The following is a 135,129-nucleotide window of genomic DNA, read 5'->3' on the forward strand; positions in this document are numbered from 1 at the left end:
CGAAAAGAGGATCGAGAGCAGTTTACCATTACCTTAATTTAAAAAAAATGTAATCCATCCAATTTTATTAACAGAGAATTGAAGCGATGCCTTTCTGCAGACGTATACAAGTCAACGTATGGCCTCAGGAGGTGGAGTGGCAGGATGAGAGGAGGGAGACAATCAGACCTGATGACACAGCATCATCTAAAGAGAAGCTTAGGAGGGCAGAATGAAGCTGACAAAGCACTCAATCGCACCAACCCCCACCTGTTAGAGAACGGTGGCCCCCCTCACACTCCAGTGCTTATGCTGACTTCTTGTGCTCACATCAGATGTACAGTATGATGGGATTGTGGATGAGTTCATTCCTCAGGAATGTAAATAAAGAGTGGACAGCCAGTGTGTGGACCTGGGTTTTGGGCTTGTGTGACTGTTTTAGAGCCCCTTGGAGTTAGCTTAAAGAAAGGCGAAAAGGGGAGGAGGGCAGGAAAAATATAAAGTCAGACAAGATAGCCAGAGGGGGCTTCCGGCTGGTGTGGCTGCTAATGTTTTTCATGTATATGGGTAACTTGTACATGCAAATCATACATATATACAGTATATACACATCCACAAACGCTACACTGTAATAGCTCTTAAACTAGGTAGTAGCTTAGTAAAATGCCCTCCACCCCCTCTCCAAAAAAAAATAAAAAAATAGCACATAGCGTCCTTTGTAACAGAAAAACTGGCGCATGGAGGGCAAAATGAATGATACCACTGGCTTCAATTGGAAAAATTGTTTGGGAAATATTTATGACATTCTTGTTTATTTTTTGATGCAGACCAGTGTTAACATGCATGCATGGTGTTATTTGGAGTGCCATGTTTTTTTTTTCGATGGTACCTGTTGCAAAACTTTTCAGAACCGCTGGTATAAAAAGGTCATTATATGTTTGACATACGTAGCTCTGCGTTCAGAGGCCAAGAAGAGAAGGTTCAAAACATATCTATTAAGAAGACCAATCCTTTACAATATCACTTAAGGGGTCAAACAAATTTGAACTCTGTTAGTTTGTTTTAGTTGCCGACATATACACATTCTGTTGACACAAGTTGCATCCAATGAATATGTATCAAGTGCTTTAAGTGAAAGAATGTGGTGGTTCCACAAATAACGTTACGTCTCGAGCAGTTGTGTTGGGGTGGGTGCCTTTCCTGAGGCTAATTGGCACTTCTCCAGCAAAAACTTACAATATTTTGCGACTGCACCGGGTCGTAAACTGGCCATCTCCCAGCCCCCAGGCAAGTTCTACACAGAGTATGCCTTTGCATGTACAACGGCAGTGTTTTTGTCATGTCATAGGGATATCTTCAAATCAATGATTGGTGTAACATACAGGGAGACTTTGCGCATAATGTGTAGAGAACCAATGTGAAACCATTTCTTCACCTTGTATTGCTTTTGTATTTTCTGAGGTTTTATGAGACCTGAAGTGATCAAGAAGAGAGATCCTCTTTTCAATGAATTTGCATTGTGAGCACATACACAGGACGTACACGTTGTATGAAATGAATATGATGACTGTATGTATGAAATAGAGACTTCTTGAGTGAACTCCAGATAGTTCTTTTACACCCTGCAGCAATTAACACTACAGTACTTCCATATTTGACAAGTTGATGATCCAGCACAGCTTCTTGGCTTGATTGAGCAGTAAAGCCAGTTTTGTCATTGCTGCAGGACTTTTCTCTGCTTTCGTTGTTGCAGGACTTGCAATGGGAGGTCAGTTCTACAAGGCCAAAATTGTGTGGTGCAACCGATCAAAACTTACTGAATTTGAAAAACAAAAGTCAAAGTGACATAAAAACTAACTATAATGAAAAATCCAAAATGATTGGAACCCTTATCTCAAGGCCCCACTGCACTTCGTTGCTTCCCACAACCGACCCTGTGCGGCTATTGCTTATGGCAGTTCAAGTGTAATATGCACACATCAATACTGTAACATGCTTGTTGAGAATTCTGTCGCGTGCCAGGGGCAATCAGTCCAGGGTCACCCCTCCACCCCTCTCCGGGAGACCTGTGAGGGGCTTCCCGACTTTGCTCATCCTTCCTACCTTGTTGAGCCTTGGTGGTCATCGGTCTACATGATGTGATCCCGTCGCCCTGGTATGCCGAGGTGCGCATGCCCACTGAAGAGGACGCAGCGGCTCCATGTGTGTTGAGGCGCATTATTTGGCAACAGACGCGGCAGCGGGGAGGGCCGAAAAAAGAGGATATCCCCTTGATTTCAAAAAAGCAACCATTTATCCAGGTTAACAGCAGATTAAACATTCCTTGGTCGACCATCGGCGACGAGCGGGCGACAAAGCGACCGAGTAAGTTGACTCTGTGTGTGTTGGAGGGGTGAAGCCGAAGTTTTTAGTGAGTGGATCGAGGGGAGCCTTTTATTCGGTCTCGTCGAGAGGAGCCAGGTCTTCCTCCACCTATCTGTGACGATAAAGAAGCTGATGGGCTGTTGAAAAGTAACACTTCTCCGCAGAGCCAAAGGTTGAGCCGTGGGAAAGGGAGCGGGGTCCCGCTCTGGCTAAATTGTTTCTTTTTTGAATGTTCTGAAGCTTGTCGCGCTTACCGGAGCGGATCTTGTACGGCGAAATGGTGAAATGAAGCGAGGGTTATAACGTTTCCTCGCCGGCGGCAAGCTCCGCTTGTGGGCCGGTCGGTTACGTTACTGAGTTCCGACCCGTCCATTTTCCCTCGGGAGGGGGACAGAAAGGTAAACACCACTACCCCGATTCGCTACACTCAAGTTTGACTTTGTGAAAACAAGATGTTTTTGAAAGTTTCTGCCCCCTTCGCTTGAGATGACGGCTGTCCCGCATCGGAGAGCAGCCAGGTCAGCAATTCGGGCTCGGTTCTGAACCGTGTGGGTCTTGTTTACAAGTGACTGTCCGCTCGGTGGACTTTTTGTTTTTCTTGATCACTTTGACTGGACTTTTTTTGTTGTGGCCTTTTTTGGTGGCTTCATGTGAGCCTTGAACATGCGTGCTCTAGTGACTGCTTGTTGTTGTTTGTGCGGCGAAGCTAACGTTAGCTCGCTAACTCCTTCGCGAGCTCACCTCCTCTGAGGCGGTGTCAACATGAAAAAGCCGGCTAGTTGCACATGTACTGTGGGCTGGCTTTAGTTTTTAAAGGGCCGACTTTGCTTTCTGGGCTCTAGCGGGGCGGTGGAGCTTGGACGGCGGAGGTTGCAGTCCGCTTGAAGCCCATGGCAGCCACCAGTCTTGGTTCTGCTATCTAGTTGCTAATCTTCCTACTTCTCGCTGTGACAACCGTAGTCTTCCTCCTCTTAAAGCTGAACACGCACACGTGCGGTGCACGCGCGCGCCTGCACGCGCACGCAGACCCTCACGCACACCCCGTACACATGCAGCGTGTCAAATATTCCATGGCTTCAATGTTTTCCAAGGTGTGTCAGAAAAGATCCAGGACGGCTGGCACAAAAGGGATGCAGAGGGACCTCGGTTTCTTGATGAATCGGATGGAGCCGTATTCATTTTCAACTAGTTGGTGGCACGGTGGTCGACTGGTTAGCATGTCCACCTCACAGTGCAGAGGTCTGGGGTTTCGATTCCCGGCTGCTGGGTGGGTTTTCTCTGGGTACTCCGGTTTCCACCTGCATTCCAAAAACATGCACGTTGGGTTAATTGAACACTCTAAATTGTCCCTAGGTGTGATTGTGAGTGTGAATGATTGTTTAACTATGTGTGCCCTGTGATTGGCTGGCAGCTAGTTCAGGTTGTACATCTTGAGGACAAAACCTCTAAAAACCTTTGCAGAAACACTAAAACACCTTTCCATGTGGATCGGGCCTGGCCGGAAATCAAACAATACCCGCTTAAGGTCCATTTACTAGTGCACAATTTGTCCTCACTCGTAGGACATTTCAGCAGATTAAGGGGCATTTGTCATGTCTCATGAGTAGCATTTTTTTCCAATACAATGGGCAATTTTTGCCTACTAGTATGAGAATTTGAAAAAAAAAATCTGAAAGGACTTCCACATCTCTGGTATGGATTAAATGCTAGAACAATTTTGTACGGCTTAATGTCCATTTTAAAGCCACTAGTAGTACAACGTTGGCATACTCGTAGGACAACTACATCTTACTAGCGAGGCAAAACTGAGCACGAGTTGCCAACTGCATGCAAGTACTCCGAGTAACATTAAAATTCTTCGAGCTCACATCGAGTGCTTTGCACTTAGTGCACAGATGTCAAATAGTGCACAGTTTAGCCTCACCAGTGCTAGCGAGAACAATGAGCATAAAAGTACATGGACCTTAAGCTGAATGCCAAGAATGTCAATTGTCCCATTAATCACGTCATTGTTGTTGCATAACAGCGTGCCGGATCACCGTCAGCTGGTTTCATATTGAACAAATAAATAAATGATGACCGTACGTTACGGTATATTGCTTTTAGTGTATTTTACAAAACGACTACCGATAAAGGACTTTATGTATGTCCATGTTGTGATGTGTTGCTCTGCTTACATCAACTTGGAAATTTACATCAACTTTGGTGTTGCAGGCTGAACACTGGGGGTCGGGGGGGGGGGGGGTACCGACGTAATGACGTACATGACTAAGACGGAAGAAGAAAAAAAATAAGTCACGAAGAAGAAATCTGACGTCATGCACCGCGCAACACGGCAACATTCCCATCAGAGGCAATGCATGTACATTGAAAATAAGTCACAACTTGCTCATTTTTCAACCGATTTTCACGATGCTTACTTTTTTTTGCCAAATCCAAAATGTGTGCTGTCATGAATGAACATCCTCAATTTTTCGAGGGGGGGTTGTGACGTCCACGAATATGGAATGCGGCAACACTTTGCCCGTACAAGCCTTAACGTCGCCGTAGACATGGGCGTGTCATATCTACCTATTGTTCATATTTATGGTGGTAATGACAACCGGTTCCCAAAATCTATTGCATGGTGCAATAGATTTACTGAATGAAGTTATAAGGATGTTAATACCAGTGCCTGGTCTAAGTCACTGGTATCGACTGCCATGCTGATGCTTGAGACCTTGAAATAAGGCAGGTATCGGCCCGATACCAATACCCGTTTCTTATCGCCCGACCCCTACCTTTAGGCACTCCCTTTTTGAACGGCGCAAAAAAATGGCAAACTGGTTTGCCCATTTGTATGTTGCAAAAGCGGAGTTTTGGCCACTCTCTCTAAACTTTTGACCCCCATGTTTGTGCTTCCAATCTGCATTGCTTTCCCTCACCTGTACATTTCGACATGAGAGAAGAACGAGAGACCAAGAAATGATCCACAAACGCAATGATATCAGATTTATGTACTGTGTCGCAGTCGTACATCAAGAGATTGTAATTGGCCTAAACCTGAGATAGGAGGAGTCCTTTTTTTTTGGCCTTATTGTACAACAGAATTTATTGCGTATTATTTTGCAGACCCCAAAGTTAAGGCTCCGTTTGAGAATCGTTGATCAATTCAGAACAATTTTAATCAAACATTGTCATTCTGTATATGAAGGATTAAGCATTTCAAACCTTCTTTTCTGACGGGTTTCTCATAAAGGAAGCCAGCGTGTGTGCGTGTGTGCACGAGCATGTGTGTGTTCATGTTGTGTTGACAAAGCTCAAGCGGCGTTTCTTGTCAAGGCAGAAGATATGGTTATTTAACTTCAGCGGTGGCAATGTTTGTACTTCTGATGAAATACTAAGGTCTTGTGTCATATAATATCTCATCACTTATCAGATGGGCTTATGTTAGCCCAACTGCCCTCATAACAATGCAGTCGCAGAATGGTATTGTTTTCTTATCAAAAACAAAAACTTGCATTACTTTTACACTTGAATGCACATCATACACATGCCAGAGTTTTCATCCATTTTGAATGCTTGCTAAATACTTAGCATAGTAGATTGTAAAATAGTCTTTCAAATTAGTCGCACACAGAATGATGGCGCTGATACCCATTTAATTTGTGTGTGTGTGTGTGTGTGTGTGTGTGCCAGTTTCTTGTTTCGTCCACTTCATGCCTGTTTGGCACACTTGATGCTTTCCTCTTTGAGGCAGAAATTAGTAGAGGTGTTTTCTCTTTCAGAATTTCTCGATTGAGCCGTCAGTTTAATATTGTTCTCATTTCGTCGCGTCCGCATCTCGTGGCAGTAATTATTTTTGATCACTGTTTGGTAATTAACTTCGACTGCCTTCCTTTTGGGTATGGTGGCGTGGTCAGCTCCTTGGTGGCGTCGCTGTGACTACTCTTTGCACTGTTCCTGCCTCTTTGCATCATATTGGAAGGAGCACTTCCTGCAGCAACAGCAGTATAAACAATCATTGCGGCATTGTCTGTGAACAAATGGCGGTCAGCCTTGGTGAATGGTCCGATCTATGAAGAAGAGTGGAGAAGGTTTTGTCCCGTCACCGGGCTACGTGTCATGACATAACTCTGCTGACATTGTCTGTTCAGTGTGTCAGATGGAGGTAATATGTTGGTAAAGTTAAAATGTCCAGGAGTTACCTGAGTGGTTGAGTCAGAACATACCAGAATTTTTTTTTTTTTTTTTAAACCTCGTTGTGGTGCCACCCAACACAAGACTCACTGAGGGTGTTTGTGTCCTCGGCCAATGTTCTGGCTTCTCTGCAGGCTCCATTTTAGGCTGCTGCGCATGAGTGCAGGCGTTTTAGGACAACTTGATCAAGTATCGTAGAACCTCGGGTCGAACGTCATCTGTTCAGAGATACTGGTCAACCTCCCGTTTGTCCGGTTTTGAAACAAAAACAAGAACATGGACAGAAATATGTTCATTGTCGGGTGAAAAGTTCACATTCATCAGAGCAGTCTATTTTTAATTCGTTTTAAGACGTGTCTTATCATGTAAAAGATAACTTAATGCCACTGTCAATTTTGTGAGACTTCTTTTTGACAACGGTGCAACAGAATACCACTATAATATATTTCAAACCCAAACTACAAGTTTTCCCCGTCAATGTGGGCCAGACGATCAAGCAGCGCACCTACAAAATGATCTTGAGAAGAGAAGAGGCGATACAGTCGTTGTGGCAGGCTAGCAAGTGGCTGCTTCATGACAGCACACTTGCTCGCAATGTCATGAGCATCTGTCAGTTCCTGGCCAAGAAGAACATTGTCATGCTGGAACAAACTTCCGACTCGCCCGACCTCCCTCCGTATGATACTCCCCTCTGTTCCAAGCTCAAGAGTGCCATTAAGGGAAGATGCGTTTGAAGATGTGGATGACATCAAGATGGCCACGACAACCCAAAATGAATGACGGCACTCCTGGAACTTTTTTGACCCACTTGGACACCTAACACCTCTCATTGAGGCACCTCCTTCTTTAGGAATAAGTGTCACAAAACGAAGAAAATTCTTCATTTCCCCTGTAGCAGAGCAAGGAAATTTAGTGAAATGCTCGGCCCTCATAACTCCTCAATGTTGAGATTTTCGACTTGACGTGGGGCTTCATGATGAACTTGGTTGCCCACCTCGGAAGGAATCCAAAAGCGTGCATTCAGTTTGCTTTTATTTATTGGTTACACAGCGTAGTACTTGACTTTTGCGCTACATACTGTAAGAGCTGTTGAGGAAAATGAGTAACAGTTGTGGCGCAATATAAGCTGTGTACAGTACACATCATCGCCGATACGCAACATGCTGTATTTGGTCTATTATTTCAGTTTACGTTGTCTTCAGAGGTTCTAACTAGTTGCATTTGATGCCATATTCATACATGGTTTCTGATCCATGTGTTAAGAGAGAGAGTGTGTGTGGGAGGTGGGGGGTCTCAAAGGAAATGCATGAAAAAAAAAAAGCCCTCAGAGTTGAAATGTGAAACCATTTCACCATTGAGACCCCGTGTAAGAAAGATGAAGTTGGCTTGAGGTCCCGGGGTACAAGGCGGCGTTCCCTCCGTGTGTAACGCCATCATCTCACCGCTACAGTACGTCCTCCATTGCCATCACACACACACACATGCAGACGCACACACTGTCCACACGTGTAGACACTGTAATGGCTGCCACTGTGGAAGCCAAGTGTCTGCTCCGGCACCTGGAGGGTTAAAACTAGCTTCGGCTTCTCCCTCAGCAGCACACGCATGCTTACGCACGCACACACACACACACACACACACACACACACACACACACCAGCCAACTGGTTTAAACCAGTTCTCGGGAAAAGTGCTTTGTGTGTCCTCCTGAATCCCGGGAAGGGTCATATCATGTGTGTTTTAGTGATGTAAGAGTATGTATTAAAAAAAAAAACACAAAAAAAAAACCTTACTCAGCCGTATGCTATGTTGCGACTACTATACACACCATCATAGCTAACTTCTGTGCACTTCATGCATATCGCCACGATTTAAATTTTGTCTTCCTTAAAATAAAAACAATGCTGTCACTTATCGCCGGGCAGACTGTGGGCCTTGGTACAATAGGCAGGCAGTGTTCTGTATGCATGAATATGATGTTGGACATTGATGCACTTAATGTGGATGCTAGATTGGAAGTTTCTACTGGATATTCCAAGCGACCGATTCTGGTGTGCATCTCAGACTATCTTGTCTGTGAATGAGAGTATGGGCAAAGGTCGTCTCCCACTGCATACTGCGTTGGTGAGACTCAGAACATGTCAACCTTTGGTACAGTTTTGCTCGACTCTTGTGTTGACTGGAAGAAGGACTTATTTCGGGTTCTGGAACCAGAATGTGTTGTTTCGTGTCCTGTCAAAGTGGCATATAGCTGTAACTGTGTCCATGCGAAACTGAACAGTGTTGGATTGTGAGGTTGTGTTTTAAGAATGCTGTCCTTTGAAGTAAATGTACTGATTGATTGTTTATAGTTAAAATCAACAAACCACTAAGCTATACACACTCTAAAACCAATTAGTCTACATCAGGGATGGGCAACAATATGATGTTTTTTTGTTTTGTTTGTGGGAGGTTTATCAACTTTTTTTGGGGGGGGGGGGGTAGCCCAATTTACCAAATGCATTTCAATGGACATCAGTCATATGCGGATTTTCACTTTTCACGGGCCAACATGTAATTTGTCCATATTTACAATGTCACTCATGAGGTTAGGAAGTGTGTGGGTCCTACAATATCTTGTGCGGATGAAAAATTGTAGCCCCCTCCACTATTTAAGTTGCCCATACCTGGTCTAGATATAAGAAGCAATCGTGTTGTACGGTTACAAGCAAAACTGCTTGTTGCTCTTAATTTATTAACATTGAAAGCATTGTTTCAGGGTAGCAGCCGCGACTCGTCACTGAAAATTGTGTTCTCACCCTTATATGTGATCATGCATGACAGACGGTTAGTGTTTGGGGAAGTAGTTTCCTTCACTTTTCACATGAAAATGAGAAACCCCCTTTTGTATCATTAAATTAAATAATGTATGGTACTTGCAGTCACCGCTCGCCGTGATTTTCCGCTGGCTGGCTACGCTTGGCATCATAAAACAAGAACAAGAAAAGCAGTCTTACCACTCGCATCAATTCCAGATTCTCAATGTGTTGAAATCTTGCACGATACTCTGCTCCTGAACATTAGGGATTGTAACCTAGAGTGTTTATTTTAGGATTTAGGAAATGATATCCTTCAGTCTACAGCCAATCATAGTTCAACAATGACCCCCTGATGCGTGCCGAAAAATGAACAGTGATAACTTTCTCGACGACTGATGAGTTTTCGGCCAAGATACGTTTCAGTTATTTTAGGCGGTAAGAGTTTGTGTTGGAAGCATGGCTTGTTTGATCACAAATTGCACTGTTGGTATGAGTGAACATATCTTGATCTTTGACCCACTCTGTAGATATGTTTGGACTCTCCCGCTAAATCCACATACGTCACCAAATCCTTTTCGTGATGCGTCCACAGGGGATGTCTGAGGAAGCCGTCCGCCAGACACGCAGCCAGAAGAGGGCACTGGAGAGAGATGTGGCACCGCAGACGAGAGAACCTTCCAGCCCTGGCAATGGAAGCAAAAAGCCCAAGTTGGAACAGTCTCAACCCACAGCCCAGGAGACACTTTCAGTTAGACCTGAACCACAACCGGAAGAGGATGGTCAAAGTCTGACTGGGACTGGATCAAATGAGGAGCTGGGGCAGTTGGCGCCGCCTTTGGAATCTCAGCCGGTGAAAGCCGAGGCTGCCGGCGAAGCGAGCTTGGACAATCAAACTGAATGCAATGACAGAGCAAAGAGCGAGCTGAAGGTGGAGAAGGATGTGGAGAACACGAACCGATTTCAGCCCACCGAACCAAAAGTGTCCAGTGGCATGTTGGCTGCCAGCGAGGTGAAGGCAACCATCAAAGTAGAGATCCAGACTGGAGAGCAACCGGTGGACATGAGCACTTCCAAAGGGTAAGAAACTGTTCACTCCTTGGAAGCATGTTTAAAAAAAAAAAAAAAAAAAAAATCTGTCAAGTGAGTCCAGCCAAATTAGTCTAAGTACCCGGAGAAGACCCACGCAGAACATGCAAACTCCACACAGGTAGGCCGGAGCCAGGATCAAACCCACGACCTTTGCACTGTGAGGTCAACGCGCTAACCACTGGCCCACCGGGCCACTCAAATAAAATTGTTGTTATTATTATTGTTATTATTATTATTATTAGTGTGTGTGTGTGTGTGTGTGTGTGTGTGTGTGTGTCCTCGTAAATGGCCAGCAACCAACCTAGGTTGTACCTGCCTCCCGGCCGGGGTATTCTCCAGTGTACCCACGACCCCAATGAGGACATGTGCTTTATAAAATGATTGGCTGTATGTACATCTCGTTCCAACTGACATATTCAATTAGGTGGAGCTTCCTGCGTCATTATTACGACATGAAAAATAAACCACCCCAATCAAGGTGACGAGTGCTGGCATTGCGCGAAACTTGATCAGACATCGCAGGGTGCTTGTTTGATCCTAATGTAAAATTGATATCATTTAATTATTTTGGACATAAACAGACTTTTTAAAGTTTGACTGATTTGTTTGTTTTGTTTTGTTTTGTTTTTTTCCTTACATCCGACAGAATAGACCGTCACAGTACTCGGTGACTCTTGACTTGAGCTTTCGGTCCGCCTCCATTTTGCCCTCAAATCAACATCTGAACCCTAAAAAGTCCACGCATACAAAATGAAGTCGTGTGTCATAAAACCGGTTCCAGCTGGCTGTTGCCATGGCCACTTCCATGGAAGAAGCAGGGAGGGGAGGTGGGGTTGTATTGGAGGAAAAGTGAGTCACGTGAGAATGACTTTGAGGTCATGTGACTACTTTGGAAGTCGTGATTAATCCACAGGAAGTGATGATGGCACTAAGCCCCGAGGAAATGCATACGCATACACAGCAAGAGGGTGGCTCAGGCAGAAAGGCCTCATCTTTTCACGCACCAACTTATGCTTCATAAAACTGCATTATCTGTGAATGTGTGTGTGTGTGCATAGTCACAAGGCCATCCTTATTTTTAGAGGAAAACTAACACGTGTCCCGCCTGTCCGAAACAAAAGTAAGCTTTCGATTGTACACCTCACATTTGGCATATTGTATCGCATTTGAATTATTCATGCGTTTTACACACAGAAGTCAGGCCAAAATCCACCTTTACCTACATGCTAAGTGACATTTTTGAGCTTTTAGAGATTATTATTATTAGAATCAGCTCTCGATATGTTGCGGTGCTCTCGGACACGACGGCAAATTACAGGAGGAACATGCAGTTGTGCCTCGAGATACAAGTGACCCGATTTAACCCAGTCCGGGCATGATCAATATCCATAATCCCTCTTTTTGTCCTACAGTATAAAAAGGGAGAGGCGGCCTCCATCCCCCGATGAGGAGGATGATGATGTCATCATCTTGTCGGATAACGACTCCCCAAGTCCACCTATGAATGGTCTGAACCACTTGAAGGAATTGGACACAGACCTCCTCATGGTGAGATATTGTGCTTTTCATGCCCCATGAAGGATGCATGCCCGGCCACGATTATTTGTCTTCAGTCGTGCGATTGTTGGAAGTGATTGATTTCATGCGTTGGGTGCAGAAGAGCAGCCCGGGCGAACGGGAGCGCATCATCAAGCAGCTGAAAGAGGAGCTGAGGCTTGAGGAGGCCAAACTGGTGCTGCTGAAGAAACTCCGACAGAGCCAGTTGCAGAGGGACACGCTTCAGAAGGTGAGCACAAGTCAGAATCACTTCCCACACATACACAAACACACATTCCTGGACAGTCATACAGTGAGCACCCATTCAACATGGGGAAATGTGTTCCGGACACCCCCCCCCCCGCCCCCCCCCCCCCCCCCCCCTCCTCTATGCCCTCTGAAAAGATTGTTGAGCAAAATGAAATGTCTCTCATTTTGTGGTTGTGAAAATTTTATTTTTCTGTCTTAAAAGGTTTACTCTTGATCTCATTTGAACCTCATACTTGACTTGGACTCAGACCTTTGTGACTCGGACTTGACTTGGACTCAAAAAAGGTGGACGTGACTGCGGCCTTAAGGCAGACCATATAAACAACTACTATATTTCAACTAAACATTTTTTTAAAAACTTATTACAACGCCATTTTAAATAATAATCATTTGCGCCTGTTCTCACTCTTGCCGTCAAGAAATGGGAGAAAGAAAGAAAGCAAAAAGACTCCCTGACTCAGTTCCCCCGAATTCAAGCTGTTTGTCTTTGTCCCTGTCAATGTACTGCGTAAATAATAATGAATAATTACCATTCCTCAGGCATCGGGGGTGTCAAGCTCCTCCGCTCCACCTCCTCTAATACGCGGGACAATTGGAAGCAGCAAAGGCTCACAGCAGGTGAACTCAACAATTCAGAGTGTCACATGTCACGCGTAACATTGGCCGACTGCGTTTCTCACCGGCCGCCTCCGTCTCGCTGACAGATTATATCTGGTCGAGGTTCAGGCACGGTCATACCTCCGCCTTTGGTGCGTGGAGGGCAGCAGGTGTCATCTAAACATGGCTCCCAGATCATCATGCCACCTCTGGTCCGAGGACCACAGGTGAGTCGTCGGGAAATGGACGCTCAGGAATCTGCATGTTAATATACATCCACCAATCACAATTTGGGGAACCTAACGAGATCCATTACAAGCACTGTAGGGAAAAAAAATTCTGCCTGCCCAAGGATAATTATTTTCAGTTATGATCGACACCGTAAGGGGTGGGTTGAGAATGGGGGGGGGGGGGGGGGGGGGGGGGGGGGTCGTCATGTAACAATTTGAGGCTGGTGTGGTTTGCCGTGGTATAGAATAGCACGGCATTATGCAGCGAGAGGTGCCTAATCCTTTGAAAAGTGGAGATTCACTCCCAAATCTTTATCTTCGACTCCAAATCTGTGCTAAATACCACAAGCGATCTGTACTTGAGGAATTTATACGCCGTGCCAGTGAACGGTTGGATTCCAGTCGGTGAATATAAACGTTCACGGCGGTGGATAAAGGAGATCTTAAACTGTCCGATCTTGAGTTGGATCTCGGTGGATTGGGCAAGGGGTCATTGTGTGGCGGCCCCGGGACATTCTAGGTCAAGCTACTTTCTCTCCCTTTCACCCTCTAACACTAACTCAGGAACTTTGAACATGGGGTTTTGCATCTCTCTCGCTCTCTCACTGTGCCCTTCGCATTGGCGCCGTGGATGCCAATGCTACTTCTTGTGTGGCACCCCGCGTGTGTCGTCACCTCCCATTGTCTCTGTATCTCCACAGCAGATCCAGGCTCTCCGCCAGCATCAGCAGCAACAGCAGCAGTTGGCCGCCTCGGGAGGTGGAGGCTCAGGGGGGCCGCCTCCCCTGCTGTTGGGCGCCCGGACCTCAGCCCCTGCTGGCCAGGGTCAGAGAAGCATGATGCAAGCGGGCCTCATCAGAGTCGGAAGTACTGCAAACTCACTGGTCAGTATCTCACGACTGAAACACTTCCTCCCACATTCATGAAAGGTTAATTGAAGACTCTAAATTACCTAAAGATGTGAACGGCTGTTTGACTTTGGTGCCCCCCATGTTCACAGGGCTCGCCCGGTTTGAAGGTTTCTACCTCAGGAAGCAGCGTCGTCTCTCTGGTGGGTGCCAACGACAGTCCAGCCAGCCGCCAAGCCGCGGCCAAGCTGGCTCTGCGGAAACAACTCGAGAAGACGCTCCTTGAGATCCCCCCTCCAAAGCCCCCTGCTCCCGAGTTTAACTTCCTGCCCTCGGCAGCCAATAATGAGTTCATCTACCTGGTAGGACTTGAAGAAGTGGTCCAGAACCTGCTGGATAGCATTCACAGAGGTATGTTTGTTCCGTTGTTATTATTGCTCTGTAATATTAGTTTCAACTTGCGTGCGCATGAGTACTGTGTGATGGCAGGCGACTCAACTGCCTTCACAGATATGTGTAAATATTCTTCAAAAATGTGGCTTCCAGCTCGCTGCTGCCACTCTCGGCTGAAGGTTGCAGTCAAACTCGGGCTACGCTGAATGATTATTTTAAGGATCGATTATTTTGTCCAGTAATCGAGGAAATTGATTAAAAATAATAATAAATCTGTCCGACCCTATTTTTATCCCAAGTGTCTTGAAAATGTCAAAATGCTCTAAAAAAGCAACTACACAGCCTCCACTACCTGACTGTTAACATACAATGGGAAACACAGATTACCAATTAGCATCAGGGCGTGGGGGCGATATTTCCCCTTGAGCAACGAATATCTACAACAAGGGTTCTCAAACTTTTTGGGGTTTCCCCTCTGTCCGTTCAGGAAAGACGGGGTCAGCTCCGCCCAAGCCCACCGTCAGAGACCCCAACATGTGCACCCAGTGCAACACCGACTTCACGTGTAGGTGGAGGCAGGACAAGGCCAAAGGTGGCACTGTCCTTTGCGAAGACTGCATGTCCTCCAATCAGAAGAAGGCCTTGAAAGCCGAGCACACCAATCGGCTGAAAGCCGCGTTCGTCAAAGCGCTGCAGCAAGAGCAGGAAATCGAGCAGCGGATCATTCAGCAGTCATCCTCGTCCATCTCTCACGGTTGCTCGTCGTCCTCTTCGTCGCTGAAGGCCGAGCAGCTGGTCTCTCAGCAGCTGAAGCAGGCCCGAGCGTCCTCCCTGCACCGAGGGGCCAACATCATCCACCATCACTCCATCAAGGTCAGCGGTGGTGGGAAGCACAAATGCGTCCAAAGTGTACCTAAGATGATTTCTCTGCTGGATTTATTTTTCTGGCGACTTTTCACTTTGATTTCCTACATCCAAAATTGGATATCTGGCTATTCTGCAGATGACGACCCGATGCTAAAAAAGACCTGACTAGCCAGAGAGTCAAAAATGATCAATTTCATCAGAAAAATTACATATAAGTAAGATCTTTAAAAAATAGCTTATTGGCTAATTTGTTTTTTTTTTTACTCCATCCACAAGGTTAGCAAAGCTATGGGAGCAAGTTGTTTTGATAGCATCGGTCAAGCTAATGCTAACTGGCGCTGAAACAACAATCTGCAGTGTTGACTTAATTTTGTTCTTCTCATGTTTGAGCACTGTTTTAAAATGATAGGAATTATTTTCTCTGCATTCAAATCTTGTTTTCTCGTAGCCTTTTATGGTTTCGGCGACAGGCTGAAAGGCGCACCGTCGAATAGGTTTCTCATCCTTACCGTGAACTGCCACGGCAAATGTTTTGACAATTTAAACATCTCGCCAGGCATCCACGGCAATCACGGCCATGTTGCATATTGTTGTCATCTCGCGATCGTCTCATTTTGTGACTCGTGTCATTGACTTTCAATATTTACGACAGACTCTGCAACGTACTTGAGTACAGGAGTTGAAGCAGAACTTGTTAAGTAGCGTGCGTGTCTTCTCTCCACCGTGAAGGGCTCCCCGGGCCAGCTATCCCACAGCGGCATCAGGAGTGTCCCCCACTCCTTCTCCTCCTCCTCCCAGCTGCAGAGCGCAGTGGCGGCGGCCGCCTTGGTCAATCGACCAGGTAAGCACGAGCATGTGACCCAGCGCTCTGTCCAGATTTCAAAGGTGAGCAGCAGCGGAGTGGGCGGCAGCAGGAATATGAGCGGAGGTAGTGCCTCATCCACTGCATGGAAGAAGCAGAGCAACAGCAACAAAGGTAGACTCGCATTCATAAGCAGCCCGACCTCTGCTCTCTTTCAAACTCCCGTCGGGCCCAAAGCGACCCTCCGACGACAATTGCAGTCCCCTTCGCTTGGTGATCCAACGCTTCTCCAGGGTTCCTGTCTCCTTTGTTCCCGTTTTGTCTATTGTTGGTTGTATAAGGTGGCAATGTCCACATGAACACGAGTGTTTTTGAATGGCTGCTGTGACATGCCAACGTTATTTTAGGATATAAATATAAAACTCTGAAATGATCCGCCCATGCATAATATCCATCCATCCATTTTTTTGAACCGCTTATCCTCACATGAGTGCTTATTTTTCAATAATAAAGGACATTTCAAGTTGGCACAAGTTTTTGAGCAGAAGTGTAATTATTTGTGATTAGACTTCAACCTTTTTTTGGGACCGGAAAAGAAATGAATGACTCCCTGTTCAAATAACGCTTCACAAACAGTCAAGAAATGACCCGTCAAATGATTAAATACTCTTGTACGTGTGGACAGAGCCTCAAAGTAAAACAGTTTTGCCTTTGTTGGTCTGGCGAAATGTTCAAGTGACGTGTGCCCTGCTCTGACATGCGCTCTTGACCCCCAATAGGTGTGACAATGGCGTACGTGAACCCCAGCCTGAGCGGACACAAAACCTCGGCCAGCGTAGACGCACGCCAGAGGGAGTACCTGCTGGACATGATACCCTCTCGCTCGTCTATCTCGCAGACTGCAAACACGTGGAAATAGAGAAAGAATACAAATAAGTCAACCCCTCAGCCAGCTCGACCCAATCTTTGCTTTTCCCAATGTCATGGTCAACAGCGAACCCAGAAGGACAGTTTGGCAAATACAATCTCTTGAACAGTGAAGAAACCTTCCTATCTTTTTTTTGTTTTGATTTGATTTTCTCCTTTACTGTTCATTTAAAGGTTTTGGTGTGCCTCATATTGTTTGATTTGACTGGGGCAGAAAACAACAACAACAACAAAAATACATGAAACTTGGTACTTTGTTCTCCCTGTCTGGGTCGTCAGGTAATGATTTAGTTTTGCACCAAAATGAGTCACATGAGTGACTTGAATGCTTGGTTGGAGTCATGCCCACCCAATAAAAATACACATTGCTTCAAGCAAATCACACCAGATTAAAGATGTAAATGTTTCCTTGCATTCATCCCTGTAGTTGAATAGTTGAATTTATTTTGTATTTACATTAAGTTATATTTGTTATTCTTTTTTGGGGGGAGGACTGTTGTTGTTGTTTTTTTTACTTTCTAAATTGTGGTTTCCACAAATGAAGAGTTGCTTTCTGCTTCTGTTTCTTTCTGTTTAATAGCATGCCTACATTTAACACCTAATGTTCATTTTGCACCTTAGCTAACAACGTGTGGTGATGTCGCTCAAGCCATCTGTAATTACCATCTGTAATTTGCTTATTTTATATTTATGTCAATGTTGGCATTTCAATTTGGGTGTCACATTTTCACTGACAAAATGCAAACACAGAGGAACTGAATTTGTCCATCCTAAAACCAGAGACCATGATCCATAAATTAAAATTGGAAGACACTATATCCAACTGTGAACCCAGCAAGCACAAGCCAATTATTATTTTTAATCCTATAACTTCTCACCACATTGCATATTTTGTCTGCTACTCAGCCGAAAATGTATTGTGCAAATTATTGTTAATAATTATTTTGGTTTAACTTTTTCCTAGCTCCTAAATAAATAAAAAGATACATTTTAACTTGCTCTCATTTGCTCTGTGTGCAATGTATGAATAAGCAAAGTGTCTCTGGAACGGGTTCCGTGATTAACTTCTGCCGAGATCCTTTCATGTCACGCAAAACAATGTGAAAATGATTTCACTCCAGCTGTATGATTTTATGGGAATTAAACCTGCCCGTAGTTTTTTTTTTTTTTTTTTTTTGGACAAATAGTCACTCGACCGGTCAGAAAAGACCGGTAATCCTCAATTACCACCAAAATGGTGGGCCACATAAAATAATGTGGCGGGCCATATTTGGCCTCCGGGCCTTGAATTTGAAACCTGTGCACGAGAGTGGAAGCAATGCAGGCTGGTTGCTGTTGGCCGGTGATTTCATATTTTTTCAAGGTAGTCGCGTGGGGGCGCTCGAACGCCCTTCGTTGTAGTCAAAGAGAAGAAGAGATGTTCAAGTGATGTCACCGTTTTGTTTTGTACCGTGGAGGCCCGGTGAAGATGGCGAGCTCCAAGGTGAAGCAGGACATGGCTCCGCCCGGAGGTTATGCCGCCTTCGACTACAAGAGAAATCTACCCAAAAGAGGACTCTCGGGTACACGCACCACATTGAGTCTTGCTAAATCGACCGACTTTGTAGTTACTAAGCACACGGGCTATCATTACTTTATTCGGCTCAATGCTAAAGCTAATACTAACAGGTTACGGCAATGGGCTGAATACAGAAATAACTGACTTTGTTTAAAACTCCTTAAATGGGTACACTATTCACAATGCGAAGATGTTCTCTACATGTATGTTGATGATTATTATTGATCTCGCATCATTTGCATGGTAAGCATTTCCTTCCATCCTCAATAGCTGAAAGCCAGGCTTTAATTTTTATGGGAAATTCATTCATTCATTCATTCATTCATCATCCGAACCGCTTTATCCTCACGAGGGTCGCGGGGGGTGCTGGAGGACTACTGGACTACCGGACCGCCCTCTATGGGAAATGATATCCATAAATGAAATGGATTTTAATTGAGGGTGGAAGCACTAATTTCTATTGTTTTTTCTAAACATAAAAAGAAGATACTTATCGCGTGAGCTTAAAGACATCAAAGTTAAGTCTTAAGTTCTAGCCAAGCAAGTTCCAAGTCTGAAAATATCCACTTAAGTCCCATTCAAGTCACCCACCTCTGCAATTTACTCAGTGTTGAAATGATGGCCTCTTTAGTTAAACACAAAGCTATTATTCCATTGTATAAATGGCAACTGATGGATACACAAGTTTATACTGTATATATATTAGTATTAGAGTATTAGATTTGTTTTATAGGTTTTTTTTTTTGGTTTTTTGCCTGTCACCGTATGCCGCTCGCATAGATAAATTGGATTGGATTGGATAAATGAACAAAGATACATCATTAAAAAGTTTTGGACAGATTAAGTGGTATTGGATCATTTCCCACTGCAGCGTCACAGTGGTTGGGAATCACCTACCTATGCGCTTAGACTCACAAATCCTCATTCAACAGGTTATAGCATGTTTGGCATTGGCATCGGCCTCATGTTGTTCGGCTACTGGAGAATTTTCAAGTGGAACCGGGAGAGGCGGTAGGAACCTCTGTGTGTTTGCTGTATTTTGCGGGAACCGTGGTATGTGGAGACTGATGTTAAAATGTTGTGTCTTTTGTGACCCTCAGGCGCTTGCAGATCGAGGAGCTGGAAGCCAGGATAGCTATGATGCCGCTAATGCAGGCGGAGCAAGACCGCAGGTAAAGGGAAAACAGAAATACGGTGGACCAGTCACGATGCACTTTCCGGTTGATTGTAGCGCACGGGAGCAATTTGCATCTGACTGCAGCCTGCAGATCGGGGTTTGACTGAATGTGGGTGACGCTAAAATTTTGAACTGTTTGGCGGAATTGGTCGAAATTGCCATTTAGATGTCCATTCTGGGTGAAAATGGGGATCCGAAGTTGGTTCTTGGCCATTGGGTTCATCAATTGTGGTCAAACGATCTGCATAGAAGAGTGGGTTGTGTGCAGTACCATATCCTAGCAGTAGAGGGCGCGCTCCCCATAGGAATGAATGGGTTTTTCATGGAGTATGTGTCTTTTTTCGAAGTGGAACCGTGAAGAACCCCCCCCAAAAACCCCACATACATTGTGGTTGTTCACCTACTGTAAACTGGTTGAGTGTACATCCTTACGGTCATCATTCCTCAAATAGTGGCCCGGAGTCGAATAGATTGATCCAATAATAACATGACCTCATCTCAAATAGACACCTCATTTGCCCTCCCGGGTGGCTGAAGAACAGGTTGTGCCACTCGAATTCTAGCCACCAACTCGCTTGCAAGTCAATAGCGTGCATGCCAAGAAAAAAACTGACTCTTTGAAAGAAGGCAAAACCACTTGATACAAAAAAACAGATAATGTTTAACATGGTTTGTTGAGGACAGTGTGACGATGATGAAAGCGTGTCTCAATAAATGAAGAAAAGTCCATTCATTTATTAGTTGAATTAAAAAAAAAAGTGAAATAGAAATTTACCATCATGCCCAATGGTTCTCCCTCGCGCTACACCGCATCATTGAGGGGAAACCAGAATAGGACAATAGAAATTGCCAATGCGAGTTTAACGGGATCCCGTTCCCATTTTTAACACCAAACTGACAATTCTCTTCTAATTATTAATGCCTTCTTGCAAATGCCTTGCTTCAAATACAAGTGTGGTATTTGAAAGAAATATGGCTTGGTTTGTATGTGCCATTTGTATCTGTTTTAACTGTTCTCATTCTTTTGTCAGGAACTTGCGGATGCTGAGGGAGAATTTAGAAGAGGAGGCGATTCTCATGAAGGATGTTCCCGGGTGGAAGGTAAAAACCAACAACAAAAAAAAATGTCTGGTTGTCATTTTCCATTGTGTCATGAGCAATATTAATGCACTCGCTCTGAAATCGATGGGGCTTCCAAGTACTTGGAATGGAGCTCATGCATTTCCACATACCAGTGCTTTTTAACTGCTTGTCACTCGGGCGGTTAAAAAACAACAACACAAAGGAGTCATGGACGCACGTCATGATTGCCCTTCGAGGAGAGGGCGTGGTCGAGGCACTTGAAGCCAGTCATTAAACGTGACAAGCAGTCATAAGCCCAAGTACAAAATGAGCTGCTGCAGGTGACGACTCACGCCCAGACGCAACTTGTAGCTTGTCAACCAGGCATCGCCTGCGAGGCCACGCCCCTTAAACACAAATACAAAATGCAAACACTTCAGAGGCACAATGATTGACAACTAATCGATTATCAAATCATTATAATTCACAAAATGGTAGGCTCACGTGTAAATATTCCCAATTTTATGGGCTTCTCCATGAATGCGGACTTTTATCAAAAATGAGTCATTTGCCAACATCTTTTACTTTGGAAAACAATGATCAATATTTGTACTCATTTTCCACACCAAACAAGCAACTAAATCGTAATTTGGGCATTTTCTATACTATCAATCTGAAATGTGCCATTTTTAAACAGATAGGAATTAAAATTTTCTTTGCTTAATTCAACAAAATAACAAACTACTTGCAGCCCTAAACCGGTTTATTCATGGATATATATTTTTTCCTCAATACACTGCTGATGTGATGTCAAAAATGGCAGTCAATTTAGTGCTTGTTGGAACTCAGGTGTGAAATTAAACATGATAGCGGCCCCATTACTGAAAATATGTAATTGAATGCCATTTTTACACCAAAAATGCCATCTTATTCCACACACTGAGGCACCAATGCAGAGCTTGTGACCTAATATTATACAAAGAGCTCATTCTCACAATGATACCCCTTCTGCCGCTTGGAATAATCAACGGAAGCAAACATGAATCTTCCTCCAGGTGGGCGAGAGCGTCTTCCACACAGATCGCTGGGTGGCTCCCATGTCAGAGGAGCTTTTCAACCTCAGGCCACGGGAAGAGTTTTTACATAAGCGCTTTGGCTTCTTGTGGTATGTTTAAATCATCCCACTTCCTCGACAGCATGTGGATCCAACGGCCGTGTCATCGTCTACTTTGTAAATGTTCAATATTAAACATGCATTTTTTTGTTCCCACTTCCTGGCATTTTGTGTGTCTGTGTACGAACTACTTTGACTTAAGGACTGAGCATTTTGATGGGCTCACGTTTCCCATGCGCCTGTAAGTTAACATTTCAGGCCGGGCAGGTTAAATCGATAGAAATCTGAAGCTAGTTTAAAATGTGCAGATAGTAAATTTTGATACTACTGAATGTGGATTTGATTTCAAGTTTGAAAATTGTCAATTCAATACTATACTACACAGGCAGCGGAATCTGTTTTGAAGAGGCTTTCGGTTTTACTTAAGGTATTAAATTAACCCCATTTCAAGTAAGGCTTTCACATTTCCAATGTGTCATTTTAGTGTGAGGGAGAAAATCAACCAGTCATTTTAAGTTTGGAGAGTTATTCTTAGGATTCAACTCAGTTGGCAGGCTTTAAGGGCAAATTTCCAGTGTTGTCCAAGGACCGGCAACCCGAGGCCAAGGCCAAGGACTTCAGAAATATTCCGAGGCCAAGGACCAAGGACTTGTCTCCGAGGCCAAGGTCCAAGGACTGATTTTGAAGCTGAGGCCTAGCCGAGGACATGTATGAAACAATGCTATCATACCACTTTGCAGGTCTTCATGATTTGCAACACCCCTCCATCATAACCCCTTGCACTCCCTAACGCTTGAATGAAGTGTTTTTATTCAAAGAGTAGAACAGTCAGGGTACGTGTTATTTATACTGAGAACAACAAAAATAAAAGCATATGATATACTGTACATTTATGAATTGTTTTAGTGCAGTAGTTTCTTAATATGAAGTAAAGCAACACTCAACAGGCATGACATGGCACGGAAGACAAGTTGAGAAATGACTCAGCGAGACCCAGGGACTCGCTGATCAGAAAAGTATGAGTCCCATTATGCATTGAGAGAGTCCCAAATTTCGAATTCTGAAATAAGATAAGATAAGATAAGAAAACCTTTATTAGTCTCGCAATGGAGAAATTCCCGATTCACAGCAGCAAAGTTATGAAAGGAAGAAGTAGAACAACAAAATATAGGAGCTGCTGGAAAGGCAGCCACTCACGCGGCGCCATTTTGAAATCAAAATAACAAAAATAACACAACACAACACATAGGACACAGACAGTCGTGCAATCTTCACCAATTTTCTGCATACACTTTGTTGTCTGAAGCAGTTATAGGTGAAAGAGGAGAGGATCAAAGTGTCCTTTCACCAGTGGATCAGAGACGTCATGCTGAAAATGTGCACACGTCTGCTACAAGATAAGTTTTGAAAGCAAACACGAAGCTGTAGCGTCCATTGACGAAAAAGAGATTGGCTCACATCTCCCGTCCCATGTAAATCCACTTCAATTCCAAGGCGCGACTCCCAGTTCCACATCCGCATCGGCGCTCTGCGCTAACGCTCCTTTCTTCTCATCGTCGGCTCCTCAAGCCTTACATCCATCCAGCCGCAGACTGTTCAACGGCACCGATCTCTCCGCTGAACAAAGCGGGGCTGTGAAAAATGCTGCCCATAACAGGCGCAAATGGTCTACTTATTCAATTGCATATGATAATAACACAAACAACAACATATACATACAATTATAAACAAATGCTGCAAAAATTTAAATAATTCAGGAGCAGGCTTGAGGATTTTGGAAATTCATGGTAACCGTTTTTCGGTTCCGTCGGATTACCCAATGGGAAACCATGCTAACTAATGTTGGGTTCCGTAAACGTTCATCATGGGAACCCATTTTTCTATTTTGACTGATATTCATAATCAAGAATTCTGACACTCAAAAGTATAATGTTTCAAGGGTCAATGTTTGAAAACGATGCATTAACAATGAACATTACATCAGGAGCTGTGTACTCCAGGTTTATTCCAAAAAATAAATGGATCAAAAACTGGTGTACTCATGTGGCATCATCAGAGTATTTTTTCCAATCTCACACTGCAAAGATTAATTTACTGGTAATCGTTAATACAGGTAAGTATTGATGTGGCTTGACATCCTCTTCCCAAGACGATGCATGTGTAATCTACGATCAATTTGACAAAAGAATTTAACACACGTCATCATGAGTTCTACCAACAGTTAACATTAGCATTACTACACCTTGTGACGAAGGTTTTATTCATAAAGTTACCATGCTACAACCAGTAAATTATAGAATAACCAATACTGTTTCATAATATTTTTCATAACGATTAGCCCACAAATCTAATGACCAACTTGCCTCGTAATCGTGCCTCTCGTCGTATCTTGCTCTCGTGTTCTGTGCATACATTTCAGGTGAGTTTAGTGATACGCCCTTTGGACGATTCATACGAAAAATCAGACTGGCATTCCCATTTCTTAAATGTTGTAATTAGTAGACCTTTGGTGAGTTTTTTTTCACCGCCATCTCAAACTTTCATCCGCGCAATTCCTCAGTTTGTGGACTAAAATACCCAGTCAGCAAAATTGGTCTGGCCCAGCTCTGGGGCAGACACGGCACGTACACTCGGCCCACATACCTCAATGAATGACGGTCCTGGAGTGGCCCACATCTGGCATCCATGATGTGGGCCAGATCTGAGCCGCATTGTAAAACCATATCTGGCCCTACTCCGACCCGACGCTGGGCCAGAGCAGGTTCCTGATATCAGCCTGAATTCAACCTCAACTAAGCCACATCTTTCATGAGCCATATTTGACCCACATTTAAAAAAAAAGTCTCAAAAACGACTGTTAGAAAAATATGTTTATTGTCATAATTTGTGAACCTCACATATAACTCCACATACACTGGAAAAATGCACTTTTCTTTATTTAACAGTGAACACAAAGTCCAAATTGGAATGCAGCTTACTCTTGAACGGTATTTTTCTGTCCATCAAATTGTTGCACTCTCCATGTCCTCTTTTCTTCTCATGCTCTCCTTCCTGTCACCATCCCGATCAGGAGCCAGATGTAGCCATCTTTTGATTGTGACATCAATTTCCTGGTTTGAGGCCCAAGATGTTAGGCTGTTAGGTCTCACAGAATCTGTAAGAACTGTAAGAAAACAAGAATGGACAGTGTGTTAGGAAAACAAACATTTGTACATGTCATGAACAATGAATAGTCAGTAAAAATAACCCCTGAAATTTCTTATAATAATAATAATAATAATACATTTCATTTATAAGCGTCTTTCAAGACACTCTAGGACACTTTACAACCAAAACTAAACTAGGTGTGACGCTGTGGGGCGGAATATTTGCCACCAAAAACTAAACGTGAATAACTTTTAAATAGTTTAAACTGAATTTGAATTACGTGAATTAAAGGTCAGTGGCTCGGATAATGGATGGATTTGTATATTTTACTCTGAATCATATTGAATGACTGAATCTGAATTGTACAACCTGAATTTGAAACAATAGACTTTTTTTTCTTTGAAACTGTATTTGATCCTCACTGAAAAATAAATTCTGTTTATTTTCATATTCAGTCTTACAAATACAAAACAATGTTTTTTTCAACGTCAGATTTTGTTTTTGAATTGAGGTACTAAGTTTTAAATTAACTTTATGGTCAAGTATGAAGTATCCGGTTTGTATTGCAGCAAACGGAATCAAATTAATATCATTGTATTTCAGTGCAGAAAGGGTTATTTTTGGCAGCACCTCGGACTGTTCAATCACCTACATTTTCACAAGTGATGTGTCGGTCGCGAACGAGCCGGTACAAAGAGCCGTTCACTCTTTGAAGTGAACGATGAGAGGTTTTTAGACGAAAAAAACAACCATGTAGAGTAAGGTGTTTTTAGCCCCCCCCCAAAAACGACCGTGTATAGTAAGGCGTTTTGAGACAAAAAAAACGACCTTGTATAGTAAGGCGTTTTTTAATGAAAAAAACTACCATGAATAGTAAGGCGTTTTAACAAAAAAAAAAACGACTATGTATCGTAAGGTGTTTTTAGCCGAAAAAAACGACCATGTATATTAAGGCGTTTTTAGCCGAAAACCCCCCCGACCATGTATAGTAAGGCGTTTTTAATTGAAAAAAACGACCATGTATAGTAAGGCGTTTTGAGCCGAAAAAAAAGGACCACGTATAGTACAGTGTTTTTAGCCGAAAAAAACGACCACGTATAGTAAGGCGCTTTTAGCTGAAAAAAATGACCATGTATACTAAGCTGTTTTTAGCCGAAAAAAAACAACCATGTATATTAAGGCGTTTTTACCCCAAAAAAATGACCATGTATAGTAAGGCGTTTTTAGCCCAAAAAAACGACCATGTATAGTAACGCGTTTTTAGCCGAAAAAAAAGATCATGTATAGTAAGGCGTTTTAGCCGAAAAAAACGACCGTGTATAATAAGGCATTTTTCAACGAAAAAAAACAACCATGTATAGTAACGCGTTTTTAGCCGAAAAAAAACGACCATATATAGTAAGGCGTTTTTAGACGAAAAAAACGACCATGTATAGTAAGGCATTTTTGGCCGAAAAAAACGACCATGTATAGTAAGGCGTTTTTAGCCCAAAAAAACGACCATGTATCGTAAGGCATTTTTAGCCCTAAAAAAACGACCATGTATAGTAAGGAATTTTTAGCCCAAAAAAACGACCATGTATAGTAAGGCGTTTTTAGCCCAAAAAAACGACCATGTATAGTAAGGCATTTTTAGCCCTAAAAAAACGACCATGTATAGTAAGGAATTTTTAGCCCCAAAAAAACGACCATGTATAATAAGGCGTTTTTAGCCCAAAAAAACGACCATGTATAGTAAGGCATTTTTGGCCGAAAAACCCCCCGCCATGTATAGTAAGCTTTTTTTAGCCGAAAAAAAACGACCATGTATAGCATGCCGTTTTTAGACGAAAATAAAAGACAATGTATAGTAAGGCGTTTTTGGCCAAAAGAAAACGACCATATATAGTAAGGCGTTTTTGGCCGGAAAAAAACGACCATTTATAGTAAGGCATTTTTGGCCGAAAAAAACGACCATGTATAGTAAGGCGTTTTTAGCCCAAAAAAACGACCATGTATCGTAAGGCATTTTTAGCCCTAAAAAAACGACCATGTATAGTAAGGAATTTTTAGCCCCAAAAAAACGACCATGTATAGTAAGGCGTTTTTAGCCCAAAAAAACGACCATGTATAGTAAGGCATTTTTGGCCGAAGAAAAACCGACCATGTATAGTAAGACGTTTTTAGCCGAAAAAAACGACCATGTATAGCACGCCGTTTTTAGCCGGAAAAAAAAACGACCATTTATAGTAAGGCATTTTTGGCCGAAAAAAACGACCATGTATAGTAAGGCGTTTTTAGCCCAAAAAAAACAACCATGTATCGTAAGGCATTTTTAGCCCTAAAAAAACGACCATGTATAGTAAGGAATTTTTAGCCCCAAAAAAACGACCATGTATAGTAAGGCGTTTTTAGCCCAAAAAAATGACCATGTATAGTAAGGCATTTTTGGCCGAAAAAACCCCCGCCATGTATAGTAAGCTTTTTTTAGCCGAAAAAAAACGACCATGTATAGCATGCCGTTTTTAGCCGAAAAAAAAAGACAATGTATAGTAAGGCGTTTTTGGCCGAAAGAAAACGACCATATATAGTAAGGCATTTTTGGCCGAAAAAAACGACCATGTATAGTAAGGCGTTTTTAGCCCAAAACAACGACCATGTATAGTAAGGCATTTTTGGCCGAAGAAAAACCGCCCATGTATAGTAAGACGTTTTTAGCCGAAAAAAAACGACCATGTATAGCACGCCGTTTTTAGCCGAAAAAAACCCGACCATGTATAGTAAGGCATTTTTAGCCCCCAAAAAACGACCATGTATAGTAAGGCGTTTTTGGCCGAAAAAAACCGACCATTTATAGTAAGGCATTTTTGGCCGAAAAAAACGACCATGTATAGTAAGGCGTTTTTAGCCCAAAAAAACGACCATGTATAGTAAGGCATTTTTGGCCAAAGAAAAACCGACCATGTATAGTAAGACGTTTTTAGCCGAAAAAAACGACCATGTATAGCACGTCGTTTTTAGCTGGAAAAAAAACGACCATTTATAGTAAGGCATTTTTGGCCGAAAAAAACGACCATGTATAGTAAGGCGTTTTTAGCCCAAAAAAACGACCATGTATAGTAAGGCATTTTTAGCCCTAAAAAAACGACCATGTATAGTAAGGAATTTTTAGCCCCAAAAAAACGACCATGTATAGTAAGGCGTTTTTAGCCCAAAAAAACGACCATGTATAGTAAGGCATTTTTGGCCGAAAAACCCCCCGCCATGTATAGTAAGCTTTTTTTAGCCGAAAAAAAACGACCATGTATAGCATGCCGTTTTTAGCCGAAAAAAAAAGACAATGTATAGTAAGGCGTTTTTGGCCAAAAGAAAACGACCATATATAGTAAGGCGTTTTTGGCCGAAAGAAAACGACCATATATAGTAAGGCATTTTTGGCCGAAAAAAACGACCATGTATAGTAAGGCGTTTTTAGCCCAAAAAAACGACCATGTATAGTAAGGCATTTTTGGCCGAAGAAAAACCGCCCATGTATAGTAAGCTTTTTTTAGCCGAAAAAAAACGACCATGTATAGCACGCCGTTTTTAGCCGAAAAAAAACCGACCATGTATAGTAAGGCATTTTTAGCCCCCAAAAAACGACCATGTATAGTAAGGCGTTTTTAGCCCAAAAAAACGACCATGTAGTAAGGCATTTTTGGCCGAAGAAAAACCGACCATGTATAGTAAGACGTTTTTAGCCGAAAAAAACGACCATGTATAGCACGCCGTTTTTAGCCGGAAAAAAAACGACCATTTATAGTAAGGCATTTTTGGCCGAAAAAAACGACCATGTATAGTAAGGCGTTTTTAGCCCAAAAAAACGACCATGTATAGTAAGGCATTTTTAGCCCTAAAAAAACGACCATGTATAGTAAGGAATTTTTAGCCCCAAAAAAACGACCATGTATAGTAAGGCGTTTTTAGCCCAAAGAAACGACCATGTATAGTAAGGCATTTTTGGCCGAAAAAACCCCCGCCATGTATAGTAAGCTTTTTTTAGCCGGAAAAAAAACCGACCATTTATAGTAAGGCATTTTTGGCCGAAAAAAACGACCATGTATAGTAAGGCGTTTTTAGCCCAAAAAAAACAACCATGTATCGTAAGGCATTTTTAGCCCTAAAAAAACGACCATGTATAGTAAGGAATTTTTAGCCCCAAAAAAACGACCATGTATAGTAAGGCGTTTTTAGCCCAAAAAAATGACCATGTATAGTAAGGCATTTTTGGCCGAAAAAAACCCCGCCATGTATAGTAAGCTTTTTTTAGCCGAAAAAAAACGACCATGTATAGCATGCCGTTTTTAGCCGAAAAAAAAAGACAATGTATAGTAAGGCGTTTTTGGCCGAAAGAAAACGACCATATATAGTAAGGCATTTTTGGCCGAAAAAAACGACCATGTATAGTAAGGCGTTTTTAGCCCAAAAAAACGACCATGTATAGTAAGGCATTTTTGGCCGAAGAAAAACCGCCCATGTATAGTAAGACGTTTTTAGCCGAAAAAAAACGACCATGTATAGCACGCCGTTTTTAGCCGAAAAAAACCCGACCATGTATAGTAAGGCATTTTTAGCCCCCAAAAAACGACCATGTATAGTAAGGCGTTTTTGGCCGAAAAAAACCGACCATTTATAGTAAGGCATTTTTGGCCGAAAAAAACGACCATGTATAGTAAGGCGTTTTTAGCCCAAAAAAACGACCATGTATAGTAAGGCATTTTTGGCCGAAGAAAAACCGACCATGTATAGTAAGACGTTTTTAGCCGAAAAAAACGACCATGTATAGCACGTCGTTTTTAGCTGGAAAAAAAACGACCATTTATAGTAAGGCATTTTTGGCCGAAAAAAACGACCATGTATAGTAAGGCGTTTTTAGCCCAAAAAAACGACCATGTATAGTAAGGCATTTTTAGCCCTAAAAAAACGACCATGTATAGTAAGGAATTTTTAGCCCCAAAAAAACGACCATGTATAGTAAGGCGTTTTTAGCCCAAAAAAACGACCATGTATAGTAAGGCATTTTTGGCCGAAAAAACCCCCGCCATGTATAGTAAGCTTTTTTTAGCCGAAAAAAAACGACCATGTATAGCATGCCGTTTTTAGCCGAAAAAAAAAGACAATGTATAGTAAGGCGTTTTTGGCCAAAAGAAAACGACCATATATAGTAAGGCGTTTTTGGCCGAAAAAAAACGACCATTTATAGTAAGGCATTTTTGGCCGAAAAAAACGACCATGTATAGTAAGGCGTTTTTAGCCCAAAAAAACGACCATGTATCGTAAGGCATTTTTAGCCCTAAAAAAACGACCATGTATAGTAAGGAATTTTTAGCCCCAAAAAAACGACCATGTATAGTAAGGCGTTTTTAGCCCAAAAAAACGACCATGTATAGTAAGGCATTTTTGGCCGAAAAAACCCCCGCCATGTATAGTAAGCTTTTTTTAGCCGAAAAAAAACGACCATGTATAGCATGCCGTTTTTAGCCGGAAAAAAAAGACAATGTATAGTAAGGCGTTTTTGGCCGAAAGAAAACGACCATATATAGTAAGGCATTTTTGGCCGAAAAAAACGACCATGTATAGTAAGGCGTTTTTAGCCCAAAAAAACGACCATGTATAGTAAGGCATTTTTAGCCCCCAAAAAACGACCATGTATAGTAAGGCGTTTTTAGCCCAAAAAAACGACCATGTAGTAAGGCATTTTTGGCCGAAGAAAAACCGACCATGTATAGTAAGACGTTTTTAGCCGAAAAAAACGACCATGTATAGCACGCCGTTTTTAGCCGGAAAAAAAACGACCATTTATAGTAAGGCATTTTTGGCCGAAAAAAACGACCATGTATAGTAAGGCGTTTTTAGCCCAAAAAAACGACCATGTATAGTAAGGCATTTTTAGCCCTAAAAAAACGACCATGTATAGTAAGGAATTTTTAGCCCCAAAAAAACGACCATGTATAGTAAGGCGTTTTTAGCCCAAAAAAACGACCATGTATAGTAAGGCATTTTTGGCCGAAAAAACCCCCGCCATGTATAGTAAGCTTTTTTTAGCCGAAAAAAAACGACCATGTATAGCATGCCGTTTTTAGCCGAAAAAAAAAGACAATGTATAGTAAGGCGTTTTTGACCAAAAGAAAACGACCATATATAGTAAGGCGTTTTTGGCCGAAAAAAAACGAACATTTATAGTAAGGCATTTTTGGCCGAAAAAAACGACCATGTATAGTAAGGCGTTTTTAGCCCAAAAAAACGACCATGTATCGTAAGGCATTTTTAGCCCTAAAAAAACGACCATGTATAGTAAGGAATTTTTAGCCCCCAAAAAACGACCATGTATAGTAAGGTGTTTTTAGCCCAAAAAAACGACCATGTATAGTAAGGCATTTTTGGCCGAAAAAAACCCGCCATGTATAGTAAGCTTTTTTTAGCCGAAAAAAAACGACCATGTATAGCATGCCGCTTTTAGCCGAAAAAAAAAAGACAATGTATAGTAAGGCGTTTTTGGCCGAAAGAAGACGACCATGTATAGTAAGGCATTTTTAGCCCCCAAAAAACGACCATGTATAGTAAGGCATTTTTGGCCGAAAAAAAACGACCATGTATAGTAAGGCGTTTTTAGCCCAAAAAAAACGACCATGTATAGTAAGGCGTTTTTAACTCAAAAAAACGACCATGTATTTTTAGCCAAGGCATTTTTAGCCCCAAAAAACGACCATGTATATAGTAAGGCGTTTTTAGCCGAAAAAAAACGGTGCAAATGGTTTACTTGATTGGCTGTCAGCCGGGTGAGGATGCCCCCTCCCCTCTGCCGATGGCCCGAAGACCACCGGGGGAGGCTCCAGCACCTTGTGAGGACAAGGGGATGAGAAAATGGATGGGAGGGTGGACGGACAACACCCATGCCAGCAAGAAGAAAACGCGCAAGCACGACAGGCTGGAGCTGGATTTGAACCCTACACCTCTGCGTTCGCACTCCAACGCACTAACCAGTGGGCTACGGAGCCACCCCAGCATTAAACTCAAATGTATAAATGACATCACAAAACACCTTCTTTTTTTTTTTTTTTCAAAAAAATAAAAGATCAACACAACACATTAAAAGTCATGATACTCTTAATTCTCTCTGTGTTGTCATTTCTTGCTCTTGTGCAGCTTTCTTGGCTTCGATCTTCTCCACCAGTTCCTGTCGGAGAAAGGGGATATCTGACCTTTTCAATCACAACAGGACATTTCTACCAATTCAAGTGGAAGGGTTGTTGTCATTGGGTGCCAAACTTTGTGACTGAAATGTCATCAGCCATCTAAGTCACAACAGGACATTTGCGTTTTTGGCCAAAAAAAACGGCCATGTATAGTAAGGCATTTTTAGCCCAAAAAAATGACCATGTATAGTCAGGCATTTTTGGCCCAAAAAAAAAAAAACGACCATGTATATAGTAAGGCATTTTAAGCCCCCAAAAAAACGACCGTGTATCGTAAGGAATTTTTTGTGTCAAAAATGACCATGTATAGTAAGGCATTTTTAGCCGAAAAAAAGACCATGTATAGTAAGGCATTTTTAGCCCATAAAAAACGACCATGTATGTAAAAGGCGTTTTTAGCCGAAAAAATCGACCATGTATAGTAAGGCATTTTTAGCCCCCCAAAAAACGACCATATATAGTAAGTCATTTTTGGCTGGATGGGAGGGTGGACGGACAACACCCATGCCAGCAAGAAGAGAACACGCAAGCGCGACAGGATTTGAACCCTGGACCTCTGCATTCGCACTCAAACACACTAACCAGTGGGCCACGGAGCTAGACCAGAATCACACTCAAATGTATAAATGACAGCATAAAACACCTTTTTTTTTTTTTAATTAAAAAAAATAAAAGATCAACACAACACATTAAAAGTCATGATACTCTTAATTCTCTCTGTGTTGTCATTTCTTGCTCTTGTGCAGCTTTCTTGGCTTCGATCTTCTCCACCAGTTCCTGTCGGAGAAAGGGGATATCTGACCTTTTCAATCACAACAGGACATTTCTACCAATTCAAGTGGAAGGGTTGTTGTCATTGGGTGCCAAACTTTGTGACTGAAATGTCATCAGCCATCTAAGTCACAACAGGACATTTGCGTTTTTGGCCAAAAAAAACGGCCATGTATAGTAAGGCATTTTTAGCCCAAAAAAATGACCATGTATAGTCAGGCATTTTTGGCCCAAAAAAAAAAAAAAACGACCATGTATATAGTAAGGCATTTTCAGCCCCCAAAAAAACGACCGTGTATCGTAAGGAATTTTTTGTGTCAAAAATGACCATGTATAGTAAGGCATTTTTAGCCGAAAAAAAGACCATGTATAGTAAGGCATTTTTAGCCCATAAAAAACGACCATGTATGTAAAAGGCGTTTTTAGCCGAAAAAATCGACCATGTATAGTAAGGCATTTTTAGCCCCCCAAAAAACGACCATATATAGTAAGTCATTTTTGGCTGGATGGGAGGGTGGACGGACAACACCCATGCCAGCAAGAAGAGAACACGCAAGCGCGACAGGATTTGAACCCTGGACCTCTGCATTCGCACTCAAACACACTAACCAGTGGGCCACGGAGCTAGACCAGAATCACACTCAAATGTATAAATGACAGCATAAAACACCTTTTTTTTTTTTTTTAATTAAAAAAAATAAAAGATCAACACAACACATTAAAAGTCATGATACTCTTAATTCTCTCTGTGTTGTCATTTCTTGCTCTTGTGCAGCTTTCTTGGCTTCGATCTTCTCCACCAGTTCCTGTCGGAGAAAGGGGATATCTGACCTTTTCAATCACAACAGGACATTTCTACCAATTCAAGTGGAAGGGTTGTTGTCATTGGGTGCCAAACTTTGTGACTGAAATGTCATCAGCCATCTAAGTCACAACAGGACATTTGCGTTTTTGGCCAAAAAAAACGACCATGCATAGTAAGGCGTTTTTGGCCGAAAAAAAAAAAGACCATGTATAGTAAGGCGTTTTTAGCCCAAAAAAACGACCATGTATATCACGGCGTTTTTAGCCGAAAAAAAACGGCCATGTATAGTAAGGCGTTTTTAGCCCAAAAAAACGACCATGTATAGTCAGGCATTTTTAGCCGAAAAAAACCCCGACCATGTATACATGGTCGTTTTTTTTTTTCGGCCCACAATGCCTTACTATACATGGTCATTTTTTTTCAGCCAAAAATGCCTTACTTTACATGGTCGTTTTTTTGGGCTAAAAATTCCTTCCTATACATGGTCGTTTTTTTGGGGCTAAAAATGCCTTATATACATGGTCGTTTTTTTTCGTCTAAAAATGCCTTACTTTACATGGTCGTTTTTTTGGGGCTAAAAATGCCTTAATATACATGGTCGTTTTTTTCGGCTAAAAACGCCTTACTATACATGGTCGTTTTTTTCGGCTAAAAACACCTTACTATATATACATGGTCGGTTTTTTTCGGCCAAAAATGCCTTACTATACATGGTCGTTTTTTTGGGGCTAAATATTCCTTACTATATACATGGTCGTTTTTTTAGGGCTAAAAACGCCTTAGTATATACATCATCGTTTTTTTCGGCTAAAAACGCCTGACTACTGTATACATGGTTGTTTTTTTCGGCTAAAAACGCCTTAATATACATGGTCATTTTTTTTCCGGCTAAAAACGCCTTACTATACATGATCGTTGTTTTGGGCTAAAAACGCCTAACTATACATGGTCGTTTTTTTCGAAATCCTGAGGCTTTCCGTAGTTTTCTTTTTTTGTTTATTTGTTTTCACTGAGAAATTTCCTTGCGTCCCAAAACCGCACATTATTTGGAACTGTGCGTCCCGTGGGAAAATTATGCGTCTAGGACGCAGGACGCAGAGGTAACGAGATGGCTGAATCTCTAAACATTCTCTGAGTACTACTATTATTACCACTCCCACTAATACTACATTAATTAATACCTTAAACTTCACAATAATAATAAAAAATAATTAAATCAACCATGATTTTAAACTATGTATTATCAATATTCATTATTCCAAACATGAGAAAGCATTCAGCAAACATAACTGGAATCGAGCAAAAGGACTCCAAATCCCAACGGCCTAACCCGGAAGTGAAGTGCCGACATTATTGACTCCAGCTGTAACGCAAAATACTTGGTTCAAACAAACATTCTTGTGCGACCGCACAAACGTGACGACTGTGCAAAAATAACTAAATAAAATACACCACTGTTACAGAAAGGCTTTACGCGCTATTTAAACTGCCAATCGCGAATGGAACGAACCGTGATTGAAATTAACTGTGATGCCGCTCTTTACACGTTGTACTGACTGTCAGCGACAGCCTCACCCCTCTTAAAGCGCCAGACAAAGTTATCAACGTGAATTTCCCTGGATGGGTTTTTTGATTTCTTTGTAGTGATGGGAATTACGGCTCCCAATTGGTTCCTCAGTTTTTTTTGTTGCTTAATTACCTACCAAAAATTGTGTAAAATGAATTACTAATGTAAAAAATATACAGAATATCAAATATTTATTATTCATATGGCTTTATTTATATTCTCCTGAACATACTCAACATGGAGTGCAACAAAAAATAAATTACAAAGTACAAAAACAAAGACCCATCTCAAAACAAGGTCAACAAAAAGTTCCAATCTGTGTATATTTAAAAGCTTTTAACTATTTACAGTAAAACGACATAAGCTTTGATTACCACACAACAAATCAAATTAAATTTTGATATTGGATATTTTAACCTTGTAGTCTACACGCTGCCTTTGAACGATCAAATAAGTTGAAATGAGTCCAATTTTCACTGCGTTTCCCTATCCATTTTCTCACCTTTCCACTGTTTTTTCTCTGTAGCGCTATCGAGCTCTCTCGTCTCCCTGTCTCTCCATCCAGTTCGTGTGCTGCTCACATTATGCTGCTGTGAATGTCTCCAACTCCTCCCCCTTCTCTTCACTGCAGCGTGTGCGTAACCCTGCCCTCCCTCTTCTACCACGGATCTTGACCAATCACGTGCGGCTTTAACCGAAAGGGGGGAAAAAACAATTCGTCTCCTATTATAGGCGGCTCCCTTTTAGGAGCCGGCTCCTGTCAGTCACTTCAAAGAGTCAAGAGCCGGTTCGTTCGCGAAAGACACATCACTATTTCTTTGTGATTTTTGCTGTCCTCTGGCCCACTTTATACCTGTGGACGAAGGATTAGGGGCTCTAATCCCTCGTTGTATCCGAGGACCAGCAACCCAAGGCCAAGGACCAAGGACTTTACTCCGAGGCCAAGGCCGAGGACCGGCTAGAGGAACACATCACTGCAAATTTCACACCGATATCAAATTTCTACCTTTTTGAACAAATGGTGCATAATTCAGTCATCTAACAAGATGCACATTTTAAGTGTGTCAATGAAATAATGGTAATGAATCATGGAAACACTGAAAAGCAGTCCAAGTAGCTTTACTCCATTTATTTCATAATTACAGAGAAACATTTTCCAGAATATCACATTGTTGAAACACCTTCAATAGAGGCATCAGTCCATCTCTGGCATTACAATTTTTTATAGTTACGATGACAGACACTGAGCCACACCTTGTCAGCCTTCCCTGTAGCAATAAACTGGGCCTGAAGAGAGAGAGAGAAAAAAAAAAAAAACACAATCATGATTGTAGTTGGTCAGAAGGATTCATCATACACCACCACACAAGTGACAGGCTTTAGAGTGTAAGACATTTATGGGCCAAATGTACAACTGCTCGCCCCTCCCCAAAATCAAACTATTTCTTCCTTGGAGACACATTAAGACATACACAAACGTCAAAAGCCCTATTAGGGGATAATGTTACATGACATTTTGTCAAGGCATTTGGTGGAATTTCACTTTATTCCAACTCAAGATCAACAAAATATTCTTAAATTGCCACACAACAGTCTTGGGTCAACACATTATTTATCAGTAATGGCCTCAATCACATTTTGAAAAAAAAAAACGAAAAAACTTTTTGCATTCATAATCATTTAGTCCTCTAATTAAATTTTGGGTTTTTCTGGTAAATAAGATGTGGGTCTTTATATGACAAAATTCATTAGCAACAGCAAATACAAAGCAAACATTAATAGGCCTTTTTGGGTCAAAATATACAAACTAGTCCATTTACAAGTCTATTTTTCCCATTGCACACTAATCTTTTCTGGCACTGACCCCCCCCCCCCCCCCCCGAACATTACGGTATTTGTGGTTGTTTTAACCTCCAAAACAGCACTGCCGTATTGGGTAAATAAGTCCCGGTATAAATCGTGTATGCATCCCCATTAAGAATCTAGTGGCTGATGAGAGCTGGAGTGAATCTGCTCACAACTAGGAAATTTTGTAAATTGGGGCAATTAAAAAAAAAAAGGACAACATACCCCCACTTGCCCCGGCTGGTCTTGCACACCAACTGCCGGGTGCCTCCCGGGCGGAAACTCTTTCAGCTGCGACATCCACCAAGTCCAATCATCACTTCAACCTGGAGAAAAAGAGAAGGTGTCAAGTCTGTGCACTAACAACGAAGAGACCCAAATACACACAAAAAAAAATAAAAATATCCAACAGCATGCAACACTATTCATGGGTCTGAAACTCACCACTTAAAATGTAAAATACTCAAGACGTAAGAGTACATTTTTTTGGGGAGGGAGAATACTTTGGTGGGTCGTTACAGGGGGCAAATCAGAGGACTAATGCAGTGAACTGAAGTGGACAGGTCGGTACAATCCATGACTCAAGAGGGCAGTGCTTTTTTTTTCTCTTTTCGTGAACTGATGGAGTATTACATTCCAGGAGCTTCACAAACAATTCCTCAGGTATTAAAAAAAACAAATTCGGAGAAAAGGCTTTAGCGGCCATGTCATGTTTGTGGGCGGCTTGTGAGGCAGAGGACTAGAAAGAGCGACCGAACTTGAGGGCATTCATGGAAACAATGACAACTGAGTTGGAAGGATGTGAGCAAAGCAAAAGGAGATTTTTACCTCACGTGCATTGGCCTACTCTCTCTCCACATATGACCTAGGCAAGAGAGCAGCTTTCATCTCTGAGCAGCACTTGTTGGTAGGCGCAACGCTTCACTCTCCAAGGACTTGGTAGGATTTGGAAGTAGCTGACCTCTTGAATGTAATGAAGCATTAACATGACCAAAAACCAGCTAAATGTTCCCCAGCAACGACACGCTTCGTTAAACCCAAACTTAGGTTTAACCTCGCCGCATAGGTTGCCCAGCTAAAGTCCGAATACTCGTTCGGAGCCAAGCGGTACATTCTCAACGAAGGCTCAGATTGGGAAGTGGTCGAGCAGCAGCAGCAGCAGCAGCTTTGTTTTATCACGTTCACATTTTAAATCCAAATGGATCCCTACTAATTTAACTAATGTGCACAAAATTTGAATCGAGTCCCTCCCCCGCGACACTTTTTGAGGCAAGAATCAAAAGAATATTTTCCACAATCTGTTTAATGGGCTCCGTGAAGCCGAGCTGACAAAAAAAATAAAATAAAAAAAACCCATACAAAGAACATAAAGTACAAATCTGTTCCCGATTGTGATTTTACTTTTGGAAACGGAGTTACATTTTGTTTCGATCACTTGACAAGATTAGTCCAATTTACAGCACTTTTTTTTTTAAAAATGCAGATGTTGAGCAGAGCACAGAAGATACCTTGGACAGACTGCATGCTGCAATTTGCAACTTCATGAACAGCCGGCCCCTTCGGATTTGTAGTTCACCAGTCTGAAAGGAATTCACGCTTTTGGGAAATTGAACACACAGGAGGCGCCAACTAACCTAAGTTTAATTGAAAAACGAATTTTAGGCCTTAAAACTACACTATCTCCTTCAGTCTGTCTGGTCAAATTCGTATCTTTCCTCAGAGTTAAAACAATGGCGGGAGGCTGGTCGCGGGAACCTCAGAAAGACACGAATGAGCCCCATCAAAAGTGCCCCAAAAATTTTTTTAAATAAAAAATTGAAAACCAGGTAACACTTCAACGTTTTGGAGAAAGTATAGATCCTAAAAAAATAAAAAAAGGCCATGGACTCGTCTGACCCCCAAATTCTGGGCTTCATGGCATTGAACCACCCATAAGTTTATCAGTTAACATAGTTGGGAAAAGATTTGTGGTGCCCCCCAGGCAAAGCAAAGACCGACAACTAATTTTTGTTAAACGTGTTTTTTCCCCCTCCTTGCTTTAAAAAGCGAAAGACCAAAAACTCAAGGCTACATTCTTTTAAGATGCTTTGTTACTACAACAGAACTACAAAACTAAGGTCAGCAATAACATGGACGGGTTTTCTTGAGGAGCGCATCTTTGAAATACAGCCAGCCAAGTGATGATCTTGAATCAGGGAGATGTTTAGTCGTTTGCAGCTGAGGATAAGAAGTGGGCACACAGGTAAAGACACTGAAAGTTCCTTGACAACATCCCACTCAACCCACCACAGTCCAGAAGCCCTCCCACACTTTATGTTGCACAAGGGCCCCCTCCCCTCATTTTTCCTCCCAATTTCACTGAGAGCGAGGCAACTCCTCTATCTCATCGTGCGCCGGCCTTGTTGCAATGCAGGGTGATGCGGATAGCAACGTTTGGTAGCCTACCCAAAAGGCACATCAACTCGGCATCGAGCGGCAAAAGGTGTAACAGACAAATGTGCTATGTTGGGGCTGGGTGTGTGTGTGTGTGTGTTCCCGAAACAGTTGACTGTTTTTAAAAAGGGCTAATTGTTAAAAGCTGAGTTACCCGAAGAGGGGAAAACAAAACCAAACCAAGGGGGGAGAAGGAAAAAAAACAACCTCAAATTGGGCAGTGAAGTGTGATTACAGCCCCAACATAAATGTATTCAGCATGAAATCAACATCAATGCCTACCATAACCGTCGTATCCATCGCGGTATGAGCTTGAACGGTCGCCGCCATAGCCGCCTTGACCCCTGGAAGAAATGAGCATTTTAGCACTAAAAAACTCAAGGCAACGGGGCCCCTTAAGTCAAGGCACAACGTGTATAGATGCACTACCTACCTATTGTCCCTGTAGCCGCCTGAGTAGCCAGTCCTGTAGCCGCCGCCGCCTCCACTGTTAAAGCTCCTGTCTCCACCTCCAAAGCTTCTGTCACCGTAACCCCTGTCACCGCCGCCGTAACTCCGGTCTCCATTGTAACCACCTTAAAAACAGACATTTTTAAATTGCTTTAAAACGCACCATGTATGTATACAAGGAAGTTTAGAGTAGTACACCCACCTCTGCCTCTGGAACTTCCAAAACGGCCTCCGCCACTCCCACGTGATCCACCGGCGCAGAATCCCCCCCCTCTGGAGCGACCACCACCACCCTTCCCAGCTTCATCCACACGGATAGACCGGCCATCCAGAGTCTATGGACAACATTTGTCTCTTATCAGCAATCCATCCTTGACGTGTACTACTTTAATTTTTATCCAAGTGTGGTTACCTTTCCGTTCATGGCCTCCAATGCATCTTTGGCATCGTCCACATTTTCATATTTCACAAAGCCAAAACCACGAGACCTTCCTGTCTCTTTGTCTCTGATCACATCCACTGGGGGGCGCACACAAGAAAAATAAATAAAAATTAAAAGGACTACCTGCAGCACAGAGCCCTTATTCTTGGATAAGAATGTGATTCCTCTGAAAATTGTGTGTGAATTCAAAAGTCGACAAGCTGCTAAATTAAATCAAATCATTGAAATGTAAAGGCGAGGGAAGTATTTGGAAATTTATTGTATAAATTGGGTCATGGTGGAATGTCGTAAATGGCGCAAGATGTTCTGAATGAGTAAAATGTGTTGCGTTTCTCTCATGGAATTTGTGGGAAAACTGAGCATTTCTAAATGTGAAAACCTGCCAAGAAATGTGGAAGGCAGCATGATTTTTAGGACGTCAAGAATAGTAGTCTGAATTTGGGATTTTTTAAATAATTTGAATGTAGTGATGGTTTGGTAAACGAGGACGTTTTGATCATTTAATGTCTAAATGTATTTTATTGTGCAACTACAATGAAATAGGCGAAAGAATGAAACCATAATTTGAGCAGCTGGCTGCTATAAAAGGTACCTTTTTCGATGGTTCCATATTTGCCGAAGGCCGCCGCCAGCGAGTCCTCGGTCGTGGTGAAGTTCAAACCTCCAACGAACAACTTTCCCTCGTCCGACATCTTCAAAGTAGGGGTGGGGGAGCGGGTTTACGTTAACAAAATCTTGGAACGGGTTCTCGTAACATGGTTTTCGACCGACGTCATTGCGTACTGCGCCACACTGTGAGGTTAAAATAGGTGATCCATCCAGAAATAGCGCGATAAAAGAAACAACCGTGGCCTGTTTGAGTAATCGAATGAGGCCGGATTGTTTTTTAAAAAACTCTATCCTGGCGAGAATTCAACCGATTAATGGAAATGTGAGCTACAAGGCCTCGAGGCCGCAAACGTGGTCAGTTGTGTTAGCCTGTTGCTAACTCGGGTTAGCATTTTTTCTCTCTCTTCTGGCGCCATTTTAAGTGCAGACCTCCCTCTGCCCGCTTTGTTTCACAAAATTGCCATCACTGCCAGATTTGCATCAAATACAGCAGCTCACTCCACATTAATATCTCACCACACAAAATGTATCAAGCATATATTTGGGCGTTTATATTCAAAGAATCAAAAATAACGAATTAACCTAAGCCCTTTGCGAGCGATTTACAATTATTTCAGTACCCCCCCCCCCCAGAAAACAACCCCGAATCAAAGCATTGCACAAACGTAGATAAATAACAACAAAGCATTGTAAAAAAAAAAACACTCTGTACGGTACACGCATTTGATTTTGTAGAATTATCGCTGATTAAAAAGACGGACGCACTAAAGAAGCAAATAAGAGCAACTACCTTTCGAAGGATGAAGACTTCACGAACAGTTGCGAGGAGCTGCCGAGGGAATGAGGGCGGTAAGAGACCGTGCAAGCGTTTTACTGGGATGAAGCTCTCCGTGGACCGCTAGGACCAATTGGGGCGGATCACGTGATTTACCAACTCGTCGACTTTGCGATGGCTTTTACTCAGTAAAATTCACTTCTGCCATCTCTTTCATATCGCGATGTAGATTTAAAAAATGTGAACCAAATAAATGAAGGTTAACAACAATCAGTTGTATCGCCGGTTTAAAAAAAAAAGAATGAAAAAAGCACCATTACGTTGCTTTGTGGGTCATAATACGCGATTGTGATGTTTTCCCCGTAACGCAGCATTATAAATTCTGACGAAATAAACTCATCCCATCCGTGTTACGTAGGTTACTTGCGAAATCTTGTGTACAGTATTTCCTGGTTGAGCCTCGTGTTAACATAATCTCAAAAGAACAAAGACGAACACTAGCTTGATTTTTTTATAGGCAAGATCCCGTTTCTTTATATTCGCACCATCAAAATGCTTTATGCGTTATAATGTGTGTTTTTATTCAACTATTTCTTCTGAATTTAAAGGAATCCCAAGACACGCATGTGTGTCACGTGACCGTGCAGATGATAACGGTCCGCGAGGCAGTCTGCCTGTGGCGGTCTTTGACGCTGACCTCATGTGACGGAAGTGACGTAAACGGCTACTTAAAATGGTTACTTCCTCTTGACAGCGCCTCCTAAAGGAACTGGTAGTATAATCATAATACAAATCAAACGCTTGGGGAAATATTGAAAATGTTGGAGCCGTTATCTCCGAACGGGGTTGTGTTTTTGTGTGTTGAAAAAAAAAAAAAGAATGTTATAATTGATACTGTAAATCATTTTAGAAGTTGTGTCTTTAGATGGACAGTGAACAGTTTACAGTACATCTGGACATCTTCGAAGAAGATGCTTGCAAACGTTAAAATGCGCTGGAGAATATGTTGGGAAGTACACAAGGACCATATCGCATACTGCAATGTGTTTTCGATAACACCAGCACACACTGATCACCATCAGGCCAGTGGTATTTAATACAAGTTCAATCAAGTCGAGCAATATTTTATAACACCTCTGGCAGGCACTGCTTTCCATTGTTGCTAATCTGCAAACTGAGATTCACCCATTTTATGATGAGAAATGTTTGGAACAACACAAGCACTATCTGAGAATGTACCCGTACTCTGGAAATCGGTGGAGTCTGAGAGCCTCCGGGCTGTCCATTTTTATCCAGAATTAAGAGGAAGTAGAATGTTGCGGAAAGGTGTGTTAAGCAGAAAGGCATGTTGTCAAATCAATGATCAAATTACATTTCACATGGAGTGGCTCGATATGTAAATACAGAATGGAGTTGAGCCTGGCAGCACAGTGGGTCAGTGGTTGGCAGGATTTGCAACTGCTCTGGCCTTGTTGTGCAGTCTGCATTTTCCCCTTGTGCTTGTGTGGGTTTTCTCCATGTACGCCAGCTTCCTCCCACATTACCCCAAAAATGCATGACAGGTCCATGATCCAAAAGTCTGAGTGCAAATAATTGCTTGCAATTGACTGACGACCAGTGTAGCGCGTACATTGCCTCTCGCACTGAGTAAACTAGGACACACTGCAGATCACCCTAATGAGTGTAAACATTTGAGAAAACGGGCAGGATGGAATTGAGACATATTTTGGTTGATCACTGTTTTTAATGAAATTGGCTAAAAGAGTCCACCCGCGTTCAGATTTCAGCAACATGGATGACGAGAGAACATGTTGTCCGGACTTTGTGCGATTGTGTTACGATTGAGCAGACCTTTGCATAGGCATGATACTCTACTTTTTGACAATACAATCACTTTTTTGTTGTTGTTTCAGTTCACAGTTCGTTGTGTTTGTTGGATGACCTTGACCGACTGAAGCAGCCTGCAAAAGACTCGAGCTGGTTATGAGGCCGCAACTAAATTGGGTCAAATACCGGTAATGTAAATATTGCCACCTACTGGCCTCTAAGGATAGCAGGAAAAAAAACCAAACCGAAGCATTCACGTCACACTTTAAAAAAAAAAAAACTAATTGTATTGCGGGCAACAAGTGTAATGCAAAGTGTTCTTTTCAATTATGGATAAGCAAAGGAAGATACGTTGGAATTAAATGACCCAAATTGTGTGTGTTTTTTTTCTCACAATTCAATAAACAGTAGCATGTGCACAAGAGATGACGCCCATCGTAACTTCAAGTCCACTCCTCTGGAGATCAGGGCCGATGTTGACGCTGATACGGGTGAGCTGATTGTGAAAAGTGGGAACTTCTGCGAGCTTGCCTGTGATGACGTTGCTGGTCCATCAGAGATTGGACGCGCTTTAGCTTGCAGTGGAACGTCTGATTATCTTCTGACTTGGTGTGGAATCCGCAAGCCTCTTCAGCAGTGGATAAGAGACGAGAAGGCGATTCAATTCAGTCTATAGGCTTCCTATGCTGGTCTAAACACTTATCGCAAACAGTGATGTCACTGACAACCTCAATTCTAATATTTGCACCATGACATTGTAATCCCGGTCATTTATTTCTAGAATACTTTTCTCTTCATTTCATAGTGTTTCTAAATTTGAACTTGTACTTGCAAATTGCTTGTCTTGTTCCGAGTTAACTCATTCACTGCCAATAACAAATACCGGTACAAGACAAAAATATGTGTCACGTGGTAGGGTGAAGAAGGGTCCGAAAATGGCGGTCAGTGAATGAGTTGGAAGTGACAACGTGGCTGAGCTTACCAAGGGCCTCACTGACGGGCTCAACCCTTTGTTCGCAGCTGTGTCCCTGGCCTGTAGGGTCCGAAGCGGGACAAAGGGATGTCAGAGCCCCTTGGTGTTGTGAGGCAGCTCTGAGGAGGTCATCGAGGATCTGCAGAATAACGGCGATGCCGCGGCGGCGATGGCTAACGCCGCTGTGACTGCACGGCGCCAGGGTGCCTGAAGGGAAATCAGATCAGGTTACATTAGACATTCGCTGTCATGTGATTTACAGTATTGTTACAGAGCCTAATTAAGAAATGCTTGACACTTTTAAGATTTCACCAATTTAATAAAAAATTTCAGACACCAATTTTCTTTGTGTCAAATTTAAAATACAGTGATTTTCAAGCAATCAAAAATTTGAATTACAAACCCCCAATATTTGCACCACACTTCACAAGAAACAGCAGATCATGACCAATTCTTCATCAATCAGGGCTCACCGGAGAAAGTTCCAGAGAAAACCCCTTGAGAGTGACTCTCAAAACTTTCTATCACTGCACCTGGTTGCTTGGTCAGCTCAGCAGAGGATGAGTGAAAAGACTGTAAAAAATACAAATTAAAAAAATCAAAAACCAGATTATAAACCATGTCTTTTGTCCAGGGCAGAAAAATGTATACAATCTAACAGGGCTGACCTCTCTAAAGGTGGAGGCAGGTAACGGACTCTGGGGTGCCATAATGGAGTCATTGAAACAAACCGGTGTGGTGACTGGAAGTGGACAAGCGGAGTGCAATGAAGGCGTTAAAAGAGTGGCGTGTGGACGGGAGTGATGGGCAGTTGCTTGGCGGTGGCAGTCCATAGAAGAAACAGCTCGGTCAGATTGCGTGCAGCCGGCGGCGTATGTGACTGGGGGGGAAGAAAATGGCGACGTGGTGGTTGTGCCATTGGGGGAGCAGCTCAAAGCAGATTGGCCTATGTTGACCTGTGGGGGTGGGTTGCTAATAGCCCCGGAGGCTTTGTCCAGCTTCAGCTTAGCCACATCCTGAGCAGACAGCTGCAGCTGCACATGCATTGTGTGGACACCCAGTGCCAGTTTAATGGCCAAAGGTGAACGCCCGGACAGGAAATCGCTGATCTGCATGAGTGTTGGGAAAGAAACATTAGAAAGTTAGAAAAAGTTGCCACTTTGACCCAGGGATTTATATATCTAAAGTAGTTGGGAATCACTGCAGTAAAGTCAGCACTTTTACCTCGCATTCCGTTAACCTCTCCAAAACCTCCACCATCCTCTCAACTCTGGCACGAGAAAACTGTGGAGGAAAATTATGAATGAATATGAAGTGTCACCAAAAATGTCTGGTCATGTTCGCTCTCTGTGTTTTGGAAACTTACAAATAAACCAGCTTTGACTACTCCAGGCACCTGTAAAGTCAGTCTGCTGCCATCTGCTACACCCTGCTCCACGAGTTTGCCAGCAGTCAATTGCCTATCACAATGCAAGAGGAGAGAATATTTTCATATCGTTTGAATGAGGTGGCAAAAGTACTCACAGTCTGTACTCAAGTATACAGATGTTTGTACCACCAAAAGAAGGCCTGTGGAAAAAGTCCAAGTACTAAGTCAGGGGGTGCTATCCTCCATTAGTCTCTGAAAAACTCACCTCGTTTGTTTTGAGCTATCACGTTAAAGTGAGTTCAGGAGCTCCCATTAGACAAACATATGCCTTTGCCGCCATCTTGTGGCTTCTACTGGAAAGTGTAAACCTTTTGACTGTCGTTTTACTTGATTAGCAAAATGCCATCAGAGGAAAAAAAACACTTAACAAACATACACATACCCGGGAAAAAAACGGGCTGGATTTCGTTACTTTCCACCACGGGATCAAGAAAGTGTCGGAGGCTTACTTGTCTTGGTGCAGCACGATGATTTTGTCTGTGTGCACATTAAGTTGACGAGAGAGCCGCGTCCTCAGACCGTCCAGAGTCTCCCGTCTGGATACGACCAGCTCCAACTGGCCACCGATGGAGCTGGAGCCAACGATCAGACGCATCGTGGAGCCGCTGTGACTACAGAGAGGACCAACGCCCCCTTGTAAAATACACACTCCGGGCAAGGAATGCAATTGAAATACCCCGTTTAAAAAACAGACACCCCTCTGTAACGTTCCATCAGTATATCATCCCTCAAACTGTTCGACGACTACGGTTTCAGATGAAAGTCAACGCGAGGGAGAAACTGAAGCTAGCACGTGAGTCGTCGTCACTAGTCTGTCTGCAGCCGTTTTACTAAAACAGAAGGCGGTCTTTGGTAAGCCCCGCCCATCCAAACTCACAGCCAATCCAAGAAGGCGTTGTCCAAGATAAACGGCTTCTTTCGAGAAGGTACCGCCCACTTTTGTCCCTCAGGTCGTCATTAGGTGAAGCGTTTCTTTCCAATAAAACACCCCAAATCATAAAAGAAAAAAAATTGTAGGACTGGGCGATGCATCACAGTATTTGTGGTTCTTGTCATGTTCAAGACTGGATCTTTAAATATGCATTGGAGCATAAATATAGAGATATTGTTTTGTAGCCGACATTCGTTCAATGAAAAAAAAACAGATATGCTAATACTGTATTTAATCCTTATTTAAAATGCCATTTCTTGTCATCTGGTTAGTGTGCGGCCTTATGAGAACCCCAGAAGTATTGAATAAAGAATGGTGACTCTCTTTGTTTTTAAATTGCTTAGCCCTGATCTGGAGCCGTGGAGATCATGCAACCGCTACACGGGAAAGCCAGAGTAGGTGTGCAATCAATCGTTCACCGTGCTAACATTGCTAACACAGAGCGATATCGCAGCAACGCTGATTATGAAAGTCCTGAGCAGATTAGCTCGACGTGGTAACACGCAGAATTTGAAATCCGAGTCAACAATCACATCAGTTGGTGCAAATTATAAAATAACAACACGACCTCCGTGTATGATGTCCTTGGTAAGAAAACCAATCGGAACACTGCACCGCTGCATTGTCAAACAAACGTGTTGAGACAGTGAGAACAGGTCTGCTCTTTGGACGCGTACAAAACGCATCTCTCATCCCGGCCTTTTTAGTATTCACGTCACACCTCTGGTGCGCAACCGGGCTTCGGGGCTGCCACCTGTCACATGATACACGGAGGATAGCACAGCCTGCCAGGGCATAGAAATTCGACCAATACGTGTTTCCTTACAGGGGCTAAAAATAGGCACACCCACAACACCCCTCTTTTTCCGGTCTGCGTCACATCTTCACTCGCTCCAACATCGCCTACCCACAGCTTTCATTGTTCACATTCCTATTGCAATCAAGACATTGCAATAATTCAAGGCATTGGTATTGCGACGTATATGAGCGCCTACGCACACAATGTAAACAGCATTTTCCTTGCAATGAACTTCGCGCACCAGAGCTCTCTTCTTTTCACTCACTCACTCACTCACTCACTCACTCACTCATTAACCCAAATGCGCACATTTATAGCGTAGCTTGTGAGAAGGGAGGGTTGGGCTACTTTACATTCTCAGAGTCTCGCCAAGAACAATTCCAGTGGATGTCCTGCTCTCCGGTGCATGCATAGACGTAGCTCTGACGTCAGAGCTAATGGAGCAAAGACACACACACACACACACACGCACGCACACACGCACGCACACACACACACACACACACACACACACACACACACACACACACACACACACACACACACACACACACCATGGACACTGTGTTCCTCTCCTTCGCATTCCTCCCACCTCTCCTTGGCCTCAGTTGCCATCATTTCCCAGATGTGTCAAAATGTCTGGCATGTCACACCTCAAGAGCTTGAAAATTCGCATACTGGCCACAATCACACGAAAGAAAGGGGAACTATTTCAACGTGTATCCTTTAGGATGCACAAGAGTTGTGAAAAACACAAAACACAAATGGGCGACACGGTAGAAAGTGGTTTGCAATTCTGTCTCATAGTTCTGAGGTTGGGAGTTCGAATCTGGGCACTGGCCTTGCTGTTAAGGGTTTGTATGCTCTTCCCATCTTACATAGCATCACTAAGACTCAAAATTGTACTCTGAGACTGGCTGGCAACCAGTCTTTGGTGTATCCCGTCCCTCACCCAAAAAAATCTGCCTGAACATAAAGCTATAATTCTATTACGTGAATGGCAGCAGACAGACGATCGTGTTAATTTGATCCTCTGCAATCTAGTGAAAGAATATTTGATGTTTCTGCCTGTCGTTCTACATCACTGGCATGATTGGCATCATAAGTTGAACAAGGGAAGCACAGGCTGAATGGACTCACCCAGAAATTCCACTTTCCCAATCGCAAGAATATATTTTTCACTGAATTCTGGTGTGTGAAGAGCTCCACCTGCTCGGGGCAGTCAAACAAGAAGTAACAGCCTGGGTGTTCCTTCATCTTATTTTCCAACCAGTCCAGGTTTGTCTCCACATACTCCATGCGGTAGACGTCTTCGCCTGCTGCCCGAAGAAGGCTGGGATAGGCTCCAGCAATCCCCGCGACCCTTGTGAGGATAAAGTGGGTCAGAAAATGGATGGATTTCATTTATTGTTGCACTACAGTTTTGTACATTGCTGCAGATTTCAAAACCAAATATAATACACGAGATGACACTTTTACAACAATTGCATAGTATACTATTTCATTTTTAAAACTTTAGTAGATCTAGATATTCGTTTATTAGAGCGGTTTATCACTTTGAAATAATATCACCTGTAAATTCACCCATGCTGTGTCTTTAAAAAATAATTACAATTTTCTTTTTTGTTGAAAACAATGAATGGGTTGATCATTAAAGTTATTGGCAGAAATATTGTATTGGTCCCCAAACTTAAATGTTTGCCTCATGGCCACAATGGAGGCTTTGGCCGGTCTTGCTGATGGCGCAGTACTGCCATCATCTGGTGGAAGGTCAGACTACAACAACGTCTTTGCATGATGACGTTCATCGCTCCTGTGACTCAATGGAAAAACACGTTGACGTAAATAAATACAAGACTATAAAAAATGCGTCTGAATCAAGTGCACCACATTCGAAGGTCCTCCTCTAATCGACTGTAAGACGATGAATGGCAGCAAGCTGTGAATGGAGGGGGCGGGGGGTGTCTTAGAGTGGGCGGGAGAGTTGGGGGGATGCATGGGGAGTCTCCACCATCTCGCATCATCATCATCATCATCATCAAGAGCAGCAGTATCGTCAGGGCTGGTCACGTGGTGCGTCGGAAGCAGCCACGGGCGGGTAGTGTGGGTGTGTCCAATAGCGTGCGCTTTTCATTCATAACTCCTGCACATCTCCAAGCTCCCCCTGATTCAAGGATGCAGACAGGGGCCAGGCTGGACCGAAACCTTCGGCTCGGCGAGTTTCCAAGGATCAGCCCCGAGTTCACCGAGGAGGACCCCCACCACCACTATACGACCACCAGCGTTTAGCGCGCGCGCAGGCGAGTTGATGATAATTTGATACTTTATAGTTTGATTGCATAAGAAGATAGTGGCGGCTATGCAGTCGTGGCTGATCGCGCGGCACCGCGATTTGTTCCCACGCAGGCGGGCTGGGAGCAGCGGGGCATGTGGGACGCGGGAGAGTGGATGAGGATGATGATGATGATGATGAGGGTCTCCGTGCAGTGACAGCCCCGCGGAGGGACGCGGCTTCAACACCTTCTGTTTAGATACGTAAGATGCCGCGCGCGCACACGCACGCTAACAGACGAGATGCATTTTGTGAAAAGTAACTGTAGTGTCTGGATAGCACCCACCCAATCACACGCACAGCTGGTGCGAACACTGGAAGCTTCACGAGAGTGCACACCAGTTTCACCCTCAGCTTTGTTGAGGTACTTTTAATCAAAGGTGTCCTGAAATAATGAGAAATAATACAAACGGACGTCAACAGGTGGGATTCACATGCAGGATAATTGTACTCTATGCCATGGAGTGGAAAAGGAATGTCTGTCACTCTGTCACTATGCGTCACTGGCATGAATGGATGATTTCTAAAAAAACAAAAGCAAAACAAACAAAAATAATAATAAAATTATTATTCATATAAAAATAAGAATAATTATTATCATTATTGCGAGCTTAATGCTTTTTGCTCAAATTAATTCTTTGTTGAATCATTTTTTAACTGAGTTAGCCATTTTCTCTGAAATAAAACAAAACAAAACATTTCTTTTACTTGAAATAGTGAAATCTTTCCTCTGGAAAATGGTGCAAAAACAATTTTAAAAAAGGGACATGAATGCTACTTTTACTATTTTAAAAAAACTCAAAATAAATGACTTGTTTCATGTTCAATTTTATTCCACAAATATTTTTCCTGATTAATACAAATAGATTTTTTTCAAAAATATGACTTACATAAAAACTTAAAATTTCTTAAAAAAAAATCCAAAATTTCCTCTTGACACCCCCCACCCCCGCACACTCATTATTTGGGGTGTGTGAAATTGTTGTTGTTTTTTTAAACACTTTAAGCTCAGAAGAATTGTACCCTTTTTTTTAAAACAAATTTCTTGTTTTGGTTTCTGAACATGACAAAAATCCTACACACACAAAAAAACCCAGAAATAAAAACGTTATTATTAATATTATAGTATAATCCAAACTATTTTGAATTTTGTGCACATAATGAGCTGCCGTTTCTTTCCGCAGTTCGTGATAAACTACATCAAAGTGGGGCTTATAATGACAATTAAAAATATTGATAAACCGATATGATCTTTCCATAAAAAAACGAAATGATCCACGATTCTGACTCATTAACCGGAGTAAGCAGAAAATAGAGTGAGGGAGGGTGTGTGTGTGTGTGTTTGTGTGTGTATGTTTGCTGAACTCACCATTCTTAACATAGCTACCGTAGCACTGTTGGTACTGTATGTATGAGATATTACATAAAATACCGTCTGAGTCACATGGCTGGACAATGTGCAGCAGTTAGCTCTACGTGTGTGTGTGTGTGTGTGTGTGCGCGCGCGCGCGTGTATCAGGAATGCTACCAAGGACTTGATGTGTACATAATTATGTGATGTGAGCGCTTCTGCCTCATTCTGTCTCACATGCATACAGAAACATCCAAAGGTTCCATTTTAAAGACGGGGATTATTCAACAACAACAACAAAAAAAACCTCGGAAACATCTGCAACACAAAAATAGCGTTTTACAAAACAGGCGTTTTCGAAAAGCGACAGTATCTCTGCAAATGCACCTGTCTTAGGTTAATCCATTACCTTCAAGGCAGCGTGGTCCAAAAACTGATAACGTGTTGTTTTTTTTGGGGGAGGGGTCGGGAGGTCTTAATCCCCCCTCCCCAACCTTCTAAAATAGTCATCCATGTGGATGTGTCCACATGTGATTGTTCGAAAGCCTTTTATTGTAATTATTTGTTGAGCTGGGAATGACTGTAATCAGAGATAACAGCTTTAGAGGAGTGTTGCAGAAAAACAGAAAATCAGTCCCGTAGTTTATGTAATTGCCCTCCGTGTTTATAGCGGCCTGTGCAGGGGATTTTCATCAGACAGGGTTGACATAATCACCCAAAAATGGTTGTAATCCAATCATCCAGGACTCACTGGTCCATCTGCTTGCTGTGATGGCCAACCGAGGTAATCACAAATCTACAGTATGTTACCGACGGATGCAGGTGCCGCAGAGCAATTAGCGGGTAAAAAAAAATCTTTTTGTGCAATATTTCCTGGATAAAATGCACACGCAGAGAGCACGACAGCAATTCGGTCGCCATAGTACTTCAAAATATAGATTTACGACAAAGCTTTGATAGGTGAAGTACGAAAATAAGCAAGCGTTTCACATCGCGTGTTCTACACCCATCTAGTATCAATACAAGGGCCTTTTGCTAATAAAACAGCACCTTAAACTTCTCCTGTAAAAGTTTCACAGGATGGCAGAATACAGAAAAATGGATTTTTGACCACGCCTCTTTGCACAATCTCTCTAAATCAGCCCAGGGAACGGAGTCCTCTCCTCTTTAGCTCGCTCGCCAGGTTCTCAATGGGGGTTGAGGTCTGGGGACTGAGATGGAACATGGTCAAGGCCTGATACTGTCTGGTGAACCATGTCGACCATTTTCAGGACGAAAGCATGCTTCTGAAATTATTTTTAAAAAAATCAAGATAATACATTTGAAGGGTTTTTACATGTCTGAACCAGAGCTGCCAATAAGTACGAAGGGTGCTGTAGATAAGAAACAGATCCGGATTAGTTAGGTGTTCGCTAAAATACGATATAAACAGGGATTATGCACTTGACAAATCTGTACACTGTACTAGATACGAGACAGTGTAGGTACGGCAGGAATGGAATACAGCAGATTCCAGAGCCAATCTATCTGGAAATAGATTGTAGCTACAACTGACACTACAGAAAGCAGGTGCTACAGCTAGCGGGTGTCTCTTGAAACATACAGGTTCTAGATTTGATACAGCAAACCCGAGATATACACCAGGCGCTAGAATACTTGATGGATCACTGAATAGATTCCGTAGTTTGAGTACTATTGTTTCAAGATGCATTTGGTATTTGGACTTTCTGCCATCTGTTGTCCTGCCTGTCACGATATGTCCAAATACATCATTCAGAGGCATACAGTCAAATTTCCGGAGCGCCGGAGTGAAATTTGATCACCCGGCGATCCGTCACAATCACATGAACGCAAACAAAATACAGATCAGGTGTTCGTGGACGCTCTCTGACTTTTGGTGGTCTTGCGCAGGCTTCGCCCACGCTGACCTGGACCATGAGCAATGATTCGCCCGCTCTGACAAGTCTGACGGAGAACTCAACAGTGAGTAACCCGGCGCCGGCGACGCACGCTCACGCAAACAGCTCATCACGTTGAAGTGGGTCCATGTTAGGGCTGCTTGATCTGTAGTCAAAGCGGATCGAGTACACGTGCTCCCTGACGCGCGTACGCACACTCGGCGATGAAAGATGTTACTCGAGCTGTGAAGTCAAACAAACACGTTCCATACTGAAGGCCTCGGTGGTATGGAGGCCAGGGCAGCATTTAATGAATAGGAAATAGTACATGCTTGCTGGCCCTGCATGAGCGTGTAGAAAGCACATATTTTTGAGGCAGGATATTTATTTGAAAAGATTTGACGGAGTGCAGCACAGCACCTTTGTGATTAGCATGTCTCCCTCACCGCTCAAGGTATATATCTCCTTCATATATGTTTTATCTGTGCTTTCCCGCTATTAGGGAATATAGACTGTCAAGCCTTGGCGCAACAATGAGCAGAAATTGTACCTGGCAAATGTACTCATTTCTCACAGAATATTTGTGATGGCCATGGCGGCTAATGTTCCAAATTTATTTATTGTTTTTTAAATTCTGTTATTTTAGTGGACCAACCTAGACAGCAGCCCCTGTAAGCATTAACATTGGTGCTAACACACGTTTTAAGTGTGCAGCATTTATACAAGTTCAAAGGTCGGGGCTGATATTTCAGATGGCAGCAGATTCGTGGGGGTCGGGGGGGCATGGCTCAGTGGTAGGCTAGCATGTATTCTTTATCCTCTCCAATAAAGACAAATTTCACTGCAGCTCACCAGTGGTGAGCATCTCCATGTGCAGTGTGTCTGAAGCATACTGCCCCCAAGTGGCCAAGACGTGCGCGCCAGATGGAGATGCACAATCACAATGATTTAATCATGATGGGGGAAAAAAAAGTTGAATTCTTCACAACCTATTATGTTATTTTGGCTTTTTTTTTCATGAAGTACAATATTACAAAGTTCTCTGCTTTGTACGTGTTAAAAAATTACAATTACAAATGACAAAACTTAATGTCATTTTTGCATGGGGACTAGGATGGATTCATGGAATCTCCATTCCGCAAAAATGCCCTTTTCTTTTAAAAGTATGGACATGTCTGAGCGACTGTAAAATTTTGAAAGGCAATGCGTGCCGCACTAAAATAACCCGACACATTTACTTGAATTAGATGACTTCTTTGCGTTCAGCATGAAAACGAATCAGCCTGTCTTCTTAATTCTTGTGCATGTCTTATGTTTTTTTTCAGTTTATTATAATAATTATAAATAATACATCATATGAGGGCATTTGGATATGCAGGAGGGGTTGGGTACAATTGGAAGCTTAGAATTCCAAATGATTGATCGATACGCAATTTTGACTATCACTTCACCGCGGTCAGTTTGTCGTACGTGTAATTAGCATATTCCTTGGCGGTGCTTGAAACTTTGCAACACATCCGTCTTGAAGTCGTTCCTCCCCAGTAACCCAGTTACTTGCAGCTTCTTCGGAAAGTGACATCAGAACAGATGCAGGCTACTTGGCTCGCCGCGGGGATTGCTCATGTGCGTCCGCATCCTCCTCCGTTTCCATTTTTAGCCTTCGGAGGCCTCATTTCCCCACTCATTGAGAAGCACTTGAAAATTGAATTATGGGTCTGGCTGACGTTTCGATTAGCGTCCGCGAGGCTCTCGCTCAGCCAAGATGCACAGAGTATTCATCAGAGAGAGCGCTGTCTCTTTGTACGTGTGAGCGTGTCTGGGGATAAGAATCACGGCGAGGAGCTAGCAAATCGTCTGTGTTAATTCTAATCCTTATTAAATAATACGCCGCTTAGCTGACCGACGAATGTCGCAATGAGATTCCGAGCTCAGGAGAAGAATCCATTACTGTACTCGTGCGGCTTCACTAACGCAGTCCCAAAAACAAAAAAGGTGTGAGATGACAAGTAAGATGTGTGAGCTGGTCCGACGGTGCTCGACAAGAATGACAAAAGGTGTATGTTTTAACAAACACAAAAGCAATTAGTCAATTGTGCAATTGTGTTACAGTTCTACGCAAAAATAAAGGCAAATGAACATTGAATTAAGACGTAAATTGTTATTTATTCAACACATGGGCTTGCAGTCTTGGAAGGGTTCAGTGCGAAAATGTCACAAAATGAAACCGAGCAATTGCGGCGTGAAAATAAATCTGTAAATCGTAAATCAGATTACAAACGATGATGGAAACACAACCGTGGCTTCATCACTTTGAACTGTTCATTTGTCGTTAAATGATGAAATGTAAACGTGGGGACGACGCTTCTTCGTGGTCTTGCTCGACACTCTGTCAACAAATAAATACAAATGTTTTTTGAAATGGTTCGGCTTTAATCTCCAGACATCCGTTCATTTTCTACTTTGCATCCTGTTCAGGATCTGGGTCAGGGAATTTGGAACCAAGCCCAGCCTACTTTGGGTGAACTCGAATCAAGTGATCTCCGACAGCTTGCTGCAGGAAATGATCCAAATTCAATTCATTGGCCCCAAAATTATTAAAGTGAACAACAGCTTTGTGTTCAACTAAACCGGCCCGGATTTCAAACTGAGTAAGTCAATTCATTAGTCCCATGAGACAATATCAGCAGTTTTTTCCCCCCGGCATAAAGGTGACCCCCATCATGTTCTCAGCTAACCGTTCGCCGATTCATTTATTTATTTTTACAGCTACCCTTCGTTATTTGCCATTTTTGCGCTCGGGGGCAAAGTGCCGTCTAATACAAAAGTATTACTTTGGCGCCATCTGGTGGCAAGGAACCAAATGAAAGTGAGTTGAGGAGCTTCTATCCACTTGCGATCTGCATTTTTTTGTGTCGAGTGGCATGTTTATGCCAGCATTGACCGTTTCCATCGAGGACACGCAGGCGTGGGTGTCGCAGATACGCCAAGTGCAAAATAGAACGTCTTCATCTTTTTTGGGGAACTAAAACGACAGCGCCAATCAAGTGGAAGTACTGGAAGGTTTTTTTTTTGCCACCAGGATGTGCCTCTGTCGGCGGGCCAGGTGGAAAATTATGTGCTGCTCTTGGTGCTGCTGAGTGTTTTCGCCGGGGGGACACTGGTACTGCTCTCCCTGCTGCTGCTCTTCTGCCACCGCTGTTGCATGGGTGGGCGGCGCTACTCCAGGTGGGTGTTCCACACTTTAGTTTCACTTTGACTCGATACCAGGATGAATGGTGAGCAAAACAACATGATGCGGCCGCAATGATTTACTGTACATTCCCAGAAAGCTTCCATTATTCACTTTCCATGCGAATGTTTGCCTCTGAAAAGGTGAAAATAATATTCATGGGCCAGTCACGCCCTGATAAGCTGTTTCAATGACAAACTACAGGCTGACCCAATTTCACTTAATTGGCGCGAAAGTGATGACTGTACGACAAATAACGTGTCGTCTTCTATCTTTGCCAGCAACATATAGTGACAGGGTGAACAATTAAGCGCTGTTGCACTTAAATGGAATAAAAACACAAAACTCACCAAACTTGGACATGACGTGCTTCTCATTGGACGGCGACAATATTGGAAACGAAGCCCAAAAGGGATGCCCAACGGGCGGCGATAAAGCACGTGTGTCCTTTTCAGAGCGAGTGATGACCCTGAGAAGACAAACACCACGTACGTCGACGATTCTCAGCCCACCCAAGGTCAGAGGTCACGCAGTCACCATTTCCACACATTCTCGCTCTTGCCTCGTCACTCCTCTCCCTCCGACGTGTCACTCAGAGATCACCATCCGACTGGATGAAACAGACGCTCTCTCGGCTTCGAGCTGCCACGACAGGGAGTCGGAGAGGTTTGTTTCCACCGGGCTGACGGGCCGCAGAGTCTCCTTCAACGAATCGGCTCTGTACGAACAGGAGAGGATGACAGAGGACAAAGGACGCAGGTGCGCTCCACATCAGCTCTTCTTTTAGAACCACATTTCCGACTGTCTTCTTATTTATTGAGCCGCATTTTAGAAAAATCGCATGGCATAACGGTAAACAAGAATGTCACAATATGTACTGTATATTTATGCGTGTCCCCTCCACATACAATTTTACTTGAAGCAAAAAATACAACAACATTACATTATGACTACATTTTTTTTCCTTTTCAAGAAAGGGACAATTTCTCTGGAAAATACAACTAAAATCCATTTGGTTGGGAATCGCCGATTTCAGATGGTACACCCTTGCATTTTCAGATACACTCTGACCGAGGGGGATTTTCACCACCTGAAAAAAGCCCGTCTGACTCACCTCCACCTGCCGCCGGCCCCGTGCGACCTCAAGATCCTCACCATCATGGAATGTGATTCAACTGAGAGCAGTTCCGTCAACATTAGTGAGGCGCCGACTCCCAAACTGCCCCTCACCGTTTACCAGGTAACTAGGATCAAGGCCCAACACCAATTAGGGGAGAAAAAAAATCCATTTGAATTCATACCAAATTCTGACGTGAGAATATGTTCTCTTTCGGTGCCAGCCGACTGACAGAAGAGTTTCCGACTGGTTGGGTCAAAGCCTGAGCGGAGGTCTGCCAGGAGACACTCATCACTCCATCGTCCTGGACCAGATTCCTAGACGGGGGTCTCTGACTGTGAGCATCAGCCGTTTGTCATTCTAAGACTGCATTTCAAGTAAAATAAATTGTGAGTTATACATTTAAGTTCAGTGGAGTCACCGGGAGGGTACGCGTATGGTTGACGTTAGCCACACTTCCACGAGGTGCAACCGTTCGGTTTCGCTATGATACCAGTCGGATCAGGCAAAGCTTTTGAAGGGATTTTTGTTTTCCCTTTCTACCAAATTTGGCCAAAGGTGTATGTTTTCCAAAGTATAATTTGGGAGCTGCTACTTGTGACATTGGGGCCAAACTAATGTTAGAAGTTAAGGTGATGCTTTCAAAGAATTGAATCCTGCATTTTAGTGACACTGTGAGATTCTTTACTGCTGAACTCTTCGACAGGCATCATCACTACCATTCACTGCCAATTTAACAAACTTTTAATCCCGATCACCCTCCATCCCTTCATTGTGCCGGTCAGTTGGAGGCCCTCGGGGGCAGGGGAGAGGCCCCGAGTGAACACGTGATGCGGGGAGAGACCACCCGTGTTCCCGGCCAGACTTCAGTTTTACAGTTCTTGTCAAAACTGCGGCGCCACACCAGCCTGGAGGGAGCCGGGCCATATTTCAAGCGATGGAAATTTGACCGGAGCCACCGGGCCGCCAGTCTCGATGCTAAAGGTTTGTAAGGGAGTATGAGCATTCACGCGATATTGCGAGAAAGCCTTTTGAAAAAGATGTCATGTATCTTTTGTATGGGATGGTCGACCAGGATCCCCAAAGAGAAGACCCTTCCAGAGGCAGAGAGCTGCAAGTGAAACCACCGATCATACTGAGGATGACTTTTCTCTCCGAAACGGTGCAACTGGGTCTTTCCCGCAAACTCCAAGTCAGACCAGTGGCCTCCAATCTCTATCCGCGGAGTCTCTGTCTCAACCTTCCATGGGTCACAACACCTCAGTTTTTATCCACAGGTAAATTTGTGTGGAGGTAGGGGCAAGTCACACATGTGCAAGGCATAAGTGAGTCTCAAGTCTGAACATGCACGTTTCAAAGCGAGTGCCAAGTTACGGTGGCAAAATTCAAGCGAGTTTCCAATAACGCTATGTTCACACTGCAGATTGTGATGCCCAATTTGGATTAAAAAAAAACAAACATCACATGTCTGTGTTTACTGAAGTGAACATGGTCCCGCGTGCAGGGGCACATCTCTTTATCATCTCATATTGGCAGAAAAGCAAAGTGGGAGGAGGTAGAAATATTTAGGGGTAATGGGGCAATGTATCTCAATCTCCTCCTTTTATGGAGACAATTAAAGTCATGTAATAAATGAACCGTTTGTGTGGATACATTTCTACGATCACCACAAATGTTAAGTTTATGCTTCATGTTTCAACTGGGATTAAATTCAAGTAAAATGCTATCATTCTTCTTTTTCATCAAAAACAGTCCTTGAATCCAAATACACACAGTCTTTGCAGTTTTTGATCAAATAAACGGTTTCTCACTGTGTTCAGGCTAAATCTGGAGGCCGTGGTTGTGGAGGTCAGTGGTCACAGCAGCAGGACAGAAGAACCACTTTGGCAAACAGACGATTGCTCCAAACAGACACAAAAGAGAATTTCAGGCAACGAAGCAGGAGTGGAGGAACGATTAAAACCAGATGCAGTTACAAGGACAGACAATGGCAGAGTTGACACCGAACCTCGAGAGGACGACGACTTGTTCGAGCCACCGCAGGAAACAAAAGTCAGTCAATTTGAAGACTCAGCCAGGATAACTCCAGACAGCGCAACATCGGATCTTCGGCAAAATTATGGGAGGGAAGTCGATGAGGGAGAAGAAGCGCTTTTAGAAATTGAGAGTAGACCGAGAGCAGATTCGGGTTCTTCTCTTTCATTTGGGCTTCGGCAGGAGAACTTGGAGGCTCAGCCATCTCTCTACAGAGACATCTGGAGTTTGCGAGCCTCCTTGGAGCAATATGCCTCCTCAGACCAGAGCAGCACGGACCGGGAGTCCATCCGTAGCGATGCGGAAAGCGTCTCGTCACTTGGCTGTGCCGGAATCCGTCCTGGGCAGATGGACAGCCGCTTGTCCCAAGACCTGGATGATGAACCTGAAGGAGAAGGAGAGGTGATGGACGGAGGCATCAGAGGTGCATCGCCCGGGGCCGGCGAGATGGGAAGCGGGGTCGACGGAGAAGGGGAGGTGGGTAACCGCAAGCTCCTTCAGATGGATAGCGGCTACGCCTCGATTGAAACGCCATCCAAGGGGCCTGAGGAGATGCGCATTTTTGGGATTCCCGCAGCACCTCGAGGGAAGACGGCCTCAGAGAGGAGGTTGTTCTTCACAAGCTCAGGGAGAAAAGGTTCCGTGTGCGAGAGTACTGACACCAGATTGTTCCAGGAGGAGCTGGAAGAGGATTTAACTGAAAGCACAGAGGAGAAACACAAGGGTGGTCTCATGCTCCAAGAACCATATCCCCTCATCAAACCAATTCCTCCTCAGAAACAAGAACCCCTGTCCCACATCTCATCTCAGCTCTTGAAGCAGACCTCTCAGCCCCCCAGTCTTCATCGACCTCGCCTACACCGCCGCGACTACAGCATTGACGAGAAGACAGACGCGCTTTTCAACGAGTTCCTCCGACACGACCCGAGGTTCGACCAGCCAGATTCGCCATTTCGAACCAGGCATCGATCGAGAGTGCACCTGCGGAAGCAGTGGCAGAGACATAAGCAATACAGCGACCCCGGTTCAGGGGCTGGGGGACGCTACTCGCCGTCTCTGGAGAGGCAGAGGTTCACTCCGCTGCCGAGGGGTGACAGTGCCAGTTACCCTCTGGACACCAGGTACCACAGCACACTGTCGCGCATCGCGAGCGCGGCAGACGAAGAAGCCAGTGAGATCGCGGCCTGCGAGGAGGCGGCCAAAGAGAGCACAGAGGACGCGTCGAGCGATGGAGGCGCCTCGGAAATTACAACCAACGTGACTGTCAGCGGCCAGGATGACAGTCGGCAAACTCCTTCCGATACAAAAAGCACAAGCGGTCAGCAGCCCGCCGCCGGGCCTGCACGCTGCATGGACCCTCAAGTTGACAACAGGAACAACAACAGCAGCCCGTCCAGCAGCCTGACGGACAAACTGGCGGCGGCGGTGGAAGAGAGGCTCTACGGCGGCCTGCGGCGAGCCGAGCTCAGCCAGGGAGGAACCGAGAGCATGGTTGCTGCCTCTCACACCGCCTCGCCTGACCACAGTCCCAAGTAATTTCATCATACGTACCCCAGATTTTCATACATGAAACCGTTTGGTGAATTAGTCTGACATGTGGCGCGTTACAAATACACTGAACCCCTTGTTTCAAGCTGTTTTGTCATTTCCAGCTGAAATTTAGGGTAAAACTGGCACCACAATATTCAACCAAAACCATATAAATGTATCTAACAAAAGTCCACTAGCTTAATGCTAACATACAGTATCATGTGAAACGTCTTAGACCGGCTTTTGGAAATTAGCATACAGGTTATAGGAATTTACAGAGGTGGGCATTCGTCAGCACGTTAGTCTGTCGGTGAGCTTTTGTCAGTATTTCAGGCTTGACCAGTCAGTCAAGAGTCGGCCTTATGGCGTCGAGAACGGAATTACACAAAGGTACTGCACGCATGACACACAGCCAAATAAATAAAAAAGAAAACAGTGTTGCATACTTTTCGGTCCCACAGACCACAATGATGAGTCCCATCATGTTTTTATTTCACTGATCACCTCGCTGTTTTAAAAAAAATAATAAATCATCTGCGCGTTTGCTTGCCTGCGTATGACGTGGAAATTATGCTCTCAACACCGATTGGCTTTCGCTGACAAAGGACGGACCGGGCCCATGTGAGTCGGCTTGAAACAATGACGGGAACTTAGTGACGGACTGATGATGCCCACCTCTGTTCATTTTAAACCTTCAAACAGCTATCTGAACACAGACAAAGCAGCAACACATACAAAAAGAGCGTACGTTCTCTCTACAATGAAACTAGAACTCTACAATGAAGCGAGAGGGAACACTGCACCTTACTGATGGCCATCCTCCACCCGTGTTTCCTCTCAGACCTTAACCACCACTGTGATGCCATGTGCTGTGACATGTGACACCCCTTTTTACCTGCTCAACATATTGCACATAACTTAGCGCCTCCATCTTTAGAAATATTTTGAAACAAATTGTGAGTTTACCGCATGCTACTACTACTACTACTATTATTACCTTGTATGTCCGAAACTACTGTATGTGTCAGTGAAAGACTGTACGATTTTAAACTTAAAAAACAAAAAGCACTTTGTTGGGAAGAAACCTCCATGTCACTATTTCTATCATGAAGAACCATATCCTCCGCAAGTGTCCTTGTTTGAGTTTGCATGAAAGGAGTATTTGGCAACGAGGGACCTTTAAACACCACCATGCAGGGTTTACGCCGCTCTCTAAATAACTAGTGTAAAGAGTGTTTTTGACACAACGAATGGAATTCAGTGCTGGGTATACAGTATATCTAGTAATAATGGCAGGGAATTCTTTGCGGAGCAAGACCAAAACAATTCACCTCCATTGTGCCGTGGACGTTTTCATTTTCCATTATGGGTCAAAACATTAGGTATACCTGCACAATCTAACGCTGGTGCTCAAATACGGAGGTGTATTGCATTCAATATGATTTCATTCAAAAAATCTTATACAGTATATTACAATTAACAAATAATTTCATGAAATCAAAACGCCTTAGTTAAAATCTATCTATCCATACTTATTTTACTAATAAGAGAACACTAACTAACCGATGTTGGGGGCGGGGGGGGGGGGGGTGATGAAATGAATGCAAAAAATACTGTATTACTGGTCTATTTATAATGGCAATGCTTTATAATAGAGCCGCCTTTATCCACCCTTGAATTGGTACATACTGTAAGTTTCAGTTGCAGCAATTAAAACCAAAATTTTACTATAGAACAAACCATTCACCAGAGTCTTCCTCAGTTTGCATATCGTGCAGTAGAACCTTCCATGTGGAACATTATCCGTCGTGTGGCATTTTTATTTATTTTTATCATGGAATAGGGTCAAATTGCCGCCACCATTAAACTTATTGTAACTGTACCACCCTTCCCCCCACAATTGTCATATGAGCATAAAGTTACCAACTGTGCAAAACAGCCAAAATGAAGCTTGAATGGTGTAATGGAGAAGGAAGACAAAAGCATTTGAATATTTGAATAGCAATACTGGTAACTAGCGATTTAGAGATATTGCTGGAATTGATAAGTGTGTGTCTGTCACATGTTGAGCTTTGTATGTATTGTTTAACAAACCAACATATGTTGTGGAGGGGGAAAAAACAGTAATCATGCTTTTCTGGTCATTCCCATACTATGATCAAAGTGTCATTGCAATTGAATGATTTCTATTGCTCATATTGTACCAAGCGGCCATACCATTTCCACATGCCGCAATAAATTCCAATTCTATGGTTACCCTCATACTTCCAAAAACCTGCATGTCATGTTCACTGAAGACGCCACCATTTTGTTTTGTGTGAATGTGAATGTGAGCGTCGATTTGAGTGCTGTGATTGGCCAGCGACCAGTCCAGGGTGCACCTTGTGTCTCACTCCAAGTCAGCCGGGTAAGCCCAAGCTCACCTCAGTGTCGCCACAGTTACCTTGGGGTGGGGATACTTTACTACAGTACAGTGTATCAGTGTCTCTTACTGCCCCCAGGTGGCCAAGGCAGGCATAACAAAATAAGCACCACAATTGAAGGAGAAAGTGAGACAAAAATAGATTTAAAAAATACAATTACTGAATGTTTTGATCAAGTATAATATTATAGCGTGCCACTTTGTTTTGTCATAAAAAAATTTACAATTTTGTTTTTGTAGATTCTTTTTAGAAGGAGGGTGCAGTTTTTTTCCCCCCATTTCTCTGGAGATAACGAGCACGGTCATGAACTGAATGCATTAATGGGTACTTAATTACTTGCACCTCATAGCACCTCTGTCGTGTTTTATATATATTTTTTGATAGCCACTTAAGCCTACTTGAACATAGGATTTTAATGTTGGTTACGACAGTGGTATTGGAGACATACGATCAGGTTTTTTTTTTGGGGTGGTACTTGAGCTAACACATTTGAGAAGCACCGCTCTACACATTGGAACACTCCAAAATGGCCAGCTCACTACATGTTGGAGAAAGCGCGATTTCAAACAGCCCTTCTGTTTCACCTTGGTGACGTACAAAGTGCAGCACTCTTCCTCCCTCCTTCCCACAAATAGTCGTGACTCACCTGCTCTCTGATGTTCTCCCAGTTGGGGGCTGATGATAGGCTTGGCTTCCAAACGCTGAGGTGGGGTGGTGATGCAGGGCCCCTGTCCATGTGATTAGCACTACACAACACCGCAGCTCCGGGGAGAAGTGCGCAAGAGAAAGGTGAGTGGATGACAGGAATCGTGCTGGTGTGATGGGATTAGACGTTAGCAGGCACTGCCAAACATTGGTTAATAGAAGATGAGACGTCAGAGACACAATTCAGGGTTTCCTCTTACACAGCCACAACGGAAATGCTCTCATATGCAACTAAAATCCTTTCACAAATCCTCACAGGAATGTGCTAATCTGTTTTTTTCAGTAGTGTGTGAGAGCATTCATATGGTGAACTGCAGTTAGTTTCTAGTGTATGCGAGCAAAATAAAGAAATGTGAAGTCTGAGCACAGGGGCATGGTCAGAAATATTTCATTGTACACATTACATGCTTGTCAGCCCCACTGTTACGATCTTAATAGAATCAATAGTGAGGAAAAACAAAAGTCATGTCAGTGGTGAGAAAAAAAAAATCGGTAATGTATGAGAGCAGTTCAGTAATGTTTCAAATCGTGTGAGCGGGGGAAAATGAGCTTCGGTGTGTGAGCCAAAAACACTTTTCAATAGTGTCAGCATTTAAGTAGTGTGTGCGTTGTGTGAAAAAGAGCATTTCATGAAATTCAGGAATGTTTCAGTGGTGCGACAGCATTTCAGGAGTGCGAGCTAAAACAACCCCCCAAAACAACTCTTGTATTAATTCAATAGTGTGCGACAAATGTAATCTTGATTTATGTTTAGCTCGATGGAGTTCACGCAGTCAATTGGAATTAAAAAAAAAAAATCAACAAGACTTTTGGGATATTTTTATATAAATAATTAAAAAATATTCATTGGAAAAACAAAACTAAAAGGGGGGGGGGGAAAAAAGCAGAACTCCCCGAACACGACATCAGCCAGTCCGTCCTCGTCCAGCATGCAGGTTGTGTGTTGGTGAAAAAGAGTATCGTGACACAGACTGACGGAAACCCTCTGGAGCGTTCACTCAAATGGCCTCGGCATCCAGCTTAAAGTCCACGTACTATGACGCCGTCCAAACTAGCAGACAATTAAGCGTATTAGAACTGCCTCTTACGAGTGGTGCTTTTATTCCGCTCATGAATGTCATTTTTTTTGCACATGAGTAGGAGACCTACATTATTAGTGAGTCAAAAGTGGCCACCGTTGGACTCCACTGCTGAAGGTGTTGTGAAAGCGTTCTATCTGCATGCTTCAAGAACCACCAGCGACGTGCTGGATGTTAACCAGCAAAATTGTCAACTATAGCAGTTTCCTCACTCGCAACATAGTTGTCCTAATAGTGAGGACCAAAAACATTAAAATTAAAAATCTCTATTGCACGTGGACCTTAAGCTGGACATCAAATCAATGCTTAAGCAGCTTTTCGTCCCTATTGAAAAATAGATTTATCGTATTTGCGTTTCCACTTTTAATATTCTTTTCCCACACACATCACAATGTGCCTTTAAATTGCTATAAGGTTCTGTAAAAACAAAAAGGTAGTCAAAAGCCACTTACAGATTTCGCAAACACCTTAAAAAAAACCTGCACCTTTAAGAGGAGCTTGTGAACCGGAGTCGTTTTAATGCCGTCCCGTGTCAATGCCATCCTGGCAATCTTGGCTGCGCTTGCAACTTGCCCCACTCGGTGGAGAAACATCCCTTTCACGCTCCTCCCACTCTGAGGATCTGCTACACAGCGGCAAAGATGAAACATGAATGACGGGTTGTGTCAAAGTCCAGTGCAACATTTGGGCCCCTCACCAGAGGGAAGACAGCACGACCAAGTGTGACGTCGGGAGATTGAGGGAGTGACAACGTGCAAGAGGAAAAATCGACCACCGTTGCCGATTGCTTTTGCTCGAATCTTTGAGGTGTCCTTTAGGGCTTGGCTTCCCGGTAATTTCCAGAAAGCTGGAAATGTCCATGAGAATTTGCTAAATTAAAGGCTGGATCTTAATAGGGAACTAGAAGACAGCTTTGGGGGAAAAAATTTAAATCGAGACTCCTGAAAAATGACCCTAATGATTGGTCATATTTTATGTTTTATAGTTATATATTAAATGTTGTCGAGATGCAGCCGTTGTGAAAATAAAGATGTACTGTTAGCGTTGCATAATAAAAATCTCGATCCAAACAAAAACGTCACAAAAAGTAGGACTGCTGAAATGATTCCGGTCTCAATTTATTCACAAAATCGACTTGGGGTGTGAAATGTCAGGGCCTGTTGAATCAAACGCAAAGCTGATGAATTTGTTGTACTTTCTGCCATTGACAGAAAGAAACATTTCATTGGTCTGCCTGTCAGGATGTAAATAATTTTTCTGACAAATAGAGTGCAATTAGACATTTTTCTGATGGGATTAGTCCATGAGACAGGTTCGTTCATGTGACTGATGTGTTGTCGGAGTAGCAATTCAATCATAAGACATTAGAACTCTTCTCTCACACACACACACACACACACACACACACACACACACACACACACACACACACACACACACACACACACACACACACACACACACACACACACACACACACACGCCAGGAAAACCATTTTCCTGGCCAGTGTGTGTGGTTTTAGAGTAAAATCCAAATTCAACACACTGGTGAAAAACTTTTTGCCTGCTCAAGTTTGTGGTCAAAGATTTTCTCAGAAGGGACATTTCAACGTGTCCACACAAGAACGCACACTGGGGAGAAACATTTTTGCCCGTTTGGTTTCAATTCACTATTGCGACATCACTAGAAAGCTCAAACGAACCTGTCTCATGAACAGTCGGATCCCATCTTGAGTTTTTGCTTGAATTCCACCAGTCGGTCAAGAAATGATCCCTGGTGGAAGTGTGAACATAAGCGGTTGCTTTAGTCAGGATGATACGAAAATATTTGGCCATTTTTCATTTTCTGCAAGTGCTCAAAATGACAACGACAGCCATCATTACGGTAAGTTTTTTTGCCCCCCCCCTTTTTTTACACAAGACCAAATTTGAGCTACAAGCAGGCTTCTGATATGTCACAGCTCTATTGAAGAGTCCCCCCCGACCTGTATTTTGCATGGATGACGGCGTATGGCCTTCATATTGATGCTTAAATGCGATATAAATTACCCTCAAAAATTTCCAATGACATGATCCAATTTGGAATATATATATTTTTTAAAAGTGCTGTCTTAAATTCCCCTGGAAATTTACCAAGCTTTCTGGAAATTTAGAGGAACATTTCCACCCATTCGCAACCTTTCTCAGAGCAAACGTTTCTACAAAGCCAGGTGGTCCACGGAGGTACGAGGGGCTTTTTGTCAAACTTCAGCAGGTTTTCCCCTCACAAGCGTGTCCGCTGCAGACAGATGAAGACGGGGGACAGCTCCACCTATGAGAAGGGGGAAAGAGACAGGAAAGTGATGCACACTGGCAGAGGCAAACTAAAAGTATCATTACGTGACACTTCACACATCTCAACTCATCGAGAGAAAAGTGGCACAAAAGAGCGGCGGCGACTTCGGGGTGAGTCATTGCCTCCAAAGATTAACACGCTGCATCTCCTCTGCACTGCAGCGATGATGAACAAAGCTTGCTGGGAGTGTATGTCACAGTGTGAAAGAGATGACTTCACCAGAACTTTGGGAAAACGCAGATAGAACTTTGTATTTTTTTAGTCGCATCCCGGCGCCCTGATACTGCTCAGTGGAGTCTTGACTCATGTTATTATCTACGAGCAATTTAACAAGAAATGAGGAAGTAAATATATATCAATATAAGCCAGCAGGCAGTCAATTTAACTGTGACAGTTTGTTCAAAAGGCAAGGGTGGCCGATTCATTTTGCAAAAGGACTACATGAGAAATTGGAACGCCTGTCGAGGGCAAAGCCAACATGCTAACCACAAATTTGTCTACAGTGTGCAGAAAATAAGACCGCCGCCAACACAAGGTCATTTTTGGGGAAAAAACATTGGAGGGGTTTGAAAATTAAGTATGACAAAAGCGTTGCTAAATTGGCAACACTGCAGCCAAGTCATAGCGCTTGGTTGCTACAGTTTGTACTAGCATCCATGTAAAAGCGCAACTTCCGAAATAAAGGCACCGCATATTTTATCTTCATGGTGACTGTGAGGGCCTGTCAGAGACCGGGTGTGCTAGATGTGGCCCACAAGCCAAACTACAGTGACTAGTTGTGATAGAAATATCTGATGCGGTTTACGCAGTCACGCGATAAGTCACTGTGGCAATTGCTGAATATCAATACCTGCTTCTCTCGACACTTCTTCAGTGCCTCGTCACTCTCCCTCTGCATGATAATGTGTTGGTCTCTACTCTTGCTGTAGTGTGAAAGATTGTTCCGTAAACTAGAATTTTTAGAGTTTAAAAGAAGTCTCAGGACCTGGCACCCACTTTCCTTATTCAGTACTCACTCACTGGATGACTGCTGCCACCAGAGACTGAAGAGGAGAAAGGGGGGGAGGGCGTCATTGCTGCTTGCAGGTGGAGAGCTTGCGGATTTTGCTCGCCGTGGACATCCCTTTGCGCGAGGGGTTGGACGAGGATGAAGACCGTCGTTCGGTTTTGGCCTTGCTGTTCAGAGACCCCACTTCTGTGCCGTTCACGCAAACAGGTTTGGCCATAGGTGGGCTGTAGTCCGCGTGCCCCGGATCGTGATCGTCTTCGGCCACTTGACCTAAAAAATTGGCAGATGGAGTGGGAAAAAAAATTCTGACTTTTGACCAGAAATTGCTCTGAGCTGACTGGTTTCCATTGATGTCCCAGAAGTGTTTTTCATACAAATAATTATTCTCATAATAACTACTTTTATGCTAGAGTAGTTTACTGATAGACTAAAGCTTTTTTTTTTTTTAACTATATTGCATGGTTGAACGTAAACCCTATTTCAAAATTTTGTTGAAAAGTGAACAAATCAGCATCGCGGAATCAGGACGGACAACGGATTTTCACAAAGGGCCAAAAAAAGGCAAAATTAATAAAGACCGGAGAGACAAGGATGATGCCATGTTCAAATTACACGCCCGGATGCATCAAACGTTATACGCATTTAAAGAGCATTTGCTAGAGGTGCAGCAGCATTGCTCTGCACACGTGAGAGTGAATCCTGGAAAACCATTCATACTCCCAACACCAGAACCATCTCCACTGTACTATTTATAGGACACTTCATTCACACTCTGCAGCTCCAATTGGACCTAAGTGGGGCACCACTTCTAGATGCCCGGCCAGCACAGACGACTGCATTCATCATTTCATGCTGTTGCCTAGCAACTGATATAGGTTGTGAATTTTTTACAGAGAGGAAAAAAAACAACAACTCTGGGACGTGGTCAATTTCGTCATTGATAAAGCACAGTGAGTATGTGCCACTTTTGATGGCAGGTTGCCAACCGATCAGATTGGAGCACCGATCAGCATTGTTGTTTTTGTCATTTTTTTTCTTCCTCTTGCGGTGTTTGCTGTTCTCCGTGTGAACCCATTGTGGACTGTTTTTAACATTTTGGCAGTGATATTTGTCAAAGGAACGCATCGGTGGTTGACTGTTGCGCCTTTTCGGGAGCTTGTTTGTCCCATGCAAGCTTTGAAATACGAGCCGCTGGGCGTAAAGACTTTGCTTTGTTCCGCGTGTGCAGTGTTGCATGCGTTATACTGCCCTCCGGTGGCCAAGGCGCGCGCCCGCATGTACACATTATGATGTATGCTTTCTGTTTGATTACATTATTACTGGATGTTTTTATAAGGTCTAATCGTCAGAGTGCCATTATCGGACAACTAGAGAACATAGAGCTTGAATATCGTGGTGAAACCTTGGCTGAAAAAGTCCCTCAAGAGCACACAAACCTGGCACCGTGAAATCCTGAGTGTAGATGATCTCGTCCTCTCCATCGTAAAGCTCGTCGTCATCATCTTCATTGTAGCCATGGAGATCCTCCAAGTAGGGCACCACCGTCATACTGCGCCACGGGTCCCTGCTCTCCGCACTGGCGGGGATGGGTACAGGGAGCTCCGTTGGTGGGTGTTTCTTACGCACCCAGCTAGCAAGAACACATCGAAGCAGTGTAGAGGTGGCGTGTCAATTTCGGGTAACCATTTAGTGAATGGCTTCAGCTAGGATTTGCAACCATTGGCTTTCATGGAAGATGACAAATAAGAAACCGCTTACTTGTGTCGTCTTATGTTTTGTATGGAAAACCTCTTTGCGGGGTCATACTCGAGCATTCCTGAAAAAAAAAAGGGACCACTTGAATCACAACCTCAGAAATAAATGCTCAAGTCACCCCACTGTGCGTGAACGTACAGCAATGTACACAGCTTGCTGTTCACTAAATGCTATGAGGTATGGGGGCTTCCTCTGTTGACTCTGATCCACATATACACTGAACCCTCATTTATTGCAGCGATGTACTGACCAATGATTCTGAAACCGAAAATGACTCCTTGAATGCAAAGGGCTATGAGGTGAATAAACTTCCATTCAAATTTGGGTGACGTTGCCACTTTAAGAACTGGTGTGAACCAAAGACCCCCTGTATCTAATCATTGTCGAAAGTGGACTACATTTGGTCCAAGATTGAATTGAACACAACTTTGTCAAATGTGATGAACATACAGCACAGATGAAATGAAGAGATGTGTGAAGTGAACAGTGAAACAATTCATCTGGGATTTTGTCGAGGCAAACTAATCCGCAACGAACGACAAAATACATTTTTGGGCCTTGTGTGGGCTGAATGTGGGAAAAGCAAAATGTCAGCATGATGAGACAGAGTGATGAGTTGCAGACACACACCTAATAATACAACAATCTCCCAGTAGCGCTGACCATAGTGTGGGGTTTATTTTAGACAATTTTACAGGCTGGCTATCTCCGATATGACGCATCATCAGACACAGACGTCACACACTATGAGGGGTGGAGACCAGAAGACTCATGATGCCATGACGGTTGCAGACACCCCCCCCCCCCTCTCTTTCTATTCAGTGTGGAGCTATAAATTCAACAGCCATTGATCAAACAGGCCAACACTATTTCTTTCAATTGCAGAATTCACCTCCCCCACATGGAGACATTCATGAATGGGGGGGGGGGTGAGAGGAACATGGCCATAAAAGGAAAAGCTGCAGACAGAGCGCACTTTTAAATGAAAGCACTCTGATTCAGCGTCACGTCTTGATCTTTACCTCAGTCTCGCCAGTTTGCCTTGACATACAGTAAGACTGAGTTTTACCATGAAAGACTTTTGACTTCTTTTGTTTTAACAAGGGGCGTTGCAGCACCCCGGTGGAGTGTTTAGTATTCTGCCGTTGGCTCCAGATCAATAGAAACAACGTCAGCAGCTGAAGGGATTTCTACCATGTGTGTGCGTTTGGGTTGGGGGAGACCCAATGACTTCAAATGTCACAGCGCCACCAGGTGGACACACTGATAAAGGACACCAGTGCAGCCTCACTGCAGCGTGCCTTTGTTCTCCTCCTCCTGTGCATTCTGCAAACTTGCAGTCAAAGCAAAACTCAGCAATTACTTTTGTCACCAAGACAGCATAATAAACAATATTTACTACCACCTGTACGCACGTGCTTAAATGGGATTTTCATCTGCTCCTCTAGATAACAAAACTTGTCAAGTTTACCATAAATGCTGATCTTATTTTACATATATTGGTTGGATATAGGGCTGACACCATCGAATATTAGAAGTGATTACACCGTGGAATTTCCCACACGTAAAATCAACGGAGACAAAATCTGAAAAGCTTGCCCAACCGCCCCCCCCCCTTCCCCCACTTGAGAGCCACTTATTTGCATCAGACCTAAAATGTCAGTTTTCTTTAACGTTATCACTTAAAGCAAGGGCGTCAAACTAATTTTTGTCGCCGGCCACATTGTCGTTACCATTTCCCTTGAAGTTGACATGTTTGATTTGCTTTCGCAGGCCACGTAAAAATGGTGTGGCGGGCAAAATCTGCCCCACCAAGATACATTCCACATATTCAACACTCACCTCGCAGCAGGTCTGAGAGGAGAGGCCCGCAATCTTCAGGAATAGTAAATTCTCCTTTCCCAATGTTCTCAAATAGCTTATAGATGTTGTCCCCCTCAAACGGATAAAGACTTGTAGTAATGTTGTATCTGAATGGGGGGTGGGAAAGAAGGGAATTACCGCGATGGTTATGAATGTCATTTTACAACGATGGTACCACTTGTCTAATATATTTAGAATATATTGGATCAACCTGAATAACAAAAAAATATTGAACAATGATCAACAAAAGAGTGTGAGGTAAAGGTATTGTTGTCCACTTGGAGGCATCAACCTCAGATGACTGTGTCAGCCTGTGTGTCAGTTGCGGCCAAAGCAAATTGTGGATATGACATAAATATAACTGGGCTAATTGTGGAGACTGTCCAAATAAGGTCAAACGCTGTGACGACTCACAGTGTTACTCCCGCCGACCAAATGTCCACTTTAAACCCTGAAAAGGTGTCCAGGCCGTTGGCAATCTCCGGCGGCTGAAAGGCCGGAGAGCCCTGACTGGTGCGACACGTGTCGTCCTCTGCAAATGGATGCAGGGCCTGAACGAAGCACAGTAAACCTCAACAAATAGTCCATCATGGGTATCCATAAAGCAATTAATAAAATTCATGAGTGCGTAAGCTTACCTCAGCTACCCCCAGATCAGAAATTTTAAGCGCCCCATCTGTGGTCAATAGCAGATTGCCTGGTTTAATGTCCTTGTGAACAATTCCCTGGCTGTGCAAATATTCAAGGCCATCTAAGAGTTGGCAAAAGTACCTGCACAAAATGTAAAAAGTGCGTGAGAAAGCGTGCTAACCAGCAATCGAACAACATAGACCCCACCCGCACCATGCATGCCAAAAAAAAAAAGCATCTCTCAGTGTCATGAAAAGACAATTTGCAAGAAACATGGAGTCAATATGATTTGCCTTCGTGGATGGCATAAAACAATGCTGCGAGCCAGATCTGCCCTACGGGCCTCGACTTTCACACGTGGTGTAGACCGATTGAAGGTTCAGCACAGGGACTCTCGCATTTTGAGACAAGTTACACATTCATGCAATTACCCGTTCCGTTCTTTGAAAAGTATACGCACAGCAGTTCAAGATCTAAATTTAGACCCGGAGCCATTGGTGCAAAGAGGATAAGTCTAAAAATAGACAAATATGGAAACAGAGGGGGTGAGAAGAGCGAGGGGGGAAACGACAAAGACATACCCGTGAGCTTGAAATATAGGAAACCTTTTTTCCGGGACGCTGTCCAGCATTTCTTGCATCCCGCACACACAATATTCCATCACCATATACGTAAGTCATAAGTCAAGGGCATTGAAATCGTATAAAGAAATACACTCTGCGGTCACACAATAATTTGGCAAAACGCACGTCTTGACAGAGATAATGTTAACGGATTGTCAGAGTTAGTGATTCCAAAATACGTTTATCGTGAATGTAGGTTGCGTGGCGTACAAGCGTGTCTTTGGTTATGTAAATGTCCTCTTGTCTTACATGACGATACTCATGCACGTGTACGCCAATGAACAGCAATGGAACACTGATGGTTCTTTTCAATCACCATTAAAAAATTGAAGTGAAACGATCACAAGAAACGAGCAACTAAAACCACTGAAGGATATATTTTCTGCTTCTCCTCATTGTAGAGAACATCCACCAACTGAATCACATTCTTGTGTTGGAGTTTTCTTAGCAGCTGAATTTCCCTGTGAGGAAGAAACAACCATGAAAATGATTACAGGTAATCAGAGGGGTTTTAGATGAACATTTTGCCATTTTCCACAGTTGTTCATGTACCCTTAAAACCACCGTGCCAAACAAAATCCCAGGGAAGTTCAACACTCATCACTGAGCAATGAGGACAAGCTTTGCTGTAAACGGTGAAAAACTGGGAATAATTTACACCCCTCTAAAAAGGATTTGCAATACCACATTGACGCCACAAGATGATGGTAAAGCACTTAAAAAGGACAGGATCATAAATCACAAACAACATGCATCTAGCATAGCAACGACATATACAAAAATAAATAAGAAGGTATTGGGACAGTTATATTATTCAACCTAAACCACCTTCACATCATCATTGGGAGCATTCACACGACCTCCGGAGGTTCGCCTTGGCGTAGAGAAACAATCCTTTTTTATTTAATGATGTGCCGCACAATGAAAAAGGCGAGGCGTCAGCAACAAATGGCAAAACAAAAAGTCCTCACAAACAGTGCGGGCAGCAGCTGCCCGGCCACGCGGCCTTTGATGAGTTGACAAACTGCTGGCTTTAGTCCTTCTCTTTGTCTCACCCGAATCAATCCTCAAAGCCGGCACCCGAGTGCATGAGTAAAAAGGGAATTCAATCAACTAAGTAGTCACATCTGTTCAATGACATCAAATTTACCCAATACCAATTAGTTAAGCCATCGTCACAGCACTTCCTTCCCGCTTGTCATTAATGGTAAATCATGCCCACCTGCAAATGACCCCAATAACATGCTAGCAGGAACTGACATGACATCACAGACGGGCAAACAAATTATGTGCATAAGCAATTATTTATATTAAAAAAAACTATTAAATTTGCTTTTTGGCATTTACACACTTTTGGGAATAACATAAAAAGCAGAGGAGTCAAGACGACAGGCGTTATTAGTTGTTGCATGGGCGAGAAGCAGAAAAAGATTTTTCACTTTTGACAGCGCTCAAGGTGCATTCAGGCATAAGGATCGTTTTAGAAACACATAAATTACATAAAATAATACATACATTTAGAATGAGCATATTAGTTTCCCATATAAGTACAGTAGTTGAATGCATTGCAGTCACTACCTGAAAGAACACTCATCCCTCCCCGCTTTAAAAAAACAAAAACATGTATGGGGCTCTTATTCCCAAACAAAGGCGTGTCTCGCCTTGACTGCTGTCACGGAAATGACATTGCAAAGTCAACAGCACTGAGACCAATGGCGGACACGACACCATCCTCACCGAGGCTTGTGTATGTAAAGCCTCGGCAGGCTCCAGGATCCTCCTCATGGCGTCCGCCAACGCGAACGGACGCACCGCTCGCGCTCTATAAACACGCTATCGTCAAGACTTTCTTGCCTTTGTGAACTCGTGCAACTGCTCCCTCATGCTTCCTCTATAATTAGCACAGGCTGCTGCAGTCATATTTAATAATGTATGGTGTGATTAAGTCTTCTGGTATTCGGAAAAGAAAATATGAAAATCCAGAAATGCTGAATCAGAGGGCAATAGGACAGGAAGGGGACAGAATGAGGGGAGGGAAGACAAGTGATTAATAATCCCCAAGGCATTATGGAGAAACAATGATTTTAGAGCATTTAGCCTATATTTTTTCAATACGTTTCCAAAGTGCTTTTCAAATACGTTCAAACTGATCAACTTTGCTCTTGGCTCAGCGACTTATTTCGAAACAAAGTGCGATAAATGGAAATTATTTTTTTCCTTCAATTAATTGTTTCACCCCTACACAGTATTGTTTTGCATTCATTATTTAAACACGACATGTACAAAAACAAGATGGTAGGACACTCACTTTTTCACATTGGCTTCTCCATTAGGAATCCTCCTAAGCTTCTTCTTTTTCAGAATCTTGACAGCCCTGCGGCAGAGGGTTTCAGAGTCCAGCATCTCTTTCACTTTGCCATACGATCCCTCCCCCAGCAGATCCCCCATCAAGTACTTTCCTATCAACTTCGCCCTCTTTCTCCGTGGCTGATAAATCACCTCGGTAGAGTCGATGCGGTGAATGAACGTGTCCATCTCCATCAGTTCATTTTCATTCAGGTAGTTGAGGTGATGTATCTCCCCGGTACTCATGACGGATCCACAGACTGAGCGTCGTGTGCAAACTACTTAGGAACAAATCTTCCTGGTGGCGGAGAGTAATCCACTGTTAACCTCTTAGCCCGAAAACGAGAGGTAATAAAGATAAATACTGAATGTGGGCGGGAGGGAGAGAGAGAGAAAACTCTGGCTGCGGTAGGGATCAGTCCAGATTTGTAAACATTACTTTCATTTTTAATTGAAAGCTGCACACTGACGTGAAAACGTATTCGGTCCGCTGTCTTAGTGTTTCATTGTGTGCCTTTTGTTTGAGACAAATATACTTCAACAAAAATGGGGTTTTTTTGGTACCCTCAGCTCTATATGATTTAATTGGATTCAGCCTTACGTAGGGACGACCAGCCCTGGTTTAAGGCCATGTGGCACATTTCTGTCAAGGATCCATGCTGCCTGTTATCGTCTGCCTCGGGCCACGTAAACGTGGACTGCATCCAAACACACTTCCACTGCTAATTTCATGCAGCAGTGTCAGCTGCACATCTGTAGAAAGACCAACCCTACTGAAAGTGTGTTCCTCCTGGCTTCAGGTGTCCTCCATTCCTCCGAGATTTTGGCTGCCTAGAAAACAAGGGTCATTTAGACATTAGTGAAACTGCACAGGTCTGAACAAAGTTATCCCATTTGGGAGCCAATCAAAACATAGGGTGGACCATTATAGGGTCACCGGGGGGATCACTTTCCGCATAATAATGGTAGTATTAATAATTATATACTTCATTGACAGCGTTAAATGCAAAATTAAAATGATGTAGCAATGACAATGTATTATGCTCAACTAATTGCTAGCCAGAATGCTAACGTATCCCATCTGCTTGAATGTACTGCACTTTCAGAGTATACCTTGAACAAAACATGTAGCTTGGTCCACGAATTTTACAAACAAATTAATTCGTATAAAGTGCAAAATGAGCGAACATGACTTTGGATGCGCGAAACGTCGTCACACAAGCTAGCGGTGAGATGCGGCTCTAGCTAGGCATCATTGACACTCCAAACGTAAAGCCAAGTGCTTCCCATTTACCGGTGATGTTGGAATAAGTCAAATCTAACTGTCCGCGTGTGTATCTTAATCCTAAACTAGAACATGCCCCGACGACCACAGCATTGTGCAGACAAATCCCGCTAACGCAAGCTAACCGGGGTTACGTCCAAGTCTCAATGTATACTGCTAGCTAGCTAGTTCATTGCCAACTCCGGTGTGGGAAACTCACCTAAAATACGCATGTATCTTTGCTCGGCCGCAGGCTTTATTCGTTTGTCATATGTCGGTCCTCACAAAAGCGTAACTCCAGCCAAGTTGCATATCATTTCATATTTTTCGGACTCTTCGTATTACTCTGTCCGTCAGGTTGTCGCCATCTTGTTTACCTCCCCCCCAAACTCGAGTCAACTCGCGCCAACAGTCAGCGCGTTACTGCGTCAAATCAAAGTTTGCAAAGATGCAAAGTCCAAGAGCGACAATCAAACTCACAGGCAACACAATATTTTCACACATCAAGATAAGCGGGGTTCCCCCCCCGAAAACATATAAAGCCAGTGCGCCTCTTCCATGTTGGCACGCTGTCAATACGAGCCGGTTTCATTCATCACTTAAAAACGTGATTCACCCTACAGGGCCACCGCTTACGAATGTTTTACCCCCCAACAAGAAAAGCATGTGTTATGTTGACAGTGTTGTTAAGTCGCTACTTACTGATCCCGTGGCCAATTCTTGAGTGACTTTTGCTTGGCTGGGGTCTCAGAGCTATAATTAACTCGAGTAAGCCCCTTGGGGAATAGCAATGTGAAGATCTAATTTCACTTATCTGTCACCCTCCTCACGACTAGGTTCCTCCAAACAGCAATCCCTCATGTTCAGAGCCGGGGGAAATTCCTATTGCGCCTAATAATTAACATGCATCGGTAAACCCTCCAAACAGTTTATAAGACACAAATCTCAGACAACTCCAGAATGCAGTAATATAATTGTATCAATACTGGAAAATGTTAAAATAAAACAGACAAGAATAAGGGGGAAAAAGATGGGGCGTTGAAACTGTAGCCATGCTCAAGACAGAAATAATGTGGAACAAATGTAAGTGTACAGGGCATCTTTAATTATTTCCGGTGAAACACAGAACAGTAATTGATTGTGAGACAGATGCAAACCTGAACGAAACCTAACATTTATGGGGAATCTGTTCACGCACACACGCACTGTCAAATATTTCCATTGTGCAATGATATCACATTTTACAAGCGGGTTGAGTTTTCATCTTTCTTCCATTTCCGTAAGCAGCTGTTTTCGGTCAGTAATATGGTCTCCGTGGATTATTCTGTGAAAACAAAACATTGGATTAAATTCGATGAGCATGACTACCGATGGTAGTTCTTACATATTTGTGCTGTTCTATGCAAAATAGAAACGAGCAGGGGACATGAGGTTACCAATGGATTAGGCCTAAATCGGTAGGCAAGCATCATCCTCTTTCTGAAGGCATCATACTCATCATCGCTTTTTGCCAGCTCGGCTGGACGGTCAACGCCAAACCCTGCTCCATTCATCGCTGTCGTTCCCCTGCAACCAGACACAAAAGCCTTTTGAGTCCATTTCTGACATCCAAGAAAGTATGACATAATGTATGAATGTCAAAAAAATGTGCCTTTACAAAGAAGCACCAGGAAAAAGGATTTTGCAAAAAGGTCAAGCTTCACAACGTAGCAGTGATGTTTTTATTTGTCTACTGTAATAAAAACGGTAGCAAAGAAACTGTTGGGAGAGCCACACGATCTTAAAGGTGGTTGTCCTTTTCTTTCACATAAAAAGAAAAAAATGAGCGATCACAACTTGGAGGGGGGGGGGGGCGATTGAAATGTATATGATCACATTACTCAACCAAAAATTTTGATTTCATATTTTTTTCACTGTTGCATAAAAGTTGTCCGAGTAAACAACTGGTTTCTACAGTCATGCAAGATCAAATGAAAATCTGCACTGTTGTTTAAATGCCATTGAATCTGAGATTAAAATGTGTGTATACAATATTGAAAAAGAAATTATATATTTTTTTGTAACTATTGATACAAACACATTTAATTGTGATCAAACAAAATTATTGTGCGCACACACGCCCAGAATGGATCCACTGTATCTACCCAGTGGGATATCATGAAATGGGTTGTGACATCATCAATATTTTGTTTTCTATTCCATGATGTAAATAAATCCAGAAACAAAAGGAAACAATTGAAAAGATGAACACGTACTTGTTGACAGGAGCCTTGATGCCTTGTCCTTCACTGCCAAGGCCTTCACCTTCCTTCCAGCCCATCTTCATCAGCATGCGGAAACCCAGGTTCTCGACTGTCAATTTAAACTCTTTGTATTCAGAGTAATCTGGGTCCCGCCCCTCCTGCAAAGAAATTAAAGCGGTGCATTCGTGCCATTGTTGCTCTTATTTTTTTCTCACGAAAGTACCAAACGGGCAAATGAGAAGAGATGAAAGACAACAATTGGATTTCACAAAAAAAACTATTGCTACAAGGATTTCAATAGCTTGTTCGCTCTTCAGCTGACCTTGAGTGCTTTAAAAGTTTCCATAAACTTCTCCAGCTCCTCAGGAGGGAGGAAGTCTCCAATGAAGTGTTTCCCTTTGCCCATGTCTGTCAGAGATTCTGCCCACTCTTGAGGAAATCAGCACAACACAGGAACGGCGTGATTGACACTGTCATGCGAATTAGAAGCTGGTTGCTGAAATGCTATTGCCAGCCTTACCTCGTGTCTTCTCCATTTCCATTTTCCGGAGACGATGCTCCCAGGTGCCGGCCTCCTGGTCCACCTCTTCGTCACTGTCGTACTCGTGTTGGTGGTCTTTTATGGCCTTGTCCCACATCAGCTGCATCTCGGCCATTGCGCGCTTGTGTTTCATGATCATGTCATACATCTCTTGCATCTACAAATGTGTGGGAGGGCATTGAATGAACAGCTCACCTCCAATGGACAATTGGTCTAGTCATGGTGTAAGTGCTCTATTAAGCACAAAGCCGGAGTGACATTGTTTCTTTCTCCTACTGGACTTGAGCGAAGCTGCTTTTTTTCCCCCACATTGTGCATCCAAACAACGTGTACCTCTTGTTGCTCTTTTAGCTGCCTCTTCTGGTCTTCCGACAGTTCTGTGACACCGACGAGACCAGCGGGCTTCCCTTTCTTATAACCAAGACCTTGAAGATCTTGAGCTAAAACAGAGGGGATGTCACCACAATATTTAAGACAGTGAGCCCACATTTATCGTGGGGTATATGCTCCAGACCAGACCCAGCACACAAGAGCTGAAAATACATTCCAGACTTTTTTTTGTTTTACGTAACAGTTTGACCTCTCCCAAAATGGGTTTAACACTTAAAACTTCTGACAAGAAACTTCTTAAACCACAATTTTAAAGTATTTGAAAAAACACACACAATAATTGCAAGTAAAAAAAAAAAAAACAGGTCAAGTCAATGTATTTGGTACGTGTGTGCCTTTAAGAGGCGGGGCTAAGTACTGTCGCATGTGATTTGGGCAAATTTGCACGCGTGTCTGCCTGTGAGCTGTGGCTGAAAGCAGCTCTCGGTGTCCTCCTGTTTGTGTTTTACTTTCCTTTGCCTAAGTCGTGGTAAAAATTCACAGACATTTTTTGTTGAAAAGAACGTAACACGGCAGGTGTGTGAATGATAAAACGTGGTATTGTGGGGGGAAAACTTTTTGGAAGAATCGTACTTCGAAACAAAACAACGACATAGATGAAGCGTTCCTACTATGTACTGAGCATGCATGTCAAGTACCAGAGAGAGATGGCATGTTGGGGTCTGGAACACCGGTTTCCTGGGAGACAACGATGGGTGGAATGGGAAGCTCCACTTTGTCATCTTCGGACCCCCATCGACTCTTCCTCTTGCGTTTTACAGGCGGCGTATCTTCCACCTGAGTGTGCGGTTGAGATGCCGGGGAGAACGCAATCTGGGGTCGGGGAGGAGCAGCTGGTATCTGCGGCTCTGTCCTGGACTCTGCTGCTGGAGGCGAAGAAGTCTGGGAAGCTGCAGCACGATACTCTCGGAGCTTCTCTTTGTAGTAACGGTTGGCCGGGTTTTTGAGATCAAATAAAAAACTGGAGGGATAAAAAGGCGTGCGAGGTTAAAGTGAAATAAGCCGTTATTGAGCTCATGTCGAAATTGATTTGAAAGAAGCTGACCTGAATGTGGGGTTATCACGGTTACGCTCGATGGCGATGTTTTCCACCTCTGGGCCACCCTCAGCCACAAACCTGGCCAGCTTCTCGGCCACTTGCTGGGTTTCCGCGTCCACTGGGGGGGAGACTTTAAGCAGTCTATCAGTACTGGGGCTCAAATGACACTCTACTACTGTACCATACTCAACTGGCATACATCACCAGTCTAGAGCTAATAGGGGATAAAAAAAACAAAAAAAAAGAGGGAGGTGGAGCAACGAGGACAGCACTGGTGATTGCTGAATTCAGTTGATGAAACACTTGATGAAACAATGTCAACACATACTTTGTATCAATACAACACTTGGCGCGATTTATATCTGCATTTACTGTCCTTGTGTTCATGACATCTGTGCATTCCATTTTTTTTCTCGAAAAAAAATATTAAGTGATGTATCTATTTTTGTGCAATATGGGAAACAAGGCGTGACAGATGTACAACTACTTGCAATGTACAAGTGCAGCACTAAATATGAAACAAGACACAAATCACACAAGAACTCTATTTCTATCCCCAATGGTGCCTTGACTTAGGAGTTGAATTCGTTCTGAGGTCGCTTGTTCTGCTCGGAGAAAAAAACCCCACGTATCTTAACACAAGACAAAAAAATTATCTGCTGCGCGATGGCTCATGTAAAAATATTGAAAAAGAAAAACATACACACGTAAGTCAAGGTACCAGTAGTTAAAAAAAACAGGTGTAATAAAGGGCATTGTACATGATAGTAATGATAATAGCGCAGGGCAAGACTTATTTGTTAAACTGAATTATGGTAACTTATCAATCTAATGACTGATAATGCAATGCGATGCAGCCCTTCAGAGTGCAAATTTCAGTTTCTAAAATGAAGAAATCAAGCACGCCATGAGACATCACCTTACCATTAACTGACGTTTTGGCAGGCGGTGGAGCATTCTTTCTTAATTCAGCAACCCTCTTTTTGTAGTAGAGATATTCCATACAGTTTCTATCATACAAAAATCTAAAAATAAAAATAGAAAGGTTAAAGCGCAGGAGATTCAACTATTTCATGAGTTCAATAAACATCGGGGGGTAAAAGTCTCCTTTAGACTTACGAGAAAACAGGATCGTCCTTGTAGTCTTCTTTGGCCCTCCTCTCCAGCTCAGGTCCCCCCTCCGCCACAAAAGAGGCCAACTTGTTGATAATCAGTCTGGTATCTGGGTCCTCTGGGGGAGAAACTTTAAGCAGGCTATCAGTACATTTACTCTTTGGTCACCTGTGACAAAATGCCAGTCATAATTCTGCCCTAGGAGCAGGTAGGGGATGACCCGAAATGTACAAGCCATTTTGTTGTCCAGAGTTAAACGGAAACACACAGGTCTTGATTTACCTTTCATATTTAAGAATTCGGAGACATCAATCTCTTCCTCATCGTCATCGTCATCTGGGGAGCAAAACACACTTGGCCTCTGGCTGAGAACTGGACTCTTCTTGGACTGCGAATAGCTCCTAAACTGGCTGAGCATGCTGCCAACGCCAGGGCGCTTGCCAGCGAAGACGTTTTTTCTTTGGAATGCGTTTCCACCCGGGAAAGATGACTGACTTTTGTTGTCAATGGGGGAACCTAGAGAAAACATCAATTAAAAAAAAGGAAATTAATAACATGAAAAGCAATAGCAATAGATTTTTGGCTGGACATGAGGGCTGCAGCTATCAGATACTTTTTAAATAGATTATTCTACGAATGATCCTATGGACTAATCATAAAAAAATATATAGTGCATTAAACAGCAAATTATGCATATATACAGTATATTCATCCTAAATGTGTCCACTTAAAATACAAACTATATGGGAATGTTGAACAGCTTGTACTAACCAGACACGCTGTTAGGTTTCTGCTTCTGCATCATCATGAACTGTTGTAAGAAGCTTCCATCATTTACAAACTTGTTGGAGGTGGGTCCTTGCATAGTAGGAGAACTATTTGGATCACAAGAGGTGAAATTATTAATTTATCTTAGAGTCAATACAACAAAATGTACATGTACCACCTGACAATGAAATTGAAAAACATAACACTGGTGGTGAAAGTATACATTTACCTTGCAGGCAGACATTCGTTGGGGGTTTGTGCATTAATTTTGGCTTGCTCGGCCAATTTTGCCTCAATTTCCTTCTTTTTCTCAGCTATCAATTGCTCTTGGCGTATAATGTTCAAGTTCATCTTCTGTTTCTGTGGCTGTGCATTCTTGTTTTTCCATCCTCCTCTCCCTAAAAGAAGGCGGAAAAAAAACAAGATTATGAATCTTTAATCAAGTGTACCAAGCTTAAGGTAGAAAGTGTGTCAGAAAGGTTCCAGAACTGGTGCTACAAAATATATATATTTCAAATCCAAACGGAGTAATCCTCTGCAACGGTGTATTTTTGTACATTTACAAATGCGCGTCAGACACAAATTGAGCTATTTTGGGAAACGTAAGTATCGACTTCGTTACGGATTCGAAAGCAAATTGCAACATCCATATCGTTCATCTAAATCTCGTGGGTCAACTTGTAAAATACGAACTAGCCCGTTACTACTCGTCGCATGCTAGTTGCGATGATAAATACTATGGTCGTTTTCGGCTATATGAGGCTAACTGACGCCGAATGCTAACATGAACTATGACTACTAGAGTCAAACATGGAACATTTTACCGAAATACTATGAATGTACCTGTATCACTAGACTCCATTTTCGTATCAGGGATGCAATATACGTTTACAAACGATGTGAACACACAATGCAGAAATCTAATACCGATGCTACGAAGACTACTTCACTCGCTATTTTGGGAGTCTAAACACGAATACTACTTCCGGTATGCCATTTTTTTTCTTCGTAATAAAAGTATTGTTACACAGTACTTCAATGATTTTTACCAAGTGTCTGAGCGCGTTTGGCATTCCTTATATTCCTTAAAAAAACCCATTTCCATTCGTCATAAATCAGAGGGGTTCCGAGAAAGAGACATATTTATTGTTAAAAACATAAATATACTGTAGGTTTCAAGATTTTACATGAATGTAGAAAATATATCCCCACAAGAATAATATAGTATTCACCTAATCGTCACTGTATTGCACATAGCAAGACCAAAAGAAAGCTTCTCAAAAAAGGAAACATAAGGATGAAAACAGTCATGTGTATCAACTTCGTCTTGTTTTGATAGATATCCCATAGTGCATTGCGAAATGCCGTCAGTCCTCTTCCCTAATCAGCCGGTTCTCGCGATCGTTTATTAAAAACCTGCTAATGTTCAGTGGAGAAATGGCAGAAGCTTCCCTTCGGCCCTGCCGGTTTTTCTGCCACCGATGTTCAGCAGAGATAAGCCCGCGTTTACCGGTAAGGCAAACCAAGCAGCACTTGATATGCCGACTTGACGAATGGCTTGATAGTGATGTGTCTAAGTCAGGTGCGTTTATGTGGGAGGGGGGAACAGCGAGTTTCGTCGCTAGCCACGCTCGTTGGCTAGCAAGTGCTCGTTGTAGTTGTTCAACTTGGCGAATGTATATTGAACACACAAAACATTGTCTTCATAGAAATACATTTGTGCCTCTACAGAATTGTGGCGGGCTGTACTCAACTGTTTGCCATGCATTCCAACGCCCAGAAGAAAAAAAAAAGCTTATTACTCTCTTAATAAGCTTATTACTCTATTACTCTCTACTCTACGTTGCTTACTTGATTTTTCGTTTTTTTTCTCAGTGAACATAAACACGATTTGCTGGAGTAGAATTTCTTTAATTAGTAGTACAGATTGAATACACATGTTCTGCTCCCTCGTAACTGTGATGATGTTATCCAGAGTCAGATTTACTTATTCAAGTCAGTTTTATCCAATCACTCTACTGTAGTTCAACTCAAGTAATTTTGTGTCTCCGAGTAGAAACAAAACAAAAGGGCGTTTCTCAGCATCATGTGTGTATATGTATGACACGAGCATATCTCCTCTGCTTATTAATTAAGAGTTACCACCAGGTTGCAATTATACCTACCTTCAATTCCGTCCTCAAAAAGTAATCGTAAACATTTTATGCTGCTAATTGTGAATATTTTCTGGGATATTCAGAGCCTAGTTTGTTCTTCCGAGTGTAATGTTCTAAAGTGAGATTCATTTTTGTGTCAATACCCGAAGGACTTTACCTGTCCACGCTGTGACTCTGGATTCATTGAGGAATTGCCAGATGAAAGAAGGTATTAGGAAAAATGATGAAATGCAGTAGAAATATTGCATATATTTGAATGGGTTTTTTTTTCATGCAGAACTGAAGATAGCTCTCCATCTACATCCTCCGCAAGTGAACAGACACAAACACCCTTTCAGGTCAGTTAAAGGCATCGGTGAAAGAATTTTGCAGTCTTTTCTTTTGGCATCATCGAATTCATCCCCGATTATGTCTTTTCTAGACAACCACGAATCACCAGCACTTGTTCACCTTTCCTTCCGGGTACAGTCCATTCACGCTGGGAATTTTCAATGAAAACTTTGAACTCAGAACTTGGCTACCCACAGAAGATAACAGAGAGACAGAAATTCCGCGAGAACAAGAAAACGATTCGCAGCAACAACAGGGTCGACATGCGGCTCAACGACAGCGTACGCGTCATGAAGGAGTTCCTACATTAGAAGGGTAAATATTCATTCAAGTCTGTTGTGTGTGACGATTGCAAGCGATTGTAGGTAACCCAAAGCACTTCTGTGAACACGTTAGTATTAAAACAAGGCAAATGTCAATTTCACATTTACTTTTTTTTTTTTTTTTTTAAACTGTTAATACAGAATTATCCAACAGCTCGTTAATGGGATCATAGCACCAACAGCTATGCCAAATATTGGAATGGGACCATGGTGAGTAACTACTTATGATGAATCTTTTCATCGCGTAAGTCTTATTAACTGGTTAAAAACTTTGCAGGGGTGTGCTTCATTCAAACCCAATGGACTATGCCTGGGGAGCAAATGGATTGGATGCCATCATAACACAGGTATAACAGTCGCCTTTCGTAGTAAAAATCTGGTTCGGAATTTCTCGGAAACAATGATGAACTTACATGCCACCCTTGAATTCACTTGAGAAACTGTTTCTCAAATGTCCAAAAGATCAAATTAAACACGACAAGCTTTAAATTCTGGCCTGTATCATTTGAAGCTACTCAACCAGTTTGAAAACACGGGTCCTCCTCCAGCGGATAGAGAAAGGATCAAGAGTTTGCCCACAGTCTCCATCACAGAAGAACATGTGGGTGAGTTTTAAGATCAAACCAATGAAACAGCTGATAGTCGTAAAACATTTAAAAATAAGGAACGGAGTTATAATTTTTGTTGAAGCGTCCTTGTTGACTTTTGCAGCTGCTGGTTTAGAGTGTCCCGTGTGCAAAGAAGACTACGGCGTGGACGAGAGCGTCAGACAGCTGCCGTGCAATCATTTGTTTCACAATGACTGTATAGTACCTTGGCTTGAACAGGTACGGCACTGATACTTGCTGGACACATCATTACATTACAATAGCGCAATCACACACTCATTTCTGGGAAGAGAAATAATCTTAAAATACTGGAAAGACCTCGGTATGATGCAGTGGAGTTCTTCACTGCAAATTCCATTAATAACCCACAAGTCTGTTCCAAAAGAGGCTCACCAGTGATGGACAATGGGACTTGCCAAGCAGAATTAAAACAGAAGATTACTTAAACTTCTTATGGATCAAATTTTCAAGATTTAGTTTTGAAAGTGGGGAAATGCAGTTTTTATTTACCCAAATGTTAAAATAAAAATAAAGTTATTTTAGAGCTGTAATTTTAATACCAAGATACCACCATATTTTTGTCAACGTGATCAAAGCGACTCAATCACTTTGAATCAGTTCGATTCTATTCAATACACTTGCATCTTTTAAATTAAAATTGATTTTCTGATTTATTATTATTATTATTTTTAACTGTATTGATAGTCATGTGTACCAGTGGCTAAAGGCAAAAACTGCCAAACCGTAAAAATACAGTATAGAATTGTGATTTACAATAAAAATGAGCTATATTTAAAAATGTACTATTGTTGATGTTGGGCCAAAAGCTCTTATGTCTACTGTTGATCGAAATAACATTTTGTTTCCTTCTCTTTCCCTGTAGCACGATACTTGCCCCGTGTGTAGGAAGAGTCTTAATGGCCAGAACACAGCTACAAACCCGCCGGGTTTATCAGGGATGAACTTTTCTCCCTCCTCATCATCTTCCTCCTCCTCCTCCAACTCACTTATCAATGAAAATGCTTCTGGCAACTCATAGAGTCTCCCTGTCACCCTCATCTCATATTCTGGAAACCTCGCGCTCTCAAGGAGTCTTCTACAGCGGACACAAACACAGCTGTTAGTCTTAATTCTTACGGACAAGTAAGTTGAGATGAATTTGTCTCCGACTTCATCTTAGTCATCATTCCTCCACTTGTGCTGACTGGTTGCCGGATACCGCTCGTTCTGCTGCTGCTGGTGCAGTAATTGAGGACATTCTCCTTGGAGCTTCCGTTGGAGGATCCCGTGGGTACTGAAACAATAGGAAAAGTAGGATCTGCCTCAAGGTTTGGGGACACATTTTTCTATTTCAAAGTCAAAATAAAAATAGTCTTTTTAAATGTTGCCTGTGGTGGTGCAGATGTGTAGAGGTGTATCAAGTTATCTGAATAATGCTGAGCCAATTACAGCCAGTGGATCAATTTATGCGTCTGCTTCTGACTATTTGTATTTATTTGCACATTTATTTTTGTTTTTAATTTGCACAATGTGTCGTATTTTAATGAGACATCATCTGAACTATTAACTTTTGTTCTTTTTTAATGGCATTTGATTATTTTAATGTTTCTAAATTGTGTGTGTGTGGAGGGGGTGCAATTTGGGTAGTGTTTGAATGAATTTAAGCTGTATTTTTATTGAGTGAACAAAGAAAAATCCAAATCTTATTTAATAATCCTATGCCACCAGTACTACGGCATATAAAAAAAAATCATATCTTTGTGAAACTGGCTGAAAGTGTTAATGAGCTGTAGTGTTTTATTTCCTGATTTAATGTTGTATTTTTACAGTCACAATAAAGTCCTTTGGAAATTGTTTTGGCAGACTCAGTCACTTTGACTACTCCAGAACCGTATGATCAAAAAAGAAAAATAATCTTGAATTGAAGAATACATATGCATGTATAATTAGGGTGTTGCATTGGTTCATTTCCCACGTTTAAGGAATAAGGGAGAGGCTTCGGTTGGATGGATCGATCTGATTAAAAGTAGCGATATCAAATTGTGCTGCTTGGCCCCACTCTATTTAAGTCTACTGTTAATGTTAAAACTGCATCATTGCAGTGTCTTAGTATCAGGCCGCATCTTCCAGACAAAACACTACCCTTCTGTATTTTAAAGTCGGTCCCTATGGTAGTACTTGGAGTCAAGGTTTTTTTTAGGTGCATGGTATGTTGGTGTAAAGAGGGAAACAAGTGAGATACGTGACTTTGCATAAATTACCCCATCAAGCTAATTGCGCTGATCGATAGACCTAATTAAGTCCCATGTTCTACTTCTTTTCAAGACGAATCTTTAATCAATAGAGATAGACTAGAGGGGATAAAGCCCTTTTCGGGGTGCGAGTTATTTTACATTTGAAATACAGTAATAAGAAACAAATTTTCGAGAGCTGCGGCTGCATGTTGTCTCAGGACAAGTATAATTCACACAAGTGTATGTTTCTTCAAATTTCCAATTGAGGGAAATGATCGACGCACGGTTGGTTCCGCATTTGCATTTGCGTCGAGGCGGCCGCCGGACGAGCACGAGAAGGCGGTAGTACGGGCTGAATACCTTTTCGCCAGCAGGGGGAGCCGCATCCTCGGCTTCCAGGAGGCAGTCCACCAAGGAGCCCAGCCTTCCTCGCGCAGAGAACGCATCCTCACGGCCCACTGCTGCCTCCGGAGCCACGGAGACCCGCGGACCTCAACCGGGCGATGCTGCCCACCACGGCCAGAGCAGCAGAGCATCAGGGGCGAAGGCGACCGTCGCGATAGACACCGCGGACGCGACAACGGGTGATGGTCGCAGCAGCGTCGCTCCAATTTCCAGCATGAAATGCAACAAAAACGGAGAATGCAGGAGGGACTCGGGCACCGGGAGCCTGCGCTCGATCATCTCCAAGCAGGAGAAGCAGAGCGGCGGCGGGTCGGCGAGGGCCGAGGACTTGGGGAGCGCCAAGCGCGGAGCTTGTAATTCGACCACCGCCAGCATGGACGGCTCCATCACGCCAGGTGGGTCCCTCGCCGGGGGGCACGCAGGCGAGGGCGCTACCCCAGGAGCGAGCGGCATGCCCGAGAAAAAGGACCCCAAGGTGTCCTTCTCCAACGCGCCGAGCCGGAAAGCCTCGTCGTCCCTGCACGGGTCAAGCCAGACCCCGCAGCCGAGGAACTCTGTCACTTTCCAGAAGCCGGAGGATGGAGCCTCAATCGTCCCCGCCGAGGATGCAGAAGCTCGAGGCAGCCAGGCCAGCTTCATGCAGAGGCAGTTCAGTAGTATGCTGCAGCCGGGAGTTAACAAATTCTCCTTACGCATGTACGGCAGCCAAAAGGCTGTGGAGAGGGAACAGGAGAGGGTCAAATCAGCCGGCAATTGGATTATTCACCCTTACAGTGATTTCAGGTAAGACCCCGTTGTGTGAGGTCCTCATTGTCCTCTACAACTTCATAGTGGGAGACCACATGCTTACTACAGCCGCTCATTTCCTTCTGTCACGACTTCTTCTTATTAAAGGCGTCATTTGCAACACGCCGACGTGCACTAAAAAGCCCACCCAAACAACCTGTTGTCAGTCAAATGCACTTAAGAGAGTTGCCGTCGTCAACTAAAACCCTTTGCAGTGTGTTTCTCCAGTAGCACGTCTGGGATGGCCTGCTAACCCGTCAGCCACTCTTTGTATTGCACGCGAGCGGCGTGTAACAAAAGAGGGGGTCGCTCCAATGAAAAAAAGAAAAAAAACCCCGAAATTATTCAGCACACCGAGTAAACGTTTTATAGGTATGTGCTTTGCAAAAACAAAAGGTGCTGGGATGGAGGTGGAGCGTATGCGCGAGCGCGCGCACGCTCCACACAGTAATGGAATGTCACCTTGAGCCAAAAGCGCGCTCACTGGAGACATATCCACCCGGATCCTGCATCCTAATATGTTTACTGGGGCTCAAACAAGCACTAGAAACGGCGACGTTTTTTTTCTAGTACGATGAGCACACAAACGGGACGATAACTTGGTCAGCCTGGTTTATTTGACTAGACCAATCAGGGGCTCAATTGCACCGGGATAGGTCAGGGAATGTGTCGTCTCCGCTGTGTAGCATCAGCACCACTAAGAGGGGGACAGCTCCCCTTTCTCGAGCTTCCCTCCACTATCCGTTCACGTCTGGCCCATTTGGATCACACAACACAAATTTGCGCTCAAACTTGAGTTAAACATAGCTGGAGACCACAGGCCGCCGTAGAGAGACCTCGGCTCCCACGCGGAGACGATAACCGCAGCTGCCTTTAACTTCATTGTCATGCTAATGCATGCGTGGTGAATATCCAAAGTCGAGCGTGATCACCGGGGTGCTTATTACTGTTGCAATGGAGTGCAGGAGTCGGAGCTTGTTGCATAAGTCGCAGGGTAGTGACTCAGCGCTGCACCTGTCCTGCAGAGACAGCTGTGACGGAGGGGGGGGGGGGGGTGCCAAAACTCAGACACTTTTTACTCTCACGTCACCACAGGCATGAAAGTCAGCGGTGTCCTTGGACTGCATGCAAAACTCTTCAACAATTACTGTCTTTTTGGGCAATAACTGCACAGGTTGCAACAATCGTGTCTTCAAACAAACCTTTAAAACAACACAAACGCATTTAAAACATGTACTACATTGGCAGAGAGCAAGAGCAATGGATACGACGCTTGCTGTAAAAGAACCCGTTCCCCTCACCCCAAACTAACACACTTAACTTATCGATCAATAAACGTAGATACATCCAGTAAATTGTAAAATGAATCTACTGCCGTTTCTTTCTGTAGGCCTACAAAGCAGGATGACAGAGAATTTGACATTGCATAAAATACACCTACTTGCTGTTTTCACTCTTCTCCTTTCAAATGTACGCAGTGTGCTGCTATCACATGGCCAACAGTGGAATGACATCTAACATTGAAACTGTAAAAATATTGCAAACACTGACCCACGATTGAGGTTGATCTAATATAATAACTTTCAGACAAATTAAGCTTGGCTATTTGATAATATCCCTTTGCATACCTGAATATCTATTTAAAACATCTAAAAACGATGTAAATAATAATTTTTAAAAATATTGAAATAGTGTTTTCAATTTGTAGAAATGGTGGTATTCTTTTTTTTTTTTTTTACTAGGTCCTCAAATGCCTGGTGACCACCCTAACTCGATGTCTTATGTGCCTTTTCTCCTCTCCCCGAGCAAGTGTATGATCTTACCTGACTCTGTGGCTTTCTCTGTTTTTCTATACCCTTCCCTCCCCCCTCCTGCTGTACCCCCCCCCCCCCCCACAAACACTCCTCATGCCCGCTAAAGGTTCTACTGGGATTTCACAATGCTGCTGTTTATGGTGGGCAACCTGATCATCATCCCCGTGGGCATCACCTTCTTCAAAGAGGAGACCACCACGCCCTGGATCATTTTCAACGTAGTCTCGGACACTTTCTTCCTTATGGACCTGGTACTCAATTTTCGCACAGGAATCATCATCGAGGACAACTCGGACATCATTTTGGACCCTGAAACCATCAAGAAAAAGTACCTTAAGACGTGGTTCATCGTGGACTTCATCTCATCCATCCCAGTGGATTACATATTCCTAATCGTGGAGAAAGGGATCGATTCCGAAGTATACAAGACGGCTCGAGCCCTGAGGATCGTCCGCTTCACCAAGATCCTGAGTCTTCTGCGGCTGTTGAGGCTCTCTCGATTAATTCGCTACATACACCAATGGGAAGAGGTGAGCGGTAATTGTTTCCAAATGAATATTTGTTGCATTCGATGAACTCCTGGCACACGGGTTGAACAAATCCAGCGATTTAGCAGGTGCCAAAAGGTCACAGATAAGTCGGCTTGCACTCAACAAACCGCTCGTGCTCTGAGCGCCTCAGGGCTCAGTATTCATGTTCTCACCTCATGGTGCGCGCTGCATAATGTCAGCAGGATGTTTGAACCTGAACAAACTTTGCATTCTAATTACTGTTATTGTCACCTGAACCGCCACCCCACCCCTCGCTGCACCCACCTCCCTGTTTCTCACAGTCTGACCTAGAAATCCCACAGGAGGCATCAGGCAGTCTAACAAGCAGCCTGTTCTCAAGGCAAAACACAGTTAATCAATTAAGGCAGCGCTGAAAGACCGAGTCGGGCAGCCTGGGAATAACGCGCAGCAATAACGCCAAGGTTGACTGCGATGATATACGATGCAATCGCCAAAGGTTGAAATGTCTCAAAAGTGGTACAATTTGAAGACAAACCAACATGTTCGCAAAAAAAAAAAAAAGGCCTCAAAAGTCAAGTTTGTCTTGTGGTGTCACCACAGAGAGGTAACCAAGAGGGATAAGCTCCAGCACGCCCGCAACCCTCATGAGTATGAATGGATTAGAAAATAGATGGATGGACGGATGGATTTGCAGGACAGGATTTCACACGGGGAATTATTTTGAAATCAGACCAAGCAACAAGTCAACTGGTTTTGTGGAATACATCTCGTTCGACTTCCACTGCGAGTCACTCATTGTCTCTTTTAAACGCCAGAAGAAAAAGTGAGGAAGGCCGGTGCTTGGCAGACTTTGGCCTTGGCTTGATTTACTCCCTAAAGGATGCACTTTGTCTCCGCCGAGCTCCGAGCTGCAGCCCGACTCCAAGGAGAGGAGGTCCGGCAATGTCATGAGATCCTTTGCCTTTTGCTTTTATGCCACTATTGGCAGCATGGTGTTGGCATTTTGCAGCGCTGAGCAGTGCAGCGGGCCTCCACTGCTCACTTGACCTTTGGATAATTGGATTTTTGAAGATATGATGGAATACACACACACACACACACACACACACACACACACACACACACACACACACACACACACTTCCCATCATGCATCTGTGTAATACTTGGCATGCATGGAGAATGAGAGTGGAGATGAGGGGTTGAGTGAGTGTCATCTCCCCTCCCCATCATGGAAGTCACATCACTTATTTTATCCGGGACCTTGTAGAGTTACTCCATTGCTCAAATAGGACACAGCTCTTACAGTTAAAAAAACAAGCACAACAGACATACAAATCTCAGTAAAGGTCAAACCGTTATTTGAGAAGTTGAACACACATGTTGTGGAGGAGCCCCGCCCCATTCGCCTTCATCGGAAAGTCTCACTTCTCCTTCAGCTGCACTGACCTATTTTCTTATTCCTCCATTGCGTGAGGCACGCGTCGGCTGCTCTGTTTGTTGAATTTGAACAACAGCGAAACAGTAGAATGCACGCCCGCTGTATCGTGATCCATTGTAAATGACACTCTAAAATTGTGTTGTTTTTTAAAACCTCATATCTCAATATGCCACAGCGCTTCCTGACTTCAATGCGCTCGCATATGGAAAAGGAAAGCCACGATTGCAGATGCAGTTTTCAGTTGTTTACTGGAGGTCAGGAAAGTGCACTGAAGCTGCTGTTGACCACAGATCCGTTGAGATCAAAAGCACCACCATAGGCCCCGGCTCTTCAAGGCACACACATGTCCACAGATGCTTCAATGTGTACAGTATTTTCTGTGCAGTGTTATAAACTCTTTTTAAAAAACTTCGGATTGTGTGGGAGGGGTAAAACTCCATTTCTCTTAAAATTGTAAGTTTTTAGCTCTGGCATAAGGGTCTGTAAATCGTCCCCGTGATAAACAGGAGTTCACTGAGGCTGTTGGGTGAAAGCTGATTGGCCGAAGTGGTTGTCAGCAGCATGATTGACATCCAAGCAGACACGGACTATCAGTTGTTAAGGATCATAATGGTCCCTGTCCATATGTGTGCATACAATGTCGGTCCGCACACATGATGCCATGTGTGTACCGGTATGTCCCCGCAGGCTTTCGGGAGTGTGTGTGTTTGTGTGTGTGTGTATGTGTGTGTGTGTGCGTGCACGCGTGCATTTGAGAGCACTCAATGATGGCATGCCTCTTGCCTGCTCCCTGCCGTGCGTGATGCAGGACTGACGGGAGCCTGTCATTTCCGCACATTTATCAAACTCGGTTTAATCTGAAGGAGACTGTAAAGCCGAGCGGGTTGCCGGTTCTGTGTGTGAAATTTGAATTCAGGGGACTTGTTAGTTAGCTATTTGCAGTGATAGCCAAATTAAAAAAAAAAAAAAGCTTCCTCACATTGGGATTGATTCTTGTCAGATTTTCATGATGTCCCTGCCATACTCCAGATCTTCCATATGACCTACGACCTGGCCAGTGCTGTGATGCGGATCATCAATCTGATTGGAATGATGCTGCTGCTGTGTCACTGGGACGGCTGCCTTCAGTTCCTGGTTCCCATGCTGCAGGATTTCCCCTCTGACTGCTGGGTGTCCCTAAACAAAATGGAGGTAAGGAATAGGACCAGAAATTGCCATCTTGAACTTTCAGTAACATGGTTAGAGTGATACCATTGAACATGCCTGCTCCCCGTTCACATTTTACACCTTGTTATAAGTGTGCCCAATTTGCCATTATTAGTATATTTCTAAATTCCATTGACAGGATCTTTGAAGTGATCATAGAATTAGATGCAAGCTTTGGCCGCATTGCGTGGGGTGGTCAAGCTAAAAGGCCTCTTTAGTCAGGAGTAGAAAACAAATACAGGCTTCAAGATTAATGGCTCAAGTTGAGCTCAAAACAAAACAAAAACCCACGCTACACCGTGAACCATTATTCGCTCACGTGCTTTCGCTGATGCTATTATTGTCCCATGAAAAGTTGTTGTTCGCAGCTCAGATCGTCTGGAGAGATTTTTTTTTTAGCACACTCGGCGATTCCCCCTGAGCTTCAACACGCTGGGGCGACTACAGGAAAGATAAAAGGGGGAACGGAGGGTTGGAGGTGACTATGGCTGGACAGCTGGGCTCTTTGTTGCCATGCATCTCTCTGAGAGATAAAAGCTGCTTGTTTATACGTCGATCTGTCAGCCTTTTAGGAAGTGCGGGGAGACCACAGGCACACGGCCAAATGCACTTTTAAACAGATTTGTCCTCCCTCAACGATAGGCCGCACGTCTTAAAACCCAAGTCTTGCTTCTCGATTGTGGCTTTGAGGGTTGGCTGTCACTCTTGTTTTTACAGCCGCACAAAGTAGGAAGTTAATGAGATCATAAAACAAGATCCCGTGTATTTAATGTGTCGATAGGACAGTTTTAGGAGCAGGTAAGGAAATTCAATTAGGATCTGGCAAGCTTGTTAACGAAAACACAATGATAGAATAAAACACTGAAAATCGTCTTCTTTTTCCTTGGACCACAATGAATCATTTCAATCATAACTTTTATTTAACCAGAAAATAAAACGTGTTGAGGTGACGTTGATAATAAATGGAGGTCACTCTTTCTCCAACTTAAAATGGCAACACCGTGGGTCTTTTAAGGGTCATTTCATCATTGTTCAATTCAACTATTTTTCCATTTATTTGACAGCTTTGAATTTGACAAGTTTGACAAGTATGCCGTAAGAAAATCTGACGGGACAAAATAAGATTGAAGATCCGCATGTACTAGACGCAGGTCAGCCAAGAGAAACGTGAACACGCAAGCAAGATCCATAGATGATCTCATGTGAACTTACATGGCAGACTGACGGATGACTTTACTGTTTGCTTCGGTCCGAAGTTGTGAGGCGATGACGTTTCTGACTGACAGGACACTGATTCGTCCATTGCTCTACCCCCTTTGTAGAATCAGAGACAGCCAGTCCCCAGAGAGCTGCACTCTTAAAGAGGCGCTCTGGCGTGGTGCAGCCTGCCTAGAGCCACCTGAGACCACCCCCCTATTGAGTGGCTGACAACTTGTAACATTAGCCATTGTGTCGCAGCCCGGCCATCCATCAAAGCTCACACCCCAACAGTGGCTTTGGCGGAGAGGGGGCCCTCGGGCAGGACCCATGGAGGGCATTGAGAACATTGTGTAACGCTGGATGACATCCGCCAGTCAGTAATTGGATTTTAGTCCAACTTGTAACACCTCAGGGACTGAGGCTGTTTTCATTACGTACCGCCACTTCTATCCATTAACTCCATTTGGTTTATATTTGGTCAAGCTATCGAGAGCCTTGTCCGTCACAACGATAAGATGCTCTACGCAGCCCCACTAGTATAAACACTGCAAGATGTGATATGAGTCAAGCAGTAAAATCCACCTGTTTTTGTCCATCTCAGGGCACGGCCGTTTTGCCAGTTGCTGTTGACAGAAAATGACATCACAATTAGTCAAGGGTTTAGGTCATGACCAATCATGGCTCAGCTTCAGAAAACAGGTGTGCCATGATTGGTCGTTACCTGAGCCCTGGGCAACTCTGAAGTCATTTTCAGTTGACAGAAAGTGGCAAAATGGCCGCCCCGAGATGGACAAAAATGGGTGGACTTTGCTGCTTAGCTCATATTGCAGAAACGAAATATTAGTCGAAATGCCGTATTGAGACTAGTGAAGGTGCGTAGAACATATTAATGGAAAGACAATTTTGGGTTGACTTCCTCTTTAAAGTTTTCACGGTGTATTAGAAGTAATAGTGTTGTTTTGTATTGATATCATAGCAAAGTGATACTTTCGGTTGTTTGTGATTCCATCATCGGTTGGAATTTCTCCACTGTGGGGACTAAAATATCTTCATTGTGTTCTTCTGCTCTTAAAGCTCTGTAAATAGGGATTTATTTGTTCATCAGCCACAACATTACGATCGGATGAAATCTTATACAAGCCCAGTCAAAAAAAATTCTTGCCCTTTCAAAGATAATAATCCTCAATTTTGGATCTCAAATAAGTGCGCACGTTCCAATCAATACAGTGGCCTGCGAGTGTTCAAAGAGGCATTTTAGGCTAGTCAAGAAGTCGATGTGCCGCTGATGGAGATGTTGATCATCAACAAAAACAACGATAGCTCCCAAATGGAACCCTCTTGGGAGAGCTGTTGAGACTCCCTCTTCTCTCTTGACTGCGCTATTTCAGAATCAAAGTGCTCGTTCTTCATCTATTATTCAATCTGTTGCACTCCACTGTTTCTCTTTCTGTTTCCGCATCCACTATTTAGCCTCAGCCCACTTGGTGGAGCTGTGTTTATTTTTGGAGTCTTCCGTGAAGGTGAGGCGCCGCTGCTGTAGGGCTATAACATTGTTCCTTTTCTGCTGTTTGCATTTGTTCCTTCGTCGACTGCTCTCAGGCTACGTTTACACTTGGTTCTCGGCGGCCACGGCAGCCAAGTTTGCTGTTGAATGTCGGCCATTTTTTTCCTTTGCATTTCAAGTCTCGCTAAGATTTCTCACGGGATCTGCTGAGTCCTGCAGACCCAAAGGCACACTACGGTCCGGCCCATCAATAAACAGAGGTGCCAGAAAGTTCCCTATCAACCCGGCGTGTTCTAATGAGATCTTTCACATCTCTCACATTCGTTCAAAACTTTCTACGGATGCCAAGTAAAAAAGCCAGGAAGCTTTGGAACATGATTTGTGCCCCGGCGGAGTCAAATAAAGCACCCCTACTGGGCCTGGGTCCACAGTTGGCATCAGCACAGGGGAGTATACTGTCACTCAATAAATGTGAAATGATTTTTTTTTTCTGTCAGCAACTAATTCACTAAACACCCAATCATGCAAAAGACGGCATTATTCACATCCATCGCACAGTGCGCTCACACAAGCTATCTATGCGTCGGCCTGTTGCACACACACACACACACACACACACACACACACACACACACACACACACACACAAACACACACACACACACTTTGAAAATTCAATTTTATAAAGAGTTATGGCACTACACACCTTGCTTGGATTTAGTTGGTTACAGGTGGCAAGTGCGAGATGCTGAGACAGGTTCGTTTTCCCATCTGTACCATGACACAAAAATCTCCCCAGGCATCCATAGCAATCACAGCCCGTCACCATTGGCCCTTCCGCCTATCCACGTTGTTTCACAACCATTTCGATTTGTCCCAGATGGCCTAAAATGGGCTGCCGTGGCCCCCGGAACGATGGATGGATGAATACAACTACATGCCAATGAATCCATCCAGATATTTATCCCTCCTTCATGAGGAATGACAATTTGTCACAAAACTGTTACGGCCCCACACCAGAGCCACTATCCACATTTATGATGTTCCACCTTTTCTTTTTCCTAAGAACCAGATATTCCTTTTGACCTCCAAAGTCACAAGACAATTTTTTCCTGCGATATTGGGCAGCCTTTTACTAAGCTCCGATCGGATGTATTTAACAACTGCTTATTACCGTTTTTCTCTGAGGAAATTATTTCCCATCCTCTGTGCTCAGCTGATGAGGCCTCAAAGAATTCCCCCGACGCCGTTTCCGCTCCCCTTCTACGTCTTTGTAACGCAATCCCGTCCCTTGAGTTCTTATTTGTCAAAGTGCTTTTCCATGACCCCGCTGTCCCCAAGGCCTTTGTTTTCCCCCTCCTGCTCCTCAGACGCACACAGCTCTTCAAGACCTGCCTTTTTATTTAAATGACACATTTGACTAATTGATTCTCCCTCACTTTATTTCTTGCCAGAATGACACCTGGTCTGAGCTGTACTCCTTTGCCGTCTTCAAGGCGATGAGCCACATGCTGTGCATCGGATACGGCCGCCAAGCCCCGGAAAGTTTGTCAGATATCTGGCTCACCATGCTGAGTATGATTGTGGGAGCCACTTGCTACGCTGTCTTTATCGGCCACGCAACAGCACTCATCCAATCCCTGGACTCCTCCAGACGACAATATCAAGAAAAGGTAAGCCAGTCAAAGAACTTAAATGTGACTGAAATTCAACCTTAAAGTAGCCACGAAGATGTTTATTATCTCCCCGTGTCGTAAATGGTTCGGGATCGGTATGTTTCCTCACCTCATTGACAAAATCATCACTCTTATTCCCCTCCTATTTGGCTGATTTATAATATAATGAAGCACACAAGTGGCTAACTATAAATAGTAATGCCAATCAATACTACGCATACTCATGACAAAGACACGAGTGGTTTGCCTTACCATTTTGAGGTCCCGGGTTCAAATCGAAGCTCCAGCTTTAATGTGTGACGTTCATGTTTGAGGTTTGAGTTATGAGCGAGTTTCGGGTACGCCATCACTTGAGTGAAGTGAAAGAAAAAAAAAACTTTGCGTGTGGGCAAGGAGAGCCGTGGTCGGCGATGCACTTTGAATCAATGATTCAACGGGACAATCTGTAAAAACAAAAAACCCCAACACAAAATGTGAACAACTGCAAAAGCTGCTGTAGGCCACAACTCACACTCACGTTTGAACTCTTAGCCACCAGGCCACATCCCTGAAAGCCACACCGACACACAAATGTTACAGTCTGTACAGTAATTAAATTTGATAAAAGCAGTATTTATTGACATGCGGTCCTATTTTTCTTTACTCAAAAGACTCAACAAGGGGACTGTGATGGATAAATGGCCTATCAATTCATTTCAATGCGGGACTTGATGCAGCGTAGTCAATGAAAGAAAAATAAAACAAAAGGGTCTTACAATCAAAGTGCATTTTTGTCATGCTATCGAAACACATTGTGAATGAGGATGGAGAGATCAGAGCTACGGCAATGGCCTGTGCAGGAAGCAGAGCAGCCTCTCTGTTTCTAAGCAGAGTCTGTCCAAGTGGGGCGCAGGGGGAGGTCGGGGGATGCTGCTTGCTCTGAGCAGCCAATCAGAGGCCACGGGTGTGTTCAGCCAGGTAGAGGCTGCACATGGCCAGGGGCGGGGCCGATGTGGCCACGCTTAATGTGTTGATGTGGAAGGGAGACAGAGGGGTGGTGGGGGGGGGGGGGGGGGGTGATATGATGTCCCCCTTGGGCAGCGGGAGAATTGATGAGGTAGCAGACCTGTGTGTCCTGACAATGTCATCTTGAAGGCGACGTAGTTAAACATGGCCGCCAGGCTTGCTGCGTTTGAAATCGTTCATTCCTTGCCGAATCCCAAAGCTCTACTATAGCTACTGTAGTGTGGACTATTTATTTCACACACACACACAAAAGAAGATGTCTATTTAAAAAAAAAAAACACTTGATGAGTGATTTTTATATAATGGACTACAGTTCATTCATCAGTGAAATGAAAAATAGTTTTGGAGCACGACTCGGGTGCGGCGTTAATTACGTCACTGCTGTCGCGTAGTTACAAGATGCCGGATCAATGTCAGCCGGCGGGCCATCTGTTAAGAAATATTGAAGAAATAAACATATTGTTTGAAGCTGAATGTAGTTTACACTACGAATATAAACAAAGCACGACTTGCTCTAAAGAGAGCTGCAATGCATCATGGGATATAGGTGATAACCTACTAAGCATCTTTGTTCACTATTTTTTAAGACGCATTGGGGGATACGTTGAGGTCACGTTATAGGGAAGGTCACTCCCCATCCGGCTAGTACTACAAAATTGAAAACTCACATTAAAGTACACCGTATGGTGATTAGGGAGCGATTTCAAACCCAGACCCTGGTTTTTTTTTTCGGTTCCCTTTTTCTGTAATATCTCTTTTCCTCTCCCTTTCTCATTTCTTTCCCATCCACCCTGCGTCCCTTAAAGAGCCGCAACTGATCTTTGTCTTGTTTTGCCCTCTCGCTTTCTCTCTCTTGCTATCTCTTCGTCTTTGTGGGTGGTGTCCTTGAGAGGTGCAGTGCTGTACTGCTAGCTGGCTGCTACATGGAGCAGCATAGAGGATTGGCGGGGGGCGGTGGGGGCGGGGGGTAACCTGTGGGAGATGAAGAGGTCTTGTTGTCACTGCGAGATGGTAAATAGTGCCTGGGCTATTTTACATTGTTGAGATTGCTTTTGTCAGCGCCTTATTTCTGGCTAGTGGTGATGTCATCTTTAGTGTGTACTGTATTCTGCAGATGAGCGGGACTCCAGACACAGTCATTCCCACAAGCATACTAATACGGCACTGCTTTTAGTGGAAATTTGACAGTTTTGATCAATGTTGGGAGCCCCTTAGAGGGCAAAGAACCGTATTTTATATTGCCATAAATTTGGTAGCACCCTCCGATTGAGCCTCACACAAAAGTTAAAATGACGCCCGCTTTGCAACAACTACTGTACAGAATCGTATCCGGCTGAGCCTATTGCTTCAATCTGAAAGGTTGTCCTCGTCGACAAATAGACAGTGCAGCATGTGCTGCTTTACACTCCACGAACAAGATAAATACCTGAAAATGAAACTCTGCCTTAAAGTCCTGATGTCTGATGTGATGCGCTTATTTGATGTTTGTATTATCCTAAGCGTGTGTGTTTGTATGCACTTCAGGAGAAAGGAGCTACATAACAGTGTTTACACGCCGTGCCGCTTAAAAGATACATATATTTTTGGCGGGGCGCTGAGGGCAGAGAAGTGGATTTCTGACCAATCGTCCAATTGTCTCTGCTGCAAAGTCTTGCTCCGTGCATTATTAATATTTGAGCTCAAATTGTGCTTACAAAAAAATAACATGCAGAGCAGATAGTGTCAAGCCAGAGAGAATAATGATGATGATTGTTGGAAGCGGATCAGAAAATGGATGGGTGGATGGTTGAATTCAACTCTCAACCACTTCCAGTTGTAACATTTTTGATGATTTTACGAAGAAGAATGGCTCTTGGAGTTGTGTCTATTATATGGCAATTGGCCCTATTCTACTAAAACATCGTGCAGTTAGCTAATATTACAACAACTTGGGATTCAACAGGTGTCACAGGGTGTGTGCATGGTGCAGATGTTTTGAAAATGGTGTTTTGGACAGCTTGTTTCTTGTAAAGTATTCCATTTGAGCCGTGCTGAACTCTCGTCTTTCTTTTCTGTTTATTGCCTCATTTATCAGATGTCAGCAGGCTGGTGAGATCGTATCGGGTTGGCCAGTGGTCACGTTTGCTTTTGTTATGTAGCATATTGCATTGTTTTTGCGTGCAAAAAAACAACAACCCTTCTACCATATGACAAAAGCCACAATAATATTCCTTCTGAACCATCAGAGGAGGCTATTTTGTTTCCAGTCTTGACTACTTTGAGTCATTTGTGTCACTGTGTATGCAACAAACCGGCTTGTTGTTGCTCGCCGATTTCTGTCTTCCTTTTCATGTCATAGAAAGTCATCTTGACTAAAACAAAATGACATCCTAATTAAACTAAATATCCCTTGGCATGCGTTCAAAAATCCCCTATTGGCCTCAGGTCACATTATTTATTCTAAATAGCCAAAATGAGCTTGAATTTGGTTCATCACCATTCACTGCGTTTAGTGTATGGATTAGTGTTATTCGTGAGCACTTTGAGCTTATTAAATTACCAATGAATTCTATTAAGATGTAAATGCGAGTAACACTGGCTTTGCTGCCGATTCTCCAGCCAACGGTTGACATCACGACAGAACGCTGCTGTTCCAATTAGGCAGAAAAGTGCGGCCACTTTAAAATCGATCACTTATTGCTGATTTATAGATCAGCATTGAAATAGCAAATCTGCACAGTAGAGTCTTGTGGACTTTTTGTCCCGTGCCTTCCAAAAGACTTTTTATTGCGTTGGAAATTCGTCGGCTACTACACCACTGTTATGAAACTTGAATCTGCTCTCCTCTTGTGTTGCTGGACCAACTCATCTCAATTCCCAGGACGAGTGAGACGCTGTGCAGACTGAGCTGGTTGGCATGATGCAGTACATGACAGGAAGCAACAATGTTTTCTTCCTGTGCTCGCCTCCGTCGCCATGCGTCTGTCACAACAGCTCTCTGTCTTCTGCCAACCAGACAGCCTGTCACTGATCACTCCAATTATCCCGAAGCAGGCTGACCTTGCAAAGATCTTTAGTCAAACACAGCCACACAGCCACGTGTCCTTATAAAGGACTGACTTAAATGATTTTTTTTTCTGAAACATCTTTCAAAGTACAGTATGTATGATGTTCAAATTACAAAGTAGTATCAGTCTCCCTCCCAGGCCTTTTTCATTTCAAGAGACTTTGTAGAGGGTGAGACCCCACAGAATGTTGTTCCTCCCCACATGCACTTTTGTGAATAGAAGTCAGACAGGACAAGCTCCGATTTACTCGCTATCTGATGTTCCTCTCTTTGGCGAATGTGCTTTATAAGATAACAAGGCGATTTAGCCAGGAATGAAGTGAATGAATTATACATTCTCACGGCCGTTTGAGATGAGCCCGAATTAGAATTTCCAATGGAGAGCGGTTGTGGGAGGAAAGTGCAGGAGGACGAATTAAGTAAAGTGAAGGGGAAGGAAAAGCAAAGGAGATAATGGTTCTATTGGTCGCCGAAAGACAAATGAGAAAATGCAATGAGTTGCTAGTTTGGATGACAAAATGTCAGCAGAGAGTTGAGCTGCCACATACGTCATCCAAGTGACAGCAAATGGACGTCATTTTCTCTCATTCGGCTGTTGTCAGTCCCCCTGCGGCCACTGTGACACCGGCTAATTGCTTGCTCCGTCTCCTCTGTGAAACTTCATCTTGCTTTTGTACACGGCGTAAATACCACCACATGTAAGGCATAGGCAGTACTGTATTATGTATGTGGACTTTCAAATAACATGGCAAAAACATGCACATGTAAATTTAAAAAAACAAAAAAACAAAAAAAACATGTAGATTGTTAAACATGTTCAGATTGCCAGAGACGTGTTTTGCTGATCACAGGTGGCTGTAAAAAAAAATCCCTGTGATCAAACCAATCAGAAAACGTAAAAATGCCGATGTCATTGAGAGCCAGTGAATTTGAAAGCTGATTTGTTAAGGCCCAGTACGAACGTAGTTTCAGTTCCATTGGACGGCGCTAGATCCTGAACACCGCAAGCACATTTGATTGACATAGCAACACATAGAGGCTGAAATCTGATTGGACAAATATAGCGGCTAGAGAGATGCAGTCTAGCCAAAAGAAATGCTATGAAATGGCAATACTAGACTGTTGGGAATAAATCACTAGAATTTAATGGAACAAAAATAAGAATTTACAGTGTGAGTCAGTGCTTCTGAAAATATTCCATCACTTTTTCACTTATTAGCATCCTCGGTCACTCCCCACACCCTGCCTACATTGCATCAAAAATGGGGTCAGGTACGGAACAGCAGGTGCTCAGCCATAGCGTCGGGCTCTCCCCAACACCTCTCGACACCTCCATGATGTTCCCAATCAGCACCTCTCATCTACAGTCTGAAAAGGACACCAGCTGCAGCGCCTCTTTTGACGCATCGGCTAAAAAAAACTTGTGACACACTTCACATGTGAAGAAAGTGACTCCCTCACGCAGGTGAGACTCGTGTAGCGTCACACCAGGATATTACCCCTCATCTGGAACAATTCAAGATGACGTAATAGCATTTGTCCGCAATTATTTATACTCAAACATTGCAGTAGAATGTAACAACAGTGTAGCTTGGTAGCAAAAGAATGCGAGAACTAGACTGGCCTGCCAAGATTCCAGACCTGTCTGCCATTGAAAATAGGTGCAAAATACGACAACGGAGATGGCACGGCTGTTGAACAACTGAAGTTATACGTCAAGTACAGCAAAGATTGAAGCTTTCGGCGTGTGACCCAATTTGATCAGTGAAACAGATCCAGGCAGGCAGTCACATGACCGTATCCAAAGTCTCCATACCCCCTCATATCAGCAAAGGTTGACTAATTTACATCAAGCTTGATAAAAAAAATGGAGGAAACAAAGGTGTGCAACTCACAGTCAGAAGAGACACAATCCCCCTGGCCTCGCAAGCAATCTGTTTACTTTACATGCTATTTGGAAGAAAAAAAAAAGTTGTGTCTGCTGCGTAACATCAGCGATGATGCCCAATGTGTTCTAATGGCCGTGCGTCAGAGGCTACAGTCATCCACCAACTGTGATGCATTTAATGCTCCTCTCTGGTCCCTGAAACTGAGAGACTATTCATAACAAGAGCTATACAATTTCTGCACGGTCCATATGAAGTGGAACCAATCACCCTTAAAGTGGAGCGGAGGCCCTGAGCTGAAGCACATAATATTTCCAGTACAGGACATGTAGTGAACCTTCCATTAGAGTCTTGGCTCAAGTGTTTCGCACAATGCTGATTAGGATGATCATGAGGCTAATCTCAGCATATCTCACGCCACACTATTACCGCGCTGATGGTACACTCTCAAGGCCAGAATAAAAGATGGTGTCACATGTGTCAAGGTTCTGTGTCATTTGGCATTTGGAGTACACTGATATAGAAAGACTGCCATGCCTTGAGGTAAAAGTGGTAGGAAATTACATAGTATACTGTGTTACTTTGCTGAAGTAGGTTTTTCATCCATGTATTGGTACTTGAGTATTTTTCAGACGACAAGTCACATTTTTTGCCATCATTTGGCTGGTCCTGTGACTGGTACATATTCAAATTAGATCTTGGACTGGCACACAAAATCCCCGTTCCCTTATCGTGTTGACTTTCTGTGAATTGCAGTTCCCTTTGCACCAAAGGTAACAAAAGCAGGGCGCGTCAGTCAATTTTGCCGGTCCGTTATTTGCAGAAGAAAAAAAAGAACAAGAAGAAAAGGAAGAAGGCTGACTTCCATTTGACATAAGTTTAAATGTGATAGAATATATTTTGAAGGCAGCCACACCCTTGTTATCAGAGGTTGCGCACACTTGTGCTACCGCACTCCTCATAATCCTGAACAGCAATTAATCAAAACTACCAGCATACTTCTGAATGCCATTCAAATGAAAAACGATGCCTATTATTGAGGAAAAAGTCATGAGATGGTGACAAAAAAATTCTGATTTTTTTTTTTTAGGGATGCAGGATGAATTTTTGAGAGAGATTTTGCAAAGGATCTCATGAAATGGTGTACCTATTGAAGTGTCCAGTGTTTAAAAAAATATATATATTTTTTGAAAAGAATACTAACTTTGTCCAACCTGCTCCTTTCTATAGTACAAACAAGTGGAGCAGTACATGTCCTTCCACAAATTGCCTGCCGACTTCCGTCAGAAGATCCATGATTATTACGAGCACAGATACCAGGGGAAGATGTTTGACGAGGAGAGCATTTTGGGAGAACTTAGCGAGCCCCTCCGAGAGGTGAGACATACAAAGCCCACAATTTGTATGCGCGTGCGTGTGTCCACGCTGTTATCTTTGAACGCATCATATCTTTGATCATTGTTCCACCTCCAGGAAATTGTCAACTTCAATTGTCGCAAGCTGGTGGCCTCCATGCCGCTGTTTGCCAACGCGGAGCCCAACTTCGTCACGGCCATGTTGACGAAACTGCACTTTGAGGTTTTTCAGCCTCACGATTACATCATACGGGAGGGCACCATTGGGAAGAAAATGTATTTCATCCAGCATGGAGTGTGCAGCGTCATCACCAAAGGCACACTTGCAATGAAACTCTCTGATGGCTCCTACTTTGGAGGTAATGACACACGCGTCCTTTTTCTAATATGTTACAAACAAGTGTGTTTATTTTCTTTTTAACGTCAACACATTGTTTCAGAGATCTGTCTGTTGACGAGGGGTCGACGGACGGCCAGCGTCCGAGCAGAGACTTATTGTCGACTCTATTCTCTGTCTGTGGACGACTTCAATGAGGTGCTGGAAGAATATCCCATGATGAGACGAGCCTTTGAGACGGTGGCTATTGATCGTTTGGATCGCATAGGTAAGAAAGCAGGATTTAAAAAAAACTTCTCATATGACCAATAGTGATAAAGTTACGACAAGCAGAATATAGAACACAGTTCGGTAAAAGGACCAAAGTACGGGTTACCTCCTCAGGATGTCTGGGCTCCCCTTAAAGATAGGGTGAGAAGCTCGGTCATCCGGGAGGGTCTCAGAGTCAGACGCTGCTCCTCCACTTGGAGAAGACCCACTTTGACAGGATGTCTCCTGGACACCTCATTGATGAGGTGTTCGGAGCACATCCCACTCGGAGGAGGCCCCGGCGATGACCCAGGACACGCCGGAGAGACTATGTCTACTGACTGACTACTGTTCCTCCCCCAGGAGGAAATGGACAAAGTAGCTTGGGAGAGGGAAGTCCGGGCTTCTTGCTTTTAAGCTTCTGCGCCTGTGAACCGACCTCAGACAAGCGGAAGAGAATAATACGGATGGATGGAAGGTTTTAAATTCTGGTCGGTGCTTCTGATCGTGTTTGGGCCAGGTCAGACCGTCCACTGATGGAATGATAAGTCAGCAGCGACATTTAGACAATAGTTCCCGCAGTTCAAACACAGAACGATCCACCAAAATCTCCAGAGTTAGATTCAGATATATGCATAACGTGCTGGCTTGTTTTCTACTCCGGATAGACTGCGTATTAAAATATATATCCTGTTGTTATTTTTTTCTTCAGGTAAAAAGAATTCCATCCTGATGCACAAAGTTCAGCACGATCTCAACTCCGGCGTCTTCAACAACCGTGAGAATGAGATGATCCAGGAGATCGTCAAGTACGACCGCGAGATGGTGAAGCTTGTGGACCTGCAACGGCCACGGGCGATGTCGATGACTCCTTCCATTGGTGGTATCTTCGCTCCCCCCGGCCAGTCGCAGACAGGTTCCGCTATCGCCACCCTCCAGCAAGCTGTGGCCATGAGCTTCTGCCCTCAAATGGCGAATCCACTGGTGGGTCCAGGAACTTTACAATCACCTCGAATGGTGCGAAGGTTCCAGGTGATGCAGAGCTTGCAAAGCCCGGTCTCCATGTCTCCTCTTCAGTCGCAACCGCCTCAGGCCTTCGGAGGAGCATTTGGATCCGCAATCTCCAGCCCCCCCGTTCAAAGCCCCTTAGCGGCCTCAGGACGGACTTTCCAGTATATGGCCAGCGTGGGCCCCTCGGGTTCTCAGTTGTCCTTAGTCCAGCACCACGTACCCAGTCCCACACAGAGCCAGCAGAGGCCCGCCTCACACAAGAGCACCCACTCCCTTCACACGGGGAGCTTGAGCCAGGATACTCGAGCACTGTCTGCCTCCCAGCCTTCACTCCCCCAGGAGGGTGGGCCGCAAACTGCGTCCGCGGTCGCCAGCCCTCCTCCCTCGACACGCACGTCCAACACCTCCATCGGACCCCCGCACCCTAACCTGCCCGGGCCCTCTGGGGTGGGGAGATCAGTGGGCACTCAACAGAGGGTAGCCTTCGCCTCCGCACCTCCTCCCAGCGGTCCCGCTGCAACGGGGGCAGGAGCAGGAGCTGCTGGATCAGGGCCCCCGGACTCTGGCGTTCCCAAGAAAGATTCAGTTGTCAGCCTTCCGGAGCTAGACGCTGCCAGATCTCGGCTGTCTTCCAACTTGTGACACCCTGGTCCATTTCAGGAAAGAGGCCTTTTTTGTAGGTGAATCTGTTTGTTTTGGGTCAGTGCCACTGGTCTCGCTGACCAATCGGCTGTTGCTGACGCCGCCGGTCATTGGGCCCGGATGTCAGCCGAGGGAGAGGCGTCTCAATGACTTGGGACATTGATCGAGGAGAAGTCTATACAATGAAAGTAGTAGAAGGTGAGGTTGAACTGGTCTCGACTACTGTGCCAGCAACTTTATTCTTAGTATCACCCCTTACACTCTGCTTCCAAACACCTACTGTATATCGCTGTCATTACCGTAAAGATATTTAGAAAAGTATGGTTAACGTAACATTTGCATACTGTGTAGAATCCATGCAATGCAATCTAGCAGGAGCTGGAGTTAAACATGAAAATCAGGGACTTGAGGTCAAATGACAATTTAAAGTGTTTTGAGTCCATTTTATTTGACGTACAAGCTGTCATAGCAAAATGACATATTGCTCTTCATTTTGTTTCAAATAGTAGTGGGGTGAGGGGGGGTGGGGGGAAATAATGTTGTAGACCGCTGGTCGATCTTACATCGAAGTGTAAATACTTGATGAAAAAGAGTACGGAGGAATATTCTATTCATTGTATGTACCCAAACCAAAGTTGAGCTTGAACACAAAGTCTGGTTGTGTCTGTATCAACGGAAAAAATGAAACATCGAAGAAAATGCCATTTATTTAACTGCCTTGATTCAATGTTAGAAGCCATATATTTGGTTTGTGCGTATCCATATACGTGAGCGTACGTTTGCGTGCGTGGGTTTGTTGGTATGTTTTGGGCTCTTGTTTTCGGAGAATGGACTCACACACTCTCTCTCTCTCTCTCTCTCTCACTCTGCTTCGTCAGGGCTGATTAGTTTTGGCATGCTGACAGCGTCACTGACCGCTTCTCGTGAAACATCTGCCAAGTGGCCGGACGTTTGCTCAGCATTCTGATTGTAAGCCTGGAGGCAAAGGCGCTTAAATAATCTCAGCTTTATCAAAATGGAGACATCGAACAACATCACATATTGTATACTTGCTTGTTTTTGTCGAGGTTTATTGATTAACACATGCAATATAATTCTGCAATACTCTACCCCGCCTATATATATATATATATATATATATAAATATAGATGAATATAGATATCTAAACATGTTGTACAGGAAAGTGATTTCTTATTCTTTTGTTTTTAACGTGAACTTTTGAAGAAGCCAGCAGCTGTTGTGACTTCACTTGAGCTATTGTTATCCACCTTAACCAAAAATATTTGAAGGGATTGGAGGCTGTGCAGTATTATTTTAGGAAGAAGAAAAAAAAAAAGAAAAACAAGAAGGAGGGAGGGGAAAAAAGACTGATTGAAGAAGCCGGATCAGATCAACAAAAATCCGCTTTACATCCCATCGGAGCGAGTTCACGACTCCTGCAGGTAGTGGGCGACTTGGGATAAAAGATCAAAATAACTCTGGTCCAAGTCGTCGAAGTCAATCGGTCGCCTGTGTCCCCAAACTACAATGAATGTCTCAACATTTTGAGTCCAAACGACTACTGCTATCTGAGGAGTGAGTTGAGGTTTTGGTTATATTCCTTCGGGAAACATCCTTCTCTTACTGAATGTATGCCATTCGCAAAGGAAGACAGCTAGCTCATCAGATCGAACTGCCATGTAAATAAAGCGATGATCGTTTGAATGGGAATGGGGTTTTACGATGCGAGGGGGGCCGCTGTATGTCGTTGCCGCGTATCTTTATTTTATTTTTTTCGAAAACTTGATGACGCCTCTCCAGGTTGCCGTGTTTGCGACCACCGTCACCGCATCAAACAATCAATTGACTGAGGTCGAACAAAACCATTATGAAGTACCTTGTGTTGCACTGCAACCTTGTAATCCAAATGAAAATCAATGCTCCGAAAATGGTTGCGGGACTTTCTCCTTGGACCAATTATGCGGTTTGGCCGGAGCGAAGCGGATTCAATTCCAGTTTGCTCGACAGATGATTGAGTGCGATCCACAAACAAGGCATCATTTGCAACTTTTCCGTCATTATTAGCCTTGACCCGAAGCCCAACTCGTAAAACTGACGCGATGGACTTTTCACTCAGGTTTGCTTCCTTTCTCGAGAGCGATATATTGATTGATGCAGCCAAGTGGGCTAATTGATTGATACACACTTCTTTATTCTCCCCGTAATCAAGGTGTTGATCGAACTGCGCGACACCTTTCATGCACCCTGTAACCTGATAAGATGTTAAGCTGTCCGCTGTCGTAGCCGCTGTCCCCGAAAGGGTTAAATTGATGCCACCAAGTTTTAATCGCGTCTTCTGCGCTTGAAACAAGGTTTAGGTGATTGGTTTTTTATCTAAGGGCTTCATCTCATCGCTTTTTTTTTTAATGTCAGGCCTTGTCATGTCGGGTTCAGTGACTCACGCGCACTTTTGTCATCGTGGGTGACCATGCGGTGGCCCCATTCGTCAGCAACTTTCTGTTGCTTTTTTTTTTTCCTATGGGAAAGGGTATACAGTACACTACATGCGAAAAGGGTGAACACGATTGTGAATGAATTGAGTTTATTTGAGTCCGTAGCTTGTCGTGTGCTTCAATACTGTTCCAGTGCAATCGATTGGTCCTCTCCATGTTCCTTTTTTGTGCGAATACCAGAGTTTGCCCTATTAAGCTGCTATCAGGACTGTGCTGATATTATTTGAAGGGGGTTCGCAGTCAGTTAGAGCAAAGACGCTAAGAGAGCTAAAGAGCTAATGTTTCAGGCAATATCAGACACTATTCCATCGCATCCGCCCAGTCTTGAGTATGCCAGTCACTCTGCACGGAAAGGATGACATCCCAGAAACCAGAACCCTTGATCGTCACGGCCAAGCACATACATGCTTTGCATGTGATAGCGTCCGACAGCTGCCCCCCGCGCCCCGTACTGGTCAAGGTTTCTGAGTGCTGCTTCTGGACCTATCTGTCAGGTGGGACAAGAACCTCTCATATATGTTTGACACTGACTGACAATTATTGAGAGTATGAAAGACTCAAACCTCTCATTTGTTGCTGTACCAGATATAAAGGGTACCGAATGCCTTGGTGTTGAAATGTTAGCAAAATCAGGGTCTTCGTTTTCTTTATATAGATAGATATATAGATATAGATATATGTGTCTTCTAATTTGTCCGTCTCGTTTTTCTTTTTGGTCCTTGTTTTTACAATGTGCCCCATGCACATGGACTGTATATACCTTGTGCCTAGTATATCTAGTTTCCACATAGTCTATTTTGTGGTATTTATGTGCCTGTAAAAATGCAAATTTGTGTTTTTTATTTTTAACTTGCAATTTGTGTTTCAAAAAAAAAAACATTAGCTGAAGACTAGTATTGCTAACCTAAAAATGACAATGTCAGTATTTATAATTTTCCCTGATTTGGGAAATCACAATCTTGCACATTTTTGTTGGTTTGAGCCTTCCAACACCACACGCGCTGTACTCCGTCATTTCATATTCTGTATATATGGTGTACACAGCGATGTGGGGCGCATTGTTGTGTTTTTACCGCAACCTGATGTACAAATACCGTTTTATACAGTGAGAGGCTTTGCTCTCACAGGCTTCTGGTGGATATCAACAGTCTAAACGTTAGCTTGGATGACCAAATTGCAATGAAAATAATACAAGTGGGGATGCCTGCGGAGTAAAGATAAAGTAGGCACACGCTGGAAAATTGCTGCATGTTTTTTTTCTTTTTCTTTTCTTTTCTTTTTTTTTTTTACTTAAACACCAACGTTGGTTGCACCCTGATCACAAAAAGAGACGTCACAAACCTGTTCCCTAATTGGGTTTCTTCGACACACAATAGCTGAGCGCATGCTGTTATTTATCTAGCTTCACAAGATTCTAAGTGGGACCTTCAAATTCTAGACATTGTCGTGTACCACCAACCGCTGTACAATGACTTCATTTCGCAGTTCAAACTCTTGTGTCGTAGCTACTGTAGCCCGCTTAGCTGACCTAACTAAGCCTTCTGTCTGCTTCAGGACTCACTGTATCGTGTGCTCGAAATTATTGCGTACGTGTGCGTGTATGTTCCTGTGCCTTTCCTTCGATAATGTCGGTCCCACTTGAGAATACGATTCTATTTAGAGAAGGCTTGAAATACACACAAGCAAAAAAAAAGCCGGGGCAGTTTTACACAATCGTGATCTCGATTATACGGAAGAACAAAACTGTGTAAATCTCCTGCAGATGACTTGAGCACATGCAAGTAGCATTCCATAGTCTTGGCTCTGCAACCAGAGATACTTTACCAGCAACATGTAGAAAACAGCACAGACTATGTGATGCAGGAAAAGTGTTGTCGCTCTTTGCTGGGTGGGTCGGGGGGGGGGGGGCAGTTTGCAACCATCTTCTGGTGCGTGCGGGTGTGTCTAAGTTAATGTTGACAAACAATCCAGGCTAAAAGCTGCTCTCAGTGTGGCCCGAGTTGAGCTTGCATCCAAAACGGCTGTCATGTCCAAAACCTCTGCTATAGCCGACAACATGGAGCCACACCCTGGTCGCTCTCAATAAGCTGGTGTGTCAGTCAGTGGCAATGTTGTTTTAGGCGTTCGTAAAAAGACGATTACATTGTTGTGCAATAAAAAGATGAGCGCATTGGCATAATGATCTCTGTGTGGGCGTGGACCTTTGTTCATTGTCGCTGTTATTTCGTGATTTCTTTTTTATTTGTGTGTGCATATCCTCGAAGATCTTGCAAACCTGACACACAAACACACACCTCAACCTTGTAAATCAGCCAGTGGCCCCTCCACCCTCGTTGCACCCCACATCAGACGAGATCTCTCTCTGCAGACGGGGGCTATGCTGCATCCTCGATGAGATGTCTGAGCTCAGTCTAAGGGCTTTCTCCGTTTGTGTCCATGTGTGTGTGTGTGTGTGTATGCCAACACACATGAATGTAATTGTGCAGTACATTTTTGCCTGAATCTCACATGAAGTGTTTATATGAAGGTCCAAATGTTGTTTTTTTGTGTATTTGTCTTTTGTGAAGTGACGGCAAATGAAGTGGCCGTGGTGTGTGTGTGTGTGCGAATGTCTATGAGTGTGCCTGTGTGTGAAAGGGTGGGTGGGTGTGTGTGCGTCAGAGATGAGGGCAGTCCAAGGACACACTCCTCGAGCAGCCTGGGAGCAGCACCCACCCATTCCTTCGACGTCTGTTTCCTTTAAACACGCCCCTCCCCTCCCACACGCACACACACACTCACTCGCACACACACACACTGGTGTCTGGATCTTCAGTGATTATGCACACAGAGACAAGATGATAAAAATTACATTCAAGGTGAGGCGGTTTTAACACCGAGCTCAACATTGTGTTGCTCCAAATGTGGGCGAGGCCATCCGCAGTGCGTTGAAACAGTTCTGCCTTGACGTGACACATGGTCTACCTCTCTTTTTCTCTCCCTCTCCTCTAGTGACACGTTTGATCCATCCATCCATCCAGCTACAGCAACTCATTAATTGCACAGGTGTGCCTCAGGCACCCCACGATAAAAAGACACTATAATATGTGCAGTTTTACTGACTGGGGGAAGGTTTGCGGGGGCAGAGAACCAGTCAGTTTCTGGTGTGACCACCATTTTCCTCGCGCAGTGCAAAACATAGCTTTCTGAAAGACATTTTAGAGCGGCCTTTTATTGTGGGCAACCTAAGGCCCATCAGCGCAAGGATACTGCTGTTTAATCAACACGTTACCGTTTTTCACAGTCGCTTTGGCACCTTTCTCAAATCAGAATTCCGCTCAGCAACAAATTTAACAGTCTAAGTAGTGAGCGTGTCCACCTTCATACTGTACACATCCAAGGATTGTCCTCTACCTCGTTTTCATTGCAGCGGCGGCCCTCTCCCGTGTCCCTGGCTGTCCTACTTCAATTAATCATATCAGCATCTCCTGCACAACCCTCATAGCTTTTTACCTCCACGGGGCCATTTGCTTATTTCATCCATGCCGTCCTCCCGCCCATCAAACTCTATTACCAGAGGGGACTTCAATAATGTCTTCATTGTTTGTGAGGTTTTTTTTTTTTTTACTATTCCTTTGTTGCCATACGGGAGACACCGGAAGATTTCTTATCTCTGAATGACTGTTTTTACCTCCATCTAGAATGCACAAACAGGATTATGCATTAAAAAAAAAAAAGATTCATAATCAGTGTTACCATGTCAATGAAACTTTGTGCACGGGTACGTACATGTGACGTAAAGGAATAGACTCTTAAGTCAGCGTTTCCCAACTATTTGAGTCATGAACCATGAGGAGGTCATCAGATGTGTTACAGGAAATTATTATTTACAGTACATATGGAAAAATATGTTAAAATAATGTGCCACTGATTTTGGCACCTCTGGTGATTTTTGTTTTCACTGTTTGCTACGAAATACAGTATTGTAGTGCTATGGACTGCATCTTCCTGAATAATTCCCACCCACTGAACCCCCGTGTGTCTTTGCAGCTGGCGAGTGTCACAAGAACTCTGCTCAATTTTGAAATCAGGATTAGCATTCGGTTAAAGCTCCAGGTCCATGAATGAGTCAGTGAACAAGGCAGGCTGATAAAGCAAAGAGGCAGTTGTGGGGAGGTTGGAGGATCGGGGGGGGGGGGCGTGCGTAAGTCAGTCATCCAGTAGCCCCAGGCCTCAGCATAAGCATCACAGTTACTGGACAGTGAAGCAGGCTGGGGAGGATGTGAGCAGTGCGTCAGGCTCAAATGGTTGAAGGAAAAACAAACAGTAGGAGAGAGAGCAAGAAGCAACGCGTTCACCGTGTCATCTGGATAAAAATATATCACGGCACTCTCACCCGTGGCTCCTGAGGGTGTTCTACATTGTTTTACTGTTTATATCAACCAAAAAAAAAAAAGAGAGAGAGAGAAGCAGAGAGAGAAAGAGAGAGAGTCAATTCTGATGGATCAATGCAGTCTTAGTCCAAGGACACATGACGTCCTAAAGTTCACAGGAATCTGTAAATCACTCTCGCGCGCATTGGCCCATTCGCAAAGGAGGAAGGGAGTTTGCATTACTCGTTGGCCACGAATCTATGAACACATTGCTGAAGCTTTTCCCATGAGAATATATCATGATTTTATATGACAAGCAATGCATAGAAATGAGTTGGGGGGTCGGGGTGAAGGAGCAAATATGATTTTACTCATCTCGTTAAGAGACACATATCAGCAGTCTGCACACATTATCTCCGCAAGTATTTAAACCGTCATTTATTGATGTGTTTGTTTGTTTATTTATTTTGAGGAGCGTCTGCAGGGCTTTCTGCGAGCAGCAAAATTAGGACCCATGAGCAGACATAATACGGAAGTTGAAAAGTAAAAATCTTGATCATTGTTAATACAAAGCAACTACAGAGAGCAGGGCTGGATGCTGAAGACAACGGAAGAGCTGACACTCTGATAGAAAGCTCGACGTACTGACAACCTGTCCCGAAGTCATCCACTTTTATATACTGGGACACATCAAGCCGATATGACAGAAAAAAAAAAAGATACAAAGCATAAAAGAGCCACAGCAACTCCATAGCAACAAAAACAGGCGAAGCAAACAGTCACGACATCTGTTCTGCTAAACTCTTCCTATGACTGACAAGCCAGAAATGCCCATGAAGCCTTTTGTCAATAGCACAGCAGTGAACATGAGAAGAACACGATCTAAAAAAAAAAACTTTTAGAGTACAACGTATAGGAAGATACAATGTGAACGATGGTTTCCTGTGATTACCACACGACATTTACAAGTTGCGCCCAACAACTGTGTTTGCAACGCCGTTATTAATCTACCAGGTGCTTTTTCAACCGGAATCGTCACGCGATAGGAAGCTCAGGTCCCCCGCACACTGATTTCACTCCATCATCCACTGATAATATTTGCTCTGAGCCGCCGACTGAAGTGACGAAAGCCAGGACAAAGCTCGGGCTTCTGACTCACCTCAGCTGTTCTGCACTGTCAAGGTCTAAACTCTGTGACACTCTGGCTATTCATCAGAGCCGACACACTCACACATTGAGGCGCGCGCGCGCGCACACACAGAACTGTGGTCCTGTCACATCAAGGATGTTGCTTTGACGGACTAATTTCCACACTTACTACATTTTGCGAAACCCTGACCACAGCAACCCCTCCGATGCTTCCCAAGACCACATTTTTACATAAACACGATTCATTTGAAACTCTTGCTCCAGGGCAGCTCGGTAGTACTTCTTCACAAAAGATGTTATTTATTTATTTATATCAACTATTTCTCGTTGTCATCCTCTCTCCAGCCTTTTTGTGAGGGTTTTCATATCATATCGCTACTTGCTAGTTAACTGTGTGAGGAGTATTCAGAGATTTTTTTTTTTAATACTATCGTGGAACCCAACCCTCTATGTAGAAATCTAAGATCCAGCCGTAATCTTAAGTGGCCTGAGGGAAGATTGATGACACTGAGCAAGGATGTGTCAAGTGGGCTGTGCATTTTCTGGGTGCGAGGTGCAGACAGTTTAATTGTCAATGGGGGGGGGGGGGACCCCACAGCATCCATCATTTTACACAGAGTGCCCCCTAATAGCCACGTTCTCACTCCCTCTTTCTCTCTATCTGATGGGATCAAAGAGAATTCAGGTAAGTCCACCCCACAAGCCTTAATGTGCCTCTGTCTTTTGAGTTTCTCCCCATTTTAACCTTCAGTCTAATGACCAATCCTTCTTGCGTTTTTCCGCTTTCAGAAACACAGACCATATTTGCAACGAGTCCATCCTCCTGTGAGAACTTTCCTTCATCCTTCCTCCTTTTACCAAATGCAGAAAATAGTAGCACGGCTCAGCTGGGGAGAGTATGAGGTGTTTATAAGAACGAGGCATCTATTTGAGAGGAGACGTTTAATTGTTGGAATGCTCGTGTAAAGGTGCAGAGCGAGACATTGACGGGTCGATTGAGAATCGCCAAATCCGTGTTCCGGGGAAAAAAGATTGTGTAACTGCCTCACATTAGCAGTTTCTGTTGGCATGTCCGATTACTCTTGGGCCCTCATCCTATCAATAATGTAATGCCAGTTGAGGTGGAAGTGTTTATTGCCGACACGAGTGATCGGGTGAAGGAAAATTAGGAGAGCAAGTCGAGGATTTCGCTCTTTCAATTTGTAAGTGACTAAAATGTATGTGTTCCACGCGGTACGTTATCTTGGTTTAGATGCGAGCTGCATTGTGACATGTCTATTCAAGTACGCATCGACTCCCTGTGTATTTCTTATACTTGTATGTTGAGTCATTACTTCGGTAATTTCTTTTTCAATTCATTTCTTGTGGGGTCGGTTTATCAAAAGAATAATAAAGTGTATTTATCAATCGTAACTTTGCTTTAAAGTCAACTAGTTTAATGGTAACACACAACGTGTATGGACGAATAAATGAAAAATGGCGCGGCAGTGTTATAATGCTTAAAAAATGAATATATAAACACCAATCGTGCAGCAACACATATACTGTACATAGAGAGTATAACAATGCTCACAGGAATATATTATTTTTTCTATTAAAAAGAACAACAAACAACTAATTCCTGTGCCTTACTGACTCACTTAGATTAGTTTAGTGAAGCCTTTCTTTGTTTGTGTCTGTGTGACTGTACTGTGCAACCTCAAGTGAACCACAACACCGTTCACATTCACATTATCTGAAGACACCAAGGGAATATTATCGACTGTATCTCATCAATTAGAATAATTGCGGGGAAAAACAAACCGCAGGACGCTACTGAGCAAAAATATCTCAATACGACACAAAACAGTGTGCTCAGGAAACCACTCAGATAGTTCCCCGAACCTGTGAAATCATCTGTAAGTTGCTGCAGGCTTGTGCAGAAATACTACTGAAATCTACACGCGTTCTACTCAAACCATCGTCACCAACAGAGCCGAAATTAGTGACACGTACACAAAGTGACTCATTTCCTTTCTCCTGTCATTTTTCTGGAAGATCGTCTCAACCCCCGTGACTGAGAATAAACACAGACACACATGAGCCCATTGTCTCTTTGGGCTCTAATTCGCCACCTCACAGTGCAGAAGAGCCTGCATTATCTCGGATGGCAGGATAGCAAGGGCCTCTCCCTTCTCCTCTGCTCACATATCCCACTACAGTCTATTTCTGTCCACCGGAGTGCATCTGACGTCTCTCCCTGCACTAAACACACGAGGCCAGTCAGTCAGTAATGGGCATTCAACTGAAGATCCCACCACAAACCAACACAATGTGATTAATAGTTTCTCCCCGACCCCCCTCCATTTAACCCCATTATATTTCCCACCTCAATCAATGCGGATGTGATGAGTTTCTAAATAGTCCGTCCTCCTTTTACCCCCAACTGAGAGTCATTACAGTGATGAGATGTTATTTATGTGTCCAAAAGCAATTCGGTAATGAGACTTGAATGATTATTGGGTGCGAGGGCTGGAGGTGGAGCGTGAAAAGGTCAGCGGGGAGAAGGCGAGGAGAGAGGAGATTATTTACAGAATTCATCTCTGAAATTGCTGAGTCACTGGAAGGGTAAAGCTGCAAACCAGCTGTCCTTCTCCTTCCGTCTCTTCCTCATCCACGCTAAGACGCACGTGTCCTCAGCGCACCCTGCCATCAGCACCAAACGCACACAAGGCGTCCAAACGGTACCAAAATGCACTCCCTTCCAAAGATATTTCAGCGGTGAGACCAATTCATTTGTTTTTGCTCTGCAGACCTTTAGCATTGACATTAAAAGTCAAACAAAAGACGAGATATCACTAATGATCTACCGCATTGATTATTAAAATGAGCAAAACAAAAAAATTTAAAAAGCAATCGTGAAGCTGAGAGAAGATGGAAAAGCGAGACCCATGAGACAAATATTAGTCGTAACTTCATTCAAATCTTTTGGAATGTCTTGAAGGAGAAAGCAACCACTGTTTAAGAAAGATAAGAAAACCTTTATTAGTCTCCCAATGGAGAAATTCCCGATTCACAGCAGCAAAGTTATGAAAGGAAGAAGTAGAACAACAAAATATAGGAGCTGCTGGAAAGGCAGCCACTCTCGCGGCGCCATTTTGAAGTCAAAATAACAAAAATAACACAACACAACACATAGGGCACAGACAGTCGTCTTCACCACTTTGGTTACACTTTACTGTAACCCATTCACAGCCGAGATATTCACAAAGTACATTTGTATGCCACTGCAATGACCATTGTAGATGGAAACATTACATGACTCTGGATTTATGATTAGTCCAGCTTTTGGGTCAAAGTGAAGTGTGTACCCTACTTCAGGCAAAAGAACCATGTGATTTCTCCTAGCAAATGAGAATGCAAGGTATTCATAATGAAATTATTATCTGAGTCTATACATATTATGCATATGTTGCCAAAGTGAAAAAAAAAATTAAAATACTACATTTCACAGTATTTCTATGTGCATCCTCATACACAGTTGTTTTTCATGATACAGGTTTGTTTGTTTTTAACAGGTATGTTTTTTACAAGGTGAAGATGTAATAAAATAACGAGATGAGTTACAGCATTTTGCATGGTTTTTTCCCCCTCAAAGGAGTCAATGATTTGTAAATATTGTGAAACATGTACCAAGTTTACTTGAATACAACGAACGTTTATAACTGTGGATTGACGGAGCAGCGCCATCTGCTGGAATATTTGAAGCTCAAAAAATAATCAAATCAGGACGGATGAGGAATTCTGCCAGTTTGTCACAATTAAAATGACCCTAAACCTGTATGCACAACATAAGTACATTGCAAAAATTGCTCTTGTGACATGTGACATGACAATATTACGTAAAAGAAGTAAACATAGTTAGTACCTTCACCATAAAAAAAAAACATTTTAAAAAAATTTTACGATATGAGTCCCAACAAAAGAAAAACACACACACACACACGTCAAAGTAGTATTGGATTACTTTCCAGACATGTATGTTGCAGCAATGACATCTCATCCCTCTCAAGGTATCATACTTCCAATCACTTTGGGCACTTGGCTAATAATAGAGATAACTAATCAATGGACACACATATGTAGACACACTAACCTTGGGTTGACTTTACAACTCTGCAGTGTATAATCTCACTGCATATAACAGAGAGAGAGGGAAAAACCCCCACCTTTCATTGGATGTTGTGAGTCATGTGTGTCTAATGTGTCCAGTTCGTTGTAGACAAAAGAAGGTTGGTTCATTCCTGTAGAGAACAGAGAAGGATTTGGGTCTTTTCTGTAGCTCTGACAACAAGGACAAGAGGAGGTAACCTTGGACGGCGGACAGCTTTGTGTCAATACAACACTGGTGTACTCACAAAGGCTTTCAGCTTTGCAGTCAAACAACACTGAATCACACATTTTTTTCAGAATTGACTGAATTCCATCTGTAGGCAAGTCCACTAAAAAAATATCTGATCAAAATGTTTTGTTGTTTTTCATGTATCTAAACGTAGTGGCAATGTTCAAACTGTGCCTAATCGTGCAGTGCTTTATATTAATATTACATAGAGTTCTTAGGAATAAAACCATGGTATTGTTTTTGATAAACGTCTATTCTGTTACTGTATTTGAATGTTGGTCTTGATGATGGTTCTTGGAAAACTATCCATTTCTTTTACATGGAACTTGGTGTAAAAACAAACAAAAAATGAGAACCAATAAAGGATTCATTATTTCATCAGTGCTTGTATTTGCTTCTAAATGCTTTTTGATTACTGAATGATAGTGGTGATTTTGTACAGTTGTTCAGTTTATATAATCGGTGTATTAAACATCCCTATCAAAGGGTGCACTTAAATTAGCCCCCAATGCAGCTAGGAAAAGCATTCACTTACCTCACCACTCAACTCATCAGCTCGAGGTTTTTTTTCTCATTGGCTTTATGCAGGAGATATTGTGTTCAGTGTGACATCTAGTGGCGGAATTGTTGACTTCAACCCAAAACTGTGCCCAGGAACACGACCTACGAATCTAAACCATAGGTGTCAAATTCAGGTCCTGGAGGGCCGCTGTCCGGCAAGTTTTCCAAATCTCCATGTTGCAACACACCTGATTTAAATGAACAGGTTCAATGTCAGGCTTCCGCAGAGCTTGCTGATGGTCTGATCATTTGAATCAGGTGTGTTGCAACAGGCAGACTTGGAAAACATGCCGGACAGCGGCCCTCCAGGACCTGAGTTTGACACCCCTGCAAAACAATGACAAAATAATGTATGTATAAACAGTAACACATTAGCAAATCTACAGTCAAGCCTACAACAGTTAAGCAATATTGTGAAATTTGTGGTCGCGGCTGTTTATTTAACAAGTACTGTATATGGCAGCTATTTTACATTATTATAGAAGGTACATATCTATTTCTTCAACAAATGTTTACATACTGTGTGATAATAGGGGGGAAAAATGGTGTTCGTGACGTTTTCTGCGAAACAGGGCACTACACATAACCCGGAAACACTGCAGTACGTCAAAGCAGTGTTTATCCCAGAATGCATCACGGCCGAATGTTTGGATCCTGGGAATTGTAGTCCTTAAATTCGTTTCCTTATTTAGCCTACCTTAGGTGGTGGAATCTGTTCTTCATAGGAAAACACACGTAAAAATATTGATCAGGTAGGGCAAACGTCTTATTCTATCAGCTCTCACCTGACAAACCCGTCGAGATGCTTTAAAATATGAACTAATTCCTCTCCGCATGTCCTTGTTTTATCCATTTAAAAATGTAGCTATAGTCCGCATAGAAAATCACCGCTTACATGGCGATGCGTTTCCTTTTGTTTAGTTAGCTTACTTGCAAAATGTTGGCGCAATATTCCAACTTAATTTCTCATTCTGCTCACTTGAGAAAAGACGTCGCATTTAATTACGTCCCATTTTCACAATCCTATTCATTCCCGACGACACGTCGACATTCAATTTAGTTGGCTAACGTTAGCCATTGTGAAGTTAGGCTTTTTTTTTTTTTTTGCGAGGCAGCCTTCTGTAATGTGCACAAATGAATAACCCGCACGGCGCTACAGTAAGCACAATAGTTAGCATTAGCAATTAGCTCTGACAGTAAATGTTTACATCCGGACAGTTGGCTCATTTGCATATGTGTGCTACAGTAAAGTCATGATTTTGAAGCGTGTGTGAACAGTCCACTCAAGGTACATCAAATGCAAGAAATGTGCACATTTAGCAATTTAAAACGATGTGTAATTAAAGTTGTAAACCTGTAGACAAGTGTTTGAATTGCACGTACTCAAATGTGCGTATGGAATGAGATTTGTAAAGGACACTTGTCCGCAAAGACATTTTTTGCAGCAATTAAAAGACCAACATTGTACGCCTGTAGTCATCAATGGGTGGTTTGGAGAAAACTGGTTATGTCATGGTCACTAACTGGTGTCTTTTGTGTTTCGAAGGGTTGTGTGACTTTATGGAAACATGTCAAAGAAGCGGGGCAGGTAATTTCACCAGCAAGCTTGATTGATGCTGAAGGATTGCAAGAAAATTATTTTTGATTGAGCTGATTTGTAAAGGGACTTTGGTTCAACATAAATGATAAAACATATTTATTCGTATATTGCCAGGGTTGTCTCTGGGCACTCCGGTGTCCTCCCTCATCGCCAAAACATGCATGTTAGGTGAATTGAAGACTCTAAATTGTCCACAGGTGTGAAAGTAACTATGTGTGTCTTGTAATTGATTGGCAACCCAGGCTCCAGCTCACTTATGAACCAAAGCCAAGCCATCTAGCAAATGGGCAGTATTTTATCAATTTATTAAAACGTTATAAATCCAGGTAAGGCAATTGAGAACCGATTCTCTTCTGCAATGCCGAAGTGGCTGCAGACAATGGAGCAAAACAAAGCAAAATAAAAGCAAATGCAAATAATGACATTTAGAACAAACAGATGTACAATGTGATGTACGGCAGACAGTAATATGGTGCACAATGAACGCCAAAAAACAAAAAGTGTGGAAAAACGCAAGCTCGAAGAAAAATGTGAGCAGCGCTCACATCACAGGCTGCCATCTCATCGTCGCCATCTTTGAAGTGATGATCGTGCATCATGAACATGTGCTGCTGAAGTGTCATGAAATTAAAATGCCACCGAGATCATTTAGCAGCTGAACTAAAAATGGTAACAAACTGGTTGAGTGTCAGTGCATTCACAATGTCTATCAAAAGGGATGAGTTGAAAATAATTTCATTGAAATTCATTTTCTGTGCTGAAGACTTCCTCATTACAAAGGCATAAAATACAATCACCCCAAAGTATTTGACACAGTACTGCTCTGACAGGAAGCGTAGCAGCGAAGAGTTGAGCGAGAGCTCGGCCTCCACTTTGAGCCCCGACCCGGACAACCTGCTGGGCCGTAGAATCCAGCACAACTGGAGGGAGAAGGGCAACGTGACCAAGTGGAAAGGCACGGTTCTGGAACGGCTGACCGTCAACAGCTCCCTATACATGGTCAAATACGACGGCTTCGACTGCGTCTATGGCATCGAGTTGTTCAAAGACAGTCGAGTGTCAAATCTGCAGGTGTTGGCCGAGAAAGTCGGTGAGTATCACGACACATTTGTTCTATTTGCTACTTGTGTCCCTTTTTCATAGGATGTCGAATTGCCTCGATGAAATCCAACTTCGATGTAACGTTATTGTTGACATATCCCGTTTTGACTTTTTTTTTTTTCTTCTGTTCTTTATGTTGTGTCTGTCTGACTGAATTTCCAATAAATATCTGTCGAGTAACCATAGAGGAAGTATATTAAACAATGTCAGCGCTCACCTGGCTGCTATTGTAGTTGCTCGCTTTATGCACGTGACAGCGTCAGAACAGCTGATCGTTGCGCAAATGGCGCTTTGTCAGCACTTCGCTCCATCCGAACGGTTTCCTGGTCAGCAGGCTCATTAAGTTGTCCTGTCTTTCCCACAGTGAATAATAAGATCAAGGTGCCTCCTGGGGCGGAGGAGCTGGTCGGACGGGCGGTGGAACATCTGTTTGAGAAGGAGGACGGCGAGAAAAACGAATGGAGAGGCATGGTGCTGTCTCGGGCCCCCATCATGACCCACTGGTATTACATCACCTACGAGAAGGACCCCGTGCTCTACATGTACCAGCTGTGGGACGATTACAAGGACGGCGATCTGCGTGTTCTTCCTGAATCAGGTAGCCTAACCGGGGCTTTTCCGACATCTCGTGGCGTCCCGGGCTATTATTGACACACAAAAACATGTAAACAAAAAAAATATATATGAGAAGGTGAATAGGCCACACGGGTTCACCGCCGAGCTGAAGTTGAGACCAGATGGGGGCAATGATTTGCTTGTCACGATGAAACGTGAGATGTTACTGCCATGTAAAGGGCGTACAGATGTTCTTGCTGGTGTTTATAATTCAAAATGTCGTCCTCCTTCTCTGTCCACCGCGCAGAGAACAAACACCTGCTCCCAGCAGACAGGAAGCCGGGGGAGGAGCCAGAGAGCCTCGTGGGCAAACAGGTCGAGTACGTCACAGATAACGGTTTGAAGAGGACAGGCCTGGTCATCTATCAGGTCCCCGCCAAGCCCACGGTGTACTACATCAAATACGACGACGACGTCCACATCCACGTCTACGACCTGGTTAAAACCACCTAGGACTAGTACTGACAGCCCCAGCCATTTTGACTCGGCCAGTCGTTACCGGTTGAAGTGTTAGCGACTTTTTTTCCCCCTCCCGACAAAGGCCCCGCCCCCCAGCCCCCGACACCCCCCCCCCCCCCCCCACACACACACACACACACAGCTGGAAGGAATTGTTGCCGAAGATAATCTTTCATTTCCTCTCCTCGCCTCACATGCATTACCAGTTTGAGGACGGTCAATCACAACGAAGGCATTTTCAATGTAAATACAACCGTTGTACAGCCCAGCAGGTGACAGAGCTGTTGAATTCTTCGGTAGGGCCAAGTTCAACACTAAATTCTTTTTCTTACAATTTCACGCATTGTAATATTCTTCATACGGAATATCTGGCTGTTCCTGTTGTGCTTTTACGTGTCTTACTGGGTCAATTGAATATCAGTCCTATTCATTTTGAGTGACGTGCCGATTTGACCGTCGCGGTGAACTCAAGATTTCAGTTGAATTGTATAGAAATTGATTGTGTCACAGATTTAAAAAAAAAAAAAAGAATAACTGTATAATATTTCTGTGCTATTGTGTAAACTGCAAGTTTTCTACTCTCTAGTAATATATCATATATATACTAATGTTGATGTCTGCTTCAACAGTGTTTGTGCTCCATGCTATTTATGTTAAATTGGCGACCAACATTTTCGTTTTGAAGCCAATCATTATTTGCTGAAACTAAATTGTGCGCTTATGGCCTCAAAATATTGTAACCGCTTACTATTGTTCTGTAAATATGAATGGAATCATTTTTATGAAGCTAATCAAAGATGTTTGAAAATCATTTTCTCTCCACGTGATTCTTTCACACATTTTATTATGGTGGGGGGCGGGGGGTATCATCCACTTTTGACCACTCTTCTCATCCAGTACACGTATGTGATTGTGAAGCCGACGCGCTGACCACATGTGCCACCATGTTGCTGGAATGCAATCTCCATTCCACAATCAATTGTGTCTTTACTACTAAAGTCCATTTCATACGTGCGCAGGCATCCATCTCAAACCCCAAATGTCAGTCTCGGAGAAGCATGAGGGAGAAAAAAAGCTTTCAAAGATCAACAACGGAATCCGGTTTCATCCTCTCTGGATGGCGATTGTCTGCGCTAAATGTCATTCCAATCCATTTGGTGTCAAAGTAATATTGTGACCCTCGGAGGAATGAACACAAGACAGGACTACTGAAAATGAGTTCCCCTTATCCCTTTAATAACCGCACAGTACATATAAATTGAGTTATTTGGTGACTTATCACAGGACACTATTGAACACCAGCTCTTCTATAAACTTCAGAAGTGATTAAATCGTGTCTCCTAGTGGTTCTCAAACTTGGGTCATCTTGTAGTATCGAGAGGCAATTCGAAAACCTTTCTGGTTAGGTGTTAATTAGATGCGGATTTTTGCAGCTCACGGCAAGGCTGTGTCCCTAACCCGTGCCAATTTGAACCCTTTGAGGGACAGCGGTTACTACAGTGGGCATCTTACCATGTTATCAGGTTACAGGGTGCATGAGAGGGTTAAGTACTTAAGTTGTTATTCTTTGTTTGATGTTTAGTTTGACAGCACCGGCGTATACTTAAACTAGCGAGTGGCATGAAACAGCTTGAAGCAGCTTTTTTTTGGGGGGGGGGCGAATTCTTCACTGTTTGTGACGGGCATCATGGCGCCCTGGTGGTTAGCAATTTAGCGATACAGAAAATAAGATGGATGGATGTGTGGGGTTGTGTAGTGTTGTACACTTCAAATTGATTGTCTACGTACAAACAGGCTTGATTACACTCGCAAAAGCATTGCCGCGCGGGGGCCTCTTGCGTGTAGAGAAGCCCTTTTATTCTCTGAACACCTGAGCTGAATATTTTCTTTTCCAAAGGTTTTGGTAAGACACTCACTGCTGAACTCCAAAGAAAAAACTCCCCACCCCCCTTTCTGTGTGTTCATTTTTAAAAAAAATGTTTTATTCGTAGACGACCTCCCTCAAAAACCTTGAAACTTAGCAGTCATTCTTATTGGCCAATGAACCAATGTACTTGACTCTTTTGTGTTGCCTAGCAACATAAGGCAGTCACCGGTTTAATGTTAAAAAAAAAAAGACTAAAAAGACTCAGCATGGCCTCGATCTGTAGACTTACCCGGTCGAGCCTGAATGAAACAAGCCATGGTGTGTGTTTAATTAAAATGATGTAGGTTTCGTCACTCTCCGTTTAATTTATGGATAGCTGGGAAGGTTACGAATATGTAGAGTAAACAAATCGCAACGGTCTTTACTTTTCATCGAGATGTTTAAAAATCACGCGATGGTGTATGTAACGTGTTGCTAATGAGGCGGGCGTGACTTGGTGTTCGAGCAGCTTGTTTGCCCAGCGGAGAAAAAAAAAGAACTGGGGATCCTATCAGTATCCTGGAAACAGCCGAATAAAAAGCGTTCGTTTTGTTTTTTCTTTTTGTTTAGTCATGATTTGGTGGCTTGACGCCTTCAACTAGACAGTGCCGGTAATATCTGCCCCAGCTTTGCTTGCCATATTTATTTACGTTTTTCATTGGTTCTATATTTTATCATGTGTTTGCTCCTGGGCATTTCTTGTTTGAGTATTTCGAAATGTCTTCCATTTGCGCATCGTTGTTTCCTGGGAGCACGGCGAACTTATGGTTAGTAGACGTGTTTTTTTTTTAATCAAGCAGTCCCACGTTCCAAATATTTGAATGTCAACCTGATACAGGGATGGGCAATTGGTGGCCCGTGGCAATCCACACTCCCAAAATGTTTTTCTCAAAGATTTATTTATTTAGTTATTTATTGTACAACCCCTCCCCCGCCCCAAAAAAAGCTTCAAAAAACGCTGATTTAAAAAAAAACGGGGACAAATGGCGGTAAAGTAATGGCACAAAGCAGGAAAATTACAAATACAAAATATTTTAAAAGTATTGAAAAAAATCTGCAAAATATGCAGGGGTTGACTGTGGCTTGAAGTTGTAATATCAAAAATCACCAATAGATGGCAGACAAGTCTTGGTTGCACTTTCAGTGGGTTTTATGCTGTTTTACATCACAACGTGAATAGGCCTCATGTTTTGTGTGTTTTAAAATGATATGCAGGACCAACATTGTACCATAATACTATTAAAATTTTGAGTGAGTTGTTTTTTTGTGGAGAAAAAAAATGAAGCCTTGTCCTGAATGTTTATTTCTTGTTCAAATACTAGAGGAGGGAACACTTCCATAATTATGTCTCCTTCTGATACAATACGTTCACACAACTTACACCGTCAGGCTTTGTAATTTCACACTCTTGGAATGTTTTATGAGTACTTGGAATGAGTTTAACTCATGTCACGCTGTTTCTTCATACGTGCATTGAAAGGGAGGCAATTATGGGAGCACATTACAATCCCCCAGAAGCTAAACATAAGAAAATATATCATGGAGTGCAGTAACATCAACATACACCGCACTGTAAATATAGGATCGATTTTTGAATAATGCACAACACATGTGAATATATGACGGATGACTGACAAAGCTAGTATTTGCAGTGTAATAGAAAATTGGGGAATGATGTCTCATTTGTATCCTGTACAGCTTTCTTTCTGTCCATTTATTTTCCGTTGTGTATGTATGAATTAGTCTCCAGGCAGATGGAGGGCATATCCAGGATCGACAAACAACCGTTCACACCCCCGTACCTGTTGGCAATTTAGAGTCTGCACTCCAAAATATATCTCTATATATATGTATGTGGCACCCTTCTTTGAATTGGGCAGCAAACACCACCTAAAATAATTAATGATGATGCAAGGATGGATGGTTCTGGTTTTGTTTTTATTTTTTTAAAGCTTGAAAATCAATGCGTATTGATACAAGGAAGCAGTAGGAGATCGAATATGTGTAGCGCAAAGGAAACATACTTCAGAGATTTACACAGGGCTTTATTAAGGTAAAAAATACAGTATAACAATAAAAACACACGCGACATATCGGGACTAAAGTGCAAATTGTAGTATCTTAAAATCACTTAGTGTAATTGTGTGTGTGTGTGTATTTTTTTCAGTTCAGATCAAGCTTTCGATCGTTTTCAGCTATTAAGGCCCATTCGTACAGAGAGGAGATGGGGCGTGGGGGGGGGGGGGGGTCACGGGGCGTAAAAAGGTTGTGCGGGGGAGGGGCGGGGGCACGAAAAACACTGTAAATAAGAGCTGAGGTGTGAAATGTGAGCTGCTTGTGAGCTGAGACCGAAGAAGAGTTTTGGCTCGTGCCGAGAGGCAGACTGGGACTTGTTGTTCTTTTGACGAGCATCGCAACAAAATCACTAGTCTTCCACTCAGCACCACCACCACTTCCGGCACGTTTCCTGCTCCACGCCACTCTGCTTGCACTCTGAAAGGAAAAGTAAATAAGTACGTATATTTTATTCAGACTGAGCTTTCTGTAGAAAGGACACACACAGCACTTCACAAAATAAAATGTATTCAAACACACCTCGGTCTTAATGTGTTTTTTGTTTTCTGGAAAAAGAAAAAAGAAAACAACACAAAACCCTCTAGTCTTACCGAAATGTCTGCCTCATCAAATCTGCTTTGGACTGCTTTTTAAAAATGCCCACTGAAGAGACTCAAAACAAAGCATAATAACCATTTAGTTTTTAATCTTGTGTGAAGGAAATTCCGTCGACAGCCCGCAGTGACCAATAAAACAACACCAAATCCACCATATATGAACGAGTCTGCCTATTATGGGGCTTTATTTGTGATTTTGTACTGAATCCTAAAACGAGGTCCAGACGGTGTACGGTTGACAAAATGGGATTTCGAGACCAGCAGCCCCTTTGAATACTGCGGCATACCAGTGTGAAATATTCCGCAATTGATTGTGCATCAGAGCCAGACATCAGAAGCATGCTTGTGAACTTTAGATGCCCCTCCACCTCCACCCCCCGCCCCCTCCCGCCCCGACTAATTTACCTGTGAAGCCCGCTGACATTCCATCCTTCCTTTGTTGTTCTAATGGCAACCTTTCTGTTCCTCTTAAAAGCAGGGGGCCAAGGGAAACGGAGGAGAAGGAAGAAGAGGAAGAGCACGAGGAGGAGGTGGAAGAAACTACATAAGCATTTACAATCACGTGACAAACAGGGATCCGTGAAGGTTACAGAGTGTTTCCCTTCCCCTGCGAAGAGACGGACAGATTGTCCTGCATATCCAGTATGTTTCTGAGCTGGTAGCTATGCAACAAGACTGGGAGTCGGTGGAAGAGGAGGAAGTGGGGGAGGGGAAGCCGGGGGTACTTTAGTGTGAGGAGGGAAGGCTGCTGGAATGGAATAAGGGAGGCTTTGCTTCACTCTAAACTCGATTCCCTCCAGTAGAGGAGCTCACTTGAGGAAGACCAAAAAAAAATAAAAAATCATATATGTCGTGTTGTCTCAATATGTAAACTTGGAATAAAAAAGCGGTGAAAAGAAACGGCGTTGGTTGGGAGCTGTCCACCGTGGCGGTGCTGAATGACGCCCTACTTTTTCCTCCGCGTCCTGTTCGTACAAAAAAAAAGCCACCTGTTGCTGCACGGAAGTTTTCTCGATGGAATTTTTAAAAAAACTCATTCGACAGAGTGTATTCAAGTTTTATTTGTTTTAATGTTTGTGTCGAACCGATGAATCTGACGACGTGATGGGATACATTTCACCCCTCGCTTGACATTTGATTTGCTAGTCGACGTGCTGACTGTTTTGGTTTGCGATTGCCTCAGTGCTAGATACCTCTTTTTTTCCCTTTTTACAACAACACATCGTGAAAATAAACAACAAATAACAATACAAAATATATATACAGTATATGTATAATAATACATGAGGTGAAAGACAGACTCACCGTTTCGGACAACATCTGGATGAGCGGGTGAGAATTCCTTTCCTCCTCCCTTCGCTGACTTGGTTTTTGTTTTCCTTTTCTTTCCTTTTTTCTTTCCATGATAATAAATTCTCTACAACATCTTAGCTGGCCACGGTGGTGTAACTGGGAAGGCTGCGGGGAGATGGATGGCAGGCTGTGTTTTTATATGTCTGCCGCCAGAAGACAAGAAGGGGGCGGGGTCACGTCGAGTGACGTCTGGATTTTTTTTTTTTCAATCAGACCTGTTGAGGGTGCGGCCCAAACCAGGGCAAATTATCTCATGAGAGGGTCAGAGACAATGAGCGGACACTTTATTCGGTACACAGTCTAATGAGGTAATACAAAATTCATCTTTTCCAAATATAATACTGCTTGTTTGTGACTGACACCCTGACAAGGTTTATTGGTTGTTACACTGCGTGCAATATTCTACTCATCATGTTGGGCAGCATGTTTCATAATTGGTTAGCACATCCACTTCACAGTTTTAAGCTTTGGTGTTCAAATCTTGGCCTTCCTGTGTAGGCTCCATTTCACCAGAGACTGAAATGAGGACACATGCAAAGAAAACGGATGGGTGGCGGTTTAAATGGAGCTGTTGAACCACAACCAATTGCTGTAGGACATCATGTATGATGAAATATAATGATTCGCCAGACTTCATTAAAGTCAGGCTTTTCTGTTGGGTCACTATTGTCTAGCTGAAGTAGGCCAGCAATTTTGTTATTTCAATGGCGGCAGTTCGGTTGGTTTGTGGCTAACAGGTCACATTTCCGAGGTTTAAGGTTCCAATGTATTCAGCGTAAGCTATCACAAAGCTCTTTCATTTGTTACCGTGTTTTATGCTGAAGAGACCCAAGAGCACTAACTTCAGTTTGTGAGTTTATAAGCATTGGGCATTCTTTATGTGTCACATTCAAAAACTTGCTGAACTCGTGAATATCAACAATTTATGCTCTGTAATCCCCCACACAGTATTTATTTATTTTTGCTTGCAAGTCAAAGCAAAAAAAAATAACCTGAACGCCAGCTCCTAAGTCAAGGCACTCGTATCTCAAGGCACTACCTTGTCCATGTGGTTTCACGGTCCACTGAAGCAAACCGGAACCACCACGTGGCCCGCAGCAAAAAAAAAAAAAAAAAAGTTTTGCACCTTTTGCTGTACTCTGAAGAAACCCAACAGCACTGCTGCTTTGTGCAGTTAGATGCAACCGGTATGCTTTGTGTGCATTCAAGGCCCCGCGTGAAAAAAAAAAATCTGAACTCATGAATATCAACAACTCTGTAATCTTGTTCCTTCTTTTTGATTTCAGAAAGCTATTTAAATCATCCTTGACCCCTGCTGTGTGACAGCTCATCACAAAGTATGGAGGCCATGGCGCAAACACCCATCTTGCCCCCTTTGAATGAATGCAAGGTGCTTCTGGGGTGAGGGTGTATTTGTAAATAAGACATATGAGGGAGCTTCTCTGTGCTCTATTCTGTGCACTCCCCCCACCCCCCAAAAAAGCCTAGGTGGCTGCAGCTATTAGTTTTTTTTTTTTTTTTACAAAACCCTTGTTCCTTTCAAACAGCCCTGCGAGCTAGTTAACAATGAAGCTCAAGAGTCAGGCTTAAGGGAGGAACCTCGGAGATGCTGTCGGCCTTTAGTTGTATAAGGAACATCACACTCTGTGCCTCTTGATAGAAACATCAGGAGGTAGGATTATGCATAGTAACGATCCCCCCGCTTGCTGCTTTCAGAGCTCGCCACCAAGCAACCGACGACTGTTTTCCATTGTAAGCATTTGTCTGATCACTATAATGGTAAACAGCATTTCTTATTTTGATGATTTTATAATTGGGCCTGAGGCAGCGAAAGGCTCCTTCTTCTGCTAGAGAGCTAGCTAGCTCTATATATATATATATATATATATATATATATATATACACACACACACACACACACACACACATAGAATACAAATCTGGAACAGCCTACTCGAACATCTGAAACTTCATTTGAGTGAATCAGGTGGTAGGCATGTACTGATTAATTGTGTTGTAAAGGTCCTAGGTCACATCAACGGCGGATAAAGTTTGAGAAAAATATTTTGATGTCTTTTTTTTTTTATATAGCAAAAACCGGGCATGTTATCAGACAGGGATGGGCAACTTAAATGATGGAGTGGGCCGCAATTTTACAAATCAGTGCTCCCGGGAGGCCACATACACTTCCTAACCCGATGTATGACAAAAATACTATTTGACAAAACATATGCATTCATTTAAATTTGTAATGTCCAAACCGCAAACAAGAGTACACCCCAAAGTGAAAATGTCCAAACTGTGCTCAGAAATACTGAAAAGGGGAGATGGGTGGACCGTATCCATGAATGCATTTTGTCTTTCATAGATTCTCAGATAGGATGACAATGAACCTAAGAAATCAAGGTAAAACATGAATTATAGAGGTTATTTTTGAGATAGTAGCGGTGGTGGTTAATAGGTTCATTTATGTTTTATGATCATGATAAACACAATTAGACGATAATTTGCTGCCTTCGAGGAGGACAGATTGAGGCCTTGGGATGTTTTGTAGCCATTCACGGCTTTCTGGCTCTAACAAATGTGGCGTGGATGGAGAATAAATGTCGAGACACCCTCATGGCCTGAGATACAGACTGCTTACGTTATGGGCGTGCTAATGTCTTAGAGGAGTTTAACCGGAGTTTCACCTTGTAGGTAACTTGGTTAAAGTTGATCGTATGGATGTGGCAATAGCAGTCAATCAACGCAATTGGACATTAAAAAGGCTCTCTCTGGTGGTCAATAAGAAAAACTCGACTCATCCATGGAAACGCGCACAGGATGCTCTATGAACCCTTTTACTCACAGATTATGACAATCTCCATTATGGCACCATCGGGGAAATAATTCATCACACACTCACAACTGGAAGGCACGCTCAAGCACTACTGAAACACTTTTGTAGTGTACGAAGTAGAGAAAAATCTAAAACGGTTGAGACAGTTTCTTTCCCTGGTGTGATAGCATTTTAGAAGTGAATGAAAACTATTGTCATAGTGTGTGTGTGAAGTGTGAGCAAAAAGTATTTCAACACTATGTAAGAGAGTTTCAGTCATGAACTTGACTTAGAAATGTTTCAGAGGTCTGTGAGCAAAAAGTATTTCCATAGTGTGTGATATCTATTCAAGTGCGCATGAGCCAAAAATATTTTCATCATGTGTGGAATCACTTTACTCGTGTGACCGAAATAACATTTTTGTAATGTGTGCATAAGTTAAAAAAAAGTTTAATATGTTCATAGACATTTTGAGCAAAACATATTTTTGTAGAGGGTGAAAGTAGTTCAGCAGCGGGT

The 135,129-nt window shown here is 43.2% G+C and overlaps 10 protein-coding genes and 1 long non-coding RNA gene across 24 annotated transcripts; 6 read left to right on the plus strand and 5 right to left on the minus strand.

The window, feature by feature from the left end:
- The first annotated feature begins 2,182 nt into the window (after window positions 1–2,182).
- On the plus strand, window positions 2,183–17,878 carry LOC147195213 (transcriptional repressor p66-alpha-like). Of its 5 annotated transcripts, none has more exons than XM_086129656.1 (11): window positions 2,183–2,343; window positions 9,913–10,397; window positions 11,822–11,957; window positions 12,067–12,195; window positions 12,756–12,833; window positions 12,920–13,039; window positions 13,744–13,926; window positions 14,043–14,301; window positions 14,771–15,156; window positions 15,880–16,126; window positions 16,732–17,878. In XM_086129656.1, the coding sequence occupies exons 2-11, from the start codon at window positions 9,916–9,918 to the stop codon at window positions 16,869–16,871; spliced, it is 2,160 nt and encodes a 719-aa protein (XP_085985782.1). In that variant the 5' UTR covers window positions 2,183–2,343; window positions 9,913–9,915; the 3' UTR covers window positions 16,872–17,878. The 5 variants fall into 5 exon arrangements, with proteins under 5 accessions (XP_085985782.1, XP_085985786.1, XP_085985785.1 ...); XM_086129660.1 differs by having other exon boundaries at window positions 15,880–15,991; XM_086129659.1 differs by having other exon boundaries at window positions 13,747–13,926.
- Window positions 17,879–18,289: 411 nt separating this feature from the next.
- On the plus strand, window positions 18,290–21,946 carry ndufa13 (NADH:ubiquinone oxidoreductase subunit A13). The gene is made up of 5 exons (XM_086129936.1): window positions 18,290–18,441; window positions 19,370–19,448; window positions 19,538–19,609; window positions 20,646–20,715; window positions 21,732–21,946. The coding sequence occupies exons 1-5, from the start codon at window positions 18,348–18,350 to the stop codon at window positions 21,849–21,851; spliced, it is 435 nt and encodes a 144-aa protein (XP_085986062.1). The 5' UTR covers window positions 18,290–18,347; the 3' UTR covers window positions 21,852–21,946.
- Window positions 21,947–36,408: 14,462 nt separating this feature from the next.
- cirbpa (cold inducible RNA binding protein a) lies at window positions 36,409–42,033 on the minus strand. Of its 3 annotated transcripts, XR_015102836.1 has the most exons (8): window positions 41,864–42,033; window positions 41,057–41,156; window positions 40,435–40,541; window positions 40,225–40,357; window positions 40,006–40,147; window positions 39,855–39,916; window positions 37,365–37,465; window positions 36,409–36,581 (listed from the first exon to the last, which is right to left on the minus strand). XR_015102836.1 is itself a non-coding variant. In XM_086129013.1 (7 exons), exons 2-7 carry the CDS (start codon window positions 41,154–41,156, stop codon window positions 38,712–38,714), a joined length of 552 nt encoding a protein of 183 aa, XP_085985139.1. In that variant the 5' UTR covers window positions 41,864–42,033; the 3' UTR covers window positions 38,425–38,711. The 3 variants fall into 3 exon arrangements, 2 of the variants coding, with proteins under 2 accessions (XP_085985139.1, XP_085985138.1); XM_086129013.1 differs by lacking the exons at window positions 36,409–36,581; window positions 37,365–37,465 and adding an exon at window positions 38,425–38,719; XM_086129012.1 differs by lacking the exons at window positions 36,409–36,581; window positions 37,365–37,465 and adding an exon at window positions 38,425–39,356 and having other exon boundaries at window positions 41,864–42,032.
- A 1,539-nt stretch (window positions 42,034–43,572) lies between these two features.
- LOC147195216 (midnolin-B-like) lies at window positions 43,573–49,892 on the minus strand. Of its 4 annotated transcripts, none has more exons than XM_086128478.1 (8): window positions 48,948–49,892; window positions 46,527–46,688; window positions 46,015–46,108; window positions 45,873–45,932; window positions 45,317–45,757; window positions 45,122–45,221; window positions 44,658–44,855; window positions 43,573–44,303 (listed from the first exon to the last, which is right to left on the minus strand). In XM_086128478.1, exons 2-8 carry the CDS (start codon window positions 46,670–46,672, stop codon window positions 44,140–44,142), a joined length of 1,203 nt encoding a protein of 400 aa, XP_085984604.1. In that variant the 5' UTR covers window positions 46,673–46,688; window positions 48,948–49,892; the 3' UTR covers window positions 43,573–44,139. The 4 variants fall into 4 exon arrangements, with proteins under 4 accessions (XP_085984604.1, XP_085984603.1, XP_085984602.1 ...); XM_086128477.1 differs by lacking the exon at window positions 48,948–49,892 and adding an exon at window positions 48,161–48,256; XM_086128476.1 differs by lacking the exon at window positions 48,948–49,892 and adding an exon at window positions 47,577–48,099.
- A 283-nt stretch (window positions 49,893–50,175) lies between these two features.
- Window positions 50,176–63,560, plus strand: LOC147195217 (voltage-dependent calcium channel beta subunit-associated regulatory protein-like). The gene is made up of 10 exons (XM_086128475.1): window positions 50,176–50,342; window positions 53,402–53,473; window positions 56,468–56,613; window positions 57,073–57,134; window positions 57,214–57,376; window positions 57,677–57,857; window positions 57,958–58,071; window positions 58,520–58,718; window positions 58,810–59,011; window positions 59,555–63,560. Exons 2-10 carry the CDS (start codon window positions 53,426–53,428, stop codon window positions 61,302–61,304), a joined length of 2,865 nt encoding a protein of 954 aa, XP_085984601.1. The 5' UTR covers window positions 50,176–50,342; window positions 53,402–53,425; the 3' UTR covers window positions 61,305–63,560.
- On the minus strand, window positions 55,532–77,767 carry stk11 (serine/threonine kinase 11). 4 transcript variants are annotated; one of them, XM_086128482.1, is made up of 17 exons: window positions 77,551–77,767; window positions 76,029–76,897; window positions 74,098–74,181; window positions 73,679–73,768; window positions 73,106–73,238; window positions 72,882–73,018; window positions 72,447–72,574; window positions 70,608–70,665; window positions 70,286–70,479; window positions 68,857–69,119; window positions 64,368–67,816; window positions 59,743–60,153; window positions 59,546–59,635; window positions 57,732–57,861; window positions 57,180–57,335; window positions 56,968–57,086; window positions 55,532–55,774 (listed from the first exon to the last, which is right to left on the minus strand). In XM_086128482.1, exons 2-10 carry the CDS (start codon window positions 76,310–76,312, stop codon window positions 68,911–68,913), a joined length of 1,317 nt encoding a protein of 438 aa, XP_085984608.1. In that variant the 5' UTR covers window positions 76,313–76,897; window positions 77,551–77,767; the 3' UTR covers window positions 55,532–55,774; window positions 56,968–57,086; window positions 57,180–57,335; window positions 57,732–57,861; window positions 59,546–59,635; window positions 59,743–60,153; window positions 64,368–67,816; window positions 68,857–68,910. The 4 variants fall into 4 exon arrangements, with proteins under 4 accessions (XP_085984608.1, XP_085984610.1, XP_085984607.1 ...); XM_086128484.1 differs by having other exon boundaries at window positions 59,546–60,153; window positions 68,861–69,119; XM_086128481.1 differs by having other exon boundaries at window positions 59,546–60,153.
- A 647-nt stretch (window positions 77,768–78,414) lies between these two features.
- Window positions 78,415–84,788, minus strand: sugp1 (SURP and G patch domain containing 1). Of its 2 annotated transcripts, none has more exons than XM_086129403.1 (14): window positions 84,657–84,788; window positions 83,654–83,822; window positions 83,428–83,531; window positions 82,939–83,172; window positions 82,663–82,786; window positions 82,468–82,568; window positions 81,550–81,673; window positions 81,143–81,465; window positions 80,448–80,554; window positions 80,094–80,271; window positions 79,896–80,002; window positions 79,586–79,731; window positions 78,767–78,896; window positions 78,415–78,654 (listed from the first exon to the last, which is right to left on the minus strand). In XM_086129403.1, the coding sequence occupies exons 2-14, from the start codon at window positions 83,773–83,775 to the stop codon at window positions 78,628–78,630; spliced, it is 1,827 nt and encodes a 608-aa protein (XP_085985529.1). In that variant the 5' UTR covers window positions 83,776–83,822; window positions 84,657–84,788; the 3' UTR covers window positions 78,415–78,627. The 2 variants fall into 2 exon arrangements, with proteins under 2 accessions (XP_085985529.1, XP_085985528.1); XM_086129402.1 differs by lacking the exon at window positions 84,657–84,788 and adding an exon at window positions 84,268–84,414.
- Window positions 84,789–84,793: 5 nt separating this feature from the next.
- On the plus strand, window positions 84,794–88,695 carry LOC147195220 (E3 ubiquitin-protein ligase RNF126-like). Its single transcript, XM_086129404.1, has 9 exons — window positions 84,794–84,936; window positions 85,730–85,788; window positions 85,858–85,918; window positions 86,002–86,225; window positions 86,375–86,443; window positions 86,511–86,580; window positions 86,745–86,838; window positions 86,945–87,060; window positions 87,725–88,695. Exons 1-9 carry the CDS (start codon window positions 84,847–84,849, stop codon window positions 87,878–87,880), a joined length of 939 nt encoding a protein of 312 aa, XP_085985530.1. The 5' UTR covers window positions 84,794–84,846; the 3' UTR covers window positions 87,881–88,695.
- An 863-nt stretch (window positions 88,696–89,558) lies between these two features.
- Window positions 89,559–109,603, plus strand: LOC147195221 (potassium/sodium hyperpolarization-activated cyclic nucleotide-gated channel 2). The gene is made up of 8 exons (XM_086129022.1): window positions 89,559–90,263; window positions 92,187–92,610; window positions 95,063–95,224; window positions 99,398–99,616; window positions 106,787–106,933; window positions 107,030–107,270; window positions 107,352–107,516; window positions 108,210–109,603. The coding sequence occupies exons 1-8, from the start codon at window positions 89,695–89,697 to the stop codon at window positions 109,148–109,150; spliced, it is 2,868 nt and encodes a 955-aa protein (XP_085985148.1). The 5' UTR covers window positions 89,559–89,694; the 3' UTR covers window positions 109,151–109,603.
- Window positions 109,604–120,149: 10,546 nt separating this feature from the next.
- LOC147195222 (uncharacterized) lies at window positions 120,150–122,606 on the minus strand. Its single transcript, XR_015102874.1, has 3 exons — window positions 122,275–122,606; window positions 122,061–122,196; window positions 120,150–121,427 (listed from the first exon to the last, which is right to left on the minus strand). It is a non-coding gene; the product is annotated as an uncharacterized LOC147195222 (long non-coding RNA).
- Window positions 122,607–122,724: 118 nt separating this feature from the next.
- LOC147195223 (spindlin-Z-like) lies at window positions 122,725–126,672 on the plus strand. The gene is made up of 5 exons (XM_086129984.1): window positions 122,725–122,838; window positions 123,633–123,674; window positions 124,517–124,776; window positions 125,152–125,385; window positions 125,650–126,672. Exons 2-5 carry the CDS (start codon window positions 123,655–123,657, stop codon window positions 125,853–125,855), a joined length of 720 nt encoding a protein of 239 aa, XP_085986110.1. The 5' UTR covers window positions 122,725–122,838; window positions 123,633–123,654; the 3' UTR covers window positions 125,856–126,672.
- Window positions 126,673–135,129: the final 8,457 nt, after the last annotated feature.

Source organism: Hippocampus guttulatus, chromosome 14, assembly GCF_054856545.1.
Source record: "Hippocampus guttulatus isolate MCC_2025c chromosome 14, RoL_Hgut_1.0, whole genome shotgun sequence".
NCBI classification, from domain to species: Eukaryota; Metazoa; Chordata; class Actinopteri; order Syngnathiformes; family Syngnathidae; genus Hippocampus; species Hippocampus guttulatus.

Bases quoted from the DNA above. Each gene is read 5' to 3' on its own strand.
- LOC147195213 (XM_086129656.1), top strand. From the start codon at position 9,916: ATGTCTGAGGAAGCCGTCCGCCAGACACGCAGCCAGAAGAGGGCACTG. The intron at 12,196-12,755 runs GTGAGCACAAGT...ACCATTCCTCAG, and splicing joins AGAGGGACACGCTTCAGAAG to GCATCGGGGGTGTCAAGCTC. The intron at 13,040-13,743 runs GTGAGTCGTCGG...GTATCTCCACAG, and splicing joins CTCTGGTCCGAGGACCACAG to CAGATCCAGGCTCTCCGCCA.
- ndufa13 (XM_086129936.1), top strand. From the start codon at position 18,348: ATGGCGAGCTCCAAGGTGAAGCAGGACATGGCTCCGCCCGGAGGTTAT. The intron at 19,449-19,537 runs GTAGGAACCTCT...TGTGACCCTCAG, and splicing joins AAGTGGAACCGGGAGAGGCG to GCGCTTGCAGATCGAGGAGC. The intron at 20,716-21,731 runs GTAAAAACCAAC...ATCTTCCTCCAG, and splicing joins AGGATGTTCCCGGGTGGAAG to GTGGGCGAGAGCGTCTTCCA.
- cirbpa (XM_086129012.1), bottom strand. From the start codon at position 41,156: ATGTCGGACGAGGGAAAGTTGTTCGTTGGAGGTTTGAACTTCACCACG. The intron at 40,358-40,434 runs GTAACCACACTT...TGTTGTCCATAG, and splicing joins TGGAGGCCATGAACGGAAAG to ACTCTGGATGGCCGGTCTAT. The intron at 39,917-40,005 runs GTAGGTAGTGCA...CATTTCTTCCAG, and splicing joins GGCGGCTACAGGGACAATAG to GGGTCAAGGCGGCTATGGCG.
- LOC147195216 (XM_086128476.1), bottom strand. From the start codon at position 47,701: ATGAGAGATGCGTTTTGTACGCGTCCAAAGAGCAGACCTGTTCTCACT. The intron at 46,689-47,576 runs GTCGTGTTGTTA...TCCTCTCTGTAG, and splicing joins CAAGGACATCATACACGGAG to TCACAGCGGCTCCACGATGC. The intron at 45,222-45,316 runs GTCAGCCCTGTT...TATTTTTTACAG, and splicing joins CTGCCTCCACCTTTAGAGAG to TCTTTTCACTCATCCTCTGC.
- LOC147195217 (XM_086128475.1), top strand. From the start codon at position 53,426: ATGAGCAATGATTCGCCCGCTCTGACAAGTCTGACGGAGAACTCAACA. The intron at 57,135-57,213 runs GTCAGAGGTCAC...CGTGTCACTCAG, and splicing joins CGATTCTCAGCCCACCCAAG to AGATCACCATCCGACTGGAT. The intron at 58,719-58,809 runs GTTTGTAAGGGA...ATGGTCGACCAG, and splicing joins CGCCAGTCTCGATGCTAAAG to GATCCCCAAAGAGAAGACCC.
- stk11 (XM_086128484.1), bottom strand. From the start codon at position 76,312: ATGAGTACCGGGGAGATACATCACCTCAACTACCTGAATGAAAATGAA. The intron at 74,182-76,028 runs GTGAGTGTCCTA...TCTTCCTCACAG, and splicing joins GGAGAAGCCAATGTGAAAAA to GGAAATTCAGCTGCTAAGAA. The intron at 72,575-72,881 runs GTGAGTCGTCAC...CCCCCCATTCAG, and splicing joins TGGTCGGCGGGAGTAACACT to ATACAACATTACTACAAGTC.
- sugp1 (XM_086129402.1), bottom strand. The intron at 82,787-82,938 runs GTAAATCAAGAC...GCCTGCTTAAAG, and splicing joins CGAATTCTTAAATATGAAAG to TTTCTCCCCCAGAGGACCCA. The intron at 79,732-79,895 runs GTCAGCTGAAGA...ATTTCTTTGCAG, and splicing joins AAACTTTTAAAGCACTCAAG to GAGGGGCGGGACCCAGATTA.
- LOC147195220 (XM_086129404.1), top strand. From the start codon at position 84,847: ATGTTCAGTGGAGAAATGGCAGAAGCTTCCCTTCGGCCCTGCCGGTTT. The intron at 84,937-85,729 runs GTAAGGCAAACC...CAATACCCGAAG, and splicing joins AGATAAGCCCGCGTTTACCG to GACTTTACCTGTCCACGCTG. The intron at 85,789-85,857 runs GTATTAGGAAAA...TTTTTCATGCAG, and splicing joins GAATTGCCAGATGAAAGAAG to AACTGAAGATAGCTCTCCAT.
- LOC147195221 (XM_086129022.1), top strand. From the start codon at position 89,695: ATGAAATGCAACAAAAACGGAGAATGCAGGAGGGACTCGGGCACCGGG. The intron at 92,611-95,062 runs GTGAGCGGTAAT...GCCATACTCCAG, and splicing joins ACATACACCAATGGGAAGAG to ATCTTCCATATGACCTACGA. The intron at 107,517-108,209 runs GTAAGAAAGCAG...TTTTTTCTTCAG, and splicing joins TGATCGTTTGGATCGCATAG to GTAAAAAGAATTCCATCCTG.
- LOC147195223 (XM_086129984.1), top strand. From the start codon at position 123,655: ATGTCAAAGAAGCGGGGCAG. The intron at 124,777-125,151 runs GTGAGTATCACG...TCTTTCCCACAG, and splicing joins GGTGTTGGCCGAGAAAGTCG to TGAATAATAAGATCAAGGTG. The intron at 125,386-125,649 runs GTAGCCTAACCG...TCCACCGCGCAG, and splicing joins GCGTGTTCTTCCTGAATCAG to AGAACAAACACCTGCTCCCA.